The sequence below is a fragment of the Cololabis saira genome, chromosome 5 (assembly GCF_033807715.1).
Source record: "Cololabis saira isolate AMF1-May2022 chromosome 5, fColSai1.1, whole genome shotgun sequence".
Classification (NCBI taxonomy): domain Eukaryota; kingdom Metazoa; phylum Chordata; class Actinopteri; order Beloniformes; family Belonidae; genus Cololabis; species Cololabis saira.
Window position 1 is genome coordinate 20,149,328 of NC_084591.1, and position 144,179 is coordinate 20,293,506.

General features: G+C 41.9%; 5 protein-coding genes and 1 long non-coding RNA gene across 6 annotated transcripts; 3 read left to right on the plus strand and 3 right to left on the minus strand.

Moving 5' to 3' along the window:
- The first annotated feature begins 6,889 nt into the window (after positions 1-6,889).
- Positions 6,890-49,407, plus strand: fa2h (fatty acid 2-hydroxylase). Its single transcript, XM_061721159.1, has 7 exons — positions 6,890-7,292; positions 37,447-37,578; positions 42,907-43,049; positions 43,912-44,012; positions 44,180-44,352; positions 47,227-47,479; positions 47,572-49,407. The coding sequence occupies exons 1-7, from the start codon at positions 6,996-6,998 to the stop codon at positions 47,637-47,639; spliced, it is 1,167 nt and encodes a 388-aa protein (XP_061577143.1). The 5' UTR covers positions 6,890-6,995; the 3' UTR covers positions 47,640-49,407.
- LOC133443866 (uncharacterized) lies at positions 32,013-32,333 on the plus strand. Its single transcript, XR_009782696.1, has 3 exons — positions 32,013-32,070; positions 32,155-32,196; positions 32,282-32,333. It is a non-coding gene; the product is annotated as an uncharacterized LOC133443866 (long non-coding RNA).
- A 5,260-nt stretch (positions 49,408-54,667) lies between the features above and the next one.
- On the plus strand, positions 54,668-68,475 carry ano10b (anoctamin 10b). The gene is made up of 16 exons (XM_061722513.1): positions 54,668-54,775; positions 54,871-54,932; positions 56,518-56,777; positions 58,486-58,659; positions 58,749-58,886; positions 60,834-60,950; positions 61,194-61,310; positions 63,180-63,521; positions 63,607-63,789; positions 63,978-64,033; positions 64,136-64,210; positions 66,711-66,875; positions 66,957-67,148; positions 67,236-67,373; positions 67,457-67,573; positions 67,651-68,475. The coding sequence occupies exons 3-16, from the start codon at positions 56,525-56,527 to the stop codon at positions 67,672-67,674; spliced, it is 2,091 nt and encodes a 696-aa protein (XP_061578497.1). The 5' UTR covers positions 54,668-54,775; positions 54,871-54,932; positions 56,518-56,524; the 3' UTR covers positions 67,675-68,475.
- A 2,940-nt stretch (positions 68,476-71,415) lies between these two features.
- On the minus strand, positions 71,416-98,812 carry snrkb (SNF related kinase b). Its single transcript, XM_061721160.1, has 5 exons — positions 98,591-98,812; positions 94,316-94,632; positions 92,874-93,268; positions 80,711-80,852; positions 71,416-75,322 (listed from the first exon to the last, which is right to left on the minus strand). Exons 2-5 carry the CDS (start codon positions 94,549-94,551, stop codon positions 74,188-74,190), a joined length of 1,908 nt encoding a protein of 635 aa, XP_061577144.1. The 5' UTR covers positions 94,552-94,632; positions 98,591-98,812; the 3' UTR covers positions 71,416-74,187.
- A 2,433-nt stretch (positions 98,813-101,245) lies between these two features.
- On the minus strand, positions 101,246-121,582 carry LOC133444860 (probable E3 ubiquitin-protein ligase HERC4). Its single transcript, XM_061722759.1, has 23 exons — positions 121,366-121,582; positions 121,139-121,259; positions 120,233-120,309; positions 116,987-117,208; positions 116,532-116,623; positions 115,722-115,852; positions 114,673-114,797; positions 113,317-113,393; positions 113,089-113,207; positions 112,919-112,978; positions 112,735-112,840; positions 112,435-112,630; positions 108,075-108,220; positions 107,844-107,984; positions 107,665-107,757; positions 103,685-103,858; positions 103,452-103,592; positions 103,172-103,341; positions 102,998-103,061; positions 102,831-102,901; positions 102,560-102,743; positions 102,351-102,450; positions 101,246-101,901 (listed from the first exon to the last, which is right to left on the minus strand). The coding sequence occupies exons 1-23, from the start codon at positions 121,580-121,582 to the stop codon at positions 101,684-101,686; spliced, it is 3,045 nt and encodes a 1,014-aa protein (XP_061578743.1). The 3' UTR covers positions 101,246-101,683.
- Positions 121,583-124,057: 2,475 nt separating this feature from the next.
- LOC133443868 (E3 ISG15--protein ligase HERC5-like) lies at positions 124,058-136,622 on the minus strand. The gene is made up of 23 exons (XM_061721161.1): positions 136,376-136,622; positions 136,136-136,256; positions 135,940-136,016; positions 133,615-133,836; positions 133,436-133,527; positions 132,769-132,899; positions 131,982-132,116; positions 131,836-131,905; positions 131,637-131,755; positions 131,492-131,551; positions 130,372-130,477; positions 130,002-130,197; positions 129,741-129,889; positions 129,547-129,660; positions 129,360-129,461; positions 129,094-129,264; positions 128,841-128,981; positions 128,570-128,736; positions 128,044-128,110; positions 127,037-127,107; positions 126,067-126,250; positions 125,852-125,954; positions 124,058-125,089 (listed from the first exon to the last, which is right to left on the minus strand). The coding sequence occupies exons 1-23, from the start codon at positions 136,590-136,592 to the stop codon at positions 124,872-124,874; spliced, it is 3,033 nt and encodes a 1,010-aa protein (XP_061577145.1). The 5' UTR covers positions 136,593-136,622; the 3' UTR covers positions 124,058-124,871.
- Positions 136,623-144,179: the final 7,557 nt, after the last annotated feature.

Sequence of the window (144,179 nt, forward strand, 5' to 3'; positions counted from 1 at the left end):
AAAGAATTGCTTGGTCTCCTTTTTGCATTGCATCTTGGATAACTAGGACTTGACAGTTATCACTGTTAGCATGTGAACAGAACAGAGGTGTAAGACTGTTAATTGCACCAAATCATTTTCTGCATCAATGACTCCTGCTGTGTATCCCGGGAGGGGAAGCACTGATACAGAGTTGCTCCGACAAGGAGATGGAGGGTCCCCCCACCGGCACTTCCAGAATGCCAGATGCTGGATGGAGCACTACTACATCAGGTACCTGGACAGAGACAGCGCCGCTGAAGAGGCATAGGTACACTTGAGTTAGCTGTCACGCACTACCTGTCTACCAGCCAAGCTTATTTTAGTTAGTAACAACCTTCATAGAGAGGGATATCTGTTGTAGCAAAGTTCACAGTTGCTGTGCCAGCTGTTCAAGGCTATTTGAAAAAACAGGAGTGGCAGAAATCAGCAGAAATGTACCAGAAGGTTCTAGATCACTACAAGACACATTCAGGGACAGGTCAGAAACATCTACTGTTGCTCTTGTCGTGTATGACTCTGTCGTATCATCTTTCTCTTTGTTTAGAAACCAAAGCTGTAGCTTCCTGCGCTACAACTTGACACCCTCACGTTAGGGTATACTCTGTAAGGTACATGTAGCACCCATTTGTACATGAGGCATGAAAAATTAAACGGTAGACTTGTTAGATCAGTGGTAGCTACTGTCATGTTTTCTGTCACACACACACACACATCTCTTCTGAGAAGTAGTTTGGATATTATTTACTCGCAAATTAATATTTCCGGGACGTAAACACACTTACGGACCCTAAGATTCTTTTACAGGAACCTCTTTCCCATTTGACTTCCTTCCATTAGTGTAACCGGTGGTGGTTACATTCTGCGTTGTGTTATAGGTGACTGGACTCAAGCTGTTCAATTATAAAACTTTATTTCCGTTCCCTTTCCCAGAATACATCACAGAACAAAAAGGGTTACAATGATGTAATATGAACCTAAACACAGAAAATATACATGGGAAATACCCGGCGACATAAAATATTAAATTAAAACTAATACAATGCTAAATTAAAAGTACGAAATAAGAGCTCACCTTTCCCCGAAGACATCACAGAACAAAGAGGGAAACTTTAGGTGGGATTTGGCCTTTTATATGGGTGTTGCCCCCCCTCCAAATAGAATGTACACAAACTCAGAAAGTAAAGTTCCACCTGAGGAGAACCGTTGTACTTTAAGATACATGAATAATTTGGGGGAATTATTAATTGGTTAAAACAACCATTGTTACGTTAACTCAACTGATCTGAGTGTTTTTCTAACCTGCTTTTTGGACATTCAAAGTCAACAACACCCAGCACATAACAGACCTGCCATAGCCTTACTGCAGAATGTTGCAGAGAGAAGGCACAGGTATGAATAATAACAGAAATAGAATAGAATAGAATAGAAAGCCTTTATTATCATTATACTGGTACAATGAAATTAGGCAGCAGCTCCGTCAAAGTGCACACATGCAAAGACTATGTAAACAAGTACTGTAAACAACAAAACAAAAAACAGGAAACATAAATATATATATACACTATAAAAAAGAGTGAATGGGAGGATAAAAATGTACATGAATAGGTGGAGGAATATTGCACTTGAAAGATGGAAGAATAATATTGCACTTGAAAAGGATGGAAGAGTATTGCACATAGATAGTAGGGAATATTGGAACATTATGGATAGAAAATAGAAAATATTGCACAGTATGAGGTAGTTTATTGGTTGAGAAAGTTCACGGCTTTGGGGAAGAAGCTGTCCCTGAGTCTTTTTGTTCGGGTTCATATGGACCTGAAGCGCCTCCCAGAGGGCAACAGGTCGAAAAAGTGGAAACCGGGGTGGCTGTTGTCCTTTAAAATGTTCCTTGCCCTGTTGAGGCAGCGGGAGCTGTAAATGTCAGACAGGGAGAGCAGAGGGCAGCCGATGATCTTCCGTGCTGTGTTGGCCACCCTCTGCCGCCTCTTCCTGTCTGCTTCCGTGCAGCTGGAGCGCCACACTGTCACGGAATGGGTCAGCAGGCTCTCTATGGTGGAGCGGTAGAAGGTCAGCAGCAGCTGTGTGTTCAAGTTCTCAGCCGCTGCTGAGCCTTCTTAACCAGTGCAGTGGTATTGACAGACCATCAATGTTAATATGATTAACATTGATGAAAGGGCTGAGCAGTTTGGTACGCTATTTTGGGACAAATGCAATCGCTGACGTAGCAAAGACAGTTTTGTTTCTCATTTGTTCCTGAATTTCTTTGGATCGCCGCATCATGTCTAGCTTTTGAGGATCTTTTGGTCTACTTCACTGATTGAGAACAGGTGTGGCAGTAATCAGGCCTGGGTGTGGCTGGAGAAATTTAACTAAGCTTTCCAAAGATGTGATAAACCACAGTTAATTTATGTTTTAACAGGGGAGTCAATCACTTTTTCACACAGGGCCATGTAGGTTTGGATTTTCTTTCCCCCTTAATAATAAAAACCTTCATTTAAAAACTGCATTTTGTGTTTACTTGTGTTATCTTTGTCTAATATTTAAATTGTTTTGATCTGAAACATTTTAGTGTGACAAACATGCAAAAAAATAAGAAATCAGGAAGGTGGCAAACACTTTTTCACACAACTGTAGATATAAATATATATATGGCTCATGGCGGATACGTGAACCTTTCTTGTGATATTCTCCCTCTATGTGGTCAGAACAGAAGTACCGTAGTGTTGCTGCAAACAATGGCTTTAACCCAGGGGTGTCCAATTCCAGTCCTCCAGGGCTGCTGCCCGGCATGTTCCAGACGATTTCCTGCTTCAACACACCTAATTCAAATACATGTCATTGACAGACTTGTTCAGACCTAGATGAGAGCTGATGGTGATTCATACAAATGAATGAGGCGTGCTGAAGTAGGAGAAAATCTAAAACATCCACAATAGCTGGAGGGCTGGAATCGGACAACACTGCTTTAAACCTATGTGACAAAAAAGAGAATAGTTAAGCAATGAAGGAAAGGTATTTGAATTTTGTCACACATTTTTATACATTACCTCTATACAAGCAATGTCTAGAAAGATTAAATATATTGACAACAGAATGTGCAAAATTTCCAATTAAACATTGCATTGATGTATAGTTGATGAAATTAAATACCTCTGCTTTAGCAACAGAAACCATCTTTTTGCTTCTCTTGTCTCATTTCAGGAATAATTACAACTGTCCTGCTGTAGGGTGGTATCAGAAACAGCAGTCGACTGAACCGCTGTACAGATAGAAGACCATACATCATGATAAATATACAATAAATATTGAATAAAATTTCTGTGATGTGGCTAATGGTTTTATTACAATATAAAGGCAGTAGTATTATCTGTGCAGTAGAGATAGTTTTAACATTCAGCTATCTACATTTAATTGTATTCCCTATTGGTTCTTTTAATTTGATCCTTTGTTGTATTTTGATTTTTACAACAGACTGCAGTACTATTTAACAATTGTATGCTGAGTTGTTTTATATTCACAACTAATGCTAATGCCAACACAACCACACATACGCTAGAAGAAGGATGCTGGCTGTTTTTGTTCTACCAGCATTAGCCTCTATGCTCATGCCTCTCTGAATTAATCAGTTGTTAAAGTTGCAGTGACTCATTTTCCCTTTTCAATTCTTGTTCTTTATTTTATTTCAATTTTTTTTTAATAACTGACACGTAAAGATTGTAAGCAAAAGTGAAAATACAATTCCTCCTAAAGGGGAGTTATTCCTCGCTGTTTGGCTCAAGGGTTCTCTCTCACTAGGGGAGTTTTTACCTGCCGTGGTTCAGGTAATTATGTAATTGCTCGGGGGTCATGTTCTGGGTCTCTGGAAAGTACCAAGACAACTTGTGTTGTAATAGATGCTATATAAATGCATTTTGATTGAATCCAGAGGCATGGAGAAGTAGACAAAATAAGACTGTATTTCAAATTTGTGATATTTCAGTCCGTTAACAAAATATTTAAAAAAGTTCTTTGTTTTCATTGCTTTCTCATTGTTCAGGCCCTTACTGCTGTTGTTGGACTGGTTGAGTTGTTTAATAAGGTGGTCACAGCTCAGTCTGGAACCTGCACATTTATGTTTATCAACGTGATACCGCCAGCATCTCGTACTCAGTTTAATAGCTCACATCAGCACTGAGGTCGGGGTCAAATGGTCGTATTAGCCCAGAAATTTAGACTGTAAACGGTAGCAAATTAAAATTTGATATTCAGGTACTCTGCATTTAACTATTTTAGATGTGGATTTATAAGAGGTGTGGCAGATACTTGACAGACAAATCAGACTTTGGGCCACTGAAAAAAACTACTGGCTTTTTTCCACCAGGGAGAAACATGTTTTTGCTTCCCTTAATCATAAAAGTTTCTCCTGTCTTCATAATCCATGACTTAAAGGTATTATATGCAACTTCTGAGAGCTAGCAAGATTTGAAAGTGGCGCCTCCTCTAAGAGCTGCTGCTGGGGCGTGGTTTAAAATGAAGGCATCTGATTGGTTCTTTCCCTTCCTGCCAAGCGTCTGGTCTTCTGACCAATCCGAGCCATTCGGTGCGTAAATAACTGATTGGTTAGAGTTTTTTACAGGATTGCAGCTTTCAGAGAGGATTGATTTTTTTCTTTCCTTTTTCTGAACACATTATTCACTGGCTACTCTCAGGATGGAAGGACCATTTCACCCAGTATAACAATACATTTTTTTGAATACGATTGCAATTAATACCTTTAACCACAATAATGTTGTAGGAAATAGCTTAATTTGAGATACTGCCATCCACATATAACAGCTTCAAGATGTATAGTGGGACATGGCATTTAGGTCCATGCCTAAGACAATGTGCCTAAAACAGTATGGACTTGTATTATGAGTACATCATTATCTTCAGATGTTCTCACTGGCCAGACAATGTGACGTGGTGGGCTGGATTTGGCCTACAGGCCTTAAGCTTGACATGTCTGATAACCTATTTCCCAAGAATCATAAAAAATGAAAATAATAATAATTGTCCGTGTCTGCTCCTTCAAAACAAAATGCTTTTTACATTAAGTTGTTTCCTTTACTCTATCTCCTTCAGATATAAAGTCAATCAATCAGTCCAAATGATTGGTCAGGCGGGCATCCGTCTGTACATTGAACAAATAAATGATATATTGTCTCATCCTGTAATTCACAACAGGCTCAGATTTTTTTTTTTTTTTTTTTTTTTAATTTTAAATTGTGAGTTTCTCTGGAGTGTTTGTTCGCTGGATTTAATAAACAGAAAAAAATATAATTCCATCAATAAATATTGATGGATATATGTATTTTGGAAATGTGTTGCCTATAGGTGACTCAACCTTTCCCCTTCAAACGAGTTATTCAGTGTCTTAAAACTCAAGACGTATATTTTATGGGGTTGATTTGATTTCTAAAGCATTTTTCCCTCTGGAAATTTTAATAAAATAAAATAAAAAATATTCGTGCTCAAATTAGTAGGTTCACCTGAATCTGAGAGATTTTCTTTTGTTTTTACAAAATCAGAAACGTCAGATTTTTTTTTTCTTTCTCGCAGCCAGGAAACAATCAGATGTGTGTAACTTTACACCTGTTTTTTTCCAGCGTGGTTCATCATCCAACAGCACACTGGATGGCGCTCTGGAAGTGAATTTAGTGTTGTGATGTTTTGAATAGCAACTTTTCTACGACCAGTGATTTTTACAAAAAAAAAAAACAACATCCCAGAGGGGGGACTCGTACCAGCACGGGACAGCGCGTGAAGGCAGCTCAGCTGATAAACACGGAGAAAATGCCCCAACAAATACTGAGAAGTGAAAAACGTGGATTATAATGGTGAATTCCGCAAGGTCCATTTATAAATGTTATACGCACGGCTAAATGGTTTATAATAAAGTGAAATACTTAACTGAAGGCTGCAGTCATGACTGAGAACATTGATTCTAATGCTGTCACAGAGCTTCTTTTTTTTAAACAATATAGTTACAAACAACAGGAAAGAAGTAGCCTAGTAACAATAATAGAAACATGAATGTAAAAAGGGATGACTGCATTCACTTAATTCAGGAAGTATCCCGCAGTCTGTCATCTACGTGACTATCCCTCATAAAGGGCACTGTATGAATGTGTTTAATGCTGTAAAACTAAACCAGGACCACGACTTTGCTTTAACCTGCGGCGGACTCATGCCGCGTTCCATTTGTCCTCGGAAGTGGGGATTTCCTAGTTCCCAGTCAGAATTTTCAACTGGAACGCCCCTCGAAGTGGGATTTCCCACTGGGAAAGTGGGAGAGTCTTCGCCACCCCCGAGTTCACATTCCAAGATGGCTGCCCCGGTTGTAAACAGTAGAAGAGAGCTCTGTAATAATTCGTAGCACTTCATTCTAGTTTTGGTCACACTAAATCAGTCGTATACAAGTATTGTTCGGCAAATATATGCTTGTATAGTGTAATTTACATTTTTCATGTGGTATATATGCGAACTACAAACGTGTTTACCTACTTTGTAACTGGAACACTGATAACTCGGCTGTGACGTCATTCCCATTTCCGAGTTCCGACTTCCGAGGTAAATGGAACGCAGCATTAGACGCGCTTTCACCTGACGCGCTCCGCGCAACAAGTGCGGCTCTGGGGTGATGCGTTCAGGGACCCTAGAAGTGAGACCACTTATCTAACTCTTTGATTGTCAATTGTGTTGTAAACTGCAGATATATAACAAATAAATCTACCTGAGATGAGTTTACAACCCAGACATTAGGTCTACGCGCTTTTTAAGCTTATTTCCTGGGACAGAAAGTCTCACTAACCCCGCCTCCCCGCCCCCCCGGTCGCTGTCCTCTTGGGAATCGATCGGTCGTCTGGAGCCAACAGTAGTGAACTAGAGAAGTCACTTCATCCCCGTCGACAGGAGGAGGTGCGTGTGCGCTCCTCTCCTCTCTCAGCTTCAGCATGGACCCCGCGACCTCCAGGATGTCCGCGTCCCCCCGGGGCCTCTCGGAGAGGGAGGTGGCCCTGCACTGCACCCGGGAGTCCTGCTGGGTGCTGCTGGGCTCCAGGGTGTACGACGTGACCGGCTTCCTGCGGATGCACCCGGGCGGGGAGGCGCTGATCCGCGGCCGCGCCGGCAGGGACGTGTCCGCGGAGATGGAGGGGCCGCCGCACCGGCACTCCGAGAACGCGCGGCGCTGGATGGAGCAGTACTACATCGGGGATCTGGACAGGGACAGCGGAGCCGGAGAGCCACAGGTACAGTTTCTGGTCCTCAGACGCTTAGATTAGTGATAACAGCCTTCACAGAGAGACAAATCTGTTCTGCAAAGTTCTACAGCTTCCCTCATCATGTAATATGTAATGCAGGGGCGCCTCCAAGAATGTTTCATAGGGGGGGCCAGATGGGGCCACTTAAATTCTTGGGGTGGACACCAAAACTAAAAGCCGTCATTACAGGATTGTATTATACTGTTTTAGTATAAGGGCTCAGAAATACTTAAAAAAAACGCCTACTGATATACTTGGGTTTATTACAGAAGAGTATTAGGGCCATGCAAGAGAAAAAATATTTGAGAGGGGAAGATTTTTTTTTATTGTGCACTTCGAGAAAAAAGTCGAAATGTCGAGAAAAAGTCGAAATGTTGAGATTAATGTTGAAATACAATTTTGTGAATAAAGTTGAAATTTCGAGAATAAAGTAATACAAAAAATACATTTCATCTTTTTTCTCGAAATTCTACTTCAACATTAATATCTACATTTCGACTTTTTCCTCGACATTTTGACTTTTTTCTCGACATTTCGACTTTTTTCTCGAAGTGCATAATGAAAAAAAAATCTTCCTCCTCTAAAATATTATTTTTATTTTTCTCCTGCCTGGCCCTAATACTATTCCGTAGGGGTGGCCAGTGGGGAGGCCAACAAATTTGTAGGGGGGGCCGTGGCCACCCTTGGCCATCCCCTGGTGACGCCACTGATGTAATGTAATGTAAAAGAGACTTTCAGTGTCTTGCTTGGAGGTTTCTAGTGAGTTTGACATGTCAGAGAAGCTGGTTTTATGTGCAGCTGGATTCAGATGTGTTTATTGGCTGTTTATGATTTCAGTGAAAGGATACACATATTTGAGTGTGTTTTTGGTGATCCATAAGGTATAAAAGTCTTCCTGCCCCGTTTTTTTCCGTCTCCTCCAGAGCTTGGACTGTAGTGATTATATGGGAGGGAATTAAGAGCAAGTGGTGAAAAAAGTGGTTGTGAAATCCCTAGGTGGAGCAGGGAGGGGCTCCCAGGTGACGAGCGCGGGAGTTCCGGGTGGATTTTGGGGGCCGGGCTGTTTTGCGTGTGTTTCCATTACCAGGGATGGCCCTGAAATGTGGCCTTCAGGAACCTACTGGGGCCAAATAACGGCCCTGTAGTAGGAGAGGGCCGTTTTTCGGCCTAGAGGCCTACCTAGTGGGTGGTCACTGCTGATTGACCTTCTAAAAGCAGGGAATTACATGATCACATGACCACAAATCATTTAAGCGTTTAAGCACCAGAGACAGTTGGCTAGGAGTACGTTTGATGCAGTTAAGGTACATAAAAAAACGATGGATGGACCGACGAGTCGGTTCAGGTCTTGCTGTCATATTACACCAATATAGAAGTTCGGCGGGGGGGTTTCTTTTAATCTCAAACGCTAAGATACACATATTTGAGTGTGTTTTTGGTGATCCATAAGGAATAAAAGTCTTCCTGCCCCGTTTTTTTCCGTCTCCTCCAGTGCTTGGACTGTAGTGATTATATGGGAGGGAATTAAGAGCAAGTGGTGAAAAAAGTGGTTGTGAAATCCCTAGGTGGAGCAGGGAGGGGCTCCCAGGTGACGAGCGCAGGAGTTCCGGGTGGATTTTTGGGGCCGGGCTGTTTTGCATGTGTTTCCATTACCAGGGATGGCCCTGTAATGTGGCCTTCAGGAACCTACCGGGGCCAAATAGTAGTAGGAGTAGTAGGAGAGGGCCATTTTTCGGCCTACCTAGTGGGTGGTCACTGCTGATTGGGTCTTCTAAAAGCAGGGAATTACATGATCACATGACCACAAATCATTTAAGCGTTTAAGCACCAGAGACAGTTTGCTAGGAATACATTTGATGCAGTTAAGGTACATAAAAAAACGATGGATGGACCGACGAGTCGGTTCAGGTCTTGCTGTCATATTACACCAAAATAGAAGTTCGGCGGGGGGGTTTCTTTTAATCTCAATCGCTAAGAAAAAAACAAGTAGCATTGGTTTACATGTTTCTTCTTGTTTTCATTCTTCTGCTGGCCGACTGCGAACTGAAAACAATGCGTATTGTGGTTGGAGGCGCTATCTTTTCAGTCAAAGGTTTTTGTGTGGCGCTACAGTGTAGTGGAAACACGCCGGCTGAAGCTGATGAGACGGTCGGCCCTGTTAGGTTCCTGTCCGGCAGATTTACCCTGAACTCCTGCTAGTGGAAACGCACCCTATTGTAGACCTGCAGGTTTGGGGGTTGGGTGTGGCGGGCCGGTGTGTTAATGAAGGATTCAAAAGATTGTGAGGGAGAGAGGGAGGAAGATGGGTGGATGGAGAGGGAAACTGGTTTGTCTTGTCCCTATCAGAGGGGTTTCACAGAGGGGTCAAATTGGTGGCAAACCGGAAACTTACCATGTCTGCCTGGGAGAGGAATCCACGCCCTTTGTAAGTGTGTGTGTGTGTGTGTGTGTGTGTGTGTGTGTGTGTGTGTGTGTGTGTGTGTTTGAGGAGTTTGCATAAATCTCGTGCTCACCCTGCACACATTTACATGATTGCCCACTCTCAAGTCTGTCCTGGCTGCATCTGTGTACAGGAAGTTTAGCCGGTTACAGGAACAAACCCTTGCAAACATCAGTCACTGATAAGAACATCATCTGTACGTGTAAACCTATTAGCATTTTGGTTCGTATAATTTAGGAGGAAGTTTGTGAGAGTTATTGCTTTTAATTCACATCTTACACATTTTCTCACAAGCCGTTAGCAGTTGGAAGCGTTGCTGGTTCCTGTTTCTTACATCAGCAGTGCAAAAGGCAAGCTTTATAACACTTTTATTTTAAAAGATTGCCTGTTCTTGTGGGTGTTGTAACAAAAGGTGACAAGTGGGGGACTGGACCAGCTTGACATGGTAACATTCAACCTCGCTACGTGAGGTAATGGCATCTCATATCTCCCTTTTTTTATTTTTTATTTAACTGCTTTTTGATTCGATTCAGCCCTGAGGTCAGTGACTTGTCCAGCTCTGGATGTTTCATGTGATCCTGTGAACAAATAGACACACAGCCCTGACCACACACCTCTTCCTCACCTCGGTGGAGGAACAACATCAGATCAATGGCGTCCTGAGGCTGGAAACAACTGCCAAAGGTCAATGAAGACGTAGTGAAATACATCAAACCTGAATTACTTCTCTGTTGGCTCATGTCCCTCCTTGAGTAAACTTTCAACTAGATTAACAAACGCACTACTAAACAAATATTACCAACCGCCTGACGTCCTTGGTGGAGGAGACGATGAAGTCACAGCATAACCAAACCTATAAGTTCATTTAAAAAAAAAAAAAATCTATTTAATGTCCACACAGTCAAACTTTGTTTCTTCATGCAAATGAGCTGATGCTGACGATATCTGAAAGGGAAATTATTAGCACGATTAATCATCCATCACATCACCAATACCAGAAGTCATGAGACAGATTTTCTGTGCGTGACTGAGTAACCTGGACGCTGACGTAGTTGATGAAATATCATTTTTGACATCAGCTGTCCTGCAGGTGCAGCTTTCCTTCCCTCTCATGTCAAGGAAAGCTTTGGACGCTCTAACTGCAAATATTAAACCAACAACTTTGTTCTTAATGATTAGTTTGATGGTTTTAAACTGCATTTTTAGATGCCTGAAGAAATCATAGAATTATCTTTCACTCTGTGCTTTTTGAAAGGATTTTAGCTGTCTTTTGGTTATAGAGCCGACATAAATGTAAATCACAGAGGTTATAGCAAAATTATAATCATTAAGAAATGGTAGCCATTAAAGGAGCTTGAGGCTCCTTTTAAGATATGAGACTCTCTAGCGCCACCCTTCACCACGATGACCGTTGGGGGTACTGCAGCCAACAGTGAAGCCGGCACGGGAGAACGGGGAGAACGTGCATGCAGCGTCATGTGACGTCACATCCGCAGCCCAGCGCGGGAAATTCGGGACCGAATTGCAGCACATTTTGCAGCACACAGCCTGTTCAAGGCAACGGAGAGATACACTAGAGGGCTCATTCTTTTTGGTTTGAAACGCTTCATCTGACATTATTACTAGAAAACTTAAAATGTATACGGATTTTTTTCATAAATCTTGCCACAATCCGGCCTCAAGCTCCTTTAAGATGCATAATGTTAGATATTTAGAAAAGTGTACGCCTTAAATTAGACACAGTGGGTGTACATTTCAGAAATGCACAGGGGTTGCACATTTAATGAGGTGACGCAGACAACGAGCCTCTGACATACTTACATTTCAGCAGCTGTTTGTGTGTGTGTGTGTGTGTGTGTGTGTGTGTGTGTGTGTGTGTGTGTGTGTGTGTGTGTGTGTGTGTGTGTGTGTGTGTCTGTCTCAAATATTGTGAAGTCCATAGAGTTCATATGGATGCACCCCCCCTAGTTCTGTTGTTTGAGGGAAGGCACGTTGTACAAAAGGTTGTCAGTCAGAAAGAGAAGTGGCCTCCACTCTGGTCTGGGTCACGAGGGGCTGCTCCACCGGAGCTGAGCTGTACAACTTCTGAACAAGCAACTCAGATGGTCAAATGCCAAGACACCCTGACAGCATCACACAGGAAATGCAACAAGAGTCAGTTAGCACGAACGGCAGTTAAAATCATGTGTGAAACGCGGAGGATCTACTGCTCAAGTTTCCTAATTTCCTCCAAAGTCCTGCCCAACAGTACAGTACCAGTAATCAACGGTTATTTTGCATGTGCATACCCCCGAACAAAAAAAACAAAAAATGAATTACCCCTCCCATGTAAAGTTACACACACATGAATACAAATGAGCTATTTAAGGTTATTTATTGAATGCCAACTATTGCAATTAAAGCACTTGCAAAAAATCTCTTTATTTCTCTCTCTAAACAAAATATCTGAAATGAAACCAATGAAAGGTGAAACTTTAGTTTTAAAGAATCATGATCTTAAACAGTAGAAAATAAATAACTTGTTATCTTTTGTAAGTGAATGCTTCAAACATTCCTATCTACAAAACATCAAATATCTTATAGCCCTTGCAAACAAAATTAAATTTCAATAGTGACATGACCAAAATAATTGACATGAGCATGATTACACGGTTATAGGTTCTAAATGTCAGTTTGGATGAATCTCCGGTTCCTTGCTCAGCGCTGATACTTCCTACCGAAGAGGAAGGTCCACACTGAAAGTCCGTCCCAGATCTGCAGCCCTGGCTTAGGTTGATGTGTGTTGGTGTGGGGAGGGGACGGTGTGCTTGGGGAGACGTTTACAACCAAACAGAGATGCTGTTTACACCGATAACAAATGAACCTGGTCAGTGATGGATGTTGATTGCTTCTTTTCACAACCGTGTTTGGAAAGTTTCAGAGTGAAAATGAATTAAGGAATTTGTTCTGTTGAGTCGTAAGTGAACGGCTTTAGGGTACTTTTATTCAACACAATTCAGTCCCCAAACCCTGACACCCATCACAACTTGGTTTCTCTGTTCTGTTCTAACGGCTTCTACTTTATTACACTTCTCCATGTGTTTACTTTCTGCTGCTGGTCACAGAGGACACTTTGTGAGTTTTACCTGGCTCAAAAGGACTCATGTTGACCCCAATCTTCAATCATAAAACTGTTTCTGCCTTACCCCCCCGAGTGGAGGGCGGTTAGATATTCAGAATCTGAACAGGGAGCAACATTCCTCACTTGACTTTTGAAGTGCTGGGCAAAAACAGCACTTTGATGCTAAATGGGACTTGAAGGGGAAAGTCATGTTAGATTTTCTAGTAGAGGGCATCTACTGGCATACGTCTTGGTAGATGTTTAAGCAAAGACTGAACTGGTCTTCCCCTTAAACATGTCATCGACAGCTACACCTTTGTTTGCTCTTGGCTCTGTTCCCATTTATCTCACAAGGATGGGCCTGACTCCGCTGAGTGACCTCTGTCTAGGACGGGGAAGCACCCAGCTCAAAAAGATCCATGACACATCCCCCGTCAGCCTTTATGTCACCTTTTCTTTCCAAACTGTCATGTTTCTGTGTTACGTTTTGGCTTTACTCATCGTGTCAGCCGTGTCCTGGGAGCTTGGCTGAGTACCCACACCTGCAGCTGATCAGGGCCCAGCTGGGATCACTGGGTCTGGCCTGTCATCCTTTGCCAGATGCCTGTCCTGTCGCTGCTCTCTTGACTGTACTGCCCAGCTACTGGATAGCCACGGATCCCAGACAGATCCCATCAGGTCCACTGCTCCGTCCATCCAGGCCTTCCTCGTCCGTCTGCAGTCTTCCAGATTACCCATCCTGTCCTCCTCATCTCAAGCCCCGTTTACACGGAGCAAAAACGGTGGTGTTTTCATGCGTTTTGACCGTTCGTTTACACGAAAACGGAACTCAAAGTCACCAAAAACGATCATTTCTGAAAACTCCGACCAAAGTGGAGATTTTCAAAAACTCTGTTTTCACGTTTGCTTGTAAACAGAGGGAAACAGAGATTTAGGCTTCAGAACGTCACATTATGAGACAGAAACGTCACCAGCGTCATTTATGCGACCTGTGTTTACAATGTGTTTGGCCACCGTCAATATTTTCTTGTATTTTACCTGTTTTATATTCTAAAGTCAAACTTAAAAGTAACTCCACTTCTCTGTCACTCCAAACGAAAGACTCTCGTTCCGTCTTGGAAGTAACTGGCAGTCAAGGCTGATTTGTGGTTCCGCGTTACACCAACGCAGAGCCTACGGCGTAGGTTACGCGGCGACGCGCACCGTACGTAGGCTACGCCGTCGATTTAACGCGGAACCATATTATTCAGGCTTCACACATGTGATTTGTTGACGTTTTTTTCCAGGATTCTGATTGGCTAGCATGACTTTATGCTTCTCGTTACGCTGCCCCCTGCAGGTTTGGATGCTCATAGCACCTTAACAGCGTATTCATGCGGGTTCGTGTAAACGAGGATATTTTTCAAAACGTAGAGGGGGAAATATCCGTTTTTGTAAATACCCGGCTATGTGTAAACGTGGCCTCAGTGGATCGCAGCTTGGATGACATCCCGCTGTTGTGATTCTGCTCTGTCAGTCCATCCTGCCACCTCAGACCATCTACCCGCTCTAGCTACCTGTCATCCTTCTCAACCCTTACTTTTACTGCATCTGTTGTGAGAAGTTGTTCAGGCCCGTCACTGGTTGGTCGCTACAGGAATGTCCCGACACAGGCAAGGGACGGGGACGTTACCGGCTGACGTACAGAATAATCCAGTCTCATTGCCCTAAACTTGAGGATAGTAGCTGTATTGTGAAATGAGCGGGGTCACACAGTGAGTGAGCATGTCAATGAATGACTATGTGAATGGACAATGGAGACGGGGTGGGAATGCTCAGCAGAATTTAAACATATGGAGGAGAGAGGAAGCTCGTAGAGAGGAGTCGTATCTTAAAATGAGATAAAACGTAACTCTCAAAAAGTATGTGAAGTGTTCACACTTGTAGACAGTTGACAGGAGTGCAGGAAAAGGTAGATTTGATCACAGTTGAGCGTGATGGTGGGGGCTGATAAGTGTTGTGGAAGGAATGCTGGAGGGCGAGCGGTGAGATGGTGAGTCCAAGAATGCAGACTTTCACCATCTGGGCTCTGGCTTCCCCTCTCTCTCTCCTCACGGTTGGGGTTGTTTCTATCAGAGGGCACCGAAGGTACAATTTTAGTATTTCAAGTCAAGTATAATGAATGCTAGCTGCCACATTTCTGTAGAAGAGTTTTTTTTTGTTTTAAGCATGAACAATGAGAAAACTGTGCTTCTTTCATACATTTAGATACTCTTATTGCAGACCTTGCCTCTGCAGGTGACTACAGGCTTCTTATTAACCTCGAGCCACGGCAAGGCAACAGATCCCCAGCGTTGCATCCTTGATCCTTCTGCAGTCTACATACCTGCCTCATTAACTTTTCCCAAGAAGCCTTACAAGTGAACCACCACTTTTACAACTCCTAGTTCATCACCATGGTGATGCATTGCTTGGTATATTGTTTACCTATGCTGCCATAGAGACTCTCCAATTAGTGCTCAGGTGCTGGCCTCAGGTGGCCCCCCCCACCCCCATCGCCGGGGCAACACCTGGAAAGAAAGAGGGCAAGGTGCAGCGAGGATGGATGAATGGTGGAAGAGGATTGGCGTCGACGTGTGGGGAAGGTGCAGCCTAAGTGGGGAGCGGTCTCACAGGAGGAGAGAGGCATTTTTTTCCCCCAATTAACACCTGAGATTAATAACGTTAATGGCTTCATCAGTCTTTTATGACGATAGTATTCAGCTATCCAGACACTGAACTTTATGCAAATTTTTCTCACAAATTCATTCAGATATGATAATTAATGACGAAAAAGGACATTGTGTACTCAATATTTGCCATTTTGTAAGATTAGAGTGTAAATGAAATGAGGGATTTTATAGATCTGAGTCCCAGTTTTCTGACTGCAACATAAACACATATCACCATCTTAATTTATCTTCACATCAATCCTTCAGTGGTGGGTAGAAGTAGCTGAGACTCACTTTCTAAAGGTTTAAGCTGTCTAATACTCTTGTTTGATTACACTGCTGTACCAGCGTACACAAAAAATGATCTCACTTCACTTCAGGACGTGTCCGTTGTCGCTGCTGTATAAGAAGCATCGAGTAAAGCAACATGCTGTTTTACCGTAAAAATGCCTATACATTTACAAACATACTGGACTCTGTTAAACCAGTTGTTTCTTAAATTGAGTTATTTTATGTATTTGTATTTTATTTATATTGTGGCACTTTTCTTTTTTCTTGGCCTCTGTTGTTGCGTTCAATGACAAGAGGTAAATTTGAATTTCAAACTTTCAAGTAGGTAACTGACAAAAAGATTTTGTGATTGGCACATGATTAAAAATGAAAAAGATACCAACTGTGGGTAGCGGAGTATTATGTTGTTTCTTTATCAAATTGAGACGATTGTATCAATGCTGATGAGAATTAGCTTTTAGAAGCACAGCAAAAACCAACAGTACCGTATTTTCCGCAATATAAGGCGCACCTAAAAGCCTTTAATTTTCTCAAAAAAACGGCAGTGCGCCTTATAATGCAGTGTGCCTTATATATGACCATTACGGTAATTTCTGTTACTGTAGTCAGGGGGATTGTAGCTACTGTAGTTGGTGTCGCCAAAGTAATGGCGCTAAAAACGTCAGGAATCGTCACAGACGTTCAAGACAACAGCAGCGACGCTGACTCGTATAATGGCGACTTTGACGAGACGGAGCAAAGCTGGTTTTTATTTTGTTAATAAAGTTTGACATACGGTACTTTTCTTCTTGTTTTTTTTTTGCATTTGCCGTAGGATTTTGTAGCATTTCCTGTAGCGCAGCTCCATCAGGTAGATACGTAACTCAACCCCAGCCACTATAGTACGGTATTTTACCATATATTTAGTGCGCCTTATAATGCGGTGCGCCTTATAGTGCGGAAAATACAATAGTTTTGATTTCCCAATTTCTTAGGTTCAGCAAGTTGAGTGGAGAGATTAGGAGGAGATAACGATGAAAAGACTGATTTAACAACAACCTTTAAATTGCCCTGTAAATAGGCCCAATGATGGTTCATCCATAAATAAAAATGTGCAGGAGTTTTCCATATTGTTATAATTAGTTTCGAGAGAGAGAGAGAGAGAGAGAGAGAGAGAGAGAGAGAGAGAGAGAGAGAGAGAGAGAGAGAGAGAGAGAGAGAGAGAGAGAGAGAGAGAGGGAGAGAGAGAAAGAGTGTGTTTTCTTCTAGCAAATAGGCCTTTGTGGCACTGTGTATTTGTCTATACAGTACAGGTACTTATGGACAAGAGAGATTTGTTCACACATGTGCTCAGAGGTGTGTTCTCCCAAAGAAACAAACAGTTGGAAGGTGCTGGAAAAATAGACAAGGTAGCCACACCCAGGGAAAGAGGGGGGTGTGGTGAAACACAGCCTGAAGGAGTTCAGTGTTTGAAGTTTTGTCTGTGGGGAGAAAAGCTTGCTGTCATTGATATGGGCATTTGGTGCAAAAACCATCTCCCCGTCAGACTCTGGTTACAAAATTTAGAGCAATTGCTATACCTGCTGAATGGTATGAAAACGGTTTCCAAACCTCACACCCTGATGTGTGCCGACAGGCGGCCGCCGGCTGTGGACCACCACCCCACTGAGTGGAGGGGACTCCAGCCTCCAGCTCTGTGCTGACCCGACATTGCCCCGCCACCCTTAACCTTCGGCAGGATCATAAACTTGGCACCGACATATTTGATTACAGATATTCCATTACAATAGGAAATGTAAAACAGAACAAGTGAAACTGCTCGAGCAGAAAAAGTAGCCGCAAGCACTAAACACTTCACAATACCAGCCTGAGGTCATGATACCGGCGGGTGCTCGTTTCAGCGCATTTACATCACCTAAGATCACCTGCACCTGTTTGTGTGCTTTAAAAACAGAGTAAGCAACTAGCAGAATATCCATCCATCCATTATCTATACCCGCTTTATCCTTTGCAGGGTCACGGGTTTTTTTTCAATTATTTGAAAGATTTTCTTTTTCTGTTGAATGTCATTTATAGATGACTTTAGCTTCTATGTTTGAAAAGTGGCTTCATTTGTATATCAAGTAGATCTGAGCTCATGAGTATTGTTTTTAGTGGTGGTGATGATATAAACCCACAAGATTTGTTGGGAACAGTTCCCAGTATTGCTCACATATGAGCAGTTAGAGGAACTAATGGACTCTCTACTAGTTACCCATTTGGTTAATGAGTTATTACTACTACTGTCATTTAGCAGATGCAAAGTGACTTACAGAGAACAAACATTTCATCCGGGGAGCAGTTACGGTTAAGGCCTTGCTCAGGGGTCCAAGGTGGTTCATCTTGGTTGACATTCTGGGTTTTGAACCTGGGACCTCCAGATCCAAGACGACCTCTGTAGCCACTAGACTACCACTCCCCAACTTACTCCTAATGATCTTTTTACAGAAATAAGGATTTTCCCAATTACTAAGATAAATAGAGTGGCGAACAGACCAGAAACAAGTTTAATACTTGCTGCTGCTACACGTACGTCAGCGCGTCCTAATTACGAGCCAGCATCGCAATATTAACCACTGTTCACTACAACCACAGGGACAGAAGCAGTGGATGATCTGCATTCCAGATAGATAGTGATACTGAATAGCAACATTTTTATATAGCAATATCTATATAGCGTCTATTACAACAGAAGTTGTCTCTAGGATCTTTCCAGATACCAGAACATTCATGCAATTATTACATAAACATGACATAAACAGTGGCAGGTAAAAACTCCTAGGGGGAGAAAAACCTTAAACCAAACAGTGGCAAGGAAAACCCCCCTTTAGGACGGAAGAAACCTTGAGCAGGACCTGGCTTACCTCATCCTCCTTTTATGATAATTATTAAGTGAGTAGCGAGTACAACATAAGTCATTCCCAATGACTTCTGCTGAAGTCAAAAGTTCTGCCAAAAATCTGCTCACACTATTTGCAACTATTTCTCTGATTCGGTTTCTCATGAGTCCAAAAGTCATAACAAAGATGCTTTGATGCATTTATACGGTTTATGGTTAAATATCATATTCATGAGGTCAAAAGTTTATTGTTAGAAAAACATTGAATTAATTAGCACTTACTTAGAAGTTACTCATTAACTAAAGGTTAACTATTTGTTTTTCATTGTGTCTAGTAGTGCTCTGGCATTATTTTCCCTTTTTTTTAGCTTATAAAGTTGGTTACAGATCAAAGTCCCCAGTTAATTAAAATAAACACAATAGTTACTCATGATCAAAATGTTCACGTAACTGGGCTGGCAAGTCTTTTTGTTTTTGCCTCTGGATTTCTGCATCATTTAATGTCGTCCTGCTAAACTGTAGAGAGAATTTACTGCAGAGAGCAACGTCACATTTGGAGGATTTGATCTGTTTGACTTGATTGTTGCAAATCCCACGGTTTTCTTACAGCACCCACAGAAATCTGCATGAAAGTTTAATTAAGCTTGAGTCTTAGCTGTGAACATTGATGGATTTCTGTAGTTTATTTTCAGTCAGATCGTGCTGCACGGCAGCTTTCATTCATTAGGGAGTCGGGACATGGAAAAGGAACTCCACAGAGCACAGCAGTACTGTGAGGGCAGTTGCATTGTGTTGATATGGCATATGATTTGCAGGTCACTGTGTAAGGGAACATGAGACCTTGTGCATTAACCGGCTCTTACACAAAGCCTCTGGTTCCTGCAATGCTCACACTGCCACACAGCAGGTAGAGGGATAGCGGGCGGAATCTCAAGGCATCGTCATGCAGGTCGGACTGGTTCTTCGAGTTTGGGGGGGATGAGTGATGTGTTATCTACACACAGAAACACGCTCACACATCCTCGCGTCACTGCGCTCAGCCTCATCTCTTCTGCTGTATTCCCCCGTTTAAAAAACTGGTACACATGTGATACTGATCTACGCTTCTCATCTTTAGTTTCATGGATTCCTCTGAGGTTGAAACCCTGGTGTTAAACACACACAGAAATAGTTTGGTATTGTTGTCATGCTGGCAAAACTCACCATGACTTTGTCAACAGATTATTTAAATAACAAAATTTAAACTGAGTTTTGCATGGGGATCCAACTTTGTGAGCTCTGAGCTCTGAGCTGAAAGATCAGGATACAACCCAAGTGACTGCTTGACATTTAGTTTGTTTTGTGCATCTGTGTTTGTCAAGTTCGAACATGCTTTATCAAGACCTTGCTTACCTGTGCCTGGTAAATTAATTAAAACATATATTGTGAAAGAATGCTTGGAGATTATATGGTCATAAGTTTTAAGGGTCTAAAAGCATGTTCCTTCAAGAATCCTTCCTTGTGGAATAAGCAGTCTTCTTGTTTCAGGTTAATGCGATTGTGTTGGGGCAGCGTAATGTGTTTGGGTTGAGCCGAGTTGGACGGGGTGATTTATCACGGAGATGATATGCACTAGTGCGTTTAACAAGTAACCAGTTCAAGTAAAACAAATATGTTAAGATGAGTGGAGTCAACCCAGAGAGACTGTTAGCCAAACCTACAAGTGATTGCTTTGAAGAAGGCAAATACTAAGTGCTGAGAAGAGTTTCAACACCATTTCATTGGATGAAGCTGAGAAACGGGATGCTGTGGTGCTGGCTGTGCTCTAAGCAGTCTTTATGTGCATTTGAGTTCATTTTTATCAAATTTCCTTTGGTATTGGTGTCCAATCTGTGGCAGATCTTATGAGTTATTTATATCATGTTCAGGTATTTTGTCTGTTAGGCAACTTATCCATAAGTTTAAGTTATCCATTTGGTATAACTAACTTCTTATTAGCTCCCCAGTCAAACACACTCTTGGGCATGGCCACACTCCTCCCTGAGGAGGGAGGGTTCGCACACATGTATCCGTGTCCTGCTGTGTGTCTGGATACATTTGCACCAGGTGAGGTGTTTCAGTAATGGAAAAAAGGAAAAAATGTTGCTGAGCAGTGAGACTAGAACGTGACTCACGCCGGCGCCTGGGATGTCACCCTGTGTGATGATATGGGACCAAAACCGGACAGAGGAGAGGTTTGTGAGCGTGCATGAAACCTCAACACAGTCAGCTGATCCTCTTCCTGGTGCTGACGAGGCCGTTATCTATTTACTTCTTCTAGAGCATGTTCCTCATTTGTTCGTTTTCTCCAAGCTGTCTTTTTTTCTTTTCTTCTTTAAAAACTTTTTATTCAGGTTTAATGCTTATATTTTGCAGTTTAAGATAATTATAATTGACACACATGATCCTTAATTTTGTATTATCAGGACATCAAGAGTCATGTGATTACTGCATTCAAGCCTAACACAACAAGCAGCAAGCGCGACCAGCTCCATTATTTTTAAATCTGCCCTATCTTTGTAGAAGCAATAAACTACCTCAGCTTGACTCTTATCATAACTAGACTCATGAGGTTATGAACGGTGTTTCTTTTTTTAAGTACTAGTATGGCCACGCTGCAGCCTTAAATCCTACGCTTTACAGTAAAATCATTGCACAGAAAATAAAGATGACTCAAATGATCTGTTCCTGTTAAACCGAAACACAACATCTTAGATGGTATCGTCAGAGAAAAGGAGGTAAACTTTTGGGGAATACTGTGTTAAATGACCCGATAGCTTCATATCTTTTGAGAACAAATTCTTGGCTTTTCAAACGAAGCCACAATCAGGTCTAAATGAAGTTTATCCTGAGTACAGCAACCAACCCAGCTTCACCTCTAATCCCAGCACTCTCCCTGCCACCTGCCATGTAATGAGAAGTAATACAATGCAATAAGAGAAGCGCAGAAATAAAAGAAAAAAATCACAGCTGGTTGGTGAAATATGGCACAATTCAGATTGTGTTAGAAGTGTTAGATAAAATAAGTTCGAAGTGCAATGTTTTTGTGTTTTGGGGGGCACTAGCTCTGCAGAGTGGAGACGCAGAGAGAAGTTGTTTCATGTTATGTCAAGGTGTGGATTAGTTGAGGACCCAAAAGCAGGAGATCAGGAGGCAGGAGTTCACAAAAGGCAGGGTTTATTTAACAAAAACCAAAACCAAAAGTGCTGCTGAGCAGGATCAAACAAGGCAGAACAAAAACAGGGATCCATAAACTAGAGGAGAACATGGAGGGAGCAGACAGTACGGACCGACAGGGAGCTGGGGAAAGACAAGACTAGATATACACAGGGGATAACGAGACACAGGTGCAGAAAATCAGGGCAGATGGGAAACAGGAAGGATAGAACTGAGAATCAAAACCTGGGGGAAGTGTCAAACCCTGACATGTTATGGATGAACTGCCTTGTCGTTCTCATGATGGTTCTTAAATATTTGCATTAGTGACTCTTCTTTTATTTAATCATTAAGCATCCAGAGATGCCGTAACGGGATGTTAGAATGTTATTGAAAGTCAGGACGGCCTGAGTTATTGGCCCTCGTATAGAACTCGGTTTCGCTGCAGTTCCGATAAAGGCTGGCTGCAAAAGTGAGGCCACAACCGTTTCTCAAGACGCATTCTTGTGAAACGTCCTCACCTGCAGCCGTAGTACTGTTCCCATCTTAAGAAGCCAGGAGAAGTACAGCAGAAACACCTGGATGTGGTCTCCCTCAGCCCATTTTACCGAGGATGCATCCAGCAGAGGCTTGTGTAAACTTGAGACGGCCAAGTATCCCAGAATGCATTTCGTGCTAAGAGAAAGTTATAGAGGGTGCGAGAGGAGCAAAAATAAAGTTATAACTTTTATTTTTGTTTGACAGAATGCAGTTTTAAGATTTATTTACATTTACTCGCTGGCGGTGGGTTGACTCCCGCCCTCTTCTCCCCTCTGTGGGGTTGCTGGTGGCACACACACACACACACACACACACACACACACACACACACACACACACACACACACACACACACACACACACACACACACACACACACACACACACACAACACACACACACACACACACACACACACACACACACATACATAGCCACACACACACATACACAGCCACACAAACATATATATACACACACACATACAAATACATACACACATACACACACAAATAGCCACACGGACATGTACATACACACGCAGGTATACATATACATATACACACATTCACACACATAGATATACAAACTGGCTTGTTCACCTGCACGCTTGCTCTGTTCAGTTTTTGAGGTTAGTCAGTCGCGGTAGCTTAGCTCAGACCGTGTTCGGATCTCGAGATTTGGGTCGATCGCTGCTCGTGTTTTGGTCGGCTCCGCGTCGGTTTTGTGTTTCGTTTGTGGTTTTTGTTGCAGATTTCCAGTGCTTGACGTGTGCCTCCATGTGTTCCTGCTTCCTGGATTGGCAGTGGATGTCACCACCAAAAAATAAAAAATAAAATCACTGGGTTTGTATGTATATATGTATGTATGTGTATGCGTATGTATGCATATATATATGTATATATACTAAATACAGTAATAATGCACAAATATATGCCTCAGGTTTTTACCGGCATGGTATCAACCATTAATATGTGTGCAGACAAGGTAAAAGAAAAAAAAAAGAAAAGAAAAGAAAAGAAAATATCTGATTCCATGTGTTTTTTTGCTGTTCACACTGTCAAGACGAAAAGTAAATAAATAAATCAGATTTGTTCCGCTTTGGAGACATTCATCTTTGCAGGCAAGCAAGACTCTGGACTTATTTAGACTTATTTAAGTTTGATCACAATTGCAAAAAACACATTGTGCTGAAAATTATTTATTCTGTTTTCTTACATTTTCAGTCACAACCACAAGTTAATTCTTTCATGCTACAAAATCAGCATAAGTCCTCCCCAGCACATCCCTTTAACTCATCCTCACCGTCTCTCTCCTCCCCCAGCGGGTGCTGTCTATGGTTTCAGTGTTGGACGGTACCGAGATGCATCGCCACCCCACTCCAACCATCTCCTTTGTTTTTTGTTTCTCACTCTTTTATGTTTTTACTACCTCCCTCTGATACAGAGCACGCCTTATGTTCAACCTGCTCGTCTGTCCCCCAAACAAGGCCATGTTTACTTCTATTTCTGTTCTTCTACCAAGACGTGACATTTAATTATGATTGCAACCAATCAGAACCCTTACAAGCACATTCATTTCAATGTTGCCATAAAAAAAGTAACATTTCAAGAGTTTTGTCTGTTTTAAAATGTATAAAGGGAATTCATTTCTTCTAATCTCATACTTTTGATCTCTTTGATCAGGAGCGAGGACATTTGTAATGATGATTAAAATGCAGCTTTTCACTAGAATGCAGTCAATAGGCTTTGTTCGGGCTTGACAATGACCAAGGTGCAGTGACAGTAATGTCAACATCACTAGCGTGTCAGCCATTTCTCTTAGGTCTGGCCCGAGGCGTTAGTACACCGAGTCCAAGGTCAGAATAAAACTGAGATGAATTAGTGCACTTTGCGTCCTCCTTCCTGTGTTTACTCAACATTGTAGAAATAACCTATTAATAGTTTAACAGCTTTAGAAGTTGACAGTAAAACAGAGCAGGTGACTGAAACTGATCCTTGAGGTACCAAAGAGAAAACTTCTCCTCTCCTACATGAGTAATGATCCTTAAACGTCTGCTCACACATTCACATGTGACATTTCTTAATGGCCCAGGAACTGTTGTATAGATACAATGAAGGTATCAGAGCCACTATAACAAGTGGATTTTAATCGACTGGAAAGATCAATTCCGTGAGCATATTTTCTGTCTGTCCATTCTGTCTGATTGAATTATGAAGACAAATTTTAGTTTTTAATTTCTTGGTTGCTCTCTGAGATAACTTTCTTTTGTGAATTGGATCTATTCTAATAAAGTATATTAAAATGATTTCACAGTAAGAAAAACAAAAAGGTGTTGCAACTTGACAAGTATTTAATAATTAAAAAGTGACAAATTAAACAATATTTGAAGTTACTCAGAGCTAGATTAACCTAGGCTGAATACTTGTATGTTGTAAGGCAAGGCAAGGCAAGGCAAATTTATTTATATAGCACAATTCAACACAAGGTAATTCAAAGTGCAACACATGTAACACATCACATACATAAGACACATGATTTAGCTTGATGTGTTTCCAATTTTAAATGTATTCTCTGTCTAGGTGATGATTTTTAAACAATCAGACTATGCATTCAGCTATCTAAACACTTGATGCTATTTAACATACAAAAGCTTGTACTTGGAAACATTAAAATGTAATAAATATGATGCAACAATCTAAATCAGAAATTTTAAAGTAAATTAATTTGTGTTTCATACTCTTACTCATATTTTGCTCTTTTTGCTTGAATGAGTCCTTTTCTGAAAAGAATATCACTTGTCTTTTGCTGTTGTTGTTTTTTTAAATAATCAAATTTGAATTCATAGTTGAAAAAAGAATGGAAACTTGGGTAATTGATCACTTCCTGGAAAGATGGTGTAAATGTGTCATGGTCAAGCCAAACCTAAATGTCATGACAGCCTGGGTGACCACAATCTATGTATTTGTGCCCCTTGGTTATTTGTGATTAAAGTATTCACTGAAAGTGGAAAAAAGAAACCACTCGTGGAAACCCACAACCAATCAGTCTTTCCTGACACATTCAAATCGAGCTTCAGATATGAAAAGGATTAATATATGTGGTCCCACCTCACCTCATGCTCCACTTTTGCAGCAAACAAAGGAGGTCATCCGTGAGAAAGGTTTTGCTTATTCTGTTTCGTACAGATGATGAACATTAGGCCTCCTGATGCCTGCAGCTGGTTTCTGAAGCCGGTCTCAGATGAAGAGGAAATGGTGAAACAAACTGAACTGAGATCTGTCAGCAAGATAAGCACCGCTTTAAGACTAATAAAAACAAACTTGGAGTTAAAAAGAGCTTTTTCATAAGGATGGTTGGGTCTTTTCTGTGTCTTTGACAAACACCGTGAAACGCAATGGCGCTGAAGGCACTGGGCCGTAACACTCATGCCTGCTTCCAAAGGGTGAGAGGAGCTTTATTGGCCGTTTTTATTTTCACCAGAACCCCAGGCTCACTTTGTGCTTCGGACAAAGTGTCCTGTTATGCTGTACAGAGGTGAAGTTGTATAACTATGAATGTCAAAAGTTTACAGGCGCTTCTCTCTGCTGTGGTTAGTTCTGTTCAGGATGTGAACCGGACACCTCGTGCACATGCTTTTTTCATACTAGTTTGCAAACTCACAAAAATCAGCTGATTAAAATCCAAAAGTAAGTCAGATTTGTGGAGTTCGGTTGCAACGATGCTGGTTTTTTCCTATAAACCACAGAATCTGTGGATGCAGACCTTTTTTCTCTTGGAACGCAAACAAGCTATAATTCCTTTTCTGGAGCTGGAGCCATTTCATTATTTTCATACATAACTCTTTCTCTCCCTCCCTGTATATATAATCTTTGACACCAAATATGAGCTTTGATTGAGGAAATTGCAGTTGCATCTGTGTGGACGTACCAGGAACTATTAAAGAGGCAGTTTTGAATACTTTGCCTGATGTGAAATATACACTGTCGTCGGTATAAAGAAGCAGGAACATATTTAACCACATGTGCAGGAGCATGTATGTGTTTTGCATTTATGTATGAATGTGGCTATCAGTCCTGGTGTCCTAACCATGAATCTATAAATACACATCACACAATATACATCTACAAATAGATGATAAACCTAGGATGAGTATGTACTCTATATTAGGTCTTACACATTTATTTGTCTTTACCGAGGACGGCACCATTGTTTCAGCATTAATTAACGTGTACTCAAATGGATATATGGTTATGTTTGACACAGACATTTAAATGTACTCAGGCTACATGCATCCCTCTCACACTAAATTGAACAGGGAAGGCTACTCCGCTTCTTTGTCTGTCCTTTTCTGTTTGTATATATCTGTTTGTCCTATGTTACAATGTCTGTCCTTCTGTTCTGACACCATTCATTACACACTCACTCACACACACCACACTGTCGCCAAGCTGCACCCATCACTGTCTTGTCTTCTCTTCCCAGCTCTCTCGCGTCTCACGGTAGCTGTTTCCAGTCCTCCTTGACAAAAACAATCCTTTTGTTTCTTCTCTTAGGATTCAGTATAATATGGTAGACTGTCAAGAGGGCTGATGACGGGAAGACACCCTCACACACACACAAATGCACAGATCTGTTGCTAGATTAAAATGCAAATGTGGCTTTCAGGTTTCGACTACATTATTATTGATGGGGCCCACCTGTGCCCAATCACCTGAGTGGCTGCACCTCCACCCTGCCACAAATATATATGCAGACGAGGGTTTAAAAACAAAGAAGTTTTGTCAGCTATCTGACCGACCACCCAACCACCCGCAGCAGCCGTGTCATCCCACTCTGCCTGGCGTGTAGTCAAAGGGGAAGTGGTGTTTTCTTTTTCTGTGATGGTGAACAATTTGGGTAAGATCCAAGTGAGCCTTCATGTGTTATGTTGTTTAAGACTGAGCATCTGTTCACTGAACAAGATGAACATTTTTCTTTCCATTTGATGTTCTTGTACTTCATGTTTCTCTTATCAAAACTGGAAGTCGATTCGTGATCAAACGCACGCAAAGCTTTTGTATTTTCTAGTCTTACATGAGCAGGAATGAGCGCTTTCATAATCCACCGGCTCTTTCTTGTTTTCTGGTTGTGTGCCTGAGTAAGTAAGTAACTAAATAAGTAAAGTTTATTTATATTGCTCCTTTCACAGACAATGGAATGTCACAAGGTGCTTCATAAAAAATAAAACAACATCAATAATAACACAAATAAAACACTACAATAAAAGTAGAAATACAATAAAAACAAGACAATACCGATAAAAGCTACTGGAATAAAAGTACATAAAATAAACATGTTGGTCATAAAACAACTCTCACTACTAATGTTTAAAAGCTTGGAGAAACAGGTGGGTTTTAAGTTTGCTCTTAAAAGCATTGATTGAAGTTTAGAGAACGTAGCTACGGCGGGAGATCGTTCCAGAGCCTCGGTGGGACGGCCTGGAAGGAGCGATCTCCTCACGTCTTAAAGCGGGTACGAGGGACCATGAGCAGGCTCTGGTCACATGATCTCAGCCTCTGAGATGGAGTGTAGGGGAATAGTAGGTCCTGGATGTGGGAGGGAGCCTGACCATGCAGAGCTCTAAGAGTCAGGACTAGTATTTTAAAGTTAAAACCAAAAGGGACGGGGAGACAGTGAAGATGTGATTCCTTCTATCAGAGCAGGACAGCAGCCGTGCTGCAGAGTGTTGGACTTGCTGTAGACGAGACAGTTCTTTCTTGTTTAAGCAAGAAAACAAACTGTTGCAGTCGTCCAAACAAGGTGACACCAAAGCATGAATAATTAGCTCAAGATAATTTTTTAGCTAATTATGTTCTTACTTTAGAGATATTCCTTAAATGGTAAAAACAGTTCCTCATCAGCTGTTTGGAGTAGTGTTCTCATGACATGTCTGTGTCAAAAACAACACCAAGATTTCTTAGGCTGGACTAAAACACTCAAATCACCTAAAAACTGGCGGATAGCTGGAATGACATCATCAGGGTACCCAACGAATCCTCGTTGGGTACAAATGACAAAGAATGTGAAAGGACAATGTGTTTTTGGAGGATTATTTCCTCAGAGCTTGAAAGTAGCGTGTCATGGTTGTGACCTGGGTTGACTGAAGCAGGTTTGAGGGGAGGGAGGTTTCATGATGACTGACCTGCGGTACAGAGCTGGAACTAGTCTGCTAACACAACAACAGCATCAGAGACTTTGATGACTGATTGTAAATTTCTCATTTTTGCTCTAATCTGAATGAAGAAAAGCCCTGTCCCACGGTGACCGTTCATTAACATCTGCACAGTGAGTATCATCTACAGCTTACTAACTTCAGTTGTCAGCTGTTGTGACAGGACCGTGTGAGACCTGCAGTTTCTAATTTGTTTGTTCCCACAGTCAGCTCCTCGGAGAGTAAATCTCTGGATTGCGCAGTGTATGACTCTTGTGTGACTGTCGTTACACAAAAGTAGGTGCACATGTGGGGTGTGTGCATCCAATATTAACTTCTAAAGTATTAGGAGGAAGTTTGCACATAGAATGTGAGCTGTGTTTGTATTAAACACCTGCTAACATGAATGTTCAGTATCTCACTTTTTATTTATTTTGACAGATATTGAAACAGTCTAGTAAAGCTGTATTTTTGCTGAATAAAAACTGATGTTAAAGTGGATAAATAATCATTTCCAGTGGTCACACACAGCTGTACCATGTAGGGCAGACAAACAGACATCCCTTAAGTATACCTGCTGTGCAGGACCCTGTTCCAGCTCTCTTTAGGCAGGATGAAGGAGTAATACTCCTATGGGCAGTTTTAAATCACCAGTGAATGGTTTGGTTTGTGTCCCGATGTGACTCCAGTATTACTGGTCTAACTGGCATCTTTATTTGGCTTTGTCAATTTGGTTTACTCCAACCATCCATAAATAATTAGCTAACCAGGGTCACCTCCAGAAAGACCAGAATAAATGCCTATAGGTTGGATTGCTGTTGTCCTAATGTGGGTCAACAGTGCTACAATAACAACCATTTTCTAAATATTATTTGTTGGAATTGAGGCTTTGCCAAATGATCCTCCATGTTTTAGGAAAAGCTGCAATAAGAGAGTGGGTTTTGCATAAATTGATCAAATAAGTAACACTTGGCATCGTTATCAGTGTAATCCCAGCCATAAACACTACCCTCTGACTAGTTTTATTATTTTAAAAAGCCCCATGTGATACAGATAATGCTCTGCAATGGTACGATTTTGTTTTAAACGGACTCTCTCCGCCTGCAGCAGCTCAGCTGGGCTTCCCGAGCCTTTCCAAACCGGATTCAGGAACATCAAATCTAGCAATGTGTCATCTTGCCACACAAAAGTAAACCGCGCCTCCCCGGCTGATGAAAACCAGGTGGGGATATTTACTGGCCACATTCCCCAAACACACCACACCTGCTCACGGCCATGGCGCCGGGGTTGGGTCACCATCCTCAGGCCATATATGTGTAAAGTGGGTAAAGGCGACTCTTATTAAACGTTGCACGGCAACCTGCAGGGTCACGTAAGGCATGGCTGCTGCTGGTGCACAGGGCGTGCCGGTTTAATGTGTCCGCCACTGGAAAATGTGTGATTTGGTGTGTGAATAAAGGAATGTGACAGGGACAGAGCTTATATGAGCCCATCAACAAAAATAAAATGTGAGTACCGGTATTTGGTTACAACCCCGACATTAGATCTTACTGCTCCTGGATCGTGTTAGAAGGTGTGATTGTTCAGGGTTTTGGCCTGCAGGCAGTAACAAATGTATTCATTTTTATGTGTTCATGTGTTCATTTATTTATTTAGATATGAATTGTATAAATAAATTGCCCACCTAAATTGTACACTTTTATCTCTTACTAGAAATAAAACTACAAGAACATTATGTAAAAAAAAATAAAACAATGGACAGTATAACTTTCAGATAGCCTTAAATTCAATCTACACTTTTGCATCACTTTGAAAATAACATAGAGGCCAAAATAATCCTCAAATATTTAAATTAACTTAACATATCAAGCGCCTCTTCCCTCAACAATACTTAAGAACTATGATTGATGTATTTTGTTGTATTCCCATTGAACTTGTTTAACTTTGTGAAAACTGCTACTTTATTTGCGCGTGTTTGAACATTGACATAGACCTCAGTGATCAGTGGATGAAGATGAACAGCCAATCCGTCAGGCTGTTGAGGAAGTAACAGAAGGGCTCAAATCATAATAGTTATTCCAGATTTAACATCCAAACCTTTATTAGTTTATACACCGTCTCCAGTTTGTGTCACGAAAGCCACGTTACGTTTTGTCCTCCAGGTGGTTTGTGGTTGATTCAGCCTGCATTTTCTAACTCTTCTATCAGTTTACATCATGAGTAAAAACGGCCGTGCGAACGTGTTCCCTCTTATCTGCAGGAAATTACTGGAGACATGATGAACTACAAATGAACTCAAATTTGTATGAAAGAGAAACACAGCTAGAGCATTTAACTCTACCAAGTATTTCACTCCACTTCAGAAATGAAATCAGACCCACATAAACAGAGACATGGTGTATGTTGTTCTTGAGTGATCAGCTGTTAACTCAGATGGACCCGACATCTCCCATGTGTGCTACATCTTAGGAGATGAGGACCAGTCAGGGGAAGTAAATTGATGGTCTATATTTGTATGAGATCAGAGCCAGTTGGGACCTAGTGAGTCCCTTCAAGTTCAGCCAGTGTTGCTGATGAGAACTGTAGATGTATAAATGCTTTAATTTCAAATAAATAAATGTCCCAACTTTGAATCCACTCTTGCAGGAAGAAGGAAAACTTTAAAGGTGCCTGTATTCCTCTTTTGTTTATGCCGGCTGTGATGATGGGTTGGCGTGATGTTGCCACTATAGGTTTTAAATTGCCACATTGATATCTGCAATAAACCATGAGAGACCTTGTGTACGTGTCTCACCCCCGCCTGCAATTAATATTTAACAGACTTCAGTACAGCACAGACCAAAAGTTTGGACACACTTCCCCATTTGTTTGAATGAGAAGGTGTGTCCATCCACCGTCCAGAAGTTGTCTCTATCTTTCCAGAGACCCAGAACATAAACCCCCGAGCAATTATTACATAAACAATGGCAGGTAAAAACTCCCCTAGTGGGAGAAAAACCTTAAGGCAAACAGTGGTAAGGAAAAACTCCCCTTTAGGAGGAAGAGACCTGGACCAGGACCAGGCTCATAAGGGGGGACCCTCCTGCTGGAGGCCAGCTGGGCAGAGCAGGAAAAGAGAAAACAGACAGAGAGAATGAAGAACAGAGAAAGGAGAGACACAGACACAATGGTTAGCTGGTGCACCACAGGGATGACAATATAAACAGATGTAGACAGCAGACACTGAAAGGGGCTGGGGGGTGGGGGGGTTGCAGGTTCGGATGTCTGCAGGTATCTTCCAGACATCCACACAGAAGGATTTCAGACCAGCTGCTCTAGTCTGGTCCCGCAGCTGCAGCTACTGGCCCTAACACACTAGAGTTACACTAACTAGAGGTTTACTAAACACTAACTAGAGGTTTACTATCACTAACTAGAGGTTTACTATCACTAACTAGAGGTTTACTAACACTAACTAGAGGTTTACAAACACTAACTAGAGGTTTACTATCACTAACTATAGGTTTACTAACACTAACTAGAGGTTTACTAACACTAACTAGAGGTTTACTATCACTAACTATAGGTTTACTATCACTAACTAGAGGTTTACTAACACTAACTAGAGGTTTACTAACACTAACTAGAGGTTTACTAACAATAACTAGAAGTTTACTGAACACTAACTAGAGGTTTACTATCACTAACTAGAGGTTCACTGAACACTAACTAGAGGTTTACTATCACTAACTAGATGTTTACTAACACTAACTAGAGGTTTACTAACACTAACTAGAGGTTTACTAAACACTAACTAGAGGTTTACTAAACACTAACTAGAGGTTTACTAACACTAACTAGAGGTTTACTAACACTAACTAGAGGTTTACTAACAATAACTAGAAGTTTACTGAACACTAACTAGAGGTTTACTATCACTAACTAGAGGTTCACTGAACACTAACTAGAGGTTTACTATCACTAACTAGATGTTTACTAACACTAACTAGAGGTTTACTAACACTAACTAGAGGTTTACTAAACACTAACTAGAGGTTTACTAAACACTAACTAGAGGTTTACTAACACTAACTAGAGGTTTACTAACACTAACTAGATGTTTACTAACACTAACTAGAGGTTTACTAAACACTAACTAGAGGTTTACTGACACTAACTAGAGGTTTACTAAACACTAACTAGAGGTTTACTAAACACTAACTAGAGGTTTACTAACACTCACTAGAGGTTTACTAAACACTAACTAGAGGTTTACTAAACATTAACTAGAGGTTTACTAACACTAACTAGAGGTTTACTAACACTAACTAGATGTTTACTAACACTAACTAGAGGTTTACTAACACTAACTAGAGGTTTACTAAACACTAACTAGAGGTTTACTAAACACTAACTAGAGGTTTACTAACACTAACTAGATGTTTACTAACACTAACTAGAGGTTTACTAAACACTAACTAGAGGTTTACTAACACTAACTAGAGGTTTACTAAACACTAACTAGAGGTTTACTGAACACTAACTAGAGGTTTACTAAACACTAACTAGAGGTTTACTATCACTAACTAGAGGTTTACTAACACTAACTAGAGGTTTACTAAACACTAACTAGAGGTTTACTGACACTAACTAGAGGTTTACTAACACTAACTAGCGGTTTACTGACACTAACTAGAGGTTTACTGACACTAACTAGAGGTTTACTAAACACTAACTAGAGGTTTACTAAACACTAACTACAGGTTTACTGAACACTAACTAGAGGTTTACTAAACACTAACTAGAGGTTTACTAACACTAACTAGAGGTTTACTAACACTAACTAGAGGTTTACTAAACAGAAAGGTTTTAAGTTTGGTTTTAAAGCTTAGGTGGTGTCAGCCTCCTTAACCCAGATTGGAAGTTGGTTCCATAGTCACGGTTCCTGATAGCAGAAGGCCGCCCTCCAGATCTACATTGGGATACTTTCCAAGGGGTTCTCTTTATTGAATGAAATCTGGTGCTTTTCCACTAATGAACACTATACAAGACAGCAAGTAGTAATAATGATAAACTAAGGTAACTTAGTTGGCTTCACAAGCCAATCATGAGGTGGAATACAACAAGGACCGTTACGTCGCCCGGATCGGCGTCACCGGGGCCCCGCCCTGGAGCCAGGCCTGGGGTTGGGGCTCGTAGGCGAGCGCCTGGTGGCCGGGTCTTTGCCCGTGGGACCCGGCCGGGCTCAGCCCGAAACGGCGACGTGGGCCCGCCTTCCTGTAGGCCCACCACCCGCAGGAAGGTCCATGAAAGGCCGGTGCAATGTGGGCTGGGTAGCAGTCGTGGCGGGGTGCCTCGGCGACCCAATCCCTGGACCAAAACCCTCACAGTGGGGACATGGAATGTCACCTCGCTGGGGGGGAAGGAGCCGGAGCTTGTGCGTGAGGTTGAGAGATACCGGCTAGAGATAGTCGGGCTCACCTCCACACATAGCTTGGGCTCTGGAACCCAGCTCCTTGAAAGGGGTGGACCCTCCACTACTCTGGAGTTGCCCAGGGTGAGAGGCGGCGGGCTGGTGTGGGCTTGGTTATAGCCCCCCAGCTCAGCCGCCATGTGTTGGAGTTCACCCCGGTGAACGAGAGGGTCGCTTCCCTGCGCCTTCGGGTCGGGGAAAGGTCTCTCACTGTTGTTTGTGCCTACGGGCCGAACAGCAGTGGGGAGTACCCGGCCTTCTTGGAGTCCCTGGGAGGAGTACTTGATGGTGCTCCAACTGGGGACTCCATTGTTCTACTGGGGGACGCTCACGTGGGCAATGACAGTGATACCTGGAGAGGCGTGATTGGGAGGAACGGCCTCCCCGATCTGAACCCGAGCGGTGTTTTGTTGTTGGACTTCTGTGCTAGTCACAGTTTGTCCATCACGAACACCATGTTCAAGCATAAGGGTGTCCATCAGTGCACGTGGCACCAGGACACCCTAGGCCGGAGGTCAATGATCGACTTTGTTGTCGTTTCATCTGGCCTTCGGCCGCATGTCTTGGACACTCGGGTGAAGAGAGGGGCTGAGCTGTCAACTGATCACCACCTGGTGGTGAGTTGGATGCGCTGGCGGAAGAGGAGGTTGGACAGACCGGGCAGACCCAAACGGATTGTGAGGGTCTGTTGGGAACGTCTGGCTGAGCCCTCTGTCAGGGACATCTTCAACTCCCACCTCCGAGAGAGCTTCTCTCGGATCCCGGGGGAGGCGGGGGACATCGAGTCCGAGTGGACCATGTTCTCTGCCTCCATTGTCGACGCGGCGGCTCGAAGTTGTGGTCGCAAGATCTCCGGTGCCTGTCGTGGCGGCAATCCTAGAACACCGGAAGTACAGGATGCCGTCAGACTGAAGAAGGAGTCTTACCGGGCTATGTTGGCCGGTGGGACTCCTGACGCAGTAGATGGGTACCGGCAGGCCAAGCGAGCCGCGGCTCGGGCGGTCCTGGAGGCAAAAACTCGGGTCTGGGAGGAGTTCGGGGAGGCCATGGAGGAGGACTTTCGGTCGCCTCGAGGAAATTCTGGAGGACCGTTCGGCGCCTCAGAAGGGGGAAGCAGTACTCTGCCGGCACCGTTTATGGTGCTGGTGGGGAGCTGTTGACCTCGACTGGGGACATTGTCGGACGGTGGAAGGAATACTTCGAGGATCTCCTCAACCCGACTGACATGTCTTCCATTGAGGAAGCAGAGAGTGGGGGCTCGGAGGCGTGCTCATCCATCACCCAAGCCGAGGTCACCGAGGTGGTTCGTAAGCTCCTCGGTGGCAGGGCACCGGGGGTGGATGAGATTCGCCCTGAGTACCTCAAGTCTCTGGATGTCGTAGGGCTGTCTTGGTTGACACGCCTCTGCGACATCGCATGGAGGAAGGGGACAGTACCGCTGGAGTGGCAAACCGGGGTGGTGGTCCCTCTGTTTAAAAAGGGGGACCGGAGAGTGTGTTCCAACTACAGGGGGATCACACTTCTCAGCCTCCCCGGGAAAGTCTACTCCAGGGTACTGGAGAGGAGATTACGGCCGATAGTCGAACCTCGGATTCAGGAGGAACAATGCGGTTTTCGTCCCGGTCGTGGAACACTGGACCAGCTCTACACCCTCCGCAGGGTGCTCGAAGGTTCATGGGAATTTGCCCAACCAGTCTACATGTGCTTTGTGGATCTGGAGAAGGCATTTGACCGTGTCCCTCGTGCCATTCTGTGGGGGGTGCTGAGTGAATATGGAGTCCGGGGCCCTCTATTAAGGGCTGTCCGGTCTCTGTATGATCGAAGCAGGAGTCTGGTTCGCATTGCCGGCAGTAAGTCAGACTTGTTCCCAGTGCATGTTGGACTCCGGCAGGGCTGCCCTTTGTCACCGGTCCTGTTCATAATTTTTATGGACAGGATTTCTAGGCGCAGCCAGGGGCCGGAGGGGATCCGGTTTGGGGACCTCAGGATTTCATCTCTGCTTTTTGCAGATGATGTTGTCCTGTTGGCTTCGTCAGACCGGGACCTCCAGCATGTGCTGGGGCGGTTTGCGGCCGAGTGCAACGCGGCAGGGATGAGAATCAGCACCTCCAAGACCGAGGCCATGGTTCTCCATCGGAAAAGGGTGGCATGCCTTCTCCGGGTGGGTGGAGAAGTCCTGCCTCAGGTGGAGGAGTTCAAGTATCTCGGGATCTTGTTCACGAGTGAGGGAACAATGAAGCGTGAGATTGACAGACGGATCGGTGCAGCGTCCGCAGTTATGCGGTCGATGTACCGGACCGTCGTGGTGAAGAGGGAGCTGAGTCGAAAGGCGAAGCTCTCGATTTACCGGTCAATCTGCGCCCCTACCCTCACCTATGGTCATGAACTTTGGGTAGTGACCGAAAGGACAAGGTTGCGGATACAAGCGGCCGAGATGAGTTTACTCCGCAGGGTGGCTGGACGCTCCCTTAGAGATAGGGTGAGGAGTTCGGTCACCCGGGAGGAGCTCGGAGTCGAGCCGCTGCTCCTTCACATTGAGAGGAGTCAGCTGAGGTGGCTTGGGCATCTGTACCGGATGCCTCCTGGACGCCTCCCTAGGGAGGTGTTCCAGGCATGTCCCACCGGGAGGAGACCCCGGGGAAGACCCAGGACACGCTGGAGAGACTATGTCTCTCGGCTGGCCTGGGAACGCCTCGGACTCCCCCCGGAAGAGCTGGAGGAAGTGTCCTCAGCAGGGAAGTCTGGGCATCCCTGCTGAGCCTGCTGCCCCCGCGACCCGGCAACGGATGAAGCGGGAGAAGATGAGTGAGTGAGTGAGTGAGTAAGGTAACTTTTCTGATCAGTTATTCAGCAAGTGAATCTTCTACCTGAACAGCACTGTTCTCCCTCACCGTCATCACTTCCCGTCTGCTCTTCTTTCCAACTTGGCTTTGGTAGAGAGGATATTGTGGTGCATCTGTTACTGACATACGGATGTTAACAAGTAGCTGCAGGAACTATTAAACAGCAGTGACTTGTGCTTAAACAAAAGATATGTCTGTACATTAAACTGCATCTTGTCTGATGGTCATGAAACAGTGGCTCTTGTGTGACTGTACAAAGGGAAACCGCGCTGTGGATGTTGTAAATGTAAAGTCTTGGATGGAACCAGCATGATAACCAGTACAACTCTATATTCAGGAGAGAAGAGCAAAGGGCAGATAGACGAGAGCTGACAAACAGAACGTGTGACTCATCACGAACACACTGCTCTTCTATCGTGACCACATCATTGATTATTCAGAGACTACATATTAAAAGGGAAATACTGTACGTGTACATATAATGTCAATGATTGTCCATCCGTCTTCTCAGACCTTGTCTGCCTTCAGTTAAACCTGTTATTTCATTTACTTCTTCTTTTAGACTCTGAGAGAGAGGAGGAAGACCGGTGAGCCGGCAGATGGACAGACGGCAGAAAGGACGACAAAGAATAAGGTGGAAGACGAGGACGTTAGCTCGCCGTACAGCCGCTGCAACTCAGTGGACCTGGACAAGGTGTGTGTGTGTGTGTGTGTGTGTGTGTGTGTGTGTGTGTGTGTGGGTGTGTGTGGGTGTGTGTGTGTGTGTGTGTGTGTGTGTGTGTGTGTGTGTGTGTGTGTGTGTGTGTGTGTGTGTGTGTGTGTGTGTGTGTGTGTGTGTGTGTGTGTGTGTGTGTGTGTGTGTGTGTGTGTGTGTGTGTGTGTGTGTGTGTGTGCGCTGCCGATGAGGGATGACAGGGAGGTGAACAGCCATCAGGGTATTCACCCTGCTTCATCCATACCTGGCCATGTGTGTTTGTTTATGTGTGTGTGGACTCCAGAGTTCTCACACTGTGGGACAAGCAAACTACACACGGTGAACAAGGGAATACATTTCATACCCGCTTAATCAACTAACCAGTGCCCCAGCTCCTCGGTGGGAAGCGTGCCCTCGCAGGAGTGTGTTTTGCCAGCGTCCTCGGGAAGAAACCGCACAATCATGCTCACAGCAGCATGCATTCATTAATTTACATCATCATGTGATTGTGCAACTTGTGTTTCCATGTGCGGCATACCAGTTCCTGCACAGCACAATTGGATAATGACAGATTCAACCAGTCAGTCTTTGTTACTCTGTATCAGTGGCAGCTGTTCAGTAGAGGGGGCCATCAAATCAAGAGAAGAAAAAAAAAAAAAAAAAAAACAAGTTAGATGCAAACAATTATTAAAACAAGGTATTATTTCAGTTTGTGGGTGGCTGTCAATAGTAATATGGGGGGCAGTAGTCTAGTGGCAGCAGAGGTGGTCTTGGGTCTGGAGGTCCCAGGTTCAAGCCCCAGAATGGCAACCAAGATGAACCACCTTGGGCCCCTGAGCAAGGCCTTAACCCTAACTGCTCCATGGTGTGTGTCTCAGATGTAAGTCGCTTTGGATAAAAGTGTCTGCTAAATGACAGTAGTAGTAGTAATTCAATGTTGTTTATTTGGTTCCAAAATGTTTTTTATTTTATTTTATTTACTTCCACAAGTAAAGGGCGTCGGTCAAACAGAATCCAGTGTAAGCTCTGCAACATTTGATAAGCACGTGACCTGAGGATCTCTTTTAATGGGTTTGAATTAGATTCGTAAAGGGACGCAGTCGTGTGCGTCCCAGAAACTCAGTTATCAGCAACGAATCCGCGATCAGCATCGTGACGTAATCGTATGTTGTTTTTTTTATCTAATGTGATTGGACAATTAATTCCCTGTCTTTTTTAGAAAATCAAACTGAACTACACAAACCAGATTTTTGTTTTAAATAGGTTAAATAACACTTGGTTTTGAAATAATATTTGTTGATCAAATATCTGAAAGAAAGGAACGTTATCTTTTAAAATAATATAAAATGAGATGCAACAGCCTCGACCAGCCTCCTCGTGGACCACACCTCGGCTGCCTGTGTAGATCGTAGCTGCCCTGCCATGTGTGCATGTCTGTAGCGCTGCTCTGTGGTTGATGGGATTGACCTCTAAAACCCACAGTACGGTTGGGTTTCAGCGACTTGACAACTGTTACTCACGAGGTTTTTCTGTCACGACAGTCACATGCATCTGCAACTGCTCTGTGCTGGGCGTCTCAAAAGCACTTCCGCATTTGTAGTGTGTTGAAGCGGTCCTAGAGCAGTCTGAGGTGCTGGTTACCGTCGGTTCTGCTGGTGCTCTTCAGTGCGTTTCGGTGCTCGTTATGAGTAGGATGTGTTGTAAAAACACGGATGAACATTATTATTTATTTGGTCATTATTTCACCCAAAGAAACGGCTACCAAGTATAAATGTGTATAAATCCTTAAAATCCTTAATTTTAATGGACATAATTGACCTGCAGAAGTCAAAGGTTTGTCACAAATATAAATGTAATTTTGTTTTAAATGGTGCCATGTTTGTAAGTAACATGCATTTGTGGGAGGAGCAGCAGACCTGAGTGTGTGGGTTTTGCCCATGAGAGATTTGCAGAATCTACTCTTGTTTGGTGGATTGGATGATAGATGTTTGAAGAAACAACGCATATTGGCAATTTAACAATTGATCCATTTAACAAAAAGGGAGCCTCAGTAGGGTGTGGAAGAACCAAACACAGACACAGCAGCCTGGCTCCTCCCCCTCACGCTGGGGACCAGCCTGGGCTGTGGGACGACATCTCATTCTTCAACCAGCATTTGTCACAAGTGTCCAGTGGGGTTGATGTCAGGACTGCTGGCAGGTCCTCCCATCCTGTCCACTCCCAGATTCTGGAGGTCGTCTCTGATAAACCCGCTCTGTGGGGACGGGTGTTGTCATCTTGGAGGACAGAGTTCAGTCCCAGACTGTGGAGGTGTGGGATCGCCGCTGGTTGCAGAATCTCATCTGGATATCTCTCTGCATTGAGATTACCTCCAATGATAACAAGCCTCATTTCTCCAGTGAGGGAGACGCCGCCCCACACCCTCACACTGCCTCCACCAATGCAAGTTCCTTACAAATATGTTACCATTTAAAAGGGAAATAAACAGCTTTCCAACGGTATAAGATTTAATGCCAAGAAGAATTGTTACAACAAAGAAATAATCTACCAAACATGAATGTGCCTACTTTTTGTGCTAAATTTATATGTATACAAAGTATCCTTTGAGGGTTAAAAAATGCACAAAAACTTATTTTGCAGAATACCCCAAATCCTTTTGTTGTGGGTTGAGAATGATGCAGATGGAGGCTCGAATGCTCCCTTTAATAAATCGAGTAAGATCGTGTGTGTGTGTGTGTGTGTGTGTGTGTGTGTGTGTGTGTGTGTGTGTGTGTGTGTGTGTGTGTGTGTGTGTGTGTGTGTGTGTGTGTGTGTGTGTGTGTGTGTGTGTGTGTGTGTGTGTGTGTGTGTGTGTGTGTGTGTGTGTGTGTGTGTGTTGCTGCTGGAGCTGCCTGACACTCAGGAATCCGAAGCATGTCCTCTGTCTCTCATCATTCTGTCCTTTTTCACCTGTTCATTTCAAATTATGAAACCAGCATTTTAATCTTTCTCATGAAAGCAAGTATCATCATTTACTTTTTGAAGTTTATTTAAGGCTGAACAGCCTTAATAATATTCATCGTAAATCGATATAAAAAATTGGCAAATGATAACTTTCTACATCGTTTTACTACAGCGCCTCAGTCTTAAGTTGGTGTGATAATCGTTCAATCAAGTTTTTCAATTTTGTTTCAAGACACATATTTTTAGGAAGTTACTGCTCTTGTGCTTTTCTGAACCATGTGTCAAAGATGATTTCACTCTTTATTTTCTTCTGACTTTACACACCACGAAGATCTCCATCAGATACCAGATTCTGCAGCAGTCTGAGGAACAAGAAGACCAAGCGTTTCCCGTCATCAGCTCAGATGACGGGCAAGAAGGCAGCTGATTTCTGAACTGCTTTTCCCTCACTTCTTCATTTGCTTTTCTTTTTTTCTTGTTTAATGGGTTCAAAGTGAATAGGAGGAAATGGGGCATGTCTGCCTCAAGACAATAAGAACCATAATGGAGCAGTGTTACATCTGTGGTTTTGTCTTCATTTTTTTTTAAGATGCAATAAAAGTAATTATAAATGCTTATAAATGAGGTTAGAAAATACAGAAAACCCAACTCTTTAGAATTCTGACTGAAGTGAAGTGTGTGAAAGTGGTGCAAGAATATTTAGTACCTCACTATCATGAAGATACAAAGAATCCAATTTTAATATTATTATCATCATAATAATTATTTTTATTTATTTTATCAAGGGAACAAAGCTGAAAACCAACACTAATCTTCACACCTTCATAAGAAACTATACTTAGCTCTTTAGGACGTGGTCTTCTCTGGGCCGGAGCTCCTTTAAGAGTGACGGAAGTGACCTGAAAAAGTGTTTCATGGAGTCAGAATCTGGAGTCCATCTCAGAATAATAACTGATGCATGAAAAAAAGGCCAGCATTTGTGGTGGCATATGGGTGCATTTGTTCACTTGCACATCAAGCAATATAGTGCCATCCAGTGGACCTTCAGAGGATGTCTGTTTGAGGGCGTTTGTTGTGTATTTCAACAAGAGAAAGCACATTCTGCCAGTTGTACATCAGTGTGTGAGCTGAACAGGCCGGTCTGCAGTCCAGATCTGTTGCACACTGAACACACGTGGGGTGTTATGAAATGAAAAATGTGTTAAACGATGTCACAGCCCGTTGAAAAGCTGCAATCCTGTATCAACCGAGATCGGTGCAATACTTTGCTTCAGAACAGCAGCAGTTGGTTTCCTCAGACTCCAAACTTTTCTAGAGTTGCTAATAGCTGTTATAATGCAACACTATCCTACATTGAAACTTGATATCGTAATCGGAAATGTACACATTGTTCTAACCGTTTTGTCAACAACATTGCAATTATAAGGGCAGAACCAGAAAATTGCATTATTTGACCCCATTAAATAGAAAGCACTTTTAACTGGTTTGAGAAGTGCAGCAAAGATCCTACGAACCGGATTTCTTTTTGATATCAGTGTTTGCTGGAGATACAATCTGATATAGTTTCATTGTCTCAAGTGCATTTCATATTTTGAGTTCAGTGAGGTCCGATCAGCGTTGTCAGGATATGAAGATGACCAGTTTGACCATAGAAACGTAGACATGTAGTTCAAAAGTAGGGAGCTCATTATCACATTTCTGTAGACGGTTCCTCGTCTCTGCTGGAGGTTCACAGCTTGTGGGTAAATTATGCATTACTAACAAAGAACTCCTGCAAATTCAGATCAGTAGTTTCAGTTGGTTTATGGGTAATGGCAATTTGGAAAACAAAGAAGAGAACGTGGGAAAAAAATTCTGTATGCCATTTCTTAATTCCTGTACTTTCTCTGAAGTGACCACAGCAAATCTGACGATGTGAAATAGCTACATTGTTGAATTAGTTTATATTGGCAGTTCTGGACCAAATGTGAACAATCTGCATTCATGATTATTAAATGAAGCTCGAATAAATTCAGCATTTGGAAACTGTAAATTGTAAATGTCCTGAGTTGATGATGGATGTTGCAACATAGAGCTTTATGGTGCATCGTTCCAGAGGCGTTTTTACAACTGAACAAAAGTGTTGGCTTTTTCTTGTAAAGTAAGTACGACAATTAATCCATATATAATTTTTACGACAAGAAGTTGGTTTGAAGCAAACCTTTAAAAGTGCAAGTGCAGATGGCCTGAAGTGTGTGTTTCCTGGTTTGATCAGAATTGAATGTTGGGACGGTCTTTAGTTCTCTGCTGCCACCTACTGGAGAGGAAAACCCTCCTTGTTTGCTGAAACGGTTGCTTTCTGTGCCTTTTTCCTTATCAAATGTCTTATCTTTTGTATATCTGCAGGATTTGGTGGACTGGCGGAAGCCCCTGGCTTGGCAGGTGGGTCATCTGGGAGAAAAATACGATGCGTGGGTTCATCAGCCAGTCGACAGACCTATCAGACTGTTTGGAAACCCCTTCATGGAAGCCAGCACCAAAACTTCCTGGTAACTAAACAAATATCTTTCTTTTATCTGGAAAAAAATGACTATGTAAGTGTGGTAAAAGGTAGTTTATCGGATCAGGCTGAAATATTTGGTCTACTGAGAATATTAAACACACATTTAGACACACATGAAGTTTTCTTGTAACAATGTGTGCATTTCCTAAATAACAGAGATGGGTAAAGTGAAAAATGTTATCTAACCTCAAAAATGTAAGCAATTAAGTTAATGAACAGAACAAATAAACTAACAAATAAACACATTTTCAGTTTCTGATATGGGAAATGCAACACTTTGAAAGCTTGAACCTTTCTCTTTTATTGTGAATTATCAAGAAAATGAAAATTGGCCAAGTGTATTGAGACGTAAGACATCATACAAATCCCATCAGGCCTGGACCGAAACTTTGGTGAAAACTAAGCAAGTATGCTCAGAGACGGCCTGAAATGCTCAGGACTGTGTCACAGACTGAGAATATACAGCATGTGCAACTTTAACAAAGTTCATTTATAAATAAGTGCAACTTTGTGCAGAAGCAGTGCTAAATACTCAAAAGAAAAAAATAAATGTTGTTATTGTTTTGTCTTTTTAATTCCATGTGGCCATGATTTAACACATTTATTCATAAAAAAAAGAAAGAGGAGTTTTTTCTTTTAATGAAAACATTCATCTGAATGAGATATAAGGAAATGTGATAAGAAACATTTATGGTGAGTGGTTTCATAAGTCTTTTTTGGAGCTCATAAACTAGAGGATATTATTTTGTCTCCGTCCCATCTATTGAGTTCACATATTACAATGCAAATAAAATGTGATTTTAAAACTGTCCTCGTGAGCGGAGCAGTGACTGTGATGCTTCCTGCAGGTACTGGGTTCTGGTGGTGTGGCTTCCTGTTGTCTTTTACTTCTGCTGGTATTGCTACACCACTCTGGCCAAGGGCACCACAAGGATTGTACTTTTTGCAGGTAACACACACCTGTGCATGAATGCACACGCACGTACAGTAGCAGCACCCGAGTGTCTTGCATCTTTCCACATAGACGCTGTGATTGTCCCCCCAACCACATGATGCAGCATGGAATCTCCAGCGCTTTCAGCATGAGCCATTATGTGCATGTGTGTGTGCTCCCAGATCTCTCCGTCCCGATTCACAAGTACATGTTCCCGGTGTTCTTCATGCTGGGCTGGATCTTGTGGTCGTTCATCGAGTACTGCATCCACCGTTTTGTCTTCCACATGAAACCGCCAGCTCATAACTACTACCTCATCATGCTGCACTTCCTCCTGCATGGACAGCACCACAAGGTACTGACGGCCCACCTCCAGAAGCCCAGCGCTGGGCAGGCGTCTCACTCAAAGATGACCTGTGTCTCCAGTCACGTTGTCCTTTATGATACAAAATAGTTTATATAAGTAAAAGGAACATTTTAAATAACCGTAGCAGACCCTTGTCTGTTCTGAAGAAACTTCATGTACATGAACAAACTTGAACCTGTCAGATAGATATGATTTAAACCAACGTAGAGCTGTCCCTTTAATCCCAACAACATGCTCTAACCTGTGCAGTAAAATGCTGATCTACAAGCAGCACTGAGGTCCAGTAGAACCAGTATGGACACTAATCCCTTATCTGAGGTCCAGTAGAACCAGTATGGACACTAATCCCTTATCTGAGGTCCAGTAGAACCAGTATGGACACTAACCCCTTATCTGAGGCCATAAGAAGGTCATTCGTGACTCAAACCAGTGCTGTCTCTGCGCTATGATGCATCCTGAACCCTGACTGAAAGACTTCAAACAGATCATTTCTATACAAATAGTCACATAACTGACTTTCAAATACCTTTTCCAGAAATTTAGATACAAATGGAAGATTGGAAATTGGTCTATAATTAGCTAAGATGTCTGGGTCAAGAGAAGGTTTTTTAAGTAACGGTTTAATTACTGCAACTTTAAAAACCTGTGGTACACAAGTTAAGTTAAGTTTAGGGATAAGTTGATCTGGTCCAGTATTGTCGTGCCAATAGGAGAAAGATCATTTTTAAATAATAATAGAGTTGGGATGGCGTGTAACATACACGTGGTTGATTTAGCTTTATTGACGCAGAGCAGAAGTACATTTTTTTTATGTAGACCTGTCATAAAAACAGCTATACTAGTTATCCACGAGTCCCAAAGGCAGCGTAGACTTTGCAGTGGTCACTTTGCGTTTGAAAATGTAAAACTGATCACATCTGATAAATATGACACATATTAAGTGCACATAATTATGCACGCAGATCTTCCTTTTTTATAAACACGGAGCTTCTGAATGACGTATATCAGGTAATGTGGATACTTTGGTTGATAAGAATATTGTAAAAATCTTGTAATTTATCAACATATTTAATAAGATATTTAGTGATGATGAGCACAGTTGAAGCTGACACTTTGATTTTTGAAGATGGAGTTAGTTGTCTCACCTCACCACGCTAGTGCGTCAATAGCAGGTGTGTTACCTGTGAAATGTGGCCGATTGTAAAATATTCTTTTAATGGTTTTCCTTGAGCCTAATATGAAACTCTGATTTCCACCGAGGTGCTGAGTTAGGTCAGATAGGGAGAGCAGAAACACCAACATCAAGCATTTTCTACAAGTTTTTGTTAAAGCTATGAAGAGTTAGATAGTTTTATCATTTAAGTATTTAATTCTTGACTTAAAGGTATTGTGACATCATTTTTAACATGCTTTTAACACTATTAAAAGTCTTGGCCAACATCCCTCAAATGTGTCTAAAAGAGTGTAACAAGAAAAACTTCACTCTAGTACTCCATTCCTGGTTTTTTATGACAGTGTTTTTTTGCGCCGTGAAAAACGCTTCCTTTTCTCCCTTTCCTGTCAATCATTGCCCCGCTCCTCCTCCAAACCTCCTCCAACCCAGCCATACGCTCACAGCGGCGTCGGAGAGTTAAGCCGGGAGCGACAGGCGAAGCATGCACGGAAAAGCAGCAGTCCACAGCAAACAATCATAAAAATACCTTATCTTAAGTCCAGTCAGTGGCCGCGGGTCTTCTTAGCAGTTTTCCTCCGGTGATTAGAACAAAAGAGGCTCTAAACAGCTCCGTGTTAAGCCTGATTTATGGTTCCGCGTTAAATCGACGCAGAGCGTACGCCGTAGGGGTAAGCGTACGGTGCGCGTCGCCGCGTAACCCTACGCCGTAGGTTCTGCGTCGGTGTAACGCGGAACCATAAATCAGCCTTTATGGTGCGCTGGAGAGGAGCGGAGGCAGGGAGCTGGGTGGAGGGGGCGGTGATTTAGCGGGCCGTTACGTAACGGCCCGCCACCAAACCAGGTGCGCCGTTTTTGCACAGTTATGCGGAAAATCCCAGAAAGCACACAATACACTGAATGTTAAAAGTTCGTTGTTTTTTGGGTGTAATTGATGTCAAAACACCCAACAAAACACAAAAAATCAAGAAAAATTTGTTTTTCATGTCACAATACCTTTAACACGAATTTCAGAAAAGATATCAAATGTAAGTTAATAAAATAAGTAATTATATAGTATAGTACATTATAAAATCTGAATTATCCTGCTTGTACTTACTTGTGTACAAATGTGCACAAATGTCAAACTAATTTCAAAGAAACACCGAATTATGAACTTAAAATAAGTGAAAATGCTAAACCAATGTAAAGCCGGTGTCAAATTCTTCCCGGTTAATTAAAAAATATTCATGTGAGTTGCTTAACTGTGGTTTAACCTCCAGTTCTCCCAGTAGTTCCCCTGCCAACTTTACAACATTCACTTTATTAAAGTGTTTTATATGCTACAGCACCAGAAAGATTGGTCTTAATTGCAAGTTTATTTCTGAGTTCAGAACAGGAATATTTCATCTCAAAGGGAATGATTTTGTTGCAACATAAATCAAGATGAAGGGACGGCCGGGTGGACGAATGGATGGATGGCACTTGACAAACTGAAAATAGAAAGTTTAGCAGAAAAGATGGAAATGAACAAACATATCCAACAGAAACATTCAAATCAGTCTTTGATAATCCTTAAATTAATGTTTGTGCAAAGGATTAATGATAAGGATCAGGGCATTAAATATATTTAGACATTGAAATGATATCCTGATGTTGATGCCAACCACTATTTTAGGGTAATTGAAGCCTTGTGTCACTTCTCTCCCCAGTCTCCATTCGATGGCTCTCGCCTGGTCTTCCCTCCTGGCATCGCCGCCATAGTGGTGGGCGTCTTCTACGCTGTCCTCAGAAACATGCTCCCAGAGATTCTGGCGGCATCCGTGTTTGCCGGAGGGCTGTGCGGCTACGTGGTGTACGACATGATCCACTACTACCTTCACTACGGCTCGCCGAAGAAAGGCTCGTACCTGTACGGGCTGAAGGCCTACCACGTCAAACACCACTTTGAGCACCAGAGATCAGGTGAGCGCGGGGTGATCGGCGCACGCCTTCTTTAAATCATCCTTCACTTTGGTAAAGTTACTCATGTGACGTGATCTCGCCCCCCTCCACAGGCTTTGGGATCACCAGCACATTCTGGGACCACCCCTTCAACACGGTCATCCCTGATGAGAAATTTTAACGCAGAAGCCGCTCACCTGAAGGACGATGGGACTTTTCAGCAACCAGCCCCAATGTTTTTACCACTTCGGCTCCTCCTCTGTTTCTCTCTTTTATTTTTCCAGCTCTGCTGCTGCATTTTCCACCGACAAATGGGATAGTGTGGGAGCTAATCTATCAATATTCAGTGTAACAAATTAACCAGGAGCACAATAGCCTCTTCAGCTCAGTCAAATGAGTATGTTGACCAGCCTGCATCATTTCCTCATTTCCACACAGCTGCAAGGCCATTTAGGGTCATCGTTTAAAGAGCAAACTGATGCTTCACCTCACTGGGCCCCACAGCCAAACCCTTCACCTGACCTCCAGTCACACACCTGCAGTTAGCAGGCGGGCCAGGGAAAGGGCACATTCATGAGCAAACGTTTTGTGTTTTCGTTGTTTTAAGGAAATGATATGACTCGGCTACAGTTGTAGTCGCCTGTGAAGCGCAACTAAAATACCCAGAAATAATGTTTGATAAACATTCTAACACAGTCACATACTGTAAATTCATGTGCATCAATGCAAAAGCACACCATCAGAGAGGGGAAAGGAAGTGACAGATGGCAGGTGAACGTGGAGAATGGAGGGAGGAGAAGGTGACCAAAGTGTGTGAGCGTCAGAGTGCCTCTCTGGGAGCCAACTCAGGAAAAAACCTTGGTTCCTCCCTTGCACTGTCCGCAGCTTTAAAGCTCCCTCCATCCTGTCTGGACTCTCTGTAGACGATTTTCAAGCATCTGTGAACAGAAAACTTTAGTTTTCAGATAATTGGATGTCGCTGAGATTAATTTCGCAGCATACCTTTAATTTATGGATCACAAGCATAGCTACGAGAGAGGTTTACTGCAGTGCAGTTTGTTCAGTCCAGGTCCTCAGAAACCACCACCTCCTTATTTTTATTTTGTTATACGTTTCCCTCGGAAACCCGGACTGAAGAGCACAGCTGTAGTGTGCTGCATGGGATGTTTTGTTGATGTAAATCAGAGTTACAAATGTTCAAAGCCAATATGCACATATATCTTTTGCAAGTCTGTTGTAATATTTCCTGTTTCCCTTTTAACCCCGTTTATGATTAATCAAGGTTTAAAAAAAAAAACAAAAAAAACATGTACTTATATATTCTTAAGACGCTTTGTACAGAAGTGGAATTGCTTAACTTGCACGAGCTCTGTGCTGTCAGTGAGAGGGTGATATGAGGGCGTATGCAGAGTGATAACTTGATGTGTTTAGACTGAGAGAAGGATGTTGTCGAGGTGACAGAGACAAAGCCGAAGGCATGAAACCAGGCACTCAGATTTCCTGCTGTGGGGATCTCTGTGTCACTGAAACTCTTACCGTCCTCACCTTACTCTGGACGGACCCCCAGGTATCATCCGCTGGTTTGTGAAGTGACTTGAATTAGTCATTTTGCCACTTTTTATGGCAATTGCACATCAGCTTCATGCTTGACAGCGGATGACTACCATATCCTTTTTTTCTACAGTCTATTCTCTGAAGGGATATTTAGTTTTTTAATGTTAGAGGTTCCAGCTTTTGGCCGTATCGCTGTTTAGTTAACAGCACTGGTTTCTTTGGCCCAGCAGATCCCTGCAGAGGATGACGATCAATGAACTATCCGACTCGACAGCAGGCGATCTTGGCAGCAACTGGCCGATCCTTAGCATGTCTCCTCTAAACACCCGACAACAGCGCCGATAACTCAAGCAGAACAAAATTAATTTAATCCCTTTTCTTACACAGCAAAGAGAGAGAATTTGTCGTTCCGCCTTTTCTAACTTCAAAAAAAGATTCCCTTTTATGTAAATGAGCATGCACCTTTGGATAAAAGCCCACGATTGTAATCCCACAGCTTCCAGTTTATACAAAGTAAAGGCAGCAATATTAATTAAGTTATAAGGTAAATGTTATAAGGGCTGTGTGACTTAAACTGTCTCTAATAACACATGGATGAGCTGTAACTGAATTCACCAAAATGTGTCATTTTGTCTTCAGATGCTCTTTAACTGAAGACCATAATGCTGTTTTATGCTGCTCAGAGAAAAGATTGTTACAAATGTTTAATACGTAAGGAAGATAAAAATCAATTTATCCCAGAGAGGAATTTTCTAAAAAAAAAAAAAAAAAAAAAAAAAAAACAGGATTAAAAAAACGTATTTCAAGGATTTTAGTGATGATGACCAATCAAGTGATGGGGACGAGTGTAACAGTATGACAGAACTGAATGAAATATGAGACATGCAGATCTTATTTATGTATATTTATGTGGTAAATATGAAAGCAACAGCTTGTAAGCTTTGATTCTCACTCTGCTAAAAAATGCAACATAAAATATTATATTTCTTAAATCTGTTTACTTTAATACCGTAACTTTTATTTTAGAGTTTAACATTTCTATGCAATTGTCAACCTGTTTGTAAATAAATGTCAGTATATTTCTGAGGATGCTCTGTCTTGTGATTTGATTTGATTTGGTTTATTTTTGCTACACCCCACAGACCAAACAATGTTGAGTTTTTATTGACAAAGGAAGACATGTTCACTTTGTACCTTTTATTCTTTATGTCAATTTCTGTATGTGTCTGAATTCGATCTGTAACAAAGCTGGAACCAAATGGAAAGTCAGTTTAAAAAGTATTCCACACTCTGAACCCCCAATATGTCATGTTTCCTCATCATTTCATGGGCTAATATGCATATGTTGATGCATGTCATGACTGCAGCACATACCAGATAATGAGACAGTATTGCTTTTATAACTTAATAAACTTGCCATTCCTTTTACTAAACATAAAGGTAGCATAAATGATTTCTGAAGCATGTCACCTTTGTTGATATACATTATATTGCCAAAAGTATCCGCTCACCTGCCTTAAATCACATATGAAGTTAAAATGACATCCCACTCTTAATCCGTAGAGTTTATTATGACGTTGGTCCATCCTTTACAGCTTTAACAGCTTCAGCTCCTGTGGGAAGGCTGTCCACCAGGTTCAGGGGTGTGTTTATGGGGATTGTTGACCGTTCTTCCAGAAGTGCATCTGTGAGGTCACAGACTGATGTTGGACCAGAAGGCCCGGCTCTCAGTCTCTGCTCTAATTCATCCTAAAGGTGTTGTATCGGGTCGAGGTCAGGACTCTGTCAAGTACAGTCCATCCACACCAGACTCTCCCATCCATGTCTTTATGGACCTTAGTTCGTCTACTGGTGCACAGTCATGTTGGAAGAGGGAGGGCCGGCTCCAAACTGCTGCCACAAAGTTAGGAGCATGAAATTGTCCAAAATGTCTTGGGATGCTGAAGCATTCAGAGTTCCTTTACAGTAGCTCAGTGGTTCCCAAACCTTTTTTGCCAGGCCCCCCTTTTGTATGTAACAGAATATTCGAGCCCCCCCCCGACCCCGACACACATCTTCTGCATTCAAATGCGACTGCAATTTATTTCCTATATTGAACATATGTGCTAAAAAACTGTCCATCTCTGTAAAAATAGATTTTCAACCTGACCAGCTCACAGAGATTGAAACAACAACAATACAAACAACAGCCAAAATCTGAACATTTACCCTAAAAAAATGACACCTTTAATCCCCACATTTTTTCAGTGATGTGAGTGGGCTTGCTTCATGTGTGCAACACATTTCTTTTTTTTCCTTTTTACTGTACAACAGTATGCATTACTTTCAACATATTTTTTTCCAAAAATAACCAGCTCCCTGAGGAAAAAAACCCAGCAGCAACAGCTAAACAAATAATCAAAATTTCAACAATTGCTCTGCAAAAATGCCAGCTTTAATCCCCACACCTTTTCAGTGAGTGGGGTGGGCTGGTTCATATTACAGATCCTCTTAAACTGGGGTTGCAGGTGAGAGATTCCCACATGCATCTACCTTCCATGCGCGCCGGGTAGTTGTGTGGCCTGAAGCAGCAGGTCCCCGGTTAGATTCCTGGAGCAGCAGGTCCCCGGTTAGATTCCTGAAGCAGCAGGTCCCCGGTTAGATTCCCGCCGGCCACACCATTACTTCATGTCATTCCCCTTCTCTCTTCCCGCTATTTCCTCTCTCTCTCTCTCTCTCTCTCTCTCTCTCTCTCTCTCTCTCTCTCTCTCTCTCTCTCTCTCTCTCTCTTTCTCTCACTGTCTGCACATATGTATTGAGGGCAAAATCTTGAAATAAAAAATCTTAAAGAAAAAAAAAAAAATGAATCTACCTTCCAACCTCGCCGTGCCCCCCCTGCAATAGCGCCGCGGCCCCCCTAGGGGGCGCGACCCCCAGTTTGGGAACCCCTGCTTTAGCTGGACCTAAGGGATGAACACAGGCCCTGGAAAACAACCCCACACCATAACCCCCCCTCCACCAAACTTTACACTTGGCACAGTACAGTCAGACAAGTACCGTTCTCTAGAGTCCAGTGGGGGCGTGATTTACATCACTGCACTTGGTGATGTACGGCTTGGATGCAGCTGCTCGGCCTTGGAAGCCATCCCATGAAACTCTCTGTGGACTGTTCTTGAGCTGATCTGAAGGCCACATGAAGTTTAGAGGTCTGTAGCGACTGACTCTGCAGAAAGTTGGCAACCTCTTCACACTAAGCACCTCAGCATCTGCTGACCCGCTCCGTCAGTTTACGTGGCCTACCACTTGGTGGCTGAGTTGCTTTTGTTCCCAAACACTTTCATGTTCTCATAATACAGTTGACAGTGGAATATTTAGGGAGCGAGAGGATTTGTTGCACAGCACTATCACAGATCAATGCTGGAATTCTCGGAGCTCCTGAGAGTGACCCATCCTTTCACTAATAGTTCTGCATGGCCAGGTGATAGATTTTATTAACTGTGACCATGAACGTGATTGGGACACCTGGTTCTGATTATGGGATGGGTGAGTGAATACTTTTGGTAATATAATGTAGTAACAATATACAGAGAGCTAGCTCCTCCCTCCCCAGGACAAAATACTCCTTCCTGAACTCGCTAAAGCATCTCCTCTCTCCCTCGCCTCATATGTAGAAGGGGTGCAAAAGAATAAAACTATATTCACAAGATGGTCAGCCAGTGGACAATAATAAAAGCCTTAAACTGAAGTCTCTGTTTAACTGAAAGCCAGCACAAGGATCTAAGTATTGGAGTGATGTGATCTATCGTCCTGGTTTTTGCAGCATTTTGAAGAAGTTGTAGATGAGAGATGCCGGGAAAGAGTCCATCACAGCAATCTACCCTACATGAAATAAAAGCATGGTTGAGCGTTTCCAAATCTTTGGACATCTTTTGGACATATATATATATAAATATATATATATATATATATATATATATATATATATATATATATATATATATATATATATATATATATATATATATATATATATATATATATATCCATGTCCAAAAGATGTCCATATATATATATATATATATATATATATATATATATATATATATATATATATATATATATATATATATATATATATATATATATATATATGTATATATATTTTTTTTTTTAACAACTCGTGCATGTGTAATTACACATGCACGAGTTGTTAAAACTACTAATTACTAATTACGTTTACTTTTCTTTAATACAAATAATAATAGTTCTCTTGGACATTTATTTTGAAATTTTGAATTTTATTTTGAACGCCGGAACTGCTAGATGGAAATAAAAAAACAAAAACAAAGAAAAACATGATAGATGAACCTGTGCCTGGTGAAGATTCAGGAACGTGTCAAAGATTGCGTTTTTCTTTTGTTTTCCTCAGCATGCTAACCATATATATGTTGCTAAACCACTGTCCTGTTGGTAAGTTAAGCTTTCAGTTGGTCCCAGCATTTAACTGATATAACTAGACTTAAACAACCATCATTAAAGGCAAATTAATTTAAATCACAGCACCATGTCTTGTCCTCCAATTTTAGTTATTGGTTCTGTATCTGACCAGTTTGAAATAGATTAAAGCCTCATTTATCCTAGTTTATATCAAGTTTAATTGTTTTGACGCTAGTTTTACCAAGTCAGCACAGTTGATGTTGAGCCTGAAAAAAGAGAACAACATCCAGATTCTCTTGTCTTATTTAGTTTGAGCATCTAAATGTACCAATGACATTTCCAATTAGGAAAAAGAAAAAAATCCAATTTGAAAGCCACTTAAGTTGTTCTGTCAGTGAATTGCTTTATTTCAACTCTAGAGAGTTTTTTGGTGGTTATAAGAATACCATAAGCAAACTTGGGTATTGAAATCTTCATGAGAAAAATTCACGTTTTAGCATGTTATTATAAATAAAAAACCAAAAATAAATAAATGAAATGAATTAAGAAAATGATGTAGATTGATTTAGAAACAACAAATAGAATAAATCATTCAAAAAGAACAACACATAAATACATGAATATATGTGGAAAAACGAAATTGAGTATTGTTTTTTTAAAGCGTTGCCTTTTGTTTTTGTAATTATATTATTTATCACTTCTATTTATATTTATGCAGCAAGATTATCCCAGAACAGAGTGCGATGGCGGACTGTCTTGGATGACCTATGCTCAGTCATGAGAAATGGGCCTAAGTAAGTAAGTAAGTAAGTATTTATATTTCTACAATTATTTGTTTTTTTGTTATATATTGTTTTTTTGTTATATATTGTTTGTTTATATATTTGACCTCTTTTGGGGGTCATTAAGGTAGTTAATTCTTTCCCTGGAGCCGTCAAGAACCTGAACCATAAGAACATTTTGTTTCACTTTGCTGTTTATATTTTTCACACATTAACACTTTGCTTCGTCTGTCTCCTAGAAGTGGCCACCTTCGGTCAGATGTGAATCACTGCATTTACGTCTGCTTTTAAACTGTGTTCTTTAAGCTGTAGGTGCCCTGCAGCGTCTGTGGGTGAGTGTTTCCCAGCTAGACACATCGGTGGTGCAGTAGGACCCTGGGCTGCAGCTGCAGCTGCACCAGTCAAACATGGAGCTGGCCAGAGGGAGGAGCCTGAATATAAACCAAACAACCCTCCACACCCTGCAGTGTCTGGGAAGTTCCTCTGCATTCCTAGCACACACACACACATGCACCGACATAACAACATAGAGAGTAAGTTGGGAGGAACCACGCACTGGGGCTGGGTAAGTGTGTGCAGACGTTGAGGGTGTGTTTTCTGCTTTCTGTTCCTGATGTTGTTGCCTTCAGTTCCTCTGTGTGTTTGTGTGCATCCAAACAGGAGTCTGTGGAGGGCCTACTGAAGGACTGGAGAGCTGATCCTCATCATCAGTGACCTGCAAGGTATTTCTTGACTATTTTACCCCTAAATTCCTCTCTGACTGTCACCACCCATATAAACACTCCTCGTTCGTACAGGAAGTACTGTTCTGTCCCACTTTCAGTTGAGTCCTCCACATGCATGTCTCTCCATCCGTAAGTCTGGTTTTACTGCTGTCAAACTTTGGTTCTTTAAACATACTGGTTCATCTGAAATGAGAAGGCTTTTCCTCCGAAGCAGTTAGTGCAGATTCATATCTTGCAGCATGTTACAGCTGCCCGGGTACAAAAGTGACATCTGAGGTTATTGCAGGTTCACATGCAAATCTAAATGCTCTACAAACACTGTTCAAGTAATATAATGTAATTATTGATGCAAACGCAGATATGAAAATGAACATAAGAACTGTTATATGACAATATTCAAACATCTGAGTGATGCAGTGTTTGTATTACCTGGTGTATTACAGTGCTTCATAGAAAGATTACAGCGTTTGTGATAATGTGGACACAGAAACATTGTTTTGCACTGTTTTGTATAGTTTTAAGTAATGGATCTAAAGCATTTATAAACACATTATTACAACAAACAAATACTGCCCTGCGTTTAAGTTGAGACATGATCAACTGTTGCCCTGACCCTTTGTTTTTTCTTGTAATATCAATGTTTTAGCATGATCACGATAATAAACCTTAGGCTCTTGGAATTGTATTAGTTTTACAGATATTTATCATAAAACATATGTAAAATGAACTTAAATAGAGCACTGTGTTTTGATAAAATGTTGATGATCACCACAGGAAATGCATTCTTTCCCTCTGCAACATCGTACAGGATATTACACTGATGAATTATAATAAACTTTAGTGAAAGGTCATCACTACAGTTGTATGGATTTAATGTCTACAAGACTTAAAACATCTGAACAATATTTAGTGCTGCGCTCTAAAGCAAATGTAGGGTTTGTTCACAGGGTAACATTTGGTTTTCAGGGTTGAGCTCCCAGCAGAGAGTCATGTCCCAGTGTTATGTTGTCCTCAGTTGCAGGAGATCGACTTTGTCACAGTGCAAATATTCACCCAGTCAGCAGATTTATTGTGGTGGACACATGCCTTGCTTTGCTGGGCCCACTGTTGCCCTTGTTTAATTTAGGAAATTAAAAAAAGCACCATAAATCAACTTTAGGAGAAAGGAAGGGATGATGAAGTTGAGGAATCGCCTGACGCTTTCACAGAAGTGGTGGTGTTTTTGTCGCGACTATGGGGCTCCGTCACGCTGGCGATTAAGGATCAGACATCCGTCACATTAGTGCAAAGCTTTTATTGTCATTTTATTATGCTTAGAATAAAATCTTTAGATACCACCCTGCTCTATTCACACATGTATCAAATATACTTGACCTACAGATTCTACCAGCAGGATAAAGATGTTATGGTGGATCTGGACATTTGTGTTCTTATGCACATATTTCCTGTGGATAATGTTTGAATTATCTTCAGGAGAGCAGTACATGTGTCAAAACAGCTGATGTTATAAGTCCACTTGCTGATGATGAGGATGTGAACATCTGGGGGATGAAGCATCATCCAACATTTCGTCTGTTCCCAGTCTCACCATGAGCAAGGCAGGTGGTGATGAAGTCGGAGCTGATGAATCATCCCAGCAGCCGGACAGCGAAGCTGCAGGAGGAAAGGTGCAGAGCAGGCTGAGTGCTGCCGTTGCCCGAGTGGACTGGACCAAAGTGAAATGCCCCTGCTGCGTGTCGCAGCGAGTGGAGCCGCTGGTGCTGGTCAAGCTCAGGGAGAAGGTCAGCCCCGAGACAAAGAGATGGATCATCAGACTGATTGGAGCGTCTCAGAAAGATGGAGGTGAGAGCTCAGGTTTCAGCTGCTCTGCCAAACTCATGCTTCTCTGACGAGACACACAGCAGATCAATGTTTAGATGCCTTTAAATGATTTTTGCTCGAGATCTTGACCTGAGAAACGATTCGATGATGTCGTAAACAACTCCTGTGTATTATAACTACTTTATTCCTGAGTTGGCCAACACGCCACTGACATGTTCATTTCTTTAAATAAAAGCTAAATGTAACAAATATACAGGGAATAACACTGGCATTAAGTTTCATAACAAAATTAGAAATAAATAAAATGCTCGCTAGAAACAATCTTCAATAGACTTAATGAAGCAAGAAAAAAACATCTTAATTAAGTAATTACATCAAAACCTGAACTCGGACACAGTTCCAGCAAAATGTTGCAGTAGAAGTCCAGAGGTTTAGCTTATCAGCACAGACACCTCATCGCAACTGTTAGGCACGGTGGTGGACGGGTTATGATATGGGTTAGTTTTACAGCCACCGGGCCTGGACGGCCTTGAACTGCTCTGTGTCCTGAAACAGAAGAGACGAGGTGTTGCAACGCCCCAGTCAAGGCCGATTAAAACGCTGTGCCGGAGCCTTTAGAGAGCTGATGATGAACAGATGCATGGAGGATGTATGCTCCTTTATTTTATTTATTTATTTATTTCAGATCCCCATTAGTTGCTGCCTCAGCAGCAACTAATCTTCCTGGGGTCCAACAGTACAAATATACATTTCTATAAAACTTTTACAGTACAATATAAAATGTTAATTAAACAGAAAAAACAAAGTAGATAACAAGTACAAAGAACAACAACTAAAAAGAAAAACAAGACAAAAAACAAAAACAAATAAAAACTAAAGATAATAATAAGCAGAAAACAATGAAAAAACGAAAATAAATTTTACTAAATGAAAAAAACGAGAAAAAAAAAGAAAAAAAAACAGATAGATTAAAGATAAATCCAAGTAAAACTAAAGATAAATAAGTGCACACTAAATGAGGCAAATACAAAAACAAAAACAAAAAAACGTATTTCAATAGAAGAAAATTTAAAAATAGATGAATAGTGAAAATAACCGGAAACGTCACAAAACTTCAGCAAAATAAAATACTAAAAATTGAACTTAAATGCAGAACAAGAAAATATGTTTATTTATATAATACCTAACTCAATTAAATCAATAAGCTAAAATCATTAGACACAATCTCAAACAACCAGTTTATTTTGAACTTCCTTTCTTGGTCTCCTGTTGAAGCCAACTCTGCCACTAGTTGAAATAAGATTTTCTGGTATGCTCCTTTATTTTATGAATATAAAATTCTGGATGTAGCCATGAAATGTGCTCATTGCCACTGGTTTCAGAAGTGTTGTGTTTTGGTCCATGCAGGGATTTCTACAACACAAACATGTCTGTTTTCAGTTGACTGCTGCCTGAAGGCCTGACAATCACCAGCATTCAGCTTTTTGTTGTTTTTTAAACCACCCTTCCTTGTGTGCAGAGATTTCCCAGATTCTCACATGACTACTGAGAGAGCCTCTAGGATGCGCTTTCAAAACTGCAGATATTCTTTAAAGCCACTTTTCAGGTCCAAATTTAGGGTTGTGTAAAAGCTCTGAGGATTTGTTTGTATGTTTTCATGTCTTTAATCAGTGCATCGCTGGTTTTGTCAAACTAAAACCCTCCCACTGGCTTCTTCGGCCCACTCCAGGTGCGGCGTTACTAGCCCATCCAGGTGAAGATGCCAGCGGTGACATCATCGTGGTCTCGGCCCCGCGTTGCACGTTACTAAAAGCTACCGAGGAGTTGGGTCTGTGCAAGGCGTACCGCACTGGGGACATGGAAGGCTTCTCCTACCACGACAGAGACAACTTCAAAGATTCAGGTAGAGCGGAGAACCTTCTCTTCGAGTCATTCCCAAGCACACGTAACTGTGTAAAACAATGCATCATGGTCTGCGCTCGTGTGTGACAGACGACATGGAGGCGTTTCTGACGCTGGCAGAACGGCAGTACATCGTGAAGTACGAGCTGGACGGCCTGCGAGCGCAGAAGGACCTGAGGATACCTGGTCTGCCCGACAGTCTCACGCTACAGAACCGAGACAACATCTGTGAGTAGCCTGAGCTTCCAGACCTCTGGAGAAACCGGACGCTCACATGCTGCTGCATCAGTCGCTGTTGGAGCGCTATGAAGAGAACCTACCAGTGTTTCATTTGAGATGAATGCATCCAGGCAAAAACAACACCCACCACACATTTCAAAAAGGGTTCCTGAAATGATTCGGCTGCTTTGGGAAAAAAAAAAAAAACAACTTTTACAATCAAGAGTTACGACTTTTCTCAACTGTGTAGTTGCACACATTTGGTTTTGAGAAGTGGTTTCAAACCCCCCCCCTCATGTCAGGGGTGGATTTTAGGAACCCAGTGCAGTACAACCTCAGGTAGAGTTTAGAAAAGTCTTTATTGACTGAATCAACAGGATGGTTGTCCAGCTGGAAGCAGGAAACAGTCCTTGGAAAACTCGAGCAACCAGCAGAAAACAGTTCTGACTGGCAGGACAGTGAGCTCTGGAACAGGCCCACTAATCCTGTGAGTGTTGGATGAAGGCAACAACACTGTGGAGGGGGGGGCGAGCTGGAACCATTAGAGAGTATCAGAACCAGGCAGATCATCAGCAGGGCAAACAAAGTCCAGAGAGAGCAGGCAGAAAGATTGTCGTGGACGGACAGAAAGTCAGGCCAGAAACAAGACATGATCGGGGCAATCTATCAGCTGATGACATGTTGTGGCAGGAAGGTGAGAGGAATCCGTCACCACATGAGACAACAGGGCAGTGTGACACCTCCAGCTGATGTGGATTCTTTCAAATCTCATCTGTTTTAACCAGTATTTTGCATTTACATTTTTTTTGCAACAATACACCCTCCAACAGTCCTAAGATGACGTGGGCTATGACTCATTCACTGAATAATAATCTTATATACTACTTTGGCCCCATCCAGATGACGCTGGCCTTCCCTGTGTCCAGTCTACTGTTCAAACCCTGGGGTTGTTCAGATATACACGTTAGAACCACAGAGTGGGTCTCAAGAAGAAGAACAGGAGGTTGCATTCAAGTATTGGAATAGTAATTCAATAATTTTATTGCTTATAACAATATTAGAAATTTAAGAAGCCCCGTCTGCAGCTCTGGTGAAACCCGGTGGATCAAAGGAGAGAAAAGTCATGCATCAAGCAAGGTCACAGACAGTCATTATTTTGATACTTTTTCTTTTCTTGAGACATTTTTTGACTGCTGTTTGATTCTGTTAATATCATCCGTTGGGATTTAAAGGGAATTCACAAACACAAACTGCTGTCTGCAACAGTGTTTATTAACCCGTCACAATAAGTCCTCAGACAGCAAAAGATGTTAAATCAATGTTAAGTTATCATCAAAAAAGTAGATTTTTGCTTAAGTTTTATGGATCAACCATCAATCAATCATCCAATTCTAATGTCAATGTGTAATTAATGTTGAATTATCATATTCTGTTTGTCGCGGACAGGCTTCAACATGGCTTCAATGTTTCTGCCTAAACATATTTGAAAGTTGATTCACTCATATTTTGTTATCATGGTTGTGATATGTGGAGAAGACTAACTGTTTCTGGTCACCTTGGAGACGCAGCATCTATTATTCTGTGTAGACATCCAGACGAGGGTATGGACAGGAATCAGTGATATTGACGTTTGCAGCTGCATAAAGCCGGGCCTGTGCGGCATGTGGAAACGTAAACCAGCTTTTAGAAGCTGCACCAGCTCCCAGCTGCTGATGGAGGGTATTGATTCCCAATATGACCAACTGAAATCAAACTTTGTGGCGGATGTTACACAACTAAAACAAGGCTTTCATTAGAGACTATTTTAAGCTGCAGATGAATAATTGAAAAACAAAAGAAGTACTGGTAATGTTTTGGTAACTATTTACAGCAGCATGTGTGTCCGCGTCTCGCAGAGCTTCTCGTGTCGGTGCAGGTCCAGCATGTTTGATGTGACTGGACTGAATGTTGCTGCAGGGCAGAAGCTGAGTTCAGCTGGTGTGATTCTGGACACGTTTCCTCTGCACAACCCAAACAAACTGAAGGATCTGAGTGAAGCCTGGTACTCTGGGAATCAGCTCGCTCAACCGCTGGGTGGGTGGACACACACACACACACACACACACACACACACACACACACACACACACACACACACACACACACACACACACACACACACACACACACTTGCTCCTACGAACACACACATGCATGGAGAAATAGACCTAAACCTCACAATGCATTTTTTTAAATCATATTACATATCATATACTTAATATACTTTCATATACTTCATCATATACTTACAGCACGTACCTCTGTGTGTTGATTCAGATGCTGTGAACGAGTATTTTGGAAACTCGATGGCTTTCTACTTCAGCTTCCTCGATTTCTACACTTGGTCTCTGCTCCCACCAGCCATCCTGGGCCTTTCCATCGCATACTTCTCAGGTAGGTGTATTATTATTATTATTATTATTATTATTATTATTATTATTATTATTATTATTATTATTTTTTTTTTATTTATTTATTTTTTTTTTAATTATTTTTATTATTATTATTATTATTATTATTATTATTATTATTATTATTTACAGTGATGCTCCTCCACAGTAGCATGAAGGATTACACCAAATGTTCTTAAAGAAGCTCTTTGGTCCTTCCATCTTTGCTCTTCCCACTCTGTCTGCCATCTGTTTATGTCTGTATTGTCCTTTCTTTCTTGTCATAACTTTTGTACAAACACTTGCTTTAAGTGTTTTGACTGTTTTCTGCAAATGGAGAAAAGCAGCTGACTGTCATTCTCAGCATTCACCCTTTTCTTTGTTGTTTTTGGGTTTAAAAGAAAAGGTCATGCTTGGCCTTAAAAAGACTGTTCTGTCTTCCTTTTTTTTTTTTTCTTTTTTTTTTTTAATTAACTTGCTGTTTCCTCTGATGTGAACGCTCAATAGTTGACTCTTTTGTGAGCTATTTATTAACCACCTATTCGTGCTGCCGTTAGCGTCCATAAAAGCCTGGCCTGGGCTTTTATAACAGAGTAGTTTAGATACCCTCTGCTTCTATGGTCCTTTTTAACCTTATTTGGACACAGTAACGTACTTTACAATGCAATTCTCGTTCACTGATTGAGCATCTAAACTGCATCCGTCTTTGTTTTTTAAATATTTACACCCTTTATCTGCAACACCTTTTTCCTACGATGTGGATGATCAGTCAGCTGAACCGCTGCCTCGCCCACATAGTCATCAGTTCACTCGTTCAGTTCATGTAAGACTTTCAGATATGAATGTGTCTTTTGTTAACAGGGAAACAGTTATGTAGCTTTGATGTGATCATCAAAGTACAGATAAATCAACATTATATGAATATAGTGTAACATGCTTGTTAATGATGGCTGCACATTAAGATGGTACAATATTATATTTATTTATTTATTTATTCCAGATCCCCATTAGTTGCTGCCTCAGCAGCAACTAATCTTTCTGGGGTCCAACAGTACAAATATACATTTCTATAAAACTTTTACAGTACAATATAAAATATTAGTTAAACAGAATAAGACTAGTAGACTAGAATAAGAGAAGTAGATAACAAGTACAAAGAGCAACAACTAAAAAGAAAAACAAGACAAAAAAACAAAAACAAATAAAAACAAAAGATAATAATAAGCAGAAAACAATGAAAAAAAGAAAATGAATTTTCCTAAATGAAAAAAAACAAATAACAAATAACAACCAAAAACAGATAGATTAAAGATAAATCCAAGTACAACTAAAGATAAATAAGTGCATCCTAAACGAGGCAAATACAAAAACAAAAAAACGTATTTCAATAGAAGAAAATATATAAATAGTGAAAATAACCGGAAACGTCACAAAACTTCAGCAAAATAAAATACTAAAAATTGAAAATGAAATGCAGAACAGGAAAATGTATTTATATAACACCTAACTCAATTAAATCAATAAGCTAAAACCATTAGACACAATCTAAAACAACCAGTTTCTTTTGAACTTCCTTTCTTAGTCTCCTCTTGAAGCCAACTCTGCCACTAGTTGAAATAAGATTTTTTCGTAATTCATTTAAGTAATCAATTGGGAATGTTTCTAATAACCAAAATCAGTCAGTTAGTGGATTATTGGCAGAAGTTATTAGTCAGAAATACACCTCCTTTTACTATTTGTTATTAAGCTTAGAGTTTGAAGTTTATATCCAAAGACACTCAAAACTCCATACGTTTCCCACAACTGAAGTGACGCTTTCCTCCCAGAGGACACTGTCCAGTGCGTGAGGTGAAACCCTGCCTTCTCATCTCAGGTGCGGTTCAGAGGGAGATGGTGGAGTCGGTCTCCGGCTCGGGGGCTGCAGACCTCCAGGATCCCGACTCCGGCCCGGCGATCAGCGGCCACATGCTGCAGGCTATGTTCAGCATGCTCTGGTCCACCGTGGTGATGGAGCTGTGGAAACGCCGCAGCTCGTCCCTGTCGTACCGCTGGGGCACCCTGCACCTCGCCGAGCGCTTCGCCGAACCCCGCCCTGGTTTCCATGGCGACCTCGGGGTCAACCCCGTCACGGGTCGGGTGGAGCCGCTCTTCCCGGAATGGCAGAGGCACCTCCGCATGGCGCTGGTGTCCGTCCCGGTGGTCGGGCTGTTTCTGGGTGAGGCCTGAGAGCTTTTCGACGAAGCGTGACGCTAGAATTAGCCGACGGGTGAATGTGACACCTGTGGTGCTTCGTCCCGCAGGGCTGGTGGTTCTGGGTATGCTGTGCTTCTACTGGGCGGAGGCGCAGGTGCAGCAGCTGCACAAGGACTGGGACTCCCTGCTGTCTCAGACCTTCCTCTACATGCCCTCCGTGCTCCATATCCTCTATACAAACATGCTGGCCACTGTTTACAAGAGAGTAGCGCAGTCTCTGACTGAATATGGTAAGAGGGATGACGGGGGGAATGTAGGACAGGGGTGATGTTTGTCATTTACGGTGATATGTTGATGGCAAATGAGGCTGTGAAGATGTAATCAGGGAGGAAGGAAAGAGGGAAACAGTCTTGTGGCTCCCATGAAGGACCAGCTATGAAGTGAGGAGAGAGCCAACAAACTCCTTGTGTCTCCTCAGAGAACCACAGAGAGGAGTCCGCCTTCCAGAACCATCTGACAGGCAAAGTGTTGGTGGTACGTTTCTGCTCTCCTCCTCCTCCTGGATCATTAGCTCCTCCTCTCAGTGCATCCCCCCTCCCCCTTTTACCAGGTTCTTTCTCTCTCTCCCCCCCACAGTTCACCTTCTTCAACTACTTCACGGTGCTCTTCCACATCGCCTTCTTCAAGCAGGATGTGCCACTGCTTCGTAAGGTAAAAGGGCAGACAACTAGCCCCACTCTTAAAGCAGCACTATGTAACTTTTCCACCTTAATATCATATTTCCAGAGTCATTGTGATGGTACATCAACTTCCAACAGGTTTAATGACACCTCTGTCATGGTCTGGGGGGTCTGTATCGCCTTCACTGGCACTATGTAACTTTTAGGTGCATGGTAGGAACCCTTCCACACTAAAAAACTACAACTTTTTACGGCTTTGACTGCTTTACGGCATACGTCACTTCCCTCTCCTTCCCGATTCGTAGTCGAGACGAAAGCTGGGCGGGGCGTGGAGCGCAGAGCTCAGCAGAAACTGGTAACCCGTTGCTGCGTTGTAGCTGCAGCAGCTCCACACACAACAGACGTGGGGAAAAAAAGATCATCGCTAATGGTTTAACTTTTCACCGCTTTCCTGCCTGGAGGCAGAACCACGGAGGCCGAGTATCTGAGATAACAAAGAGTCGTCGGCTCGCTTGGATCGCGGCTGTAACGACCAAACACCTTCCACAGTATAGCACAAACAAACACTCACACAGACCGGGGTCGGATCCAAATACGGGTTTTATTCCCCACTTCTCCAGCTAAACGCAGTTGCTGGCCAGCTCTCTGCGGTGCGATTAACCCCAATTTTCAGATAAAACTAGTTTGATGAGGAAAACTATTAACTCTATTTGTAGCTGCAGAGGAAAATAATAATCTCACGAGGAAAACAAAAATATTGCTCACGCCTCAGAGCCTCTTCAGCATAATATAGCAGTTAAAAAAAAGAAAGGTTAGAGTGATACAAAACATGTACTGTATGTTGTACTATTATACTAATTTATTGAAACACATGGCGAGTCAAACATTTACCAAAGCAGCTGCACAACACTCCTAAAGAAGGTAGCCTAAGACGTGGGTTGTGCAGAACTGCAGCAGTAAGTCCTCATCGGAGCTCCACTCTTTGATTGGGATTTCATATGGACCCAAACGTTTAATAATCATTATTTTCTCCATATACCGCTCCCTTTTTTCCTTGTTTAAGGTATCCCGGTAACGGGATTTAAGGCATCACGGGGACAGGAGTTTTCCAGCAGTACGCGCTGGTGCTCATGGGAAACGTAGTGTTCTTTCTGGTAAAGCACTACCGCTTTTGTCCAAAGGAGCCGCCAAACTCAACAAAAGCTGAAAGTTACGTTGTGCTGCTTTAAGAAAGAGCTGTCTCTTTATGGCTTCGTAAACTAGCATGGAATAGATTTTTTATTTTAATGTGCAGATTAACGTAACGTAGGTAAAATATCCTTATCTTTGTGTTTGCGTTGCATCAAGATCTAAAACTGGATCCTGCAACTTTCCTCATGTAACTTGATCTCGTCCTTCATAACGTTCTTTCTTCACATGTCTTGCAAACTCACTTCATCTGGTGTTTGAGTCAGACACGCTGGTTCTGCATTTTGGACAAAAATTTGTGGAAATTCACATTGAACAGCAGCAGTACGCACAACACACACATGCATACACATACAGAGAAAAAGAATTAAAAAAAGTAAAAAATATATAGTTAAAAAATATATACAGTATATACAGAAGAATAAAAATTGTGTAGTTTGAGATATTGTAAACACAGTTCAAAAACAGGACATGTATGAATGAGAACAGTGTAATTGTGGGTGGGGATGGTATTGCACATGATAAATATATAATAAATATATAATAAATTATTGAGGTAAAAATAGAAAGATATTGGACATCTTTGTTATAACTGTCCATTTACTACTGTGATCAGACCTGGTTGTAGAGTCTGATGGCAGCCTGGAGGAAGGACCTGCGATGCCTCTCAGTGACGCATCGCGGGTGACGAAGCCGGTCACTGATGGAGCTCTCCAGGGCTCTGACAGACTCATGAAGGGAGTGGGAGACATTGTCCATGATGGATGACCGTTTTGCCACCGTCCTCCTCTCCCCCACCACCTCCACAGGATGGAGACTGCAGCCCAGGACAGAGCCGGATATTATTCACTGAAAACAGTAAAAGCTGTTGCCAGTCTGCCGAAACCCTTCGACTGTAAAATATGAAGCCATCAGTCTGACAGCTAAAGATGTCCAATGATGGATGATGCAACAGGACAACAATCCTCAACACATCAGTAAATCTTCAACAGGCTGGCAGTGTTGCACTGATCCAAAGACCTCAATGAACTGAAGGGACATTGTGAAGAAGTCTCGGCTAGAATTCTAGCTACATGCGAGTCTGATAAAATCCCACAGAAAATGATTACATCAGTTCCTGCCGAAGCTGGAACTTTTTCACTCAGTGCTTCTGCACTTTGACTTAGTTTGTGTCAGTAAATAATGAGGGTGTGTTATTCATGTCAGGCGATGTTCATCTGAGGTTGAGTTTAGGTCCTTGTCAGATCTGGTACGGACCAGATACATTTATTCTTTAGTGTGGTATCGTCTGTGTATCCATAGCAACAATCAGTTATTTATAGTTGTCCTCTGTCTTTCTGAAGCGCCTGGCATCTTTACTGATCGTGACCCAGCTGGTGAACCAGGTGACGGAGATAGTTATACCTTTCTTGGTGGACAGATTCATCAGCGCCCCCCACAGGTCGGAGAGAGAAGACGACTCAGAAGAAGACAAATTCAGGAACCAAAGAATCCTGCCTCCTTTCCCCGTGAGTATATCGTGTTCGGAAGATGCACATCTGAAAATTTAAAAGACGCGTTGATTATTACTGCATCCTGTTTTGTCACAGGGCCTTTTTGCGGAGTACATCGAACTCCTGGTCCAGTTTGGGTATTTGAGTCTTTTCTCCTGCGTGTTTCCTCTGACTGCCGTTCTGCTGCTTCTCAACAATCTAACGGAGATCCGGTCAGATGCCTACAAAGTCTGCAAGCTCTTCCGCAAACCCTTCTCCCCCCCCGCGGCTAACATGGGCGTCTGGCAGGTCAGCAGTAAACCCAGTATGAGAAAGAAAAACATTGTTTTTGTTGTAGTTTTTCACCAACGGCGTGGTCCGTTTCTTTCATGTCAGATGGCCTTTGAGGTCTTGAGTTACGTCTCCGTTGTATCCAACTGCTGGCTGCTGCTGCTGTCGCCACGGTTACAGGAGCTGTGCCAGGACAGCGGGATGAGCAGCACCAACGTTCTAGTGATGGCTGTCATGGTGGAGGTGAGGAGGATGGTGCAGATGCAAGAAACGTTGTTCTACCCTGTGTGTCCACTTCATCTGATCACCTTTGTGTGTATTTCCAGCATGTTCTGATCTTGGTGAAGGTCATTATGGCAGCACTGATCCCTGATGAGCCGGACTGGATCCGAAAAAAGAGGGAGCATATTGAGTACATGTCCATGCAGGCCCTGAGACAGCAGGTTAACCCCGACTCCACATCTACCACATTTTGGCCTCCTTCTTCTTCTGTGTGACACACTTTCTTCCTTTATTTCAGAAGCTGGAGGTGGAAGAGTCCTAGAGTTGTTTCAAGGAGTTGAAGGTGGTACTTTCTGTCCTAGAGAAGGATCCACGCACGCTTACCGTTGTGCCACTTTTTTTTAAGTCTTCCGTCTGCTTTCACTAACTCAGAAAGGGCTTCAGCAATGCACACACTTGATGTCATATCTATACTGCAAGTGCATTTAAAGAAGCAACTATAAGGGGTTTTACCCTTAAAAATTAAGGTGTTTTAAGACTATAAGAGCTTTTTTGTAGTAATTGTTACTATGGGGCAAAGTTATCCACCTTTGTTTGTGTCCAACGCAGGAACCACAGCCGAGAGTCTTTCCTGTTTAATCTGGACTACTAAAGATGCTATAAAACCTATAGAACATCACCCAAACAATAGTTATTAATGTTAAAATCCTAAAGGAATCATAGAGGAATGGTACAACCATAAAGCCCAGATTGCCTTAGAGCACACATGCAGTGGAGGGATATTCAGTGACCGACTCCACTGCAAGTTCCCATAAATCCTCGGAGCTGCTTGGTCTGAATTCCCCTTTGGGCAGGAAAGGGAATGTATTGGTTGTATTGGTAGCATAAGTATGTTCTGTTAAAATCAATGCAGCGGTAACATCAGTATTTATGAATGGAAACAGCACATACCCAGTGTTTCATGCCACCTCCAGAGCCTCCAGTCGCGCTTCAAACTTAGATCACAGTATCATCGGTGGAGTGATCAAAGATAACAAATACAGTTGTCTTTAAAGCTCCTTTTAGTAATATTTGGTGTAAATTGATGGTTTGTGAGCCTTTATGCATGAACTCAAATATTTTTGGATTATATATATATATATATATATATATATATATATATATATATATATATATATATATATATATATATATATATATATATATATATATATATATATATATATATATATATATATATATATATATATATATATATATATAATATATATGGAACGTTTGAGCTGAGACAAAGTGGACATGACAGCAAGACAAGCTGATCTAGTCAAGTCCTAAGCTCAACAGAACATTTGTAGACAAATCCACAAGTTTTTAGTGGTAAAATAGAAAGGGGCTAGAACGTCCCCCTACAGATGTGCACCAGAGTTAGTGATATTAGGTTGCGGTTACTTGCTGCACAACGGGTTCATACTTGATACAATAAATCTGTTTATTCCTTTTCCCATCACATCTGTGGTGTCAAAAAGTCCTGCCCATCAGTTTTCAGAGACACTTTTACAAACTGGCACATAGACTTAAGACCACTTTAGCAGCTTCAGAGATTTCACCCTGTAAAACAAAGGGATTGTGGGACTTTTTTTATTACTATGAATTGCTGTTTACTTGCAGGATTTACCCCTAAATTGCAAAAACCTGTCAATTGTGCGTTTACTGCTCAGTCAGTTGTGAAAGAAAAGAAATAAGAAATATGAAAGAGACATGGTATTATAGATAGTAGTATTTATACACTTTTATTTTTGAATTACCTTATTAATAATTTTACTGTTTGCCATTGTGTCAAAAAAGAAGGTTGATATGTTTTCTTTGAATAATAATAATATCGATGACGGAGTCTATGTCTTCGTGCCCTCCCTTGATGATACTGTCTTCTCCTGAAATCGTGGTCACAGAAAACGTTGGTAGTTTGTACCAAAATTCAAGATGAAGTGAGTGCTGTGCTTGAAAAACCAAAGATTGTGCTGTGCTCTTATTTTCTTTTGTGTGGATTTTATTTATTTAACTGCTTGAGCATCCATCGTGTGCCTCTAGAAATGACTACCATACCACCTGACAGCCAAATAATACACATTTATAGCAAGAGCACTTACTGCTGATTGATTTGTCATATGATGTCTGATGTCCAGCATGTAAAGCAGCCGTGAAGGTCGACTCTTTATTCCATTATTGCTGATAGTGACTAGATTGTTAGTCGTAGATTTATTGTATTTAGGCATTAGTAGCCTCTCTGCCACCAGGTGGCGCCACACACTGTGTATTCCTTATGCAGCTGGGCACATGCAGCTCTAAGGGCTGCAGGACTTCTGCATGTAGCTGCAGCTGCACATGTGCACTCCTGACATTAACTATGGACCTGTGTGTGTGTGTGTGTGTGTGCATGTGTGTGAGAGTGTGCTTGTGTGTGTAGGTGGGTGTGTGAGGTCGTGTATGTACACTTAATCATGTTCCAGGCGCTCATCTTAAGTTTTGTTTGTTCTGTCTAACAATAAAAGTTGTGACAGTCCAGAGAATAAATCATTCATTTAACAATGAAAATAAAGTCTTAAATTTCTGAAAGTCTTAAAATGTATTTGCATTATGATATATGAACCTCTTGTGAAGCCCTGAAGTGATAACACACATTAATGCACTTTATTGGAGATGAACCTGAACGTTTGTCAGATCGTCCGCCTTCTAATTCAGCTCAATTCAATTTAAAAATACTTTACTAATCTCCCAAAGGGAAATTAATTACCGTCAGTGGATTAAACACCTCTAGCCCTGCGAATGCACTTCCTGAGGTCAGACTTAGATGTCTGATACTTCGGTGAAAGCACTGCAGAGACCTCTATAACAAACCTGTCCAGTTGTTGTAGCCGCTGGTCTGAGGACGGTGCAGTCGGCCTCTTCAACCCTCTCCTCCACAACACAGGAATCTTTGCAGCTCAGCGCTCCAGCTTTGAGCTTCGCGGTGACACAGTACCCTACAAATCTGAACAGCTTACTCAATGACATATTTTCAGACTCAGGCGGCTCAAAAGTGACTGAATTGTGTCGTGTTGGACTTTTGGGTTTTTAGTCACTTCAGACATTAAGATAATTGCTGTCAAAAACAAAAAAGTAACTTTTCATAATATTTCCCTTGTACGAGGGACTATGTCAAATACTTTGCTACTTTACCTGGAGGACCCTCTGATGGAGGGGCTAGACTATAATAGCCCCTCAGAATTATTACTTCTGATCAGGTCTACTCAGGCTGCATGAGACTAAACTAAGGTGTTCATTTCTATGAAAACAAATGCAAAACTAATGATCATTTACAAAGTCACAAATGCACATCTTATAGTTTCCACTGGTTTTAATATAGTTTATCATATGATGCATAAAAAAATGGTTAGACTGCCCTATAATGGTGTGTTTTATAAAGCACACGACCACACAATGGCAGGAATTCACTGATCACCAGCGATGGCTGACTCGAGTGATAGTGTCTGAAACTGCCAGAATCATTAAACAAGATAAAAAGAACAAAAACATGTGAGGTTATAAATAATACAAGGTTTGCAACATTTTTCGGAATCTTCTTTAATCTTTACTACCTTTTTGTGAAACATTGAAATTTGTCCACTGTAAGGACCTCAGATTTAATGAGAAGAGTTGTTCTTGTGTGTGTAAAATGTCATATTTATGAATACACACTTCCATTCTTCAGAGGGAGATGCAGCTCAGGAGGTTGTGAGGTAGAGTGTAGAATAATAGTGAAGTTTGTGTTTAAAAACCTCGGTTGGCGGACAATGTTGCCTCTGATGGTCTGCAAGTTGACTGATGTGAACTTAAAATATGAATTGAGGTGTAAAGGGTCCCTGGCTGTACTTGGGAAACACTTGTTTTCATTTTGGTAGACTTTTTTTGTTCATCACCCAGAAAACCTCCCCTGAAAAAGTACAAAAGTTTGTATGCCAAGCTTTGTGAAGAAGACATTTTTTTGTGTGTTGGTGAAACAAACACGTTGTATGCAAGGGTCCTGTTGATTTAATACATTTTAATAAATAAATACAGAAAAATAGGTTCATGGCTCCGTAGAGACGTGGTCCTAGTTAAAATGCAGGTCAGCAGACACTGAGGAGAAATGAGCCGCAAACACACAGGAATACATCGTTTTATCCCTCTCTTGCACAGATTTTAAGCCTGAACGGCTGATGAGTCATAATCAGATTTCACGTGACAACCGCTCCTTATGTAGGCTAGGAACAAACAATCACAGGTCAGCCACTGAAGCTCTGTCTACTGAACTACAAGAGATTTCACTTATCGTACAGCGTGGTCCTTCTGTCGCTCTGCTAAACCGGGTCTCCACTTCAGAGGAGGAAAAAAGTAGAACACAGATCCACTATATGGTCAAATAATACTACACAGGACTGCACCGCCACACAATAACAGGTCATTGTGTGTTGCTCTGACTCTACCCATGAGTCCTTGGGTGCTGTTTGCAGAACACAACCAGCTACAGTAGCTTTACTGTGTGCAATTCATCACTCAGTGGATAGATACCTCAGGGTACTTACAGTTACACAAGAACAATGAATGTCCTGTCAGGTCCAAGACACGTGGAGGTATATTAAATAACAGTAACAACATGCAAAGTTGCTCATCTCCTCAGAGAATCTTTGTCATGTTATATAAAAAAAAAGGAAAAAAATAGTCAAGGAACTTTACATCCTCACATTAAACATAAAAATACTATGATCAAATATCAAATGTTTGATATAATCAAAAAGAGCAATGGGCGACCTGCATCCCAATTAATGACCACATAAACATATGCACATTAAACAAGCCATTACAAAGAGCAGAATACAACGTGTGTTCTTAGTCTCGGGTGTGTAATATACAGTGTCATATCAGAGCTTATCGTGTCATAACAGTCTTTCTTTATAAGAGCTGATGTGAAAAGCTTTCAAACCAGTGTGATAAGCAAGTTGTGCAAAGGAGAGGAAAAAAAGAAAAAGAAAGAGTGCTACTCGTCGCAGCAGCTGGTCACAGCTGCACTGTGCAGTCGACAAATCAATCCATCTACCCCCCGAACCAGCAACTATTTCACTTATTTATTACTATCATAGTCCTATATTGCAAAATGTGGTGAATTTCTGTCCGTTTTCAACCCTGTTTTCAGGCGCTTGTATTTAAGACATTGATAGAATCATAAATCCATAAGAGGATCAAATCAATGAGGGCTTGTATTTGCAACTGGGAGGCTTAGATTGTTATGTCTGAAGATAATACAGAAGGAATATTTAGTGACGTCTGAGGAAAACATTTAGCTCTGAAATCTTGATGGAAGTGATTTGTTTCAGGAAAACAACTGGAGGCATCTGCGCCAGAAAAGGTGGAGTCAAAAGAGTCGGAATACAAAACCTGGCTTTACAGAAGATGAAAAAAGTGTCCCACATCTGCGTTTTACCAAACTGCGGTGATTCAATGTCGACTGGGACTTTGGAAAGCTTCACTGGACTACTCATTAATCTTAAAGAAGGGACTTTTGTTCGGTTTGAAATATTGATTTGGAAATCATCTGAAGGAATGTTTGCTTGGTTTGATGACGGTGAAGCAATCAGCCATCCCTGCTTTCTACAAAACCCACAGGGAGTTCAACTTCCCGTCCCAGACAGCTGTGTATCAAGATCTGCACTATGTCAAAGCACCAAAAGTGATGAAACTGGCTCACAGAGCTACGGCTGAGGCAAATAAGATCCTTAAGCAGTAATGGAGGAGCAAATGAGAGCGTGAAAGAGGAAGAGACCAAACAGAGGTAAATCTGGACACTGTTGTAAAACAGAAACAGAAACGGTACAGCTGTAAGTGACTTAACCTCCACCCAATGCGCCTAAAACAGCCTAAGTTCCTCTGTGCTTTAAGTAGATGAACCCTAACAGCAGAGCTGTGGTTGTAAATGATCTAAATCCACCAGTAGAAAATACAAGCACCTTTACTCTAGCTTTAACAGCCCTGTAATATTACATTTAAAAAAAAACAAGACAGATGGCCAAAGTTGAAAATAATCACCAAATTTTTGCCAATCTATTCGTAGAAAATTGAATACTTAGGGAATTTGCCTGACTCTTCATAGACTAAACGAATTCGAGGAAATGTTATAAGCTTGAAAGAAAATGAAATCAACTGTTAGTTGCAGCTGTAGTTTATAATTTCTTCTATTTCATAAAAGTTAGTTAATGCATTGGCTCTACTCAGTGCTGGACTCTACTGACTCCGTGTGCAGTATGAATCCATGTTCTCTTTACAGGCACCATCAAAACAAACAAAATGGACTTTAGCTTATTCAATAAAAAAGAATCTTGCAGTCATATATATATATATTTATATATATATTTATATCTCTGTTGCTTTCTCTTCGTCCTTTCCCTCATTACTATACAGGTAGGTCCAGTTTTGTTTCTAGGCTACGGATGAGAAACAGTCTCTTCATTGTGATGCTAAGGTCGCTCCTGTACACAGCAGCAAATGGTTGAGTGTCTGGTGAGTCCGACGGTTGCGTTGCACGCCAGCCCTCTCTGAAACAATGTTTATTTCATGAGCACAGCTTCAGAACCGAGTGTTTATAAAGCTGTACACGTCCCCCTCGTGCTTATATGCTGAGGGCTGTTCCTCAGCGTTGGGCTCGGCAGGGAGCTCAGCTGTTTGCAACTTCACATGGTTTGTGTTGGGCACCCGACCGCCTGCTGACTGCTAAGCAGGCTCTGAGTCCCGGGAGAGCTTAGGACAGCACCGAGGCCCCCGTCCCTCACAGCACATGGCAACAGTTGTACTGCGCCAGTGGCAGGATCTTGGGCTTGTTGTGTGCTGGGAGGTTGAAGGCCAGAGCTTTCTCACACAGAGGGAACTGGAAGAGTCTCTCCCGCAGCTTGATGCTGTGGCGTTTCCCCTGCTCTGCTCGGGGCGCCGACTCGTCCCTGCTTCCCGGAGCGTTCTGGGGTTCGGACCGCTCCGTTGCGAGGTCGTCTTGTGCGCAGTCTCCCGTTTTCTCGTCCAGTTCCCCCTTGTTCCCGGTCGTTTCCGGCTCCTGGCCCTCCGAGCCGGCAGGCGGCTCCGGGGCACAGGAGTGGCACGATTCAGACTCAGAGAGAAGAGGAAGGGGTTTGTTGGTGTTGTTGTTGGGTTCCATCTCATCAACCTGTCCTTCTTCCCCGGTTGTCATGTCCGGTTGCCCTTGACAACAGGACACCCCAAAAGTCGGTGAGAAGGAGGCGGGAACTTCAGGAGCCTCACTGAGCGGTTCGTCGGCGTGACTGATTGGTTGATCTGAAATCACACACCCACTGTCTCCATTCACCTTCTCCACCTCCGTCTCCGTCTCTCCTTGGTCTTCTTCATCATCCTCCTTCTCCTCCTCCTCCTCATCCATGGTCTCCAGTGAGTTTACCACACCTTGCCTGCACTCTTGATTGTCTGCTCCTTCCCCCTCCTCCTCAGATTCTCCTCCTAAACTTTCTTCCTCTTTTACAAAACTTCCCTCCTCTTCCTTTGCCTCCTTCTCTCCCTCCTCCTCCTGCTCCTCCTCTTCTTCCTCCTCCTCCTCTTCTTCTTCCTCCTCCCCCTCCTCGCAGATTTGCTGTAGTGCAGGAAGGTTTCTGCTGGCCGGAGGCTCCTCCGCTGGGGGTGGACGGAGGCTGATGGTGAGACTCGGCTGCCACGGCCCAGGGAAAGCCAGCGTGGTGGAGGACCTCGGAGCGAGGAGATCTCCACACTCAGGCACCCCTAGGCGGGGAGAGCTGGGGGACAGGGCCCCCGAGAGCCAGTGTGGAGGGGCCTCCGGGCTGAGGAGAGCGTTATCCAGGCCCTGCAGCCAGAGGTGAGCCTCAATCTCATCGAGCGAGGCGCGGCAAGACGGATCCTTCTGCAGCATCCTGGAAATCAGACTGACACAGAGAAGAAAGATTAGCTGTTTGATGGAGATCATTTCAGAAAGTTTTCTAGATGGACAGAAAAAAAAACTGATGCAGAAAATGACCCACTTTAAATCGAATATAGGCCATAGCCACAGATGTACTTTTTATAAGACCTGCGTTTATGTCCGGGAGCGTTTTCTGTCACGCTCAGCCTCATTCCTGAATATACAAACACCATTACAGCGAATGAGGACACAGTCACACGATGACTCCTGACACGCCGCTGCTCGGAGCATTTCCACGCCTGTCATGTTCTTACCTCTGCAAAAAAAATCTGTAGATAATTGTGTAAAGATGTTTATTCAGAGGAAGCAGGAGCTTGCTTGCTGTTGCGTGCTGTTCTACACAAACAGCCCGAGGCCTGCTGCACTGGGCTACCGTCAGGTTGCTCTCGGGCCGTTCTGGGTACAAAGGCGGTTTATTCTTACAGGCCTGAATCACACTGAAACTGCCCCAGAAGGGAGTCACGGTGGAGATAAGAGACTAGCTCACGTTAATGCGCTGCCTCCTGCCTAGGCGTCAAATGTCCAGGAACAGAGTGAAGAGAAAAACATAAGTTACAGGGTCTCATAACAACCTCCCCTACAGAGCCTGATGGGCAGTTTCCACAATGCACATGCTGTGTAGACTGTATGCTGCAATATGTGCAAAAACAAGATGAAATGAACTACAGAACATGTAAACATGCATAATGAAGGCTGTTGAAGAACAGAAATGTGAGTTTAGATGGACATATGTAGACATATAATTGTTCAATGTCCTGAATTAAAGGTAAAAAACAGTTGTAATAATAATAAGTTGTTTGTTTATGCCATTATCTATACTGTATACACATTTGCAGTTAATAGGTATTATTTCTTGGCTTGCACTTTGCAAACCAATCGTTTGATTACGCCTTAACTTGTTTTTATTTCTTATTGATTTTATCTAGCTTAGTCCTGTTTTTAAATGTTGTCTTTTGTTGCTATATCTTGTCTTCCTTGTTTGCTGGTGTCCGATTTATGTTTTATGTTTGGCATTGATTTGCCACAGGGACGAATGGTGGAAATTAGCCTATGGCTATAACCATACATGTTTACACCTGTGTTCATCAACATGTACAGTCCCTGTCATCAAATAAATAAATTTAATTGAATTGAATTGAACCCTTGGAGGGTCAATGCCCTGAAACTGACTTTTTTAAACTTATAAGATTTGTAAATAACTGCACGTCTAAGGATAGCAGCTGGAGTATAATAGAGTTTCTTTATTTCAGACTCATGCCTTTTTCAATTTTTTACACCAAGTGTAAGATTCTTCTGAGTCTTGAAGCCACTCTATGTAGCAATGACACTTCCAACCTCGTGGGGGCACAAGAAAGTTCATGTGTCAGTCATGAAACACAGAAGAAGTCCTCTAGTGGGACGCGCACGCAAACCATCTAACTTCTGGGTTAGACTCTCGATAACACGTACCTGGATCAGGTTTAAAAGAAAAAATGTAGTGTTTTTTTGTTGTAGATTTTAGGACACTGCAGTTGAGAACAATTAAACCGCAGGTGCAGGTTGAACCACAAGAACTACCAACTTTTTAACGTCACAGAGCCTTTTAAACCTCGAAATCTGCAACAAACTAGCGACAGATCAGCCGAGTCACCTTGTAGATGCTGAACACACGTCAAGTCAGTTTTATAACCTTTGGTGTCTCTAAACTGCAGAGATCACCACTGTTCATGTACGTATGTTTATACGCGAGGCCTTGTTTACTCAAGGTTATTCTAACTGATAAAACATTCAGAAACTCAGCATTAAAACCAAAAACTGGTGGTCAGTAATAATCCCTGAATGCTGTCATACTTGGCAGACGTAACCTCCCTGGTTTCTGTAACGTGTGAATATGGTCAGTGGTGGATTGAGACACATTTGCTCTAAAAGTGGATTTTCACACATTAAGTTGAAACAATGAGACGCACACAGCGTTCATTATTTGATTAGCAGTGTTTCAGATGTTAGGAAATTAAATTCAAGTCTATTCTGACCTTTTTAAACATTAACAGGCTGTTTATCTCCAATAAAATAGTTTTCAAATTCTTGAGGAACTTCACGTGTTTCTTTTTTATTTAATTTTTATTTTAACTGTAATACGGCCTAAATAAGTGCCAGAAATGGGCCCATGAATGGAAGATTAGAGTGGTACTGTTTAGTTCAGACACTGTAATTTAGGAGATAAATCCAGTCAAAGTAATCCTGCTTTACTTACTACGTACATGTGCCACATACAAAATGTTTTTTATGCCAACAGCTGGCAAGAAAAGATATAAATACCTGACCTCACACGTGATTGGACTGCACTTCACTGGAGACACGATGGGTTAGAAGGGGGAGCTGTTCAGTTGGGGTTTTTCTTCAAATCGGAAAGCAGCGAGAGAATGCTACCTAAGTTTTCAGATCTCATATTACGAGGTTTCAAATTGTTTTTGCAAACATAATGTGGTGGGAGAACAGTACCATATTTGAAACTCTGAAAATGTCAAACTTTTTTTCAGACTTTCAAAACTTTATTTCAGGTTTTAAATGCTCAAGCACTGATTTTCAAGCTTTGAAAACTTTTTCTCTCAGTTTCAGATTATGGCAGTATTGTCACCTCGTAGGTTTGGAGCGAGGGATCCGACAGTGCTGCGCTGAGAGCTGAGCACCTCGTGAGTTTGGTTGAGGTGCGAGGACTGAAGGTTGACTGAGAACAGGGACAAGTATGTGTGAGGCGTCTTTAGCTCCAGGAGTGTTTGTGCATCTCCGACGACACCGAGTCACAGCTAAAGGTTCAAGAATGTTTCATAATTAGAAAAGGGCCGGCACTGCGAAGGTCAGCCTTTGAGCTGATGACACCAGACAGCGGTCAGACACTGCAGCACAACTGGATCTGCAGTTGTGCTGCAGAAGCCTCGGACTAACTGGGACACTGAAATTATTCACTGAAATGGAGGCTAATGAGATGATTTTACGGTCAGTGGCTCTGTGAGACCTACCGCAACTTTATACAGCAAAATATCCGATGCAGCACATTCATTTACATAATTATCACATTTACAAAACAATAAAATAAAATGTTTTCAACTACTTTTAATGTTCATACAACTGGTGTATTTGGTAGGTTGAAAGCCCCCTTGCACCCTCCCCCCCCACACACACACATACACCTATTTCTGACTTAATAAAACATATTTTCTAAATCATTATCTGCAGTTAAAAGAGAGCACTTGCAGATCTTAAGAAGCTTTTTCATCTGTCTAATTACCAGGAAACATGACAACAACAACAGAGCTGTAATCTAAAACACCAGAAAGATTACAGAGTATAACTGCCTCAAGAGGGGAGCACAGACTTTGATGAAGGCTGTTGGTTGTTCCCAGTCTGACGTTTATGACATGTGAAGCAACTGAACTGAACTTTAAAAGAAGGATGGATATAAAAGGTAAACATGCAGGTAGACCAAAGACGATGCCAAAGTTAATGAAAACAAACAAGCAGAAACAGTGTTTGTGACTGAAGCATGAAAAACTGGGACTGGAGAAAGGGGGATTTATATGCAAAGAAGCCAAATATAAACCTTCTGCACCCAAGCAGAAGAAAATGAGCTTACTTTGGGCTAAAGATGAGAAGTCAGACTGTGGAGCAATATTCACAGTTGAATCATGAATCTGCATCAAACAAGGAGATGAAGCTGGAACTTTGATTTGTAGCCATGAAATATTTAAAGACGACTGCCTAAAGAAATCCACCGAAGAGCCGCAGTTATTAGGATACGGCGTCGGATAAGGGGGATGATTGAATCCATTTTCAGGATGATATTTCATCTTTTGAAATCAGAGGGAAAATATAAACTGGTTGATGACGAGGCTTCGTCCTGCACACATTATCTGTGAAGTTCTCTGAAGAGCCTTAAAGAGCTCAAGTTACCAGAGACGCCAAAGCAGCCTCTCAAAACAAAGTACTAAATGTGATTCTTCTGATTCCAGAGCTCATTATCTTCCTCTCAGCATTTGAAGATGCAGTTTCAGTTTGCATATTAGATAATATTTGGTTTAATTTTAGGAAGCGTTTTCTAGCTCCCAGTGTCCTGTTTCTACCGTTAGCAAATAAACACAACTGCTTAAGTCTTTACGGCTCTGCTCAATAAAGCTCAACGAGGGCTATGAGATGGAACCAGCTCACAGAGCTACAGCGACATCAGAGGGGTCAAAAGCGCCCAAGAACGCAACGACTGAAGTTAGAGGAAAAGAAAAGATAACTCTGAGCACCAAACAAGACTAAAGCTTAAATTAACCTCCACACCTGCAGGTGGACCCTTTGAGCTAAAAGTCCCTTCCTGGTACTTTAACACAGCTTTTTCGAGATGTTTACTTTTGTCCAAATACTGGGTTTATTTATTGTAAAATAACAAGGCCTAGTGAACATTCTCCAGGATGTGTGTGTGGCCCCATTGATATATATTTTCATATATATATATATATATATATATATATATATATATATATATATATATATATATATATATATATATATGTATGTATATACTATGTACTGTACATTAAGTGATTTCAGAGTTTTTTGTCAAGATGAATTGGCACTAGCCTTAAAAAAAAGTCATGTGGTGCAACCATGATTCATATTAAAATAAATTAATTTCCCTAACATCTTGACTTCTTTTTTTTTTACAAGTTTTCAGTATTATACAAAAATTGTTGTGTTTTTAATGGTCGCGCCACATGATATTTCATAAAATGGACATCAGTCAAACTTTGTTTGTATATTATGATGGAAATATTAATACAAATGTGTTGCGATCTTACACATAACAAGACATTTCAGAAATCATGCCAGATAGGGCAGAAGATTGATTTAAATACATTTAGAGTGATTTCAAAAAAGTTTTCAAAACCAGAGTCCTGGTCGGACGGTCGCACCACATGACATTTTGACGCTTAAAACAACAACAAAATCCCAAATAACTAGTATTTTTTGTAAAATTCAAGTGAGTCCATATGTGGGACAGGTCGGTCATGTATATGGTATTTTTTTATCCATTTAAACCTTTTTTGAATTGAAAAAAAATCTGTTTTTCAGAAAATATAGGTGTCATGTCATTGACCCATATATATATACTGTATATATACAGTACAAAACCAACGTTTCCGGACACCCTTCCCCATTCGTTTGAATGAGAAGGTGCGTCCAAACTTTTGGTATATAAACATATAAATAAATGAGGTCTCACACACACACACACACACACACACATCCTCAACCTTGGAAGATGTTCAGGATTTTTTTTCTTTCTTTCCCAGGGTCTGTGGCTCTGTGAATATTTCTCATTACTCACTCTTTGCAGTCGTCAGAGACGTGTTCAGGGACGGAGTACCGACAGTCCAGAATCATGACCAAGGTTTCGCTGTCGTTGGTTTCCTGGAAAGGAGGCACTCCACACACCAGCATGTACAGGATCACCCCCAGGGACCAGATATCTGGAACACACAAAATATCACAGAAATTAGTCCTAAATAGGAGTCATCCCGGGACTTAAAATAACCCCCTGTCCCTCAGCTCTCTGATCATATTTAGAAAGCTTTGAGGTTGCGATACGGTGACGGTGTATCATAACATGACGAGAAGACTCCACACCAGCTAAATAAATGATAACTTAATGTTTGTGGGACAAATACAAACAGCAGGATGAGGTCTGGCAGCCTCCCTGTTGAGGAAGCTTACGTGAGATCATTCCTCAATAAAGTGATGACACATGCAAGCAAGGTTGTGCGTGTGAGCTGCAGACAGCTGGGCTCGGTACCGGTGCCCTCTGACTCAGAAACACACATGTTCACACGTCCTGACCCACACTGCTGACACCACGTTCTTCCACCGTCTCCTCCCTTTCCTTCCCCTCGTCTCCTCCCCCTAATGTCCTGAGAGGAGGCTCATGGAGCTCGGTACAGTCTGAGCACAGCAGGCCCCTGGAGGAGCGCACACACACACACACACACACACACACACACACACACACACACACACACACACACACACACACTCAGAGCAGAGGCGAGGGAGATGAGGGCTGAAGGCCATCACAAACAGAGCTCGCTGCAGCGTCGTGCTATTCTGAGAACGTTCCTCTTTCTGTCTTTCCTCGTGTTTCTCCCAAACACTGGAAATACCAACACAGCACAGTCTGTTCAAGTCAGTCGTTAACCCTGATGTGACACCAGAAATTTCACGGATCATATCATCCACAGAACCCTCTGCATATTCAAGTTATTGAAACTGAGTCATCTCTACTTTTCAGCTCAACACATTTCCAAGTTGCTTCACGCGGTGCCTCTCCTCTCCCGGCTACTGTCTTCACTTTCGTCTGTCTTCAGACGGGACACGATGTCTCTCTCTCGAACTAGAGCGGAAAACAAGCAATCCTCTCAGGAACCTCCGAGGAACCTGTGCAAGTCTTCCTCAATGACTTTTCACCTCTTAAAGGCTCGTAGCTTTAGTGAAACTCGCACATAAACTCTGGAAAAGGCTGATCTCCACCTTAATAAAACATTTAAAGCATTTACAATGTTTCTACATGTGCTTCATCCCACTCAGGGTCCTGGGGCGGCGCTGGAGCTGTTCCCATGTTATCATGAGGAAGATTAGACACGAACTTGTCCTTGTTCAAGATAAATACCTACAATTCCTACATATATGGTCTGCATTGATCTCTATTTGCAGATAGATTGATGCAGAGTGTGTGGTGGGACTGGTTTGTAGGTGCTTGTTTTGGTAATACCCGTATCACCACAGCCTGGCCTTGTTTTCTAGGAGCTTGCAGCTCATTTCAACGTTGGCTGTTTCGTTTTTTCCACTGAGGTCTAAGGTTCAGGGTAGATTAGGCAGATTAAGTCCGCTGGAGTGTCACTCCGCCTCTCCAACACTCCTTGTTGTTGTGTCGGCACCGATTAACCGTTCCGAGAAAGAGTTAAGCTACGTTCAATTAAAATCTGCTCGCGTTACACATGTCTACAGATTCAGATCTTCATCATTTGTTGTTAGGTGCAAAACTTTAGTGAAATTATCAGCTTGTGGTCCAGACTGTGTCTCAGCTGATTTAGGCTGCATGAATTTAAGCTTTATTAACAATAAAAACAGCTCTTATGGTCTATCTTAAGCTTATAGATCTTATAGATCTACTTTGAATTGAGAAGGAAAGTGGACGTAAAATGATGGGAAAACTCAATGTTGTGAATTGATCTAGGAGCCTGCAAGCGGCACGCTGAATGTTCTTGACCACTTCAAAGGTGATAGTGATCCACCAGGGTCATTTCTGCCTTGCAGGTCTTTTCCTGGCTCATGTGGGTGAAAGGAGTCAAGGAAAGACGCTCCTAAAAGATGCTGAGTCCTGCCAAACATCATGTAATAAGATACAATCTTCACCTCTTCCTCCGTCTGTCTCTGTTTCCCACATCAAACCTTTTTCCACCTGTTGATCATATTACACAGTAAGCTTTTAAACAATTTTAAAAACATTTAAAAACGGCTGAGCAATTTTGGATATAACTGAAAATAACTTTTTTTTCTCTTTAGATATGTGTGTGTGGCACTACATGTGTGTAGGAGTGTTTGTGTGTTTTTTGGATTCCCATTTTTAGGGGTTCATGTAAATCTCGGCTGTGACACCCAGCAGACGTTTCACTGAAACCCCCCGACTCTGTAATGGGTCCGTCCAGGGCGTCTCTAATCACAGTCAGCTGCAAAATCTAATATTGTCATATCCTGAAGAAATCTCATGCGGAGACTTACAAATCTCCTTTTTTTTTTTTTTTTCAGAACACGGTGAAACACTGCGCTCCTCTATCCAGACACTCTCACTTGTACCAGGCCCGCGTGTGACGAGACATTCAGCTATTGTCCCACACCATATTCATGAGGGTCCAAACAACAGCCCTCAGTTCTCACCATGCAACGTTCACTCGAGTGCATGCTAACATTGCTCCGGAGACGCGTTATGTAACTGGGAGGAGAGGCCACTGAGTGCTGAGAGCGTACTTTCCTCCTCTCACTGGAGAATGTCACACATTCTCACCACACATTAGTGGCCTGCTGACAATACAAAGATCCACTCAAGATATACAAACACACACAGACAGTCTCATCAGAGCTAATAAGCTACACGTAGAGAGGCCGATTCATGTTTCACGACGAGTTTGAGTGCAAGCGTTTTGGCTCGGAGCTGAGTTCAGAGAGGGATCCGGTCTCTGCGGCCCTGTAAGGGCTCATCCGTGTTCAAGTTCACATTTCAAGACCAAATACGTCATAAAGGGTGAACAGAGCAGACTCTGTTACAAAAGGTCCTCCAAGTTCAGATCCAAAAAAATAAGCCTTTTGCCTACATTAGGAGGCTAAAACGAGACGATCCCAGCGTCCACTGCAGGCCGCTCACTTGTTACAGAGAAAACAGGTCATTAATTACGACGCGGTATCACATGAAATGAACAAACGCTGAAGACATATTTGTTCTGATCTTAACCAATCTCATTATTCTGATATGATTATCTTCCAACACTGACGTGATCATCCTTATGATCATGTGAAGATACTGCATTTTGCTCTGACGTTAGTCACAATGACTTCTTGAGTTTCTGTTTAGCGACACAGTAAAATAAATTATATTTAGGCATTGACTTAATTCCTTACAGGTCCGGTGTGTAAGAATATAGACATCTAGACATACGACCTGCAAATTAAATAACAGGTCTCATTGCAGTTGTGGTTAGACACGACTTGAAATAGCAAATAGCAGCCATGCTTTTCAATTCAATTCAGTTTATTTGGGAAGGGACAGTGTACATTCATATACATTTAGAATTAAAAATGCAAATGCCCCAATTTTAGCTACAAAGCTAGTTTCCATAGGCAGTCCCCCGGCTAAAAATATAAAAGAAAGACATGTTAAACAACAAGTTAGAACAAATACAAATAAAGCGTGCAAAAAGTTTCTGTTCTTGTTATTTTGCTTCTATTTAAGATTTTATATTTTATATAACTATTGTAGTTTTAGCTAAAATGGTCTTGTCCTCTTAAAGGCACATTTATGTCTGGTTTAGGGTTTATAGTTTCATATTGTAAATATAACTGTTATGACCTGTTCTGAGCTAAGCTGATCTAACACAACCAGTTTATTTCAGCAGTGACCAGGACAGCCTACCAGGATCCTGGCTGGTAAACAGCAGCCTGTAATTTACATATACTCTTGTTTGTGTCTTGTTACAATACGTGAGCTGCTGTATATGTATGAAAATATGAATCAATGTTTGATTCTTGGCTGCGAGGAGAGTTGCTTTGTGGTGGTCCGCCGGTTCTGTGCCGGTCTCCAGCCTCGGAACAGGAGTTGTTGATATAAACAGGCCTGCAGCCTTCAGGTTGATGTGAAAACACTGACAAAGCGGTTCTGTCTGGAAAGCCTCTCGGGTTGTGCAGCTCTTCCTTGATCTAAAAAGGGTTGTTTATGGGGGCTTTCCACGTGCTGCTCCCAGCCGGGCAACGGCGCGACTCCCGCCTCCACCGCAGAGCAAAGGCCTAAGTTGTCTATAATGTGGTGCAGCAGCAGGCTGGAGAGGAGCCTTAGTGCTGTTCACACTTGCACAGACATTGCCCCGAGGAGGCGTGAGTGAGGACACAGATGTTGGAATCAGTTGGAAAAGACATTGTCAACACTTCATCCTGCTGGGAGTCCTGCGTTAATAGAGAAAGTACAACTCACGGCCAACTCCAGTGTGTACTAATGACATCTTTATACTCTTTTAGGCCTGCATACACTGCTTTCCAGTCTTTCATTAATGTTGTGGATTCAGATGGAATGAAACCGATTTTATTTCTTATCATACGCAAGCGAGATGTTGGAGCCGACAGCCGATACGGGCAAAGCTGAGAACCGCAAAACATGAGGGCGAGGGGGTGGGGGGTTGGGTTTGCAGACCAGAGCATTTACGGTCTCACCTCAAAAATGGACTTTACCAGTCAGCATAGCTTTCACCAAATCAAGGAGCGGGTTAGAGGACATTTTACAGCTAAAGGGATTATATACTAGTCAAAAAGTTGGTGGATGTGCTTGTCTTCCAGGTCCTCAGACCGCTGCTCTGCAGCCACAACAAATCCACCAACTCTTGTGTTCTCTTCCCACAAGTATGTAATCCCACTCACTGTAAAGTGTCCTCTAAGTCTCTCCCTGATTTTCTGAAATCCACGTTGATTGGTAAAGTCATCTTCTTCTCTTCATGTTTGTGACGAGACAGGAAATGCGTCTGCAAACCCCCCGCGCCCAATTAACTGGCTGAGGTTCGTTCATGGAGCTTGAACGTATCAGTCTTCTTCAGTCTCACTCACACAGTTTTGAGGATTTTAGGCATTCGAGCGACAGACTTGTGTGCTATTCTCCAATTAACTATCAGTGAGTGGCTGAGATGATAAGCACATGGCTTGAATGCTGTGTAATTGAAAGTTTGCACGAGTGGGGAGTAGAGAGTCGGCCGAGCTCAATACAAGGACAAAATGTAAATGAAGAAAAGCAGTAAGAGGCGTACGGCTGAAAAGCACAGACAATAACTGGACCAGATAATCTTCAATTATACTGTATATCTTTGACTGCTATGCCTTTTCTCTGTCTTCTATCTTTTACACATGAAATACTGTTATTTTGTCACATGTCTGCAGAGATGCAGTTGCTCAGCAAATAGCCCGAACTCTGTCCAACTCGTGATGGAGCAACTAATGGAGCAGCAACAGCACACCAGCGCAACCAGCCACAACAGACACCTCAGGTATCCCCATGCATGGAGACGAGCATCAACATAGGCCTCAAGCCCCAACTCGCTTACAAGAGTAAGTTTCTAAGTGTCTGCATTAACGCACTAGTAATAACTAGTCATAATAATAATACAGACTTTCCCTTGAATGTTAACCATCTTAGATGCAAAAATCAAATCATCCTTAAAAAAAGAAAAATGACAAAATATGTTACAGTGGTTACTAGGCAACAGCACAGGGAAGGAAGTTGTTAGACCGTGTGAGCAACTTTACATCCTGTGGCAAATATGTGAAACTTTAGCACACTGAGAAGTACACATACAACACCCAAGAGGAAGTTCTAGTGCCAGGATGTGCATGTGAACATAAATAGATGAAGAAAGTTGCACAACAGATGCAGGAGGAGAGTCTCTACTTGCAACACTATGACCGTCCAGCTCTGTGTTTATCTGAAAGTCTGGTCCGCCCTTCATCTGAATAAAAGGACATTTTGAAGACAGTTCAATTCAAATTTAAAGTTCCTTAACTTGCACCGCACCAATTCACAACAAAATAATCTCAAGGCCCTTTACAGAGAAAGCAGTCAAAGTTTACAAAGTTAAATGAAACCCAACTGACTCCAAATTGTAATTCATGCATAATTAAATTTAAATCCAACAGAGTCCAAAATCCACATTCCTTTAAATGCCAATTAATAAAAAACAGCCCAGCTAAAGAACCCAAAAGATTGCAATGAACCTTCACTTCAGTGCAATCCACATCCTGAGTAAGGTCACAGTAGAGATGGGGGAAGTAATGTGTGTAAATAAAGTGGACAAATGACATATGCATATTAGCACGGTACGATTGAGTGCCTCCTGGCACTCAATTAAGCTTTTGCTTGCGTTCAGTAAGAAAGATCTGTTGGCTCGTAACTGCCGTTATTCTTGGGTGTATGGACTAATGCAGCTGCACTAATCTGTCCAATAAACCCCATTCTCCATTTAAATGTCATGTCATGTTATGGTCCAATAATCCGGGTCCCCATGTTCTTTCAACCAGTCAGGCATTGTCCCTGGAAATGTATTCTTGTTTAAGCCCGTCTGCTTTCTGCACAACCCTCCTCAGCCTCATTCTGGTTTTCTGTGGTGTCTGAAGCTACAGCTCCACAACCTCCTGCATTAAGACGCTGTACCTTTTCCTGCAATTCTTAATAAGAGAAACTGAAGACATTACAGTGAAAATAAAGCTGGTGGATATGTCTATTTACAGTTTTTTTTTATTCCATTGCATACAATTCAAACCCAAAATATTTAATTTTGTCCTGTTTATTAATTTAATTAATGTATAATGTATTAATCAATGTATTCATGTAATTTGTTCATGTACATCTGCCCTTAACTTTTAGGTATTTATCACGTTCCAAAAAACAATAATAAATCATACAGTTGAAAGATTATCCAAAATCAATGTTTTTCACTGAAAGTTTGAAAGGTATTTGCATATTTCTCCCCTCAAACTGTAAAATATTCGATGATTTAAGCAAATTTAGAGTACAGACAAACCACACATGAGGAATTACACTGTTTAATCGACTAGAGAGCAAAAACATAACTGAGCCTAAATGCAGAAGGGTGTGTAAAGAAAACCCAAGTATGCCTTAACAGGGTAAGCAGCAGCCGAGCACTGTTCATCAAAGTATTTGATTAATCCATTATGTGCAAGTGTGAGCACTTCTATGAAAGCAGAGTGACACTTTGCTGGTCTGACAAGAATGCCAAGAGGGAACGACATCAGCAATGACAAGACATTTCAGAGAATATGAGACTATTTTCAAACAAGTTGGAGTCGGCTACTCAGCAGAATTAAAGATTATTCACAAATACAAAGCAGTACAGACAACTGGGATGTTGCTAAAAGTGGCCCAGCAACATCAGCCCAAATTCAGCCCATTCAACGTTCAGAGAGACTACAAAAAACCCAAAAGAAACATCTTAGGTCAGCAGGCCTCACCTGACACGTTAAATAAACAAGTATACAAGTATGGGCTGTTAAGACGTGCAGGGAAAAGCCTCTCTGTCTGAAGGTGACGTGACACCACAGCCATCACTAAATTCTACATGACTGATGGAACTTTGTCTTGACGGACGAGTCCAAAGTGCAGATGTCTGCGATAATGCAAAGAGACACAGTTGAAAATCAAGCGAAAATCTGCGTATAAAAGAAACCTTAAAGGTATTGTGACATCATTTTTAACATGCTTTTAACACTATTAAAAGTCTTGGCCAATATCCCTCGAATGTGTCTAAAAAGGTGTAACAAGAAAAACTTCACTCCGGTACTCCATGCCTGGCTTTTTTATGACGGTGTTTTTTGCGCAGTGAAAAACGCGTCCTTTTCCCCCTTTCCTGTCAATCATTGTCAATCATCACCGCCCCCCTCAGATGAACGAAAACTTACAGCAATAGTTTTTATTTATTCCAAAACTTTTTTTTATATATACAATGGCGGCTAATGCGCATTTATTCGACCCCGAATCAGATCCCGAAGTAGATCATTTACTTCAAGATAGTCCACAACAAGTTCGTCCACGACGCACACAGCAGACAGTGGATCAATGGTATGTGATTTTGTCTTGCACACCGTCCACGGGCTGAGCCTCGATCAGAAGGACTCAGGCCCCCGACCGGCACCGGGCAAGCGGTCTTCCGTATGCCACATTTCCCACGCCCGCCGCTCGGACGGGGATTCGGCGCTGAGCTCTTCCCTCTTCGCTCGCCGCTACTGAGGGAATCCTTGTTAGTTTCTTTTCCTCCGCTTAGTAATATGCTTAAATTCAGCGGGTTGTCTCGTCTGATCTGAGGTCGTAGGCGAAAAAAAAAGGAGAGCGCGGGTGGAGAGGAGAGAGGCGGTGGCCGTCTCTCTCCCTCCAGCCCGCGGCTCAGTGCTCGGGTGATTTGTCTTGTGGGCGGAGAGAGGATAGGTGATGGGCAGGGAGCTGGGTGGAGGGGGCGGTGATTTAGCGGACCTATACGTAACGGTCCGCCACCGAACCAGATGCGCCATTTTTGCATAATTATGCGGGAACTCCCAGAAAGCACACAATACACTGAATGTTAAAAGTTCGTTTTTTTTGGGTGTAATTGATGTCAAGACACCCAACAAAACACAAAAAATCAAGAAAAATTTGTTTTTCATGTCACAATCCCTTTAATGAAGGTGAAGCATCCATCCATCCATCCATCCATTATCTATACCTGCTTTATCCTTTGCAGGGTCACGGGGGTCTGCTGGAGCCTATCCCAGCTCATTTCAGGTGAGAGAAGGTGAAGCAACATTGTAAAAAAAGAGGGAGCCAAACTTCCTCAACAAAAATGTGAGAGGCTGATGACATCACAGACAAGCTATTACAAGCTATTAAATCATGCTACTTTTCTTTTCACTGACGCTGCCTTTTGGTTTAGTCTGTGTTGAATAAAAAAGGGATGCACAAGCTTGAATTGTCCCTATTTTAAGACATTGTAAGGACTGATGATTAGTTTTTCTTTATTATGTCCTGATCAGTAAAACCCTAGATTTCGAAAGAGGGTTTATGAAACATGAAATGTTTCATGGATACTCTGCCTTGCTTCCAATAATCTCTCCAGAGCAGAAGTTCCTCCTGCACCAAAAACACTCGACCAAATTAGCGCTTCCTTTATTCATATCTGACATTTTCCGTGACTTTCCTGCCAAGCCCGACCTCTCTGTCACAACATTTCATCCCTGTTCAGGCACAGCGCCGCGTCACACACTCTGGTCTTCTTTATCTGAGACAAAACTGGTTTTGTTCAGCAAAAAGTTCAGCCCTTAGCCACAACTAAGCAGGTTAGCATGAACAAAAACTTTGACCACAATCTAATTCTGGTCTTAAGAGACACAGATGACACTCATAGGTGTGAGAACTGTACACGGGAGTATGAATCGAGCTGATGTCAGACGTAGCATAACTCCAGGCTGCCTTTATCTTCATTTAACGCTCGAGGGCCGGGGGACATTTTTGTCTCCTCCACATCATATGATCATCAACACACACACACACACACACACACACACACACACACACACACACACACACACACACACACACACACACACACACACACACACACACACACACACACACACGCACACACACACACACACACGCACACACACACACACACACACACACGCACACACACGCACACACACACACACACACGGAAACAGACTACGGGAACAGAATTAAACAGCGGCCTGTTTATAAGAGACAGAAATATGAAAGAGACACAGAGAGCAGTCTGTGTGTGTGTGTCTGTGTGTGTGTGTGTGTGTGTGTGTGTGTGTGTGTGTGTGTGTGTGTGTGTGTGTGTGTGTGTGTGTGTGTAGGTTTATGAGTCATCTTACTAAGCTGAGATCACTGAGGGACATCTCTGTCCTGTGCAGCTCAGGATTATACACACATCCATAAATACATGCGCGTGTGGGGGTGATGGAAGTGTACGTTCAAGCTGACGACACAATCACGATATCGACAGACTGCATTGATCCAAGGAAGCCCGAGCAGAGAAGTGCACTTTGGATGAAATGAAGCAGAAAATGTTTTTGAAGGAGGCAAGTTTAAATGGACCAAGTTCACGTGGGTCCTTTTAAAAGCAGGAACCAGAAAAAATGAGAAGGGAACTAATGCAAGTCCACCGTCATGGTGAAAGTCAAGAACGAGCAGAGTTTCATGAGCTCTCCCATGTGGCAAGGTCACCAGGGGGTGAAGGAAAAAAGACAAAGCCTGTGAGCTCTTCAATTACACGTTCTGTTGTTTTGGCCCATTTGTAACTCAATCTCACGCAGCTGAATGCAGAAAATGCCCCTCTGCGAGACGGAGCACGAGCTGCCGCTGCATTTGTATTCAGGAGAGGGAAAAGTGCAGAGACTCTGCCAAAATAAAATCCAGCTTAGCAGATAAAGCCACCGACCTCCCTGAACCAGACGTGCATGCCACTCCCCCACCCCGACACACAAAATCCTTCTGTTTTAATATTTCTAGCACATCGAGTCCCACAATAAGCGCGACTCTTCCACTGAGTACACAAAGCAGTGTGTGGAACTTCCTGTTCGGGCCTCTCTCAGACAAATGCCCCCTCTGCAGCGTGCACCGGGAGCTCAGCGGGGAGCGGCAGCGTTTGGTTCCACTGCAGAAACGTGCCCACTTGGCTCATGAGCTCCTGGCTTTCCTAGACTGACCCAGATACACACTCTAATCCTCAGCAGATGTACAAACACACTCATACAGGGATCCATACGCTGCCGCAACCACACAGTAGCATGTCAACATGGAAGCACAAACAAAGACATCACACACAAACACACATATGCTGACATACGAGGAATACCCACACAGGCTTGTGGAGACAGACGTTGCTCTGGGAGAGGGATGAGCATTCATACAAACACACACACACAGACATATGTGGCAGACTGAAGTGAGCATGTTTCCCATAAAAGACAAAACCATTTTCAGGTAATTGTATGTTAACAAATCTGCAGGCTTTACGGTGAAACCACAGGCTCCTAAATACGTGTTAAATCAACTGCAGAAAACAAAACATGATGGTATCTGATGGCTATGCGGCAGGTGACAGGAAGCTCAATGTTCAAAGATGTTCATTTATACATCATTAATAGCTGCATTTGAAATGCTGATCAGAGAAACAATGGCCGACATGTTGCATGCAACATCAGAAAATGCTCCACATGCATGCAGGTTTAGAGCTGCTTATAACGTACAAAACTTTGTTATGGGGCTACAAATAACAATGTTTTCAATAAATCTGCATAGACACATATGATTTCTTTGACTCATCGTCAACCATTTAGGCTTAATCTCTCTGAGCAGACGGGTCGCCACATTTGGCCCGATTTCACGCCGGATGCCCTTCCTTAACGCAGCCCCGCAGGCCCGAGGAGAGATGTGATTTCTTTGACTGATGACCCAATATCCTAGATCCTAACATTTCAGAAGCACGAATGTTGGACCATTTCACTTTAAATCTATTTGTAAGAGCTTAAAGTTCTCCTACAATTAAAATAAAGGGTTTTTGTGCGTTCCAGGATGTATCATGGAAAAATACCATCCTTCAGTGATATTTTTGTGGATTTCTGCTTTGAATCTTTAGAGAAACATCTTTAAAATTTAATATAAAAAAGGTCAACCTATGCCGTTAGTGGTTGGTAAAATACTGGAGGAAACAATCCTGACAACTTACAGGCAAGGATTTATGGCTAGTTTTCCATTTGCTTTGAGGATCTGATGAAATGGGGAAGCTCGCGCTTGCAACGATGAGAAGTTGGCAGAAGCTGTGTAGATGAATTATAGAAATGAGGAGGACAAGTGAGTTTGTGTGTTTCACTCTGGCTGCATAAGTGGTCACATCAGTGAGGTGTCCCATCAGGGTTGCTGGAGTGGGTGACCCGCAGGTCCTGTGAGTGTACAAGAGTTTACTGAATGTCTCTGAGCTGAGAACAAGGGTAAAGACAAAACAGGCGTATATATATATATGTCTGAGGAGTATTTATGGATCCACATTCCCTGAGTGACGCTTTTATAAGGCCCGGAGTCATATGGGATCTACATTTTGAAGGATTAACAACTTCTAGAGTGATTCTTTTACAATCCTGAAGGGAAATAAAAAAAAAAAAGGGTTCTTGCAACTCACCCACAGCCGGAGCATCATACTCCTCTCCCAGCAGGATCTCCGGAGCAGAGTATGCCAGCGACCCGCAGCTGGTGGCCAGCATCATCCCAGGTTGAAACAAGTTGCTGAACCCAAAGTCTGTCAGCTTGACGGTGCCCTGCTGGGGGAAGAAGACCACGTTCTCGGGCTTCAGGTCTCGGTGCACCACGTGCAGCTGGTGGCAGTAGGACACGGCTCGCACGATCTGTGCGAAGTGGCGCTTGGCCGTGCTCTCGGCCACGCCGCCCTCGTGGCGGAGGATGTAGTCGTAGAGGTCGCCCCCCTCGGCCAGCTCCATGACCAGGTACAGCGTGGTGGGGGTGTCGATGACCTCGTAGAGCCGGACCACGTTGGGATGCTGCACAAGCCGCATGCACCTGGAGGTGGAGAGCAGATTAGAAGACGCAAGAACCATACCTGTCAAGTCTCCCGTTTTGACTGGGAAACTACCATATTTTACCCCTCTTTCCCGCTATCCTCACTCCTAAAGGAGAGTTTTCCTTGCCACTGTTTGGCTTAAGGTTTTTCTCCCACCAGGGGAGTTTTTACCTGCCATTGTTTATGTTATGTTTATGTAATAATTGCTCGGGGGTCATGTTCTGGTATCTGGAAAGCGCCTAGAGACAACTTCTGTTGTAATAGACGCTATATAAATAAAATTGAATTTAATTGAATTCAATATTACTATTTTCCCGTAAATTTCCCATTTTATAATATAATAACTTTTAAAAAGGATTATTGTGCCTCTATAAACTGAATTGTCACTAACCTCGCGAGAACTGCCCCTTGCTGTAGCCTGGGGGCAGTTCTCACGAGGTTAGTGGCGACAACGGGAGCAAACTCAGAGCAACAGATCAGAGATGGATGGATGTAAACAGAGAGAAGACATTTCTGCTAAAAAAGCAAAGATTTCATGTAAATATATCCAGCCAGAGTCCCACATGAGTGAAAATGACAAATTAAAAGAAAATGTTTAACTTGAAGACAATCCATTTGTATATAAACTGAAAATATTTAAAATAAATAAATGTGCTTTAATTCCCCTTTTTGTTTTCATTTAGGCTCTATTATAGGAATTACCTACATAGGAATGTCCACAACATTTCAGTGTCAACAAAGGTACATAAAGAGCACATAATTGTAATTTGTAAGTGATTGACCGGTAGATGTTTTAGATTTCTTGTAAATCTGTCATAAAATGTAATACTGGACCTCGTTGGGCTGGTTGGACAGCGGGTGGTGGAAAATTTCCCTTATTTTTAAATCCAAAACTTGATAGGTATGACAAGAATGTTATCTTAAAGCACAAGCTTTTTACAATTACGATTCAAAATCAGTCCACCAGTTAAAAAACTTTTTTTTTTTTTGATTAAACAGGATTAATCATTTCTTCAAAACCTTTCAGAATAATTTCAATTTCCCACCTGACTTCCTGCAAGAGATGGCTCGTTGCCATTTTATCCAGTTTGGTCTTGTCAATCATCTTCACGGCCACCAGCTGCCCAGTGTTGACGTGGCGAGCCAGCTTCACGACAGCAAAGTGGCCCCGGCCCAGAGTCCGCCCCATGTGGTAGAGGCCGCTGAGGTCGGAGCGACCGGGGCTGCTCCTCGGGTTCACCAGCCCGTCCTGGCCAGGGGTCACATCTCCAGAGGAGTCCATGTTTGCAGCAGATGTCGGAGGAAAGCTCGCCGTTTCAAGGTTTCTCGGATTGGAGGAAGTCCGTCACAGACGTGAAGTCACCTGGCAGCACAAACAAAATGTCAAAACAATGAGACCAAAATGACTATGAGAGTAAATACGGCATTGGGCCTTTGGCCTAGAGGGAGCAGAGCTTTAAATGAGGTCAGCGGCTGCTGAAGCCTCTTCCCTTCAGGGCTCAGGACCAAAAGAAGTACAGAGTCCACTTCATTTAACAAAAGCACTCATGACAGAACATGTTTAGATTGCAGAGTGAAGACTGAATTACACCGTAGTAGAAGCATAGTACAATTAGAGCAGCAGATGTGGAAATATTCCTGTACCGCCTCTGATGTTGAAGGGCTGCATCTGCCTCTATCTCAAATATCACCATCTAGCGCAAATGGCACGTCTAAATCAATACTGTAACAGTAAACCCTAATGTATGTTTGAGTGCATGTGCATGTCCGTGTGTGTTTGCGTGCCGTCGGTTTTGTTTGGAGGGTCAGAAGATGGCATTAGACCTGATGATGTCATCCTAATTTCTCCCCCAGGGTAGCAGGTTCAGCTGCTGTCTTCATCATCCCAACTGCCGTCAGCCTGGCCGTTCTCTGCGCCGCCCTCACTCTCGTGTGTTTATCTAACCGGAGCAACGCGGGCATTCTTCCACGGGGGGAGGTCTGCAGACCCACCCCTTTGTTGTGGGTTTCGTTAATGAAACACAACATGTAGCTTGGATTTTAACCCTGAACATTTAACCAGCATTCACCAATTTGTTTTTAAGCCGTTGTTTCACAAAGTTCCTGTTTGTGAAATCTGCAAAACTGTGAGCCTTTTACTTGAAAAGGAGATTGTTTTTTGTGCCTTTGAGCTCTGCAGTCACCTCTCATCACCTCTTCTGTTACAACTCTTTCATTGTTAAACACTTTTATGAAAAGGTAGCTTGTGGTACTCCATCTGTGCACTAACAACACTTTGTCCACTGTCTGTGGACGTTTTATCTCTTCTTACTGTTAATTCAGCATCAACGTATTATTATTTTGTTAATCATATTTCTTTGCAGGCATTTCTTATATCTTTGTAGTAACTTTCTCTGAAAGATGTTTTCTTTTCTTCTTCTCCCCATTAGTCTGTGTGTGTGTATGTGTGTGCGTGTATGTGTGTGTGTGTGTATATGTGTGTGTGTGTGTCTGTGTTGCAAGTTTATAAATATGATAAATGCTGACTTTTTCTCTTTTCTTTTAATTTGTGGAAAAGAATATGACAGTGTAGTCTTGCGAGTTAACAGTCAGTATTTTGTTTAATTTCCCTCTGAGGGCCTTACGGACCAGTTTAAATGAACCACACAAAAACGGGGCAAGCAGCCGAGTTTGGCTTTAACACATCCGAAACGCACTGATGAAAAATCCCAAACTCACACTCCAGATGTTAAATATTTTGGCTACTTTCCAGCCGTGGATGAAGTTGTTTAGGACACTGTTAAATGCTGCAGCTAACAGGATCGGGGCATGTGCCAGCACCACAGCTGAGCTGTCAACACGGTGTGAATGTTGGAGGCAGAGGGAGTGACTCCGTCCAGCTCTGATCAACTGTTGCAGCGGTGCACCTCTCCATCTCAGTCCTCTCTGTTGGAAGTTTTTAAAAACTACCAGACAAGGAGTGTTGGTGATACTGTCCATCTGTCTGTCACTGTGGCATTAAATCAATGTACCAAACTTTTTACAGAACAATTAATCCTGTAATGTAGCTTCTCTGAGAACTCTGACATCGTTGGTGCAGCAATGGGGTCTTTGCAAAACAAATCCGCAGTGTGTAACTCAGTAACTCTGGGCACATACTTGCCCTCTTCCAGTCATTTAATTCATCCATTCATTTCATGTCACTTGGTAAATAATGAGCTGTTCATCAAACACACAGCTCGAGGACATAGTTGACTCTTGCAAGGTGAAATATGTAGCTGTAAAGAACTTGCATAGTCCAAATACATAGCCTAAAAACATGGTAATGTTAGCGGTGTGGTTTGCATTTTCTTGAGTTAAAAGCTTACTCTGCTGCATACTGAACACTGATTTTAGACCGAGACACAAGATCCTGAAGTTAATGAAAAGAAAAACTGAACTCCAGTTCAAGGCAACATGGTTCTCAATCATTTCACATGTTTTAAGAAACTGTTGTCTGAATGACTGTTTTAATGCTGAACTAGTTTATCTGAGACAAGAATCTGCTTCACTCTCTCTGCACATGTTCACATCTTTTTAATGCCAATTTTGTAATTGTTTTACATATTTTGTTAGTCTGAAATGTAATTTTTTTCCTTTATGTACCGTATTCATCCAACTGGTTGTTTTAGCCTCTTATATATTACGGTAGTAGTATATTATTTTGCATTTGTTGCCACCATTGGATTTTTTGGTAATTTTATTTTCCACATTTGTTAATATTTTGTTAATATTTTAGTCATGTTTTGGCTCCAAGCTCCAAGCTTGGTAATATATATAATATAGGCTATATATTTAATTATCTCTGTATATTTGCATACATTTGGGCATCTTTGAGTCCCTTTGTAGTTGTGTTTACTATCATTTTGCACTGTTTTGCATCTATTTATAGCAGTTTTGCTTCTCTATGGAATCATTTATTTCCTCTTTCCAAGCTCGCTTTGCACCTCTTGTGACGGGTTTTAGTCACACATCTTGATGGTGAACATGAGCACTCAAGCAGCCCTTTGTTAAGTCACTTTGCTCCATTCTGGGATCACATTACTTCTGGATTACTCAGTAGTTTCTGCCCTTGCGACTGGAAGTCATGTTTATGCTTTATTCGCATCACTGTCGTTTTGAGTGTCTTGTTGTCAGCATTTTACAACTCTGTTGCATCTTACTCGTGATTGTTTTTGTACACTTTTGAATAAAAGATGAGCATAATATGCCTGTGTCTCCTTTAAGGTGTCCTAGGCGATATATAGTCTTCTTAAAGAGAGACAGGTCATCGTTTAAAAAGAAATATAAAAACAGGATTTTTTGCAGATAACACTATTGGGTGAATGGGTTGTTTATATTGATGTTCAGAAATGGGCAGCTAATTATATTAGTTATACTAATATAATACTATTACTAGTATATATGTGTATATATATATATATATATATATATATATATATATATATATATATATATATATATATATATATGTGTATATGTGTGTGTGTGTGTGTGTGTGTGTGTGTGTGTGTGTGTGTGTGTGTGTGTGTGTGTGTGTGTGTGTGTGAATACGTGTGTGTGAATACGTGTGTAAGTAGATATATATAGAGCAGATACAGTTAAGACAGTATAGTGTGAATATTTACATAAATATTTATATGGGCATGTGTGTACAAATATATAGCAATATTAAACTATGTGTATGTATGTATAGGTATGTGTGTGAGTATATTTACAGTATATAATAATAATAATAATAAAAATAATAATAATAATAATAATAATAATAATAATAATAATAATAATAATAATAATAATAATAATACTGTCATTTAGCAGTGTGAGTACAGTGTGTGAGTATTTATAAATACGGGTTAAATGATTAGTGAATGTGGGTAGGATTAAATAAGTTTACACTTCCTTCCACTCCTTTTTGCACATGTAAATAAGGATATCAAGTGTTAAAGTATGACATTCTTTATTTTGTTTTGTGTTTTCTTATCTTCTCTTGAATTGTTGTTTTTTACATGTACAAAATAAATCAAATCAAATCAAATCAAAATGCTTTTCATCGTCAACAGTCCTCACTTCCACTCATCCCTGGCAGCGTCATCATGTCCCCCCCGCCCCCCCTCCCCATCAGAGCCGCATCGTTTCAAAACAAGAAATATGGCAACATAATAATGAACAGCCATCTCTCTCGCCTACACCAGCCTGTACCAGCAGCAGCATCCCTCCGTGTGCGGCTGGAGGAGGACGCAGCAGCCGCTGCTGCGTCCTCCTCCAGCCGCACACGGAGGGATGCTGCGTCTCCAACTTACCATCGCAGCGCAGATATCCCGCAGCCGGAGCGGCTGTGTCGGTCCCTCTGCGGGTTCACGCTCCGCGGCTCAGGCTGCGCGTCTCCCCGGACTCAGACCTGCAGACACCACAGCGCCTTGGTGCCCGTCTCCGCGTTCATAACGCACTTTCCCCCCGAGCGTCCGCTCCACTGGCTGCTCTGGCGGACTGAAGCCGCTGCGCGTCCGCGCACTGAGGGATGGGAAGTGTGTGTGTGTGTGTGTGTGTGTGTGTGTGTGTGTGTGTGTGTGTGTGTGTGTGTGTGTGTGTGTGTGTGTGTGTGTGTGTGCCCGGCTTCCTCGTGACGTCAATGCATTCCAGCGCGTCCCCGCGCCGCGCGCGCGCCAGCAGCAGCAGCAGCATGCGGGCGCGCGGAGAGGAAAATAACTGAATGGAGATCCAGGAGTTATGTAACTCGTCACTTATGTGACTCGTTGAGTTTTTTTGTCCGAGAAACAAAGATTCGGGGACGTCACGTCCGCGCGGACGCACGTCTGGTGAGATGTGCGGCCGCACGCACTCGATTAAAGCCCTCCGGAGAGGCACAACTGGAGACTTTAGTGTTGATTGAAGCTCCTCTGCTGCTGCTTTTGTCTTCCTATATTAAAATCAAGTTATTTGTCATTTTTCATTTGATCCTTGCTTGCAGACTCCGGTGTTTTTGGGTTCATTTCGCATCTTTTTTGTTTTCAAATGACACCTCATGGAGCCAGCATCTGTCTAATCTTTTTCTTTAAGTGTGGTTAGGCACATTTTTCCTTTTTGTTTTTGTTTTTATGTCTGTGGTTGTTCTTCTGTTCCCTTGAGGTCATGTGACATATTTTCATGGTAGCCTACTTTCTGTTTTTGCCCTGTCTTGAGTCTTAGCATTTTGTTAAATGTGTGCCTACAGTAGTAACTTGTAAGTAGTATGTATATACATACATATATATATATATATATATATATATATATATATATATATATATATATATATATATATATATATATATATATATATAGAGAGAGAGAGAGAGAGAGAGAGAGAGAGAGAGAGAGAGAGAGAGAGATAGATAGATAGATAGATAGATAGATAGATAGATAGATAGATAGATAGATAGATAGATAGATAGATAGATAGATAGATAGATAGATAGATAGATAGATACATACATTGATAGATACATTGATAGATACATTGATTGATTGATTTTCAGGGGTAAAATGCAGTTTAAAAACATTTAGTAAACATACTAGAATCGGTAGCCTGTACATGATTCACATTGACTCACAACAAATTAATCAGTACATTTCGGGATTGATCACCTGATTTTATTTGAGACATTATTCCAGGTCCAAGATGCACACAAGAAAACGTTTCCTCCGCTTTGTTAAACCTGGGTTACACTAAGAAGAAATCAGTATGTTTTTTACCTCTGGGGGTGAAACAAAGAAGGGAAACGAGGACAACTGAGGGTCTATTGAGAACTGCTTTATAGACCAAAATATAATCCATTCCTGCTCGTGAGCAGTCAGGGATGACCGACCCGGGACTTCATAAATACACAGTGATAAATCAAGGGGTTCTGTTTCCTGGAAACAACTTTTATATTTATGTGGAAATTCACAAAGCACGGTGGTGGATTTGTCACATTGAGGCCATTTCCTGTCTGTCTCTTAGAAGTCGTTATGTAACTCTTTAATTGCATTTTGTACACTCAAAACTGAACCAAATTTTCTGGCGTTACTTATGTGATTTTCTACATTATTTCAAAAAATAATTCCCGAGTGTCATATTAGTCTAAATTTCATTTTAAAAGAAAGTGCATTTCTATTTGTATGTGTATATTCATCAGGATGTCACTGGTGCTCTCAAATTGATCATGTTTGATATCTTACTTCTGTTTTTATCTGCTGGGTTAAGGTTTCAAGTATTGTTATACAGGGAGCTGCATCAGTCTGCAAGATGATCTCATCCCTGTTGCTCTTTGTTTCATAAAATATGGTTACCAGAGTAACGGCGCCATCTAGTGATTTCTTTGTTTCTTTTTTTCCTTCTGGACACATACATCTGCCAAATGTCTGTAATAAAGCCATGCAGCAATCTTGTGTTGTTCATACCGCCACAACTGTTTACCGTCATTTCTCAGTTCTGAGTTCTTCGGTCACCACCTTCAGATTCCTGAACTCACTGTCAATTTGTCTCCCACATGTGTTTGAGTTATTTTCTAGGTTAAACGCTGTATCTTTAACCAAAGTTTATATCATGTTTTAACATAACGTTTATTATTGTTTTGTAACAGTCGATGACAGTGAATTTGACTTTTGTCGCCATCTATTGGTCACATTAGGGACTACATCTTACCGGGCAATAAGGGCTTAATCGTATCATACTAGTAGTATAGAAGAATAGAAGTAGGCTATACATTCTGGATGATGTTTTGCTTCAGAAACAAATATTTGCTTAATGTGCACTATAAATGTTGTCAAGGAAACATCATAAATAGTTATTCATCTGAAAATGTGGAACGTTTAATGCAAAATATATATCTGACCAAACATTTCCAAATCATTTTTACATAGAGCAAAGGCATGTTTGAAAACAAAGCAGTTATTGATGTGAATTCTTTACATAAACGAGAGATAAATATATTTCCTTCAGATAACTGAATAACATTTAGTAGGATATCATACATTCAAGAAAACAACAATAAGAAAATTGAAAAAAGACAGAACAAGATAATATAATCATAATTAACATACTCATTGGATTACAGGAGGTAGAAGAAGAATGTATTAGATTTATCGGTCTGACTAAGGCACAAAAATACATATAAATTATTTCACTGTAGCTTAAACATTTAAACACAAATACCTGAACTGGTCACTTTAAAGCTGAAAAACCACAGCTCTGTTAAGTCTCAGTGGAATTGTTGCTCTGTAGTGCAGTCGTACAAAAGTGTCATGTTTGTTCAGTGTTTTGTTTTGGTTTTATTTTCTGAGGTAACAGGGGAGAGATGTTCTGACAGAACAACACTGAATTCTCCATTTCCCAAAGCAGATACAAAGCTGGTGGTCCAGGAGTCTCTGCTGCCTCACTCCAGGAATCCACTCTCTGGTTCCAGGGCTGCGATGAGTCTGTCTCGCATGATCTCCTTGGTTGAGTATGAAGGCAGTTCCAGGATGCAGTGACACGTCAGTGACTCAGGAAAGTGCTGATCGTGGGATCCGCTTAAGATTTGTTTACTTCGCATTTGCATTTGGATCTGCTCCATGCCGAGAATGGGGGGCTTCCTGAAACCAGTGAGGAACCCTGAAACACAACAGTGGAGGGAAACGTAAGAACCTTCAACTCAATTAGTACATCTCCATCTTTGGGTCTGGACCCATTTTTCATAGGGGTCTGTATTACTGTATTACACTGTATGAGCATAATTTACATGAGTAATTCATACATTTCAGCTCAGTTTCTTCCTAAGATTTCATTTTTAACAAACGGCACTATAGTTCATGCCTTATATATTATCTATTTAAAAATTGTATATTTTTAAAAGTTACTATTAACTACAGCTGTCACATATATTGAGTAAAGAGCACAATATTTCCACCTGAAATATAGTGGAATTGAAAGAAGTCACACTCAGATTGTGGTTGAGCTCTGACTCTGCAGAGGGGCCCGATTTACTGTCACTTTACCATTAGCTCAACGATGGAAACAACGGCAATAAATGAAAATGTCTTGCGATGTGAGGGAATACTCACAGAGGAAATCTTTCTTCTGATCTTCCGTCAGTTCATCGAAAACCTCCCAGAACATTTGAATCGTGGACGGGCTTAGGTCGTACAAGTCACAAAGTGCATTCTGTTCAAAGTAAAACAAACATTATTAAACATTCTGCTCCAGTTGAAACAAAAGGCATAAGGGGAAAAAGAAAATAAATTGTTAACATATGTTAACATATCTAGTGTACCTGTTTGAGTTTTTCCCAGTCATAGTCGTCGTGGCCTGCCAGTACTCGCCGCAGCTCCTCCGGCCCAAACAGCTTCAGCAGCGGCCGGTCACACACCTGGAAGAAGCCCCGCTCAAACTCCTGAAAAGTGCTTTCCACTGACTTGTTGAAGGCGTGATTCACGTAGGCATCCACAAACTCCCTCCTGGTTAGATGATATATTTTAGATCAGCAAACATTTCACTTTGCATGTAGACTGATAAACTAAGGTAAACTATCATGTCATTCTTACTTATTTTGACTCGTGACTGCTTTTCCTGGATTTTGAGGATCGAGGTCAACATTTGCACCATCCCAGTTAATCTGAAAATTAGCCAAGGAGAAGTGATATTACAGCAAAACCTTTGGAATATGAAACGATACAGCAGAGCACCGATCGTAGTTTAAGTGAATACCAACCACAAAGTCATAGTACTGGTTTTCTAGGTCATCCTCCTCATAGTTCAAGATGTACTGCAGGCTCCTTAAAACAGAACACAAGCACTATATGAGCAGTGGACTTTGTTTCCTGTATATGAGTTGGAGTAACTTCTTATCTATGACACATCGATTTTTATTTAGATAAATCCTTACTGTCCAACACTGGAACTGAACTCCATCATGTCCTCCAGCGTCGGCTCTAAGCGGAGCAGCTTTTTGAACAGAGCCAGAGGGAACGCCAGGTACGTGATACAGTCATTGTACAAGGCCAGTCCACACAGAACTCCAAACAGGTGGAGATCTGCCTTCAGCTCCTCTGTTGCCTGCATGAATGAAAGTAGACGCAATCAGTCTCCAAACTCGGACATACACCAAAATCTGTCATTGGTATCAGAAAGAAAAACAAAATAAAAAGTTTCCCCTGTGATCTTACTTTAGAGGGGAACCACGCCAGAGTTTTGGAGTCATTAAACATGAACATCTCTGGTTTAGTTTCCACAATGTTGCGAAACAAGTGGTGGAACAAGTCTTTCCTGTAGACCTGTGTGACCTTTGAGTCTCCGTCAAAATAGACCTGAAAAATAAACAGTTTCAGAGTCTTAGATGAGCGCATCTACAACGTGGTTTGGCTGAACGTTAGGCAACAGGCTGAAATACAAAACTCACCATGAGTGTCTTCTTGAAGTCACTCGGAGGGGCAGCAGCCAGCTGTGCAAAGGTGTCTTCCACAAGTGACGCTCGCCTCAGATGCAATTCAAAATAATCATACTTTTGTACGGGAACCAATCCGTATTGAAAATCGAATTGCATTTCCACCTTTCCAGGGTTCATGTGTTCTCCCTGAAGTACAATTAGAAATGAAATGAAAGAAAAAAAAGAAAGAAGAAAGTTGTGAATAATAATTTTAAGATATTTAAAAGATATGCTACTAACCAATTACAGTTTTTCTCAATCACTTTGGTACATTTTTCCAATCATTCTTGCAATTTGCAAAAGATCAAGTGCATTTCTCAAAACAGTTTGAACAAATAGCAAAACACTGTGGATCACCTGCAAAAGCCAGTCTCTTGCTCAAAATCCTTAGTCCATCCCTCAAAAGCAAGTTTTTGTGTCAATATACTTGTCAGTGCCATCAGAATGTTTAATCATTGTGTCATTGTGTACAGATAAGACAGTCAAATTCATTAGTCATGTTGGCAATTGAAGGCACTTTGAAGGGACATGTTGATGTAAAATGTGGTTTAGGTGTGATGACAAGTGTTGTACATTTGACCTCATATAATATATACGTGTAAGATTGATTGGAAAAGACAAGATTCACATTTACAGAATGACTTCTTCATTGGCAAACATTGCGATTGCAGTGCAGAAAAAAAAAAGACAGCACTGCACATAACAAAGGTGAAATACAATACGTAAGTGTAAACATAGGTCAAAAATATAAACATAGGTCATACAGTAGGTAAACAAAAAAATATGAACAACTCCCCAAATTCTAATCTCAATCCTGATCTTCAGCTTCTTCCCGTTCCTGTCTGTTAGGCCACAAATTCTCATCCACGTCACACCTGATGTCCTCCCGTGCAAGGCAGCGTGGATAGTATCTTCTTGCATGCCTAATCCATGCTCTGCAGGAATCTGCAGTAATGTCTTGGCATGCTGCATCCATTGCAGCCAGAAGGGTCACTTGTGTGTGTGGCTCTCGGTCATACACCTTCCACCTCCAGGCTGAGAAAAATTCCTCAATGGGGTTGAGGAATGGGGAGTATGGTGGTAAGAACTCCATCACCATTCTGTTATGGTTTGCGTACCACTGCCTTACTAGGTTTGACTTGTGGAAGCTTACATTGTCCCATATTATGGCATATTTGGGCTGGGCCATATTCTCGGCTGGGCCACCTAGGATATGATCCCTGTACAAAGTGTCTAGGAATGCTATTAGACGTTCAGAGTTGTATGGACCCATCAGTGGAATGTGTGTCAGCACACCGTTATCTGATATTGCGGCACACATAGTTATGTTGCCACCCCTTTGGCCTGGCACATCAATGGCTGGACAGTGTATAGCTGTTTCATGCGCATGTGTTGTTTTTTTAGCACTCTGTCAATGGTAGAGTTACTGACTGTTTGGATGTTTGCAAATGTGTCATTGTCCTGCAAAATAGTAGTCTGTATCTCTCTCAGTGTAATGGCGTTGTTTTCAACAACAATGTTGCAGATAGCCATCTCCTGGTGTGGTGTGAAAATCCGCCCTCTACCACCCCTGTGTACTTGTCTTTCAGTCCTATGTGGGAAATAGAAATGTAAACCAAAACAAATTTGAGGAAGACACAATGGCATTGTATAGAGCATCAGTGGAATAGGCTACTGTAATTTTGTATGGGGCATTACTGTATTGACATGTAAATACAGTAAACTCCATGTAATTCAGCACATACTGTTAGATTACACACCTGTTCTCTCTGCGGAAAGTTTGAATAATTGAGGACACAGTTGTTCTGCCAACATTTGGCTGCACCCTTCTCCCCGCTTCAGCCATAGTCAGCCCATGATTCAAAACATGGTCTACAAGTGTTGCTCTGATTTCATCAGGAACACGCATGTGTCCGCCTCTTCTGCCTCTTCCTCTTCCTACTCCTCCACCACGCAGCGTCACCCCTCTTCCTCTCCTTCTTCTTGGCTGTTGTCCTTCCATTGTCAGACATTGTAACTTTCTATTGTGCTCTGGTTACCTATATACTCCCCAGTAGATTGTTCATGAGATGCTCCCTTGAGCTCATTCAGAAAACTGTCGATCATTGGTTGATCAACTCTTTTCATTAGAGAAAGTCTAGATTCACCTGGGAGGAATTTACCAATTTAGATCATATTTACAGACAAATGTCTTATGGAAATGTATATATGCTTGACATGTTATGATGGCTTGGTAAATCATTTTGCATGTGAAGACTTATATGATGAACTATAGCCTAAATGTTTTGGGGAAAGAGACTATTTGATAGATTCCTATAACAAAGCATTTTGATTAGCATGACAAAAGCAATTGATAATGTACGAAAAAACTGAGAATTGTACACAATCATTTGCATGGATGGACAAAAGCATTTGCAATTTGTTCAATGCAATGAGAAACTGCCTTTTTCATCTGCACAAATGGCATGATGATGTGAAAACTGAACAAGAACTTTTGAGAATTTCAATTCTGATGTGAGAAATGTACCAAACCAATTGAGAAAAACTGTAATGGCAGAACAAAATAAAATAAATATCTATAGATATTTGGTGCAACATTATGTTTGATTTACATGAATATAAAAAAGACATAAATGTAAGTCTGAAAAGTGGGCAATTTTGTTCTAGTAAAGAAAGAAAAAACAAAACAATAGTCAATGAAATAACCTGAAACTGACAAAAGTTACAATAAATGACAATTTACTGAAAATGGACAAATGAAAATCCGACATTTTACTTGAACTGTGGTTCAGCAGAACTGTTACTGTAATAATAAACCTGACCTGTAATTATCATCACAGGTGACTTCAACCTTCAATCAGTCAGTTTGACTATTTAAAGGGTTAAAAGTGGTCCCTCTTTGGTATTGTGATGTTCCCCACACCATATAGACCAGCGAAAGCAAAACAGCGTTGGCTGAGGATATAAATTCTAGGTAAACGTGTAAAAGTAAAGGCCAGAAGAACATATCGAAGCAGCTGGTTGATCCTCTGACTAGATAGATAGATAGATAGATAGATAGATAGATAGATAGATAGATAGATAGATAGATAGATAGATAGATAGATAGATAGATAGATAGATAGATAGATAGATAGATAGATAGATAGATAGATAGATAGATAGATAGATAGATAGATAGATAGATAGATAGATAGATAGATAGATAGATAGATAGATACGTGGACACAAGAGGGAAATTGATGACATATTGAAGAGACAGATAATATGAATAACAAAAGAACTCAGAACAACTTCCAAAGAAATTCAAGGTGAGTTTCAAGGTCAAGGTACATCAGCGGCAGACCACACCACCCATCAATGTTTGAGCAAAAGTGGACTGAAGGGTCACAATGAACTCATAAGGCTACCCTTGCATCCTGGAGTGAAAGGTGCCGCCCAGTGTTAGCAAGACTAGTCTCAGTTCCAGGTCACTCATTCTTCAACAGGATAATGACCCAGAAACACGCAACCTACATCAGCCAAGAATGTCTAAGAACAAAACACTTAACTATTATGAAGTGACATCTAAGAGCCTTAAGAGCTGAAACATGCAGTCTGGAGAAGAAACCCTTCCAACCCGAGACAACTGGAGCAGCTTGTTCATGAGGACCAAAATACCTGTCTACAGGTGCACAAGTCTCATCATTCCACTTTTTGTTAGTGTATGGAAACGTACTGACTCCGTGACTCTGTGACGGTTGCAGAAATCAATTGCAGGGATTGCCTTAGGCTGTGCAACAAGATAGTACGTTGAGGGTACCAATGAAAAGCCACTTTCATTTTCCCCCTTTTTTTTAAATGAATCTAGTACTACAGTTCCACTGTGGTGGGTGACTTTCATTAATCAATGTTCAGTAAATTGTTTTGCTCCTGACAGTCCGGTTCTGGCAGCAAAGCTACTGTACAGTTACCTTAGTGATGAGAGCGTAGTTGTAAAAAGCCTCTTTCTTTAACTTGAGTCCCAACACAAAAAGGAAGCTACAGTAGAGGAATGGTTGGTCATCCTGAAAGACAAAAGACTTTATTTTTACTGGAATGCTAAAAAAGAAGAAAAGTTTTCACATGTATGAAGGAGAGAGGAGGTACTGACTGCACTGCTTTGCAGTCTCCTGTTGTTGTTGTTCGTCTTGATTTCTGACAGCCAAAGCTGCAGCTCTTCTAGAAGAAATCTTTGGTAAATCTCCAAACAAAAAGTGGCTCTAGAAATTCTCCTCTTCCTCCTGTTGTTGGCCTTTTAAACAGATAAATGGACTAAGGACATGTGGGACTTGGAGACTTTCGGTGTGAGAAGGATCTCATATGGCGTGGGTTTGATACTTACTTTGTGTAGGACTTGAAGAACCAGTAGAACGTTTTTGATGGTGGTGCGAGGAGAGGGCACATGGGGCAGGATCGCCGAGAGGGCCGTCTTCCACGCCTTCACATGCCTGCGCAGAGTGGAGGATGACAGCGAGGACCACCAGCATTCTGAGGACAATAGACAGCATCTCACATGATCATATGAAGGGATGGAGAACTACGCTGAAACAGTAAAACCACCAAAAATGTATTAAAATGCTGCTAGAGTGACTGAGTTTTAACATTGATCTGAAGTTTATTTTGAATGCTGATTTCTTCTTTTTTTTATTAGGGTATTTTCCCTTCTTGCCCCTCCTTGAACCGCCACCTTACTGTGGTGGAGGGGTTTGTGTGCCCGAGTGATCCTAGGAGCTATGTTGTCGGGGGCACTTTCGCCCCTGGTAGGGACTCCCATGGCAAACAGGTCCAGGGTGACGGGCCAGACTAAGAGCGGTTCACAAGCCAAACATGGATAAAACAACAGCAAGGACCGTTACGTCGCCCGGATCGGCGTCACCGGGGCCCCGCCCTGGAGCCAGGCCTGGGGTTGGGGCTCGTAGGCGAGCGCCTGGTGGCCGGGTCTTTGCCCGTGGGACCCGGCCGGGCTCAGCCCGAAACGGCGACGCAGGTCCGCCTTCCAGTAGGCCCACCACCCGCAGGAAGGACCATGGCAGGCCGGTGCATTGTGGGCTGGGTAGCAGTCGTGGCGGGGTGCCTCGACGACCCAATCCCTGGACATCAACCCTCACAGTGGGGACATGGAATGTCACCTCGCTGGGGGGGAAGGAGCCGGAGCTTGTGCGTGAGGTTGAGAGATACCGGCTAGAGATAGTCGGGCTCACCTCCACACATAGCTTGGGCTCTGGAACCCAGCTCCTTGAAGGGGGCTGGACCCTCCACTACTCTGGAGTTGCCCAGGGTGAGAGGCGGCGGGCTGGTGTGGGCTTGGTTATAGCCCCCCAGCTCAGCCGCCATGTGTTGGAGTTCACCCCGGTGAACGAGAGGGTCGCTTCCCTGCGCCTTCGGGTCGGGGATAGGTCTCTCACTGTTGTTTGTGCCTACGGGCCGAACAGCAGTGGGGAGTACCCGGCCTTCTTGGAGTCCCTGGGAGGAGTACTTGATAGTGCTCCAACTGGGGACTCCATTGTTCTACTGGGGGACTTCAACGCTCACGTGGGCAATGACAGTGATACCTGGAGAGGCGTGATTGGGAGGAACGGCCTCCCCGATCTGAACCCGAGTGGTGTTTTGTTGTTGGACTTCTGTGCGAGTCGCAGTTTGTCCATCACGAACACCATGTTCAAGCATAAGGGTGTCCATCAGTGCACGTGGCACCAGGACACCCTAGGCCGGAGGTCAATGATCGACTTTGTTGTCGTGACCTTCGGCCGCATGTCTTGGACACTCGGGTGAAGAGAGGGGCTGAGCTGTCAACTGATCACCACCTGGTGGTGAGTTGGATGCGCTGGCGGAGGAGGAGGTTGGACAGACCGGGCAGACCCAAACGGATTGTGAGGGTCTGTTGGGAACGTCTGGCTGAGCCCTCTGTCAGGGACATCTTCAACTCCCACCTCCGGGAGAGCTTCTCTCGGATCCCGGGGGAGGCGGGGGACATCGAGTCCGAGTGGACCATGTTCTCTGCCTCCATTGTCAACGCGGCGGCTCGAAGCTGTGGACGCAAGGTCTCCGGTGCCTGTCGTGGCGGCAATCCTAGAACCCGGTGGTGGACACCGGAAGTACAGGATGCCGTCAGACTGAAGAAGGAGTCCTACCGGGCTATGTTGGCCGGTGGGACTCCTGACGCAGTAGATAGGTACCGGCAGGCCAAGCGGGCCGCGGCTCGGGCAGTCTTGGAGGCAAAAACTCGGGTCTGGGAGGAGTTCGGGGAGGCCATGGAGGAGGACTTTCGGTCGGCCTCGAGGAAATTCTGGAGGACCGTTCGGCGCCTCAGAAGGGGGAAGCAGTACTCTGCCGGCACCATTTATGGTGCTGGTGGGGAGCTGTTGACCTCGACTGGGGACATTGTCGGACGGTGGAAGGAATACTTTGAGGATCTCCTCAATCCGACTGACATGCCTTCCACTGAGGAAGCAGAGGGTTGGGGCTCGGAGGCGTGCTCATCCATCACCCAAGCCGAGGTCACCGAGGTGGTTCGTAAGCTCCTCGGTGGCCGGGCACCGGGGGTGGATGAGATTCGCCCTGAGTACCTCAAGTCTCTGGATGTCGTAGGGCTGTCTTGGCTGACACGCCTCTGCGACATTGCATGGAGGAAGGGGACAGTACCGCTGGGGTGGCAAACCGGGGTGGTGGTCCCTCTGTTTAAAAAGGGGGACCGGAGAGTGTGTTCCAACTACAGGGGGATCACACTTCTCAGCCTCCCGGGGAAAGTCTACGCCAGGGTACTGGAGAGGAGATTACGGCCGATAGTCGAACCTCGGATTCAGGAGGAACAATGCGGTTTTCGTCCCGGTCGTGGAACACTGGACCAGCTCTATACCCTCCGCAGGGTGCTCGAGGGTTCATGGGAATTTGCCCAACCAGTCTACATGTGTTTTGTGGATCTGGAGAAGGCATTTGACCGTGTCCCTCGTGCCATTCTGTGGGGGGTGCTGAGTGAGTATGGAGTCCGGGGCCCTCTACTAAGGGCTGTCCGGTCTCTGTATGATCGAAGCAGGAGTCTGGTTCGCATTGCCGGCAGTAAGTCAGACTTGTTCCCGGTGCATGTTGGACTCCGGCAGGGCTGCCCTTTGTCACCGGTCCTGTTCATAATTTTTATGGACAGGATTTCTAGGCGCAGCCAGGGGCCGGAGGGGATCCGGTTTGGGAACCTCAGGATTTCATCTCTGCTTTTTGCAGATGATGTTGTCCTGTTGGCTTCATCAGACCGGGACCTCCAGCATGTGCTGGGGCGGTTTGCGGCCGAGTGCGACGCGGCAGGGATGAGAATCAGCACCTCCAAGACCGAGGCCATGGTTCTCGACCGGAAAAGGGTGGCATGCCTTCTCCGGGTGGGTGGAGAAGTCCTGCCTCAGGTGGAGGAGTTCAAGTATCTCGGGATCTTGTTCACGAGTGAGGGAACAATGGAGCGTGAGATTGACAGGCGGATCGGTGCAGCGTCCGCAGTAATGCGGTCGATGTACTGGACCGTCGTGGTAAAGAGGGAGCTGAGTCGAAAGGCGAAGCTCTCGATTTACCGGTCAATCTACGCCCCTACCCTCACCTATGGTCATGAACTTTGGGTAGTGACCGAAAGGACAAGATCGCGGATACAAGCGGCCGAGATGAGTTTCCTCCGCAGGGTGGCTGGACGCTCCCTTAGAGATAGGGTGAGGAGTTCGGTCACCCGGGAGGAGCTCGGAGTCGAGCCGCTACTCCTCCACATTGAGAGGAGTCAGCTGAGGTGGATTGGGCATCTGTACCGGATGCCTCCTGGACGCCTCCCTAGGGAGGTGTTCCAGGCATGTCCCACCGGGAGGAGACCCCGGGGAAGACCCAGGACACGCTGGAGAGACTATGTCTCTCGGCTGGCCTGGGAACGCCTCGGACTCCCCCCGGAAGAGCTGGAGGAAGTGTCTGGGGTGAGGGAAGTCTGGGCATCCCTGCTGAGGCTGCTGCCCCCGCGACCCGGTAACGGAAAAGCGGGAGAAGATGAGTGATGAGTGAGTGAGTGAGTATTTTCCCTTACTTGCTTAGACAATATGCTATTGAAGAAATTTCTGCTGGTAATTTGAGAACGTTTATGTGCCTGAGCAGTGACTGAGCTTTCCAATGCTCAATTAAAGACCCCAAATCCAGGCGAGCTGTACAGAAGTTGAGGAAGTAAATTTCAAACCGTTTCTACCCTTCTCAGAATAAAAGGGCCGCTATAGGGAATAACGGCGTTAAAAATAGCGGAAATTCTGAGTGAGTCAAGTCAGGTGAGTCTGGTGAGTCAAGTTTGAAATAGTAATTAGTTAGATTATCGTTACTGGGAAAAAATAACCGCGTTAGTAACGCCGCTATTTTTAACACCGTTATTCCCAACACTGAGTATAATACCCGACATGGGTATATGTTTTTTTTTTCTGAGAGATGGCTACAAGTACATTTTTTCAGACTCCGACACTTCCATGAATGGACTTCAGACAATACAGATGAAAGGAAACTGCAGACAGACGGGTGAGAGGCAAGGAGAGATGGCGCTATCCTGGGTGTGTTCATGTGAAGGAGCATCTCTGCATGCCAGATATTGAAATATTGGCTGTGGGTTTCCCTTCATGATGTCTAGGAAATGATCTAACTGGGGTTATGTGTGATGCATGAGATGTCATCAAGTCCACATACAGCATTATCTCCGTTAGTACCTAAAATCTGCAGGCTTTCGGCAGACAGCTTTCGCATGACGGCGGCGACCTCCACAGCGAGCCTCAAGCTCTGATTCACGCCACGTTCCTGAATAGCACGAAGGAGCTCACTGAGAATCAGGAAGAGCCTCAACCCTTCTACTCCCACTGGTTTCACACCAAGAGAGTGAAGCAGCTTCACGACCACAGTTTCCACCTGTTGACACAAAAAGTAACTGGGTTCCATAAAAGAGTAAACCTCCAACTCTTTCCTGTTAATTATTGATCAGATAATAAATATGTGTATTTACTGATTCATACCTCTGTTAAGATATCGTCCTTCTCCACTAGTTTCCTAAAAACACTTGGAGCAAGTGACAAGTCCAAACCAGAGGAAAGTGGTGATGTTTGGAAATGACCGTCTTTCCTAAGAGGAGAAAGAAAAGTAGCTCATTACTCAGCAGATATGAAAAAGTGGTATTCACCCGTTGAACTGTGCACGTACCTGTGATCGAGAAAGCTCTGATTCATAAAGGATGCAGAGGAAAATGTCAAATGGATTTCCCTGTGAAGGTTTCATAACATTTAAGAGTGGCGTTAGCATCACTGAAGCCACCTCATCACGGCCGTGAGTGTCTGTTCATGGTGTTCATCGTTCATACTGAGTTCACTTACTGCTTCGTCATCTTCCCTAGCTTTGAATCACACTCAGAAACCCATCTATCCACTTTATTTTCAATACAGTGCAGTGTTGCGTCCGTGTTTGTGGTGCTGCTGGACTCGCTGTGAACGGCCTATGAAGGAAACGGAAGAAAGGAGCTTGTGTTATAGAAATTGCTTTTACGTGTGTTTAAATAAAGCACGCACAGCAATGCTTTGTGCTTCCTGCATTTGCGCTGGTACCTCATGAGACATGCACGTTGCAAATGAACTGTTGCATCCGGCGTAGATGTTGTGAATCATGTGGCCATTTGTGTTACCTAGAATACAAACAGAAGAACGTGATTTACATCATATAAACAAATCCACTGTGAGGGTCACAGTTCAATAACGACATGACACGCTCCTTCACTGGTCAGATATTCAGATGTTTCTTCATAGCTTCATGGCGTCATGTGGTGTCAGGGTTAGGGTTACCCTAACCCCGGCCTTTGGGGATAATAGAGATACCTTGAACCTTGAGCCTTTACTTTAAAGTTAAGCCAAAACACCTTTTCTCACATGAATATCTTCTCACCATCAGGTATCTCATCATCTCGTGTGTACACTATAAAGAAGCCTGGTCTTCATACTCAGCCCTCTGTGAACTGGAAACAAGCAGAATGGAGGCCGCCTGTCCCCCCAAACCATAACATCTGTAGCCCCTTTTATGTTGGCGGACACCCCTCGTTTAACGCTTGGATCCAGTGTGTTGCGTGCTCCTTTATATTGACCAACGCAGGGTGTCGTGTTGAGCTGCCCTGCGAATTACTCCTCTGAGGGTATTTTAACCACGGGTCAGGTCTAATGTAAACAAAGCTAACGCGGAGTGGCGGGTCGTGGGAGGGGTTAGTAGATCACCTAACCTGAGTACAGCCCACCAGGGAAGTTTTTGTTTATTTATTAGTATTTCATAAAATAGGGAAACAGTTGATGAGAGTAACAGCAGCAGCAGGACGTCACAGGTGGGATCTATATTTGCAAGATGAGTAACTGGGGAAACGAGGAGATCCGCCAGCTACTCAGCCTCAGAGTCGAGGACGCCATTAACCTGCATATGTCTGGAACCACAAAGGATGCTCCATTGTTTGAACAAGTGGCCACAAAGATGACAAACCCGGCCAAGATGTTCATCCATCCTTGTTTTGAAAATGACACCTCTATGAATCTTGCTGATGTCGGGACAATACATCATTCTACACGCCCACACAAGTGACATTTGTTTCGCGGCTAACGCTTTCCGACTCTTCTTCCCTCTTTCAGGCACGATGTGACAAATGTTGTGTTTAATTACCAACGTGCGTTAAACACGCGTTCACCATCCAGCGATAACAGCGGGACCCAATCTAAAAGCGCCCGATCATGCGGATCTCTGACCGGGGAAGGGTTTGGAGGGGCGGCAAGGGCGGGTAGAGTTAATGATGGGGCATGGAGGGAGGAGCCATCTCTCTGAGCTTTGTTGATGGTTTGTTTAAAATATCAAGACGGACAGAATTTGCTTACCCTACCTTTAAATATCTCCTCTAGGTAATTTTCATATAAAGGTGTAAAGGTGCTCACCATGTGGCAGTTGGACTGGAAGAGGCACAGATGGATGGCTCTCCTCTCCACGCCCCAGCTGCCCTTGAGCATCACACCCAAAGGAGTAGACCTTCTTTGAGTCCGTCAGCACCAATGTGTGATATCTGGTGGAGAAAGTAACAGAGCAGGAATAATCTTATGTGGAAATGTGTTTCCTGATTTGAGATTTTTAGATAATTCAGATGATTCAGTTAAATTCAGTTCAGTTTTTCATGCAGTGGCTAAATATGCTCCAACAATCACAGCTGAGTTCCTGGCATTTCAGCACCAAAAAGTCACGTTGCACCATTCCTGTGGCTCTTTCTGCATTTGAGCTTACAGGTGGGTGAATCAGCCGCTCATTTGGGCTAAGGCTGGCAGAGCCCCATGGGTGAGCTGTTGGGCACCATGAGTCCTTCCCAAGGCAGGGGTCCTGATGACCCATGACCGCGTGAGGGCAGTTAAATTATTCTGTCACCAAGGACCAATTTGCTTTGGGAGATCTTACTGGGGTAATCGCCCTGACGACAAATCTCCCAGCACCACTGAGCCTGGTAACGTCTGAGAGAAAGAGAATGTGGACATTGTGGAGAGAAGGAGGGGAAATGAATTTTCTCTGCAGGGTAGACGCTCCCTTAAGGAGAGAATTCAGTCATGTGGGATGGACTCAGTAGAGCCACTGCTCGTCCATGCCAATAGTAGCCAGCTGAGATGTTGAGACTTTCATGGGATGCCTCCTGGGCACCTCTCTTGGGGTTTGTTTCAGACGTGCACAACCGGGAAGGAGCACCGAGACGCACCCAGAGACAAGTTAGAGATACTTTATCTCTCAGTTGGCCTGTGAGCTGGAGGACAACAAGTGGTAGTTAATGAATGGATGAGCAGCAGTGTCTGTACTCAGCCCTTCATAAGGTTTACCCGGTGATTCTAATAACGTGGCAGGTGGGTGGCAGGTGTGTGTCTATACCTTTTCTGTAACTGTCCTGAGACGAGTTAGTGGTGAAGTGGCTTTAGAGAGATGAACTGAACTAAATTAAACTCTGCCTTACCTTCCACATGCAATCTTTGTAGCTTTTGCCCCCCAGAGCTCTGCAACCAGCCGCGGACGGCGCTCATCTCGTAATGAGTTGTGTCCAAGCTGTCCATGTTGGCCAGAGCCGAATGTAAACACAGCACCATCCTGAAACGAGCATATTGTGCTTTACAATTATTTACTCACTAAAGGATTTACATATCTGTGGAATCTACACCGAATAATCTCTTGTTAAATTAAAAGCTAAATTAAATAAAGTTTTTCTGCTTGGGCTTGAGACAAAAAGATTTTGTGATGAGTTAGCTTAAAAGACATGGTCATCTGATCCGTCTTTACTGTTTTGCAGTCATTTACACAAACACTCATAGAGCACATCTTACTCTATTAGATCTTTACATTCTATATGCAGCATATAGGGTTTTTTTCTACCATCACATACTGATGAACATATTTGGGACATGTGGGGATGAAGTATCTTCTCCAATGACACCTAAAGACATGTCTGGGATGGGTAACAAACTACAACCCTCTTTTACATGCACATCATACTCTACTTGATATTTCTACATGTATCTCTCTATGTTAAATAAAGTAGAATCAAATAAAAAGTAAATGTAACAATGGGTGCTTTTATCGTATCTGTTTATGTTTGTCATATTTTGTATGCTTCCAACTTTTCTGATTTGAAGAATTAAATATACAGAAGATAATATATATTTTTTTGTTTGGTTGAACACAGGAAAATTAGCTTAAAGTTATCAATTTAAAGGAACAGCTTCTTTAGTAATTTTGTTAATGTTGAAGAGTTTATTTTCATCAGACTGACCTTTGTCAAAACTGCAGTGTGGTCCCGTCCACAGGAAATTAAAAGAGTTTTCTTCTTGTTCAGGTGATGAACTGGAGTTGGTATATGTCTATCTGTAAAAACATGTATTTACATATTAAAATAAAGCATCAGAAGAAGAATTTATATCATGGTTTTAGGAAAAATACATACAAATACATCAAATCATTGATATATTTAAATAAATAAAGAAAACCGCTGGTCAACATTTTCTTCATGAATATTGAGTTCCCAAGTGGAATAAAACTAACAAATAACTTTTTAATGGCAGTGTGGCTCATTACAGCACAGTGGATGGATGTCAAACTACTTCCTGGTATCCGCTGAATGTACAACTACACAATCAAAGCCACCAATATACTATAACACAGCCTTTGAACAGTAATCCACTGAATTGACCACTATGTCTTAAAAGAGTTAACATCCCATTACGTTACCTTCAGCGTCGCCCAGTCCGAGTTGTCCGCAATCATTCCTTCCCCAGCCGAACACGCCTCCAGACACGGACAGAGCAAAGCTCTGCTCTCCTCCGGCCGACACCTGAGCCAGAGGCAGGCCCGCCAGACATCCCAGCTGTCGGGGGGAACTGGTGCCAGATCCTCCCTTCCCCAGGCCGAGCTGACCCCTGGAGTCCTGGCCCCACGCAAACACCCGGCCGTCTGTGGGGGAAATGCAAGAAAGACATCTTGTTGACTATTCCTGAAGACTTTTTCATGACTGCTTTGGAAAATGTTACCAGGTCAACAAGAGATGGTAGGATGTTAAAGGTATTGTGACATCATTTTTAACATGCTTTTAACACTATTAAAAGTCTTGACCAACATCCCTCAAATGTGTCTAAAAGAGTGTAACAAGAAAAACTTCACTCTAGTACTCCATTCCTGGCTTTTTATTACAGTGTTTTTTTGCCCCGTGAAAAACACTTCCTTTTCCCCCTTTCCTGTCAATCATTGCGCCGCTCCTCCTCCAAACCTCCTCCTCCTCCAGCCATACGCTCACAGCGGCGTCGGAGAGTTAAGCCGGGAGCGACAGGCGAAGCATGCACGGAAAAGCAGCAGGGCGAACCACAGCAAACAATCATAAAAATAAAGGCATGCAAGCAGCAGTGTCCCCTTATCTTAAGTCCAGTCAGTGGCCGCGGGTCTTCTTAGCAGTTTTCCTCCGGTGATTAGAACAAAAGAGGCTCTAAACAGCTCCGTGTTAAGCCTCATTTATGGTTCCGCGTTAAATCGACGCAGAGCCTACGCCGTAAGGTTCAGCGTACCGAGCGCGTCGCCGCGTAACCCTACGCCGTAGGCTCTGCGTCGGTGTAAAGCGGAACCATAAATCAGCCTTTATGGTGCACTGGAGAGGAGAGGAGGCAGGGAGCTGGGTGGAGGGGGCGGTGATTTAGCGGATCGTTACGTAACGATCCGCCAGCAAACCAGATGCGCCGTTTTTGCACAGTTATGCGGAAAATCCCAGAAAGCACACAATACACTGAATGTTAAAAGTTCGTTGTTTTTTGGGTGTAATTGATGTCAAGACACCCAGCAAAACACAAAAAATCAAGAAAAATGTGTTTTTCATGTCACAATACCTTTAAAGGACAACGTGTGGTTCTGTTGGAGTACAACTACAGATTCTAAAACCCTTTTTCAAAAAAAGGCACTTTAGTACTTATCTAAGATGTTCTTAACAAATCATATTATATATGGTCTAAGCTGTCATGTTGATATAAAAAAATTATAACTTAAATACTAGGGGTGTAACGGTATTTGTATTCGTCCCGTCCCGTCCCGGTACGGGGGTCACGGTTCGGTTCACGCAGTCATACGGCGAATCCGTCTGACTGAGTTAAAAAAAAAAAAAAAAAAAATCAATCATCGTTTTTTTTCCCCCTTATAAATATCAACAGTCACGTTCCATTACAGACCTAAATGTATGATAGTCTGTGCATATCAATAAATATATGTGCAATTCATATATCATCATAAATTGTAGGCTATAATAACGATAAAATGTTCTAATTCTTAATTTACAACTGTCCTGAACGCATCAGGGCCGTGTGCCAACGCGGATTGGCTGTAAAGCCTGATTTATGGTTCTGCGTTAAATCGACGCAGAGCATACGCCGTAGGGTACGGCGCAGTCTACGGCGAGGTAATGCGGCGACGCGTAACCTTCGCCGTAGGCGCTGCGTTGGTGTAACGCGGTACCATAAATCAGCCTTAACAGTCACAGTGAAGGAGATTAGCGCTAAAGTTTAAAAGAGGACTAAATTTGTACAAAGTTTTGAATGTTACCCCGTTTTCCACGTTACCTGGATTATTTTGGGTTATGAAAGAGTCAACTACCGTTGGTGAGTGAGTGTAACCTTCATAAATAATTTATTTATCAGTTTCTTGACCAGCTGCCTATTTTAATGAGCTTGTGTTGTTGTGAACGAGACCGCCGAGTCTATTCTCTGTTATAGAGCTCAGAAATTATGTTATAGACCGCTGTGTCTATATCTATCTAAATAGATTGTGTAATTTAGACCAGTTATGTTTTTTTTGTATTTAAATTGTATCAAAGAATGAACTGAGTCAGTCCGTGACTACCTGAGTTTTCAGAGCCATGTGATTGACAGCTGTCAGGCCTGTGTGTGTGTGTGTGTGTGTGTGTGTGTGTGTGTGTGTGTGTGTGTGTGTGTGTGTGTGTGTGTGTGTGTGTGTGTGTTTCTGAACAAGTTTGTGACTTTACTCTGCTTTCTGCAGCATAGGCCTATAGGCTTGGTTCAATAAAAGTGAGAATAAATGTTGTTTGATGGGTAGGATGATGTTGTTGAGCGTTAAAATGACTATCATAAGGCCCATGGAGAATACTCCGCCCCCAGACGGCTCTGCCCATATGCAGCAGTAGAGGAGCCCGGGTTCAAGTATTTATGAAAAGTGCTCGAGCCTCGTTACAATGTCCCATCCCGCGCTCACATAAACCAGTCCGTGGTAAAATTAAAAACACTAATGCACAAGTTAAATGTTTTATTCTATTTATTTTACACTTTAATAAGAGATGCTTTTTAGTTTTGTAGCCAATTGAACAAACTTTAAATTTCAAATGCTATGATCAAAATAAAGGAAGAAAAAACTCGTCTTATACATTTGGGACTTTTTGTATTTTTTTTCCCGTTGTACCGAACCCGTACCGAACCCGTACCGAACCGTGACCCCTGTACCGAGGTATGTACCGAACCGTGACTTGTGTGTACCGTGACACCCCTATTAAATACCAAGATAGGTAAATAAAAAAGTAACAAAAGTGGCTCTCCTATGCTACTCACATTCAGTCTTCTGTCCCCAAATGTACTTAAATAAAACCCAGTCAATACTAATAGACTAATAACTAATAGACTACAGCAATTAAAGTAATTGTGTTGTCTTGAATTGGGGGACAGCAATCTCTTTTCATTGTTTTCTGTGCTAAAAAAGATAATAAAGCAAACGCCATCATCATTTTTCAGTGCTGCCACATTTACTTCAGGTCATTTGACTTGAAAACACCTGAAAACAAAACAAAACAAAACATTCAACTGGACTCTATGAAGTTGGCTCTGACACAGATAATTGGCTGGGCCTGTCAGGGTCCGCTGTACTTTGAGGCTGACCCCCTAATGTTTCTGACCAACTCTCAAGTCGTATCATCACAGCCACAATTAACCGTACCTTTGGTCAGTGCAAGCGTGTGCTGGCTCCCACAAGCAACCTGGGTGACGGGAATGTTCTGCAGAGCTCGCAGAGAGCTGAAACCACAGGAACCAGGTCAAACATTAGTTGTGAGCAGAGGTGGGTAGTAACGAGTTACATTTACTCCGTTACATTTACTTGAGTAAGTTTTGGGAAATGTTGTACTTTTAGGAGTAGTTTTGAATCACTATACTTTTTACTTTTACTTGAGTAGATTTGTGAAGAAGAAACTGTTACTCTTACTCCGCTACATTAGACTACGTTGAGCTGTTACTTTTCTTTTATCCGCGTACGCGTCAATCTCATGACATCACTGAGTGATTCTTTGGGAAAAAATTTTGTTTTTGCATGTTTTGTCACATATACACAGACTCAAACACACACAGAGTTTCTATGAGTTCATGCGCTTGTTCTAGTTCTGCCTGGTTAAAAAAGAAAAGTACAAAGGTTTGAAATTTTGTGCTACTTGTGCTTAATTTATTTCTTTATTCTGTTATTCTTTTATTCATTGTATTATTTATTAAAGTACTTGAATTTACTTTAAGATTATTTTAATTTAAGTTATTTATTTTTTATTAATTTAAATTTTTTTTATTATTTTATTGATTTAATTTGCCTGAAGATGGTTGTGTAAGTTTGAATGGTTGTGTTAAAAAAATAAATCAGACGTTACTCAACAGTTACTCAGTGCTTGAGTAGTTTTTTCACCAAGTACTTTTTTACTTTTACTCAAGTAACTATTTGGATGGCTACTTTTTACTTCTACTTGAGTCATATTATTCTGTAGTAACAGTACTTTTACTTGAGTACGGTTTTTGGCTACTCTACCCAGCTCTGGTTGTGAGGCGATCAGCATGAGAGCAGGACATCAGTGTGTGAGCCCACCTGGCGGTGTAAGGAGTGTGAGTCGTGTCCACGGAAAACACCGAGCCTCTCTCAGACAGCAGCATCACCACATCCTCACCACAACTCACAGCCTGGGCTTTCTCCTGACAGCTCACAAACTCTGCAAATACACACGCAAAAGACAGATGGCAGCAGACCGTGAGAGGATGGAAAGAAAAATTCACCTCACCACTTCTCCTTATCAAAGAGTGGGACATTATGCCTACTGTATTTTCCTCGGACTCTTCTCCCATCATCGCCCTGGTTGGTGCGCACAATGAACACTTCCCCGCTGGTCTTGGCGAAGGCGAGCACGCTGCCACCTGCGCACAGATCTGCGGTGCGGAAAGTGAGCTTTAAAAGCGTAACTCCGTCCCTGTTCGTGACAGCTGGGCTGTTCTTCAGGCGAAAGCTGTGGCCGTACTCCTCTCCCCACGAAAACATGTTGCTACCTGCAGCTGCACGGAGCTGATAGCGGCCTTTATAGCCCAGCTGACAGAAACGAAACCTACCGGCACACCGCTCTGCTGTGAGGTAGGGAAAACAAAACTTTGACACATCATTGAAACGAAAATGACCAACCCTGTGACTCACACGAAAATGAAACTATAAACACCGAAAAAGTTTTTTTAAAGCACAATTAAAGCTGTAAAGCAATAAAAACAAAACAAATAAAGAATCATTTATGAGCCCCACCTGAGATCAGTTCACACAGGTCTACTGGCAAGATGTTCTTTTTAATTACGGTTGATAAATAGCATTTACTTATTTGCCACATTACACTATAAAAGACACATTAGGCCTACTACTATTAAATAACAGATTTTATAATAATCAAACACAAAATATAATAATACATTTTCACAAAAAAGTGGATAAACATATTGTAACTTAGGAGAACTATAAGAGGAAAAAATTGAATGAAACATTCACAATGTTTGTCAGCACAAGTATGAAAGTTTTTAAGCCAATTTTGCGTCATTAACTTTAATTAGTTGTGATTGGTGAAGTCATTTTGTTCAAATTAATGTAGTTTCCAGAAATATATATTTATGGGTAGGCTACCTTAAAGTTAGGTTCACTTCATATGAAGTGTCACAACTGCGTCATGATTCCTGCACTAAGAGTACGACCGATAATTTCTGTGTAATTAGTTGTAACTATGATTGCTTAAAAGTCTTATTGCTGGTTCACTGAATTTGTCATTACGGTGGTGGTTGGAGACATAAATGTTTGCTTTGCTGTGTCTATTTCTTCGATATTCGCCTTGTTGTCGCCTTATTACACTCCTTCTTGTATCGTTACCGTCATTACTGTTTATCGCCACTAGATGTCACTGTTGACCTGAATACGTTACATGACGGTTGTGCACAAGCCTTTTATTTCAAATGGAGGTTTGAAAAATATCGCTGAGTATTTTGTTTATTGAGAAAATATTAATTAAAAAACATCTGATACTGATTAAGTACTTGATATTTTTTTTTTTTATTTAATAGGGACAATGCAGGTTTACATGTGATCACATTCACTCATTACAAACAAGCCAATGTGACTGATCTTCTGCATACAGAGATTATAGCTATTGCTAGTTTCCATCTCCTGTCCCTAGTTAGGCTTTTAGTAAAAGAAAACGAAAGAAAGGAGAAAAAGAATACAAAAATACATTCAATTTTCAACATGCAAAGCTATATCCTATTTACAATTCTCAGCTTGCAAGAGAGCACCCTATTAGCGGTTACAGGTGATTAAAAATGCGTACATTTCTGATTTTGCTTCAACCAGTCTTTGACATTTTTAGTAAAAACCTTAAAATCTTGAGTTGTTTTTATCTCAGTTGGCAGTGTGTTCCACATTTGAGAGCCCTTTATAGAGAACGCTGACTGCCCAAAGGAGGTCTTACGGCGTTCAACCTTACAGTTACCACTTGTTGTTCCCCTGGTGATCCTACCACTATTCTGCCTGCTAACTAACTTACATAAAACATCTGGTGCTAGGTTCTGTAGACACTTAAAAACCAGTTTGAGTGTAGAAAACTAAGAAATATATATAGTTATGTGCAAGTTTCTACCATTTTTATTCCTATATTTGATTGTGAATTATGGTCCAGACCACACATAATTTCATTGTTTTAATGCTTTTCCTTGTAGGTAAAGCGAGAAATATAGAAAATGTGGAGGATCTGGGGTTCATCATGAAGGACATGTCTCATGCCATCACTCACTGACTTCTACTGGTAACCTCTTTAAATTCAAACTAAAACGGCTTACAGAGTGCCTGTATGGTCTCTATCCAGCTGCCTATAACCTTCTCAGTCATAGTCTTGTGCCACTTTCTCTCTCTCTCTGTCATGTGACCTGCTTTTACAATTTTTATGGACAAAGGAGTCTCATTTCCGGTAGAACCAAATGCTGTCAGAGCAGGAGTGTCCCTCCCTCCCTGTGAAGGCTCTTCTGACAACTCCTCCTCACCTAACACCATCACACGTCTGATTTAGGTTACTTTGCACTTACCAGGTTTCTTACTGGTCATTTGTCAGTTTAAAGGACGTATAACTAAATAGTTACACCATGGTTTATTACTATACAAAGGTTATATGTTATTCCTGTAAGTTGCTGAAGATGTCTGCTCAATACCTAAAGTGTTTTAAGTAAAATATAAAATGATGCTGATTCAACACTGATTCAATGACATGTTTAAATCCCACCACAGAACTGTTACAGATCAAATAAAATAATAGAAAATATCACATCCTCCATGTAAATGTATGAGTAACATTATAAACAAAATTAAATTAATAAAAGACATTGTGTGCTTCTTGGATCCAATGAGCCAGTCCTCTTTCCTCCTCGTGTCAGCTTTTTCTGCTGAATAAATAAGACCAAATACACAAAGACATTTTTAAACTAACATTTATTTCCCAGTAGCAGAATTCAGACAAGTGTGTCATTTATTAACATTTAGGGATCACGGGAACTCAAACAATCACAGATTTCTGACCAATATGCAAAAATGACATTTCAATTAAATATATCTCCAAAGCCAAACTATTTACACTTTTAATGTCAGGCCTGATTTAATATATACACAAACCATATGGTACTATGGTACGGTAATGCATCTAAACCTACACTACACAGACTGGACAGGATAATTAAAAGGGCTTCCAGACACCAAACATGAACTCCCCACACTGACTCCCTTTACAAACACCACACCATCACACGGGCAACTAAAATAACTGAGGACCCCTCACACCCTGCTAACTATCCGTTTAAGCGCCTCCGCTCCCAGAGGAGGATTATTTATAAGTCACCGGGTAAAAGGAACAAGAGATACAATGACTTTTTCTTTCCCTCGACCGTACGACTACTAAATGCTTAATTCCTTGTCCTATTTCGGTGGTCCTGTCTGATATGTGCTTTTGTGTGCCTTGTCCAGTTTTGTCTGCATTGTTATTACTCTGTTTTTGTCCTCTGGAAAATGTTCAGTCTTTTGTACTGCTGTGGTGTATTGTTGCAGCTACCACCTGCACCGTGAAACTATTTCTACCGGCCTAGCCGTGTGGCAATAAAAGGAAGTTGAGTTGAGTTGAACCATATATTATTGTTTTATTCATCAACCTGCTGCTCTAATGGTAGCCTAAAGAATGATATGTGGTCATAAAGTGCACTGCTGCAAAGTAAAAAGTGAATCCAGTGCTTAGCTGCAGCAAATAGTCAGAGTAAAGTGCTGATCACTGACAGATTCTTCTGTTGAGGCTCAGAGCCTCCGTCAGTTTGGTCTGCATGATCTCCTTGGTTGAGTACAGTGGCAGTAAGAGGTTGGAGAAACATGTTTCTGTCTCAGGATAGTACTGGTCGCGTAAGGACTCGCTGGCCGGATAAACGCTGATATTCATCTTGATCTTGACCAAACTGGAGAGGGGGACCCGCTCATATCCTGTCACAAACCCTGGCAGGAAGAAAGAGATGATCAGTGAGCTTGAGAAGTCAGAAAAAGTCACAGCTCCTAACTAGGTACATTTTCAGATGAAAAGCTCTAAGTTAAAGCTATAAGGAAAGTAAGGTTACAGTCCAAGCGTGTACGTGTTGTACTGACACTGCTCTGAGTTTAGAATGACGTGAGGGGGACAAAGCTTATCTTAAATCCATCCCTTGTCCTGCATCCGTCATCACATCATCAATGATCAGTCAAAGTTAGATTTAAGTTTGTTTTTTTTTGTTTTTTTTTTAAATGTTGGTTATGTGAATTAAGAATATTCAGATCTAAAACATGGACAACATTTTTAAACTTTTTGTTCTTGCATGTATTACTGTAAAGGGAAAATTAGGTTTTAAACCCTGACATGATAACTTATTAATTCAATGATTTTGTTTTAAGGACGAAGGTGTGATATCCAGTAGATAAACCACCCCTACAGTAGTAACAAATTATTTGTGTTTGACAATGCTTTTATTTTGTATGTTTGTTAAGATTCCTCAACACGATAATAATAAATATATATATATATATATATATATATATATATATATATATATATATATATATATATATATATGTATATATACCATCCAGTCCAGAACCATCCAGAACTCCCAAAAATGTAACTTTGGGTTACATCACAAACAGCAACGACAACGTGACCAGATTCCAGTGGCTGATTTGCTGTCATTTTTTATTGTTTTAAACTGTTTTAGTTAAGAGAATACTCACAGAGGAAAGCTTTCTTCTGTTTTTCAGACAGTTCATCAAAAACCTCCCAAAACATTTGTATTTTGGGGTGGTCGACGTGGTACTCCCCTGTATAAGTTGTGTTCTAATCACAAGGAAAAATGTTACCAAAAGCGGTGAAATGTCACAGTAATTTTCAGTATTCCAAACAGGCCCATGAGGATTCGACAAATGGGCTTCAGAGGAACCATAGGTACCTGTTTCAGCTTGTCCCAGTCCTGGACATCTTCCCCCACCAGCACTTCTTGCAGCTCCTTTGGCTTGAAGAGCCTCATCGGCATCTGGTCACACACCTGGAAGAAGCCCTGCCTGAAGTCCTGAAACACTTTCTTCACTGACACGTTGAAGGCGTGATTCACGTAGGCATCCACAAACTCCTTCCTGCTCAGCAGCAGTAAGGAAGCACAGCAGACATTTTTTTAAATTATAAGCTGTTCTACTGGCTTTCCATGGCAAATAATCATGGTCTGTGCAATATTTGTCTACCTCATATCCTACGTGCTTTTTTGCACTGTTTTTCTTTCTTTCCCGTACTGCACTACTTTATAGTCATTCCAATGTATATAATGTTTATATTTCGTAATTATATATTTTTTACTTTTTTACCCTTCCCCTGCATGTGTGTGTTGAGTGTACTGCTGCTGGACAAAGTGAGTTTCGCCATTGAGGGAGAAATAAAGGATAATCTAATAATCTAATAGCAAAACATATTTATCTTTAAAATGCATCCCCATTGTTACATAACAGTATCCTTTATGTTTCTTTCTTAGACAGGTGTGGCACAAGGTGTATCTTCCTGCAAATTGTTCTGATAAATGAGGTTATTGGACAGCTGTGAGGATATTAGCTTTAGATGACTGAAGATGCTTTAGTATCAATACCGATACTGATCTGATCAATGGTATCTAATATTCCTGCAGAAGGAACCTAGAAGATATCCTCTTGTTCAAACTAAATGGATAGTAAGGTCCATTGGAGCCCAAAGCTGATCCAATCAGTAAAACTATACACCAAGGTACTGTTGTGCACAATGAACTCACAGCTATACATCACAGGGCATCCAACTAATACCAGCTTCCTGATTTCACACTTTATTTCAATTACCGAAAAAAAGCAAAGTAGGAAAGAACATTTCAGCAGAGTAATACATGCTTTCATGGCCCTTACTTGTTTTTACTTGTTACAGGTTTGTCAGGATGTTTAGGATCAAGGTAGAGGTCTCTCCCATTCCAGTTGATCTTTAACAAAAAAGATCAAGAAGCGTCATTTATTTGAGTAATAACTGATTGACTGCTGGATATCAAATTATATCATCAGCAACTTACATTTAAAATTTTAGCTTTTTTCATGAGACATCAATGCAGAAATTACAATTTATAAGAAATGTTTTTAAGTAATTAAAAAAAAAACATAAAAACAGAGATTTCCAGATTAAAAAAAAAAAAACAGAAACAAAAAGATGAGTGCATTAAAAAAGACATACAGCGTGCAGGGTGGATGCGTGCAACCTCACAGGACCTCAACCCCACTTCATATAAACCACAATGTCCCTTTAAGTTTGTTGGGCTTTTAACATGACTGTCAATACTGTTGTTATGCAAAATGCACAAACTTTAACCTTTCTTCCACAGGTTTCCTCTCCTTAGGGAACAAAATAACCTAGTGTGGAGTATTCATTAAAGACAAAAAGATTGAGTGGATTGTGTAAACATTTGAATGTATTAGTTTTGTTGTACTCCGATACACGTTGGAAACTATCCATTACTGCAAATACGAGATTAACAATCTTTAACTGACAGTGGTAACTCGCACACCGGCTCAGTTCTCCTCACACCACAAATTAATTTCTGTCTGATGTTTCTCCTTATTCTTGTCCTTATTCTTGTCCTTTTCCAGGTGGCCCTTTGTTCTGTTGTCCGTTTGTGAGTGTGCTTTGATTATAGTGCAGCTACTATTTTGATTTCCTTACTCCTGTATCACAGCCAAGGTTTATTTATTCTCTCTAAGGTCTATAAAGCGCTAAAACAGTTTTTAATGTATATTTACTGCTTGTATACATTTAAAAAAAAAAAAGCCTAGTTCTTACTATAACTTCCAAAAGCCACGATGGTTGTTAACCAGCAAGTTGCTCATTCAAATGAATTACTGACAACCAATAAATATAAAACACCTACCTGAAAATCCATGCACAGGTCTTCTATGTCGTCATCTGTGCAGTCATCCAGGATGTACTGCAGATTCCTTAAAAACAAACAAACAAAAGACCACAATACTTATAATAATAAGATCAGAGAAATTAAAACCTGAAAGCATACATGCAAATTATTTAAAGGAGCTTGAGGCCGGATTGTGGCAAGATTTATGAAAAAAATCCATATACATTTTAAGTTTTCTAGTAATAATGTCAGATGAAGCGTTCCAAACCCAAAAGAATGAGCCCTCTAGTGTATCTCTCCTTTGCCTTGAACAGGCTGTGTGCTGCAAAATGTGCTGCAATTCGGTCCCGAATTTCCCGCGCTGGGCTGTGGATGTGACGTCACATGACACTGCATGTGCGTTCTCCCCGTTCTCCTGTGCCGGCTTCACTGTTGGCTGCAGTACCCCCAACGGCCGTCGTGGTGAAGGGTGGCGTTAGAGAGTCTCATTTCTTAAAAGGAGCCTCAAGCTCCTTTAAATGTATACATTTGAGTTTGTGCTTACTTTCCAACAATTGGGCTGAACTCTTTCAAGTCTTCCAGTGAAGGACTCACTCCCAGAAGCTTCTTGAACAGCACCAGTGGGAAAGGGAAGTAAATAATGGCCTGGTTGTACAAAGCCAGCCCACACAGAACCCCAAACAGGAAGAATCGCCGGTCTCCTCGCCGTGCCTGATGATAACAGACGATTAAGATCAGAAACAACGGTTTAATGGTGTGAATTGTGAGTCTATACCATTGAACTTCAGGAAAAATGGGGAAAAAAAGATTCTTACATTGGGAGGGAACCATGCCAGCGTCCCAGAGTCATTGAACATGAACATCCCGGAGTCAGATGACACAATCTCATGAAAGACTTCGTAAAAAAAGTCTTTTACGTTGACATTATCCACTTCAGGGTTGGTGTCAAAATGGACCTACAGGACACAATTACACCGGCTGAATGTTCCAGGCAGAACAGACTTTCACAGGACTAAATAAAAACCAGCACAAGCATGTTTGACACGACTCTGGCTTTGCTCTGTTTACCATGAGTGCCCTCTTGTAGTCTTCTCGGGGAGCAGCAGCCAGTTGGTCAAAGGTATCTTTCAAAACCGACGCACGTCTCAGCTCCAGTTTAAAGAATTCAGGAGAAGGATCAAGCAGCCCAAGTTCCAAAAACGGTTGCATGAAGAAATTGTCCTGCATCAAGAGCTCGAACTGTTGAAAAGTTAGTTCATATAATTGTATCGCTTGCATGACTGAGACATGAGTGCTTCATACACAGTTTGCATGTTTGCCTCTAATGAGGTTGCAGTTACCTGGGTTGCTTTAAAGAGCACCCGAAAAACCCACAGCTTTCTTTTCAGATCCATCACCAGTGGAAAGTTACAAAGGACAAGTGGCTCAGCAACATCCTGTTAAAAGGATAAAACCACAGTTATTTTATGTTAAACAATTAGAGACATTGACAATGTGACAGAAACAGAAGATTTGTCTAACCTTTCCTCGTGACCTTAAATACCAGAGGAGCAGATCCTGAGTGAGAAAACGATCAATCATCAAATAAAATTCGCTGTCTGGCAGCTTTAGAGACTCCGTGACCCTGCTGTTGACCTGCAGAAAAAACAACAACATTTTAGGCTAATGTTATGTAGGAGGTAAGCTGATTACTGCTTTAAGTCGGGGATACTAACGTTGTACATGTTTTGAAGCACTAGCAGCAGGTTTCTGGCTCCAGAGTTGTACGGATCGGGCTGAGAGGACAAGATCACAGAGAGAGCGCACTTCCACACCTGAACATACCTAACCATGCTGGGAGGCGTCAGCGAGGACCACCAGTCCCCTGAAGATGACAACATACATTTGTACCATCATAAATGTCACTTTAGCAATAGTCATCGATACAGATACTATTACGGTTTATAAAAGATGATTGAGCAGGTATCTGACGGTACCTATGATCTGGAGGCTTTTCGGTGACAAGCTTGTCACAGCGGCCGCGACCGCCTCAGCGAGCTTCGTGTTCGGTCCTTGTGTGTGTTTCTGGATCACGTGGAGAAGCTCAGTGAGAACCAGGTAGATCCTCAGACCCTCCACTCCCACTGGATTCTTATCAAGACGAGGGAGCAAGCGCAGGAGTGCTGCCTCAACCTGGAATTTTGAAAAACATTTACAATCAAACAGCAATAGAGTTGAAGCATTCTTCAAAAGTCTCAGAGTAGTCAGCACTTGTGAGAAAGTTATTGAAATATTGCAAGGGTAAATTTGCAAAATTCAGAACATCTTTGAAATAAAGTGGGGAACCTCCATGGGGAGAAAACACACCTTTTCCCAAACCTTGAATGTCTTCACAAGTTTCTTGAATGTCTGACGTGCCAGTTTCAAATTCAAACCATGATAGTTGGATGAAGTTTGGAAATGTTTATCACTCCTAGGAAAACAAAAACACTTAGTGCACATGAAGTGTGGTTTATGGTTACTGATTAAAATCCCACAGAATGTGGCAGACAATGACAATGATCTCCTGTTACTGTACTACGTCTGCAGAACTCTGCAGATGTCTGAGAATTAAAATCAAGCAATATCATTGATAGCAATATGATTTGACTCTATGTATTTCTGCTCAGAGCCTTTCCACCATATTTCTCAGGGACAGGATGAGCTGTACACGTTCCTCTGCTTCTCAGTGTTGTCACCTTTGCAACTGTTAGTTTTACCATGCAGCATAACCCTTGACACCATTGTGTTTCATTTTTACAAAAACAAAAGTGCTCAAACTGTCTCTCTCTCTCTCTCTCTCTCTCTCTCTCTCTCTCTCTCTATATATATATATATATATATATATATATATATATATATATATATATATATAATATATATATATATATATATATATATATTATCCAAAAGTTATATATAAAAGATACATATAAAAGATTCTGAGTAAAAGTGCAGAATTGTTTTAATTGGATTAAATTTTTTTCTTAACTATCTTCAGTAAAATACATTACAGTTCAAATTTCACTCTTTTTATTCAATTCAATTCAATTCAATTCAATTTTATTTATAGAGCGTCTATTACAACAGAAGTTGTCTCTAGACGCTTTCCAGAGACCCAGAACATGACCCCAGAGCAATTATTACAGTACATAATGAATTAATAAAATAACTGTGCAGTTCTTTAAAAAAAAAAGGTCTGATATATAATTAATCATACATTAAACTAAACATCACATAAAAAGATTAAAAAAAGAAGGCACTTTGTAAAGCTGGAGGATGTGACCTATAAACACTCACACCCCGATGATGTCCTATAAGGAATTGTCTATTTATCCCACAGCAATTTATCACTAGTGGCCTCAGGGGCTGAAACGTGCTGCTTGAGCTTTAGGGGTTAAAGGAAAGGTACGTGCTTTGCCACTTCCTACACAGAAAAGCTGTTTACCTTTGTTCAAGGAAGCTTTTATTCAGACACGATGCAGACGAAAACGTCTTGTGGATTTCCCTGCAACGAGAACGATTTAAAAAGCAACATCCTTAAAACATCCAGCTAGTCAATAATCTGTGTTATATACACACGTTATACACACTGTTTGATTCTTTTCCATGACTTTGAATCGCTGTCAGAGATCCATTTATCAATCATTCCTTCAAGTTCAGGCTGACTTTTGTGACTGACGACATCCGTGTTTGAATCCCTTTGAATGTCCTGTGAAAGAAACAAGCTGAGCTGATTCACAGTCATCAAACCTCTTCCCTGGTGGCTCAATCTTCATCTGCGGATGTTACCTCATCAGAGCAGCATGTTGCAAATGAGCAATTTTCTCCTGCAAATATGGTGCTAATTTTTTCATTGCTGCTGCCTGTAATTAGGAGTACAGAAAAATAAATGATTTTGTTTTCAATTTTCATTTGTTTATCCATTTATCCCAGACATGTAGTTACCCTGAGGTCGTTGAACAGGTAGAGGCACAGATGGATGACTCTCCTCAACACGTCCCAGCTGTCCTTGCTCTTGGCAACCGAAAGCGTAGATCTTCCTCACATCTGTCAGCACCAATGTGTGATGTCTGCGTTTGATATATTCAAATCATATTTTTATTGCAGGACAAGGACAAGGACTACCAGAGCTCTGCTGGGAACCGCAGTCACACAGCCTGCCACTACTAGTATCCAACTTCTGCCTGGAACGTCCATCATTTTCTACAACCGTTTTATCCTTTGCAGGGTCATGGGGGTCTGCTGGAGCCCATCCAAGCTCAGTACAGGAAGAGGCAGGGGTCCATCCTGGACAGGACCCCAGTCTATCGCACGATTAAGCCATCTAATCCTGATTATTTAGATATTACACATTTCATAACAAACCTTTCAAATCAAAACTGATGGGGACTTTGCTGGAAACAGACATTAGACTACAATAAAACAAGAGAGAAAAGTGATAGAAAAGACAACATTTCAAATATGTTGATATTGCTAAAGCCTCAGATGATCAGACATGTAACTTTTTATTTAAACAGTGCAAAATCTTTCATAACTATCTTTAATTGTTCAAACTAAATTATTTTTTGAATTTTTGTATGCCTTTAGGCCATGTCGGGTCCTCATCACAATCAACACCAAGTTAGTAACATCTGGGCGTCGTTAACATACGAAAATGGAAAATAAATAAGTCAAATGGCCTAAATAGCCTGTGAAATGAAGAGGGTCAGAGATGTGCCTTACCTTCCACATGCAATCTTGATAACTTTTGCCCCCCAGAGCTCTGCAACCAGCCGAGGACAGAGCTCATTTTGTAATGAGTTGTGTCCGAGCTGTCCATGCTGACCAGAGCCGAACGTAAACACCACACCGCCCTGATGGAGCACCCAGAAAATACAGCTCAAAGTTCCACAGTCATTGTGCTTAATATTTATACATTACACTATGCATTGGCTTAGTTTAAATTATATTTATCAGACAGATTCCAGTTTGTTTGTCTTCTTCATTCACATGAACTTGAGACAATTTGTTTCACTCTATGATTCCATCAGGTGCTATTATCATAGCATAAGCTTTCATTGTTGTGACCGATGACAGCTTCATCTCTCAAACCTGCTTGACTATTGACTGAATTCAGAGAAGAATGATTTTTTTGTTCTATCTTGGTGTCTTGCAACTGCATACTTTCTTTGATTTCCTTGTTAGGAAACTTAAGGGAATTAAAACTCATATTGTTTCTCAAAGAATACCAATGAAAACAAGTGTTTAGGTTTACAAGAGTATCCCAAATCATTCCAATGAGTAGAAGGATTACATTTTCTTGTGAACAATGTTTTTATTTTCTCTGTGGTGATGCTGTTCAGTATCCAGCAGTGGGACTGGAGGTAATAGAAGGAAAAGTTTTCTTTACCTTTGTCAAAATAGCAGTGTGGTCCTTTCCACAGGCAATGTAACTAGTTTTCTTCAGGTTCAAACATTGGACAGAGGTTGGTGTACTTCTGTCTGTAGAGAAAACACATTTTTCAGCTTTTTTATCAAAATACTAGGAAATCATGACTGTATTTTGAAGTTACAGCTTAGCAGCAGCACCTTCGGTGTCTCCCAGTCCGAGCTGTCCGCAGTCGTTTCTGCCCCAGCTGAAAACAGCTCCCGACACCGAGAGGGCGAAGCTCTGCTCTCCTCCTGCAGAAACCTGAACCAGGGGCATGGATGACAGACACCAGACGTGTGTGGGTGGGGTGATCCCGGACTTCCTCCTCCCCAGTCCCAGCTGGCCCCTGGAGTTCTTGCCCCAGGCGTACACCTGACCGTCTGTGGGGAAATCACCAAACCTTAGTTTCTATGCAACTCCACCAATCTGTCTCATTCCTGACTTCTTGAAGTGTTACAGTCCTGCCTGAACACTGATGTAAATAAGATGAAATGATGAACTTATGTTTGCAACGTGTGCACACAATAAAACACATTCACTCAATTAATACTTCACTTAAACCCATCTATGCAGTATAAGCTCAGTAAGATAGAAATAATGAATTAAGTGAATAAAAGATACATAAATATAAATCAAAAGCATTATTTCTCAGTAAAGAATCTGTTCCTCACTCTGCTGATCTTTGATTTAAGACACCTGTAGCATTGGAAGAGTCTAGAGAGAAATCTATAGTTTGCATCTTCTTCCAGGGAAGACTGTTTTTTTGTGTTGTGTTAATTTCTTTGTACCAACCAGTAGTACCATGACGAGTTTGTCCATGCACACTATTGTGCAACATTTAAAACATGTTCTAATGTATAAAAGTAAAGGAAAACATGTTTAGTTTCTGATGCAGTCTGAGAAAATGTCATAAACACCTGATGAACAGGTCAACAGAGAAAACTTGGAATTAAAACCAAATGTTGCTTATGCCAGTTTGGTTGGTTCCAACACCCACCATGACTATCAGAGGGATGTATTTCAGCTGGAGACTTCTGCAACATGTACCTGGCTGAACCAGAAACTCAACACTTGATGCAGGGGTACGGTTCATTAACTTAACCACTTGAACCAGGGGGTGTGGTTCATTGACCACCCTGAATAGAACCAGAACCAGCCCAAATCCAAACACAACCACCTGACCCAGAACCAGAACCATCCCAAACACAACCAGAACCAGACCTCCTGCAAATCAGGGGGTCTGGTTCATCAACAATCTGGTTCAGAGGCAAAGTGTTGTGATGTGATGTTGTGATTTTGGTTTAGTTTTACAAAGTAATTGTACTGAGTTCTACTGCTGTTTATTTTATATTATTTTATTTTTATTTTAGCTTCTTAATTTCTAATTATTGTTTTTTGGTTAAAGGACGATTGTAGAGTAATATGTTTTGGAATGTTTGTCCTTGCTGGACCCCAGGAAGACTAGCTCTTGCCAAGGCAAGAGCTAATGGGGATCCGAATAAACAATAAAACAATAAAACAATAAAACAATAAAAACAACCGTGAACCACCATTACCCACCCTGAACCAACACAAACACACCCAGATCCAGAACCACCCAGTGGGTGTGGTTCATTGACCACCATTACCCCCCCAAAAAAGACTTGGTTCACCTGGGACTGCAGTTAAGCTTCTTTGTGCTAGGTATTACGGTTTTTGCAATATTGAACTTTGAATTTTCTGAAAATGTCAATTTGATTTTAGACACTTGTTGCTAGGCAACAGGTTATCGTAGAAACATCATTCAAATGTTCAAAGACTCTGCACGCTTTGGACTACAACATATTACAATCTCATGAAGCTGTGGTTTAAAGAAGTTTAACGTCAAAATGCGGGACAAATGGCCCAATTCATTCCTATGAGTCTTGTTACCATGGCGACACAAAACCTATTCATTCCATTCATGGGTGAGCATAGGAAGGAATGCAATACAACCAGAACCAGCTCAGACAGAATCAGAACCACCCCAATCCAGTGGCACCACCAGGGGGGGCCATGGCGCCCCCTACACATTTTCTGGCCACCCCACTTGCCTCAATAAAAAAAACTAAAATTCTTGGAGGCGCCCCTGCCCCAATCACAACCAGAACCACACCCCCTGTGAACCACACCCCCTGCTGGTTCATTAACAGGTTTGAACAAACCTGTTAATGACTCACCATCAACCACCCAAACACAACTAGAACCACGGTTCATTAACAAACCACCATTAACCACCTCAAAGCACCCTGAACCAGCCCAAAAACAAAACAGCAGCAAGAGGGGACACATGGGCAGTAGCTCATATCCAAATTTCTGGAATAGTTATTTTCTAATGAAGATCATAATTTAGAAGGAAAATGAACTTACAAATATACATAAAATGATAAAAAATGTACATTTGCAGTGTAGAAAAAATGATATCCACTTTGAAAAGGCACAGATGGAGGCGTATTTCACCGTACCTCTGGACAACGCAACTGAATGCTGGCTGCCGCAAGCGACCTGGGAGACTGATATGTTTGACAAAGCATCCGGGATCCTGAAAGACAACACAACAGAGCTCAAGTCCTTTATTCCTCTGACTGTGAATCTGTCTAAAACAGCATGAAATAAAGTACACATGAGAATGTGGAGCAGCTGTAAAGTCTTAAACCTCACCTGGGTGTGCAGGGAGTGTGAGTGGAGTCCACGCAGAGGACGGAGCCTCTGGCAGACAGCAGGGTTACAGCATCATCCTCACAACTCACCGCCTCAATCTTCTCCTTACATTTGACAAACTCTGCCAAAACACAGACAAACCCGTTTAGAGGGAGCTATCTGAAGCCCGTCTTTGAGTTAACTTGTTCCTATACACTAAATAAATGATGAAGCAGACACGGGGATAACGCTGATACTCACTCTGTTTTCCTCTCACTCTCGCGCCATCCCTGCCCTCATTGGTGCGCATTATGAACGCATTGCCATTAGTTTTGACATAAGCCAGCACATTGTGACCAGCCGACATGTCCAAGATGCGATAACTGAGGTTTAAATGATGAGGTCCATCATCCCTGGCGGTGTTGGAGACTCCGATGGGCTCAAAGCCCCGCCGGCAGTCCTCTCCCCACGAAAACATGCTGAGAAACACGCGTGAGAGCCGGCTGACACCCCACAGCTGATTTTTATTGACTCTCGGTAAGGATCGGTTTCATTTTTCAGTAAGAAACGAAACCTATCGGTCGCTGAAAGTGAACTGTGAAACGAAACTTAAACATTCTCCTCAACAACGCAGCTCATGCAAACACGAATCAGCTGATATAAAGGAAACTGAAACTAAAGACTTCTAGTAAATATTTTCCCAGAGGTGCTCCTCAATGGGATTTCTTTTTAAAATATTTTGATTACAATGTATGCATGCATATACATGTGTCCCCACATTATTAAACTGAGTATTATTAGCAGTACTCGAGTTGTAAAAAAAAATCAGGGGGGATGGTGGATTTTATCATATGGGGACAGATAATTTGTGCTGATTACAAATGATATAATATATTACAAATAATAGCACTGACCAAAACACCTGCAGAAATACTGCAGGAATGACATAGCAGCAGTTAAATGCAGCCTTCTGTAAGCTTTAAATATCCACTGGACTTACATCAAATACATCAAAACACAACAATAAAAAACACTTTTCTGAACTTATCAATATGACTCTGTCCTTCACAGGATAAGTAAAATGGATCACTGCAAAAACTCAAAATCTGAACAAGAATATTTGTCTTATTTCTAGTTAAAATGTCTCATTTTAGTAAAAAAAAATCTCATTACACTTAAAACAAGACTCATCACTGGAAAAAACAACAATTTTCACCTGTTTCAAGTAGATTTTCACTTGAAATAAGTAGAAAAATCTGCCAGTGGAACAACATTTTTTTGCTTGTAATAAGAAGATAAATCTTGTCTCACTGGCAGATTTTCCTACTTATTTCAAGTGAAAATGTACTTGAAACAGGTGAAAATTGTCACATACGTTATTTTTCTGGTGATGACTCTAAATGTTGAAAAAGCAGTAAAACCACATTCATTGATGAAATGACATAAGGGATGGAAAGGGGGGATGGCAGTATTACAGGAGGGATGATTTTGACCGTTTTTATTTCAGGGGGGATGCCATCCCCCCTCATCCCCCCTCAACTCGAGTACTGATTATTAGGGCCCGAGCACGGCGGTGGGAGGACCGCGCTGTTTAATAAGGGTCTAATAAGAACTTCATCACTCTATATTTTTGAAAATAGGAAATCATAACCGATGATCATATATCTGCTGAAACTCACAACAGACACTGTCAAACCTGAGCTCAGTAATTCCTGTGCTGTGAGTTTTATTCAGATCAGTCAAACGGGCCCCCTAAAGTGACATTTTTAAACTTTAGACACTAAACATACATTTATTATGACAAGTTATATTTTAGTCGGTGTCACCAAACTTTATAGAAATATAGGTGTAGGCCTATATGTTAAAATGATTCATGTTTTTTTTTCAGTGAATGGTTGCATTTTGATCATTTTTTTAACCCTTATGATTTGCTGTTTACATCAGCAGAGAAGCAGGGAAGGATATAACATTTTTGGGGTCCAGACTGTATCAGCGGCCATGACTGTGACATACATTGTTTAGTCTTGCCCACATTTGGTGCATATGTTTGCAGTCCAACTCCGAACACATCTGCAGTGTAATATTCAAGACATGGTTAAGCGCCACCTGCTGGCAACACGAAAAGTGCTCTGTATAACATTTTGCAATGTCTAACAGGCCTCAGATTTTGTGTGTGTGATCCGACACACTGCCACATCCAGGATGACACCTGGGTAACTTTTTTTGTCAGAAATGATAATGTACCACTATCCAATGTGCAGAAAATATAATTCAGACAATTTCCTTACAATCAGTTGTCATAATTGAATAGAAAAAGTTTAAGAGTTACCTTGTAAAACATAGGATGTTTATCACAATCGAAATGACTGCTGATACCAATAAAAACCATTGTGTTTAGGTATCAGTCAAGGTTCCCTTCATTGTCTCCAATTAATTCAAAATGCTGCAGCAATACTTACTGGTACAAAAAAGTACAATCACATCTCCCCGGTACCTGCTTCCCTTCACTGGCTTCCTGTTGAATTTAATATTGATTTCAAAATCTGACTGATCACCTTAGAATTAGATGGTCTTGCTCCAACTTAAGTCTAAGATTTGTTGACCTGGTATGTTCCCTCCAGACCACCGAGCACAGATGGTGCCCTTTAACTATCCCTGGATCACAAAGGTGACAAAGGGAGATCAGGATCAGATGCAGAACATCCCAGACATTTTAATGTCTCTCATTGAAAGTTTCTTTAAGGGAATTTGTTATTGTCTGATGAATGTATTATATACAGTAGTCTTTCTTGCTAGTGTCAGAGTTACTACACTAGCAATGTTTCAAACATGGTTAATACCTCCTGTTTCCCTTAAAAAAATATATTTTGGTGTTTTCTTGATGTCAGAAGACAGATGAGGAGGAGCTACATCAATATTCAGGGTTCCAGACAAGGAGAAGCACAAAGTTGCATTAACCTTTTCATGCATAAAGTTATAATGAAAGTTGATAGTGAATGGTAAATGGTGAAGATTTCTAATTTCATAAAAGTATTCTCTCAATGCTTAGTCGGGTGTCCTTCCACTTAATAATCCAGAATGTAGGGCAGCTTTTTCCCGCAAATATTCTAAAACCATATTTTCTGGTGGAGTATATGATTATATCCAGCTGAATTAAAAGATTGATATTCTGTCACTATAGTCTTGATACATGTAGAAATGATGAAATTAAGTCAGTTTTTTCCCTGCCCATCTGCTCCAGCTCGTGTGCTTGTCACACACTTAAACTCTCTGTTGTAGAAAGAAATAGACCAACGCAAAAAGAAAATTCCGATATTTTATTGGCTCTCACATGGTGATGGGGAACCTGAGGAAAAAGCCACACATCTAGAGGTAGAGTATACAAAACCCAAAAACCTCTGTTCTGAGTGCCGACCACCGCAGAAGAAAGCGTCTTAAACCAGAAAAAACATAAACAAACAAACAAACTAACAAAAAGCTACAGCTCAAGCATATTCAGAAGGACAGAAGTTGACCACTAGATGGCGGTAAAGTCCGTTCAATATTAAACACTGAACCTGTCGGCTTGCCTTGAACTTTCCAAAATCATTTTTGCAAAGGGATTTCAACATCCAGATAAATAATCAAGACTTCAGTCTAATGAGTTGTTAGTAAAATTTGAAACTTTTACATGAAAAGGCAGGATAAATGTGCTGAATTTCATCCCAATGGAAGTTAAACCTTCAATTTGGCCGAGAAGTTAAAGGGTCAAAAGGTTGAGAAGCTTTCCTATTAGATGCATTTGGAGCAAATATTTCCAGGGGCCCTCTGACTGGCTTCCTGTAGGACATCATATTCACCGATTAACCTGGCATATGTTTTTTTTTTTACTGTTGTAGGAAGCTGGGGTACCCGGAGAAAACCCAAAGGCTCTTGCCAGCATTAGAAGGAGCAGCATTTTTGCTGCAGGGCAACAGTGCTAACCATGAAACCACCATGGTGCCCAGACAGGAACAATGAAGAGTCATAGCAGTTTTTTGGTTAGTGGTTAAAGAATGGGACATGATATCATAACTCCTGTGTTGGTAAATATGTTGGTCTGTATATCTTTCTTTTTTTCATTGTCATTTTTTAGGGGTTACAAAGTGTCCTTAATATGGCCTACTTTTTCCACAGTTTTTTTTGTAATGGCAGTTCTGTCTTTTCATGTTTACTAATTTGTCATCTTCAACAATCACTATACAGCTGCATTTTTTCGACAGGCCCAAGGATGTGGTAGCCTTGTGGCTACAGAAGGGGGCTAGGGTCTAGAGGACCCAGGTTCAACGCAGGTGAACCACCATGCGCCCCTGAGCAAGGCGCTTAACCCTAACTACTCCCCGGGCTGTAAAAATGACAGCCCACTGCTCCAAGTCTAACTAGTGATGGGTTACAAGCAGAGGACAAATTTCGGTGTGTGTTTCGATGTATACTGACAAATAAAGATTATTATTATTATGACCCTATAAAATCCACTTACCATAATTCCTGCAGTGCGAACATAAAAAAGGGTATAATTCCTCCAAAATCATGAGACCTATGAAAATATTCTAGCACTCTGTAAGCAACTAAAGACAACCCACAACTAGCAGCAAAAAGGGAAAAGTGTCAATAGAAATGGTGTCGTTGTGAAAATGTTAATTCTAATGTTGCTTATTTTTCAGCAACAAAGTTTCAGGCATTCTGATCAAAAACAGATCATTAGTCTCATTTAAGTAGGAATCATGGCATCAGCTTCATTTGAGGGCTTGCCTTAGATCTGTGAAAACCAACTAACAAAATGTATATGACCAATGCTACCTGTTAACACATTACCGATGTACCTCCTCCAAATTTGTTAGGGCCTTTCTGACCTCTGCAGCACATCAGCCCGGCTTTTTCTATCTGTCTCTGTTTGGTATCTCTTTCCAGGACTCTTGTAAAAAATGTTTTTTGTACTTTACATAAACTACTTGTTTGACTGGGCTGAGCGCATCCTGTAGCATTTCTACTTGTACACATTAAACCCATTAAGATGTTTAGATTAAAATGTTTTTTCTTTGGACTATATTACTTAGTGACATCCTTCCTGCCTCTCTTTATTTTAACTTTGCTCCACCTGTTATTTCTTTGAAGGCTTAATATTAAGAATAGCTTGGAGAATGTAATTCGTCCAAAACAAGTTGATATTTGTTGCTTTATTTGTATATCTCGTCTTCAATAAGTAAAAAAGTACTTATCTTGTCCATATGAGTAATTAAAAAAAAAAGTCCCCTAAATGTAGGAAAAATACCTTTACTGAGAAATCTTTTCAATTTCTCCTAGCTGACTGAGAGAAAACACTTGGTACACAAGTTAACTGTGCCTCCTTTTTCTTCGTATTGTGCAGTGCCATGTTGCAAATAAGGGGTTCGAATTAGCGTATGCTAAGCTATAATGGTAACTGATATTACTTTACATCTATTCTTAACAAATCTCTTCAAATATCCTCCTTTCAAGTGTCATAACCAAAATTACACTTGAAACTAGCGCTGCCAGAGCTCTGACGGACCGCAGCCCCAGCCTGCCACTGCTTGTATCCAGAGCTAATTGACTGCAGGTCCCAGCAGACGTGTGCTTGGACGAGTCCTGCAATAATCCGCCGGGCCTCCTGGCTGCTTAGCCGACCAACACTGGAGGGCCTGAGGAGCTGCCAGTGAACATTTGAGCTCTTGTGTCAAATGTTTCAGTGCCAAAATCAGAATCAGCCTGTTTGAAAAAAGCTAACAGCACAATTAAACTTAAGCTCAGAAGCTATGGTCAGGCGTCAATACAGAACTAAGTTGCAAAAATTATTACAGCTAGCCCTTGGCTATGTCAGATGCCAATGAAAAGTTCAGGCCCTTAATTATACAACATGAATTACATGATATAATTTAACCTGATGCAAACAAACAAAAATCACCCTATTATGGACTATGGAGGTAAAGCTCTGGCCTATTCTCTTCTCTGCTGTAGAGTCTCCCAAGAAACAATTTTGATCCAGGCTCTAAATATACAGGTATATATTTCTGTGAGAAAGCTGGGTGTTTTAACAGGTAGTCATGAGGACTGCCTTGCTTTTGGAACCAGCTCCCAGTGGTCAGTCAAGGAGCTGCAGATTTTCTTAGTTCTTTGTTGGCATCAACCTGGACGTTCCTGTGATGTGCTGCCCCCATGTGGCCAAGAGTGATATTGCTTCATATTTACCACAGCATTTTAAACATGCACCAACACTTCAGTTTTAACGTAAATAGTAAAAGCCTTTTTGCACATATTCAAGAAACTAACTTTTTTCTCAGCATTTATAGATATAAAAATCTTATATAACTGGGTGTCAAGAAAATCTCATGAAAGTAATAGACTGTGGGTATTTCAGAGTTTAGATCTATTGAAAGCAAACAACAACTTTTTCCCTTTGTATGAGTCACCACAGTAGATCATCATAATCATTTGGCATTGGTTTGAAAGTCCTCCTGACAGCCCTCCAAATGTATCTGTTATTGAGATCAGCACTGTGAGTGGCTGGAGCAATATGGGCAATGTGGGGTTCAGTATCCAATGATCAATCCCGTGACCCTCTGGTTGGAGGGCAACCAATTCCACCCACTACACCATGACCGCCCACTGTGGAATCAATCCAGAGTCTCAGAAGAGGCATTGAAGGAATTGAGATCCAATACAGAGCAATTATTACAAATCCTGTCCTAACCAGGTCTTCAAATGTGTTAAATAAAACCTAGGATGAACAGAAACACATGACATACTATCTTTATTTTTTTATTTTTTTTTTTTAACAGAAACTAGTTTATAATCCAGAAGCGTTCTGATGAAAAAAACTAATACAAAAATTAAAATGTCCTAAAACTACCTACATTAACAATAATGTATAATCATTCTAATCTAATCATCTGTAAGATGTTATTAGTCCTCACATTTAGATGAACTTTTTAAGTCCTACATACATACATACATACATACATACATACATACATACATACATACATACATACATACATACATACATACATACATACATACATACATACATACATACATGTAGCAATATAGCGCTTCTGTGAAATTTTGTGACCAAATTATGGCCCAACATCTGTCCAAATGACATTATTCCAGAAGTCGTGTAATCTGTACGGATGCAATTATGCAAACTCTTTACGGTACTGACATGCTCTTTTTTAATTAATTGATCACTCATCACATCTGCATATCATGCATTGTTGTTCAACTGAGGGTGTTTGCAGTCAGACTCAAGACCTGGCAAATACGAGACAATTTTTATTTTGAACTGATAAAGAAAATCGTCCTTTTTACTTTACGTCTCATACAGTTGTCTTGATTTGTTTGGAATCAGCCAGCCAGCAGCCTTTTAGAGCATAAACTGGAATATCAGGTTGATAACACATTTGGAAAAAACAAATAAATTCAAGTTTATCTCAAAACCTAAAGTTGGGTAATCCAAATTTTGGAGTTCACCTGAAGTTCAGATGCATTTATTGAAGAGGATAATCATGTTGGAAGAGATTCTTACTTCAGTCCTTCACTCCTGTCTACAGCTGCCAGAAGTCAATGTTTTATTTCAGTCTGTGCTGGAGGAACATAACTTTCTTCCTGTTTTGTACGGCGGAGAAACAACATGTTTATACCTTCAACCTTACTTCTGGGTGCAAAATAGAAAATACTTTGTAGATCTGATGGGCAGAAACCACTGTCCATCAGTGGTTTCACAAGGCTTAAGGCTTAACAAGGGGGGTGTTTAGTCACAGAGTGAACAGTTCTGAGTCGCCCCAGGAGCAAAAACATCCTCAGTATCATCTCCACGTCCACCCATCACAAATCTTTTCTTCACTTTCCTCCTTTTTCTTTCTTCTTATGCTTCTTTTCTATCATTGCACTCTTTTCTGTCTACCTTTTTTTCTTATCACTTCTACTTCTCAGTAAAGACTAAATATTATCTAGAAAAAAAGCAGTGTTTTGATTTTCTTTTTCCTTCTTTCTTCCTCCTCTTCTTCATCTTCTTATCATAAAAGGA

What these genes read in the sequence shown, in the direction of transcription:
- fa2h (XM_061721159.1), top strand. Translation starts at nt 6,996, where the DNA reads ATGGACCCCGCGACCTCCAGGATGTCCGCGTCCCCCCGGGGCCTCTCG. An exon ending in AAGGATTGTACTTTTTGCAG is followed by an intron (nt 44,013 to 44,179) that starts GTAACACACACC and finishes GTGTGCTCCCAG; the next exon opens with ATCTCTCCGTCCCGATTCAC. An exon ending in TGCATGGACAGCACCACAAG is followed by an intron (nt 44,353 to 47,226) that starts GTACTGACGGCC and finishes TTCTCTCCCCAG; the next exon opens with TCTCCATTCGATGGCTCTCG.
- ano10b (XM_061722513.1), top strand. Translation starts at nt 56,525, where the DNA reads ATGAGCAAGGCAGGTGGTGATGAAGTCGGAGCTGATGAATCATCCCAG. An exon ending in AGCGTCTCAGAAAGATGGAG is followed by an intron (nt 56,778 to 58,485) that starts GTGAGAGCTCAG and finishes GGCCCACTCCAG; the next exon opens with GTGCGGCGTTACTAGCCCAT. An exon ending in TCAGCTCGCTCAACCGCTGG is followed by an intron (nt 60,951 to 61,193) that starts GTGGGTGGACAC and finishes GTGTTGATTCAG; the next exon opens with ATGCTGTGAACGAGTATTTT.
- snrkb (XM_061721160.1), bottom strand. Translation starts at nt 94,551, where the DNA reads ATGGACTCCTCTGGAGATGTGACCCCTGGCCAGGACGGGCTGGTGAAC. An exon ending in CATCTCTTGCAGGAAGTCAG is followed by an intron (nt 93,269 to 94,315) that starts GTGGGAAATTGA and finishes CTCCACCTCCAG; the next exon opens with GTGCATGCGGCTTGTGCAGC. An exon ending in GTATGATGCTCCGGCTGTGG is followed by an intron (nt 80,853 to 92,873) that starts GTGAGTTGCAAG and finishes TGTGTGTTCCAG; the next exon opens with ATATCTGGTCCCTGGGGGTG.
- LOC133444860 (XM_061722759.1), bottom strand. Translation starts at nt 121,582, where the DNA reads ATGTTTTCGTGGGGAGAGGAGTACGGCCACAGCTTTCGCCTGAAGAAC. An exon ending in CAACGTGCATGTCTCATGAG is followed by an intron (nt 113,208 to 113,316) that starts GTACCAGCGCAA and finishes TTTCCTTCATAG; the next exon opens with GCCGTTCACAGCGAGTCCAG. An exon ending in CAGAGCTTTCTCGATCACAG is followed by an intron (nt 112,841 to 112,918) that starts GTACGTGCACAG and finishes TTCTCCTCTTAG; the next exon opens with GAAAGACGGTCATTTCCAAA.
- LOC133443868 (XM_061721161.1), bottom strand. Translation starts at nt 136,592, where the DNA reads ATGTTTTCGTGGGGAGAGGACTGCCGGCGGGGCTTTGAGCCCATCGGA. An exon ending in ATCAAGATTGCATGTGGAAG is followed by an intron (nt 132,117 to 132,768) that starts GTAAGGCACATC and finishes TATCAAACGCAG; the next exon opens with ACATCACACATTGGTGCTGA. An exon ending in TCATGGAAAAGAATCAAACA is followed by an intron (nt 131,552 to 131,636) that starts GTGTGTATAACG and finishes TTCTCGTTGCAG; the next exon opens with GGAAATCCACAAGACGTTTT.